At 32.9% G+C, this 121,187-nt stretch overlaps 10 protein-coding genes and 1 pseudogene across 12 annotated transcripts; 9 read left to right on the top strand and 2 right to left on the bottom strand.

The window, feature by feature from the left end:
* The first annotated feature begins 10,197 nt into the window (after positions 1-10,197).
* On the top strand, positions 10,198-14,444 carry LOC130935002 (serine/threonine-protein kinase D6PK-like). Its single transcript, XM_057864532.1, has 3 exons — positions 10,198-10,417; positions 11,305-12,747; positions 13,202-14,444. Exons 2-3 carry the CDS (start codon positions 11,336-11,338, stop codon positions 14,085-14,087), a joined length of 2,298 nt encoding a protein of 765 aa, XP_057720515.1. The 5' UTR covers positions 10,198-10,417; positions 11,305-11,335; the 3' UTR covers positions 14,088-14,444.
* Positions 14,445-15,725: 1,281 nt separating this feature from the next.
* On the bottom strand, positions 15,726-21,825 carry LOC130935001 (nitrate regulatory gene2 protein-like). The gene is made up of 4 exons (XM_057864530.1): positions 20,307-21,825; positions 19,806-19,990; positions 18,481-18,704; positions 15,726-16,898 (listed from the first exon to the last, which is right to left on the bottom strand). Exons 1-4 carry the CDS (start codon positions 21,613-21,615, stop codon positions 16,118-16,120), a joined length of 2,499 nt encoding a protein of 832 aa, XP_057720513.1. The 5' UTR covers positions 21,616-21,825; the 3' UTR covers positions 15,726-16,117.
* A 2,666-nt stretch (positions 21,826-24,491) lies between these two features.
* Positions 24,492-25,363, top strand: LOC130933547 (pentatricopeptide repeat-containing protein At3g29230-like). Its single transcript, XM_057863178.1, has 4 exons — positions 24,492-24,605; positions 24,694-24,751; positions 25,021-25,070; positions 25,205-25,363. The coding sequence occupies exons 1-4, from the start codon at positions 24,492-24,494 to the stop codon at positions 25,361-25,363; spliced, it is 381 nt and encodes a 126-aa protein (XP_057719161.1).
* Positions 25,364-36,880: 11,517 nt separating this feature from the next.
* On the top strand, positions 36,881-38,259 carry LOC130933546 (uncharacterized). The gene is made up of 3 exons (XM_057863176.1): positions 36,881-36,964; positions 37,282-38,024; positions 38,094-38,259. The coding sequence occupies exons 1-3, from the start codon at positions 36,881-36,883 to the stop codon at positions 38,257-38,259; spliced, it is 993 nt and encodes a 330-aa protein (XP_057719159.1).
* Positions 38,260-55,856: 17,597 nt separating this feature from the next.
* Positions 55,857-60,737, top strand: LOC130934996 (asparagine--tRNA ligase, cytoplasmic 2). Its single transcript, XM_057864527.1, has 8 exons — positions 55,857-56,352; positions 57,240-57,476; positions 57,739-58,311; positions 58,914-59,099; positions 59,173-59,237; positions 59,347-59,476; positions 59,723-59,781; positions 60,394-60,737. Exons 1-8 carry the CDS (start codon positions 55,882-55,884, stop codon positions 60,575-60,577), a joined length of 1,905 nt encoding a protein of 634 aa, XP_057720510.1. The 5' UTR covers positions 55,857-55,881; the 3' UTR covers positions 60,578-60,737.
* Positions 60,738-62,910: 2,173 nt separating this feature from the next.
* Positions 62,911-65,877, top strand: LOC130934995 (septin and tuftelin-interacting protein 1 homolog 1). Its single transcript, XM_057864526.1, has one exon. It carries the CDS (start codon positions 63,119-63,121, stop codon positions 65,726-65,728), a length of 2,610 nt encoding a protein of 869 aa, XP_057720509.1. The 5' UTR covers positions 62,911-63,118; the 3' UTR covers positions 65,729-65,877.
* Positions 65,878-82,463: 16,586 nt separating this feature from the next.
* Positions 82,464-84,467, top strand: LOC130933544 (uncharacterized). The gene is made up of 4 exons (XM_057863174.1): positions 82,464-82,681; positions 82,867-83,194; positions 83,307-83,490; positions 83,587-84,467. The coding sequence occupies exons 1-4, from the start codon at positions 82,464-82,466 to the stop codon at positions 84,465-84,467; spliced, it is 1,611 nt and encodes a 536-aa protein (XP_057719157.1).
* On the top strand, positions 84,468-86,595 carry LOC130933542 (uncharacterized; annotated as a pseudogene).
* A 3,833-nt stretch (positions 86,596-90,428) lies between these two features.
* On the top strand, positions 90,429-94,572 carry LOC130932996 (uncharacterized). Its single transcript, XM_057862476.1, has 5 exons — positions 90,429-90,801; positions 91,379-91,539; positions 92,608-92,638; positions 93,341-93,443; positions 94,109-94,572. The coding sequence occupies exons 1-5, from the start codon at positions 90,481-90,483 to the stop codon at positions 94,246-94,248; spliced, it is 756 nt and encodes a 251-aa protein (XP_057718459.1). The 5' UTR covers positions 90,429-90,480; the 3' UTR covers positions 94,249-94,572.
* A 2,401-nt stretch (positions 94,573-96,973) lies between these two features.
* Positions 96,974-101,476, top strand: LOC130933094 (protein PEP-RELATED DEVELOPMENT ARRESTED 1, chloroplastic). Its single transcript, XM_057862605.1, has 9 exons — positions 96,974-97,380; positions 97,860-98,015; positions 98,537-98,605; positions 98,711-98,881; positions 99,607-99,750; positions 99,947-100,078; positions 100,463-100,528; positions 100,749-100,808; positions 101,264-101,476. Exons 1-9 carry the CDS (start codon positions 97,081-97,083, stop codon positions 101,309-101,311), a joined length of 1,146 nt encoding a protein of 381 aa, XP_057718588.1. The 5' UTR covers positions 96,974-97,080; the 3' UTR covers positions 101,312-101,476.
* Positions 101,477-102,297: 821 nt separating this feature from the next.
* LOC130932741 (gamma-tubulin complex component 2) lies at positions 102,298-110,105 on the bottom strand. Of its 3 annotated transcripts, none has more exons than XM_057862149.1 (19): positions 109,844-110,104; positions 109,123-109,257; positions 108,287-108,418; positions 107,875-107,958; positions 107,704-107,802; positions 107,470-107,561; positions 106,803-106,875; positions 106,561-106,713; positions 106,312-106,431; positions 106,142-106,195; positions 104,750-104,833; positions 104,514-104,588; positions 104,299-104,430; positions 104,066-104,191; positions 103,862-103,969; positions 103,450-103,512; positions 103,258-103,332; positions 102,789-102,973; positions 102,298-102,695 (listed from the first exon to the last, which is right to left on the bottom strand). In XM_057862149.1, the coding sequence occupies exons 1-19, from the start codon at positions 109,901-109,903 to the stop codon at positions 102,560-102,562; spliced, it is 1,986 nt and encodes a 661-aa protein (XP_057718132.1). In that variant the 5' UTR covers positions 109,904-110,104; the 3' UTR covers positions 102,298-102,559. The 3 variants fall into 3 exon arrangements, with proteins under 3 accessions (XP_057718132.1, XP_057718133.1, XP_057718134.1); XM_057862150.1 differs by lacking the exon at positions 109,844-110,104 and adding an exon at positions 109,610-109,668; XM_057862151.1 differs by lacking the exon at positions 108,287-108,418 and having other exon boundaries at positions 109,844-110,105.
* Positions 110,106-121,187: the final 11,082 nt, after the last annotated feature.

Raw genomic sequence — 121,187 nt, 5'->3', positions numbered from 1 at the left:
TTTTAATATAAATTTTAGAGAAAATGACAAATACGTCCCTGACCTTTTGTCCCGCGGACATTTTTTCGTCCTGACCATTGAAAAATATTTTTAAGTCCTTGACCTTTACAAAATTTGGACGGATCAGTCCTTCCGTCCAAATGCCTCCGTCAGGGACTGATCCGTCCAAATGCCTCCTTCAGGGACTGATCCGTCCAAATTTTGTCAAGGTCAGAGACTTAAAAATATTTTTCAATGATCAGGAACAAAAATGTGCAAAGGACAAAAAGTTAGGGACCTATTTGTCATTTTCTCTAAATTGTATATTTTAATTTTTTTAAAATAGTTTAATTAAGGTTTTTTTAGATCGTTGTTACAGAATTGGGTCTAAATTGGAGAGAGAAGATTTAATTTGTGAATTATCCCCTTCGACAATGATATCAAAGATAAACCCAAATTAAACAAAATACATATCACATTAAAAACGTCTAAAAACTAACAACCAAAACATAACAGATGAGTAACATTATATGACAAACACTAATAAATATCTGTATGTCAGTTGTTGAGCACTCCAAATATTGTGTTTGTCTTGTTTTGATTTTCTTCCAAATGGTTTTACCATGCTAACCACTTGTATCATTCTAATTTCACTGACTGAGTTCATTCATCTCACCTTCATTGCCATGCACTTATATTTATGTGATCCACTTCACCCAATAATTATTGTTTGTCATATTCATAGTCTCTCATTCTTTTTTGCCTTAAAATTCTCTGTATTCTTATACTTTATTTTAATATTTTGTACCAAATACTTTATTTCATGAGCTTTATTTCTTAAGTTCTATTGCTATTTAGCCACTTTATTATACTCTTATTGTTAATAAATATTACAATGTCTTTTTCTTTGGCCTATAATTCCTCTGGTACAAATTGAAGCACTAATTCCATACTCGTAATAATAGCCTCACCATCAGATTTTTCAATAATATTTTCTCTCATAAAACACTTTATTATATCATGAAAATTCTCAAGATAACTACCAACAACAAAATTATTATAGATAAGAATATATATTTTACATACCTACTAAAATTACATCCTGTTAACTTCCTTCATTCTTGCTAACCTGAATCCATGATATTTTTTCTTTGTTTCTTTATTGGTGTATTAAGTCCTTGTATAATCCTCTGCAACTAGTCTTCCTCTATTCTCTCTACTCGAAATTGCAAGTTTAGTAAAACTAATTATAGAAAAAAATTAAATAATAAAAGGAGAAAAATACTCCTAGATAATAACTATCAAATTTTAATGATGGAGAAAGAGAAAGAAATAGAATTTCGTTTATAAATTAAAAAATTTTTCATTTTATTTTCAATTAAGTCATCCAAATAGAATAACATAATATTTTTTCTATTAGTTTTCTCCTATATATGTAGAGAGAAGTGTGTTTTCTTTTTGTCAAGAGAGAGTGTTATTGTAGTCTCCTTGCGAGAGAGAAGTTGTAATTCTCAAAGAATAAAGTTATTCAATTGTTTTCATATTTTATAAAAATTTCTAATTTTTCATCTCTATATTTTACTATGTTATTTGTCTAGTACCTAACAGTGGTATCAGAGCCAAAGGTTGCTGATTAATATTTTTTTCGGTGCGAGTTATTGTCTAAAAAAATGACAGAAAGTATGAAATTCCAAAATTCAGTGGGAGTAATTTTTTCGTATGAAAATTGAAGATAAAAGTCATTATTATGAGAAAAGACAATTTCATGACAGCAATCGAAGGTAGACCCACTGGAATTACAGATGAAAAGTGGAAGTAGATAGACAACAATGCTATTGCAAACTTACACTTGGCACTAGTTGACTCAGTTTTATCAAGTGTAGCAGAAAAAAAGACAGCAAAGGAAATTTGGGATGCTCTCACCAAATTATATGAAGTTAAGTCACTTCACAACAAGATATTCTTGAAGAGAAGATTTTATACTCTTCGAATGAGTGAGTCCACATCGACAACGGATCACATCAACAATCTAATACGTTATTTTCGTAACTCTCATCATTGGAATATACCGTAGCAGAAAATGAACGTGCAGAGCTCTTATTTCAAAGTCTACCAGATTCATATGATCAGCTTATCATTAACTTAACTAATAATGTTTTGACTGAGTATCTTTCTTTTGATAATATGGCTGTTGTGGTTCTTGAAGAAGAATCTAGGCGCAAGAATAAGAAAGATAGATTAGAGAACTCAAAACAAGCAAAGACTTTGTTGATGACAAGAGAACAATTAATGGAGCGTGGTTTCAGTGGGAGTCAAAGTAGACCAAAGTCACAAAGTAAGAAATAGGTTAAATGCTACAATTGTGGTAAGAGATGGCACTTCAAAAAAAATTGTTGGAATAAGAAGAGTATATAAAAGGTTCCAGAAGGATCAAGTTCTCAAGCATGTATTGCAAGCACCTCTGATGATGAAAAAATCCTGTATGACAAAGCAACAATTGGTTCTAAAGGCAGCAAACAGCTCACTGATGTTTGAATTGTTGATTCAGGAGCAACCTGGCACATGACTCCTCATCATGATTGGTTTTGTACATATGAATCTGTCTTGGAAGGATCGGTGTTTATGGAAAAAGATCATGCCTTAGAAATTGTTGGAATAGGTACTGGCAAAATAAAAATATTTGATAGTTCTATTCGTTCACTTCAAGGGGTAAGACACATGAAAGGCTTGAAGAAGAATTTGTTGTCGATTGAAAAATTGGATGAACTTGGTTGCAAGACCCATATTGAAGGTGGGATAGTAAAATTTGTTAAAGGAGCTCATGTGGTAATAAAAGCAGAAAAAATTGCAGCAAATTTATACATGCTTGTGAGAGATACTTTGCAAGAGGCAAAGACATCAGTTGCTTCAGCACGCCAAGAAGAAATGACGATGATATGGCATTGCAAACTAGGCCACATGTCAGAACGAGGCTTGAAGATTCTTGTAGAATGTAATCTCATTTCCGAGTTCAAATCGGTAAACTTACCGTTTTGTAAGCATTGCGTTACAAGCAAGTAACATAGATTGAAGTTTGGTAGATCATGATGCGGGAGCATGTATCTTTATGTTTGTGTCATTAATTAAAGTAGTCTAGTTTAACATATATTATTATATTGTGTTATGAGTTAATCCCACATCGTCCGAGTCATGAAAGTTTCCCTTCCCCTACTAGTATAAATATGCGTATGTACCCCTTTTGTTTATAAGTTGAATTGATTGAGTTATATATTTAAATACGTTGTGTGCTTATTTTCCTCTAGACTCTTTGAGAGTAAGAGGTGCATCCTTGGCTTAGCCAACCAATGTGGGTTCTTGGCTACTTTCACCATAGTGGGATTGTTAATCTCGCCAAGATTGGTGGTCCAAGCGACGTCCCGGCGTCAGATCAACTGCTCGAAGCAAACACATATTGGAGTTGATTCCTTCTGATAGGTGGAAATCACCGGAGATATTCCTAGGAGGAGCAAAATATCTTGTATCATTTATTGATGATTACTCTAGGAGACTATGGGTGTACCCGATCAAGAAGAAGTCAGACGTATTTGCAATGTTTAAAGAATTCAAAGCAAAGTTAGAACTTGAATCCTAAATGAGGATCAAGTGTTTAAAGACAAATAATGGAGAAGAATATGTTGATGGTGATTTTCTAACATTTTGCAAGCAAGCAGGTATTCAATGGTAATTCACAGTTGCATATACGCCTCAACAAAATGGTGTAGCAGAGTAAATAAATAGGACTCTCCTAGAAAAAGTACGAGATATGGTGTAAACTGCAAGTTTAGCCAAGTCTTTTTGGACAGACGCTGTTAAAATCGCCTATTATGTGATAAATCGGTCACCATCAACTGCAATTGGGTTGAAGACACCAATGAAGATCTGGCAAGGTAAGCCACCTAATTATTCTTCTTTACATATATTTGGTTGTCCTGTGTACGTGATGTACAATTTCCAAGAAAGAACAAAGCTACCAAAGTCTAGAAAATGTATATTCTTGAGTTATGCAGACGGAGTTAAGGAGTATCGCCTGTGGGATTCCACTGCCCGCAAGGTAGTTGGCAGTATAGATGTGATATTTGCAGAGGATGAATTATAAACAAAAAATGACAGCACTGTTAAAGAGATAACCACTGTTCAAATAGATGAAAAATGCAGAGAAGGTGATCCTTCTAAAGCAGAACCACAACACGAAGAACAAGAAGCAGAAGCCAATGACATAGAAGTTCTTTGATCCACTCGACAAAGAAGAACACCATCATGACACTCAAATTATGTTTTGACAAATCATGATGCATATTGTCTTTTGATAGAAGATGGAGAGCCAACAACTTTTATGGAAGCTATGCGCAATCTAGATGCTTCTATGTGGATGACAGCAATGCAAGAAGAAATTGAGGCATTACATAGGAACCATATCTGAAAACTTGTTGAACTACCAGCAGGTCGAAAAGTCATTGGTGACAAATGGGTTTACAAGATCAAACGAGATAGTAATGATCTGGTGGAATGATATCGTGCAAGATTGGTTGTCAAGGGATATACTTAGAAAGAAGGTGTTGACTTTAATGAAATATTTTTTTCAGTGGTGAGACTAACTACTATTAGAGTAGTTTTAGCTATATGTGCTATATTTGATTTACATATAGAACAAATAGATGTAAAGACTGCTTTTTTTCATGGAGAACTTGAAGAAGAAATATATATGCTCCAACCATAAGATTTTTAAAAAAAAGAAAAGGAAAAGAAAACTTGGTTTGCAGGTTAACTAAATCTTTGTACGGTCTAAAGCAGGTGCCAAAGTGTTGGTACAAGAGATTTGATTCTTTCATTATTAGCCTTGGATACAACAAACTTAATTCAGATCATTGTACCTATTACAAGAGGTCTAATGATAATGATTTCATCATTTTGCTGTTGTATGTGGATGACATGTTGGTGGTAGGTCCCAACAAAGATCAAATCTAAGAATTGAAGGCACAGTTGGCTAGAGAGTTTGATATGAAAGACTTGGGGCTAGCAAACAAGATTTTAGGGATGCAAATCCACCAAGACAAAAGGAATAGGAAGATTTGGCTATCGCAAAAAAATTATTTGAAGAAGATCTTGCAACACTTCAATATGCAAAAATGTAAGCCAATTTCAACCCCACTTCCTATGAATTTCAAATTATCCTCAAGTATGTGCCCTAGTAGTGAAGTAGAGAGGATGAAAATGTCTCGAGTACCATATGCATTAGCGGTGGGAAGCCTTATGTATGGCATGATCTGTACAAGGCCAGATATTGCTCAAGCAGTTGCGGTGGTAAGTTGATTTATGGCAAATTTGGGTAAAGAGCATTGGAATGCTGTTAAGATAATCTTGAGATACATCAAAGGGACCTCAAATGTTGCATTATGTTTTGGAGAATTAGAATTTATTGTCAATGAATATGTCGATTCATACTTTGCAAGTGATCTTGATAAACGAAAATCTACTACAGGATATGTGTTCATGCTTGCAGGAGGAGCTGTGAGGTAACTATCTAAATTACATACTATTGTAGCTTTATCTACTATAGAAGCTGAATATATGGCAGCTACACAAGCATGCAAGAAAGTTATTTGGATCCAAAGGTTGATGAAGAAACTCGGGCACAAACAACAGAAGATTTTTGTGTGTTGTGACGGTCAGAGTGCCTTGCACATTGCAAGGAATCCTGCATTTCATTCAAGAACAAAATACATTGGAGTGCAATATCACTTTGTTCAGGAAGTAGTAGAGGAAGGAAGTGTTGATATACAAAAGATTCATACTAAAGATAACCTAGCAGATGCCATGGCAAAACCAATCAATATTGAAAAAATTGAATGGTGTAGATCTTCATATGGCCTATCGAATACACGAGCACATAAATTTTGAAAATTTACCAAAATTAACTTTAAGTGGGAGATTGTAAGTTTAGTAAAGCTAATTATAGGGAAAAAAACTAAATAATAAAAGGAGAAAAATACTTCTAGGTAATAGCCATTAAACTTTGATGGTGGAGAGAGAGAAAGAATAATAACCTCATGTTACGGGTGGTTTATATAACAGAGGTTCGCTTCTAAATTGAAAATATTTTCATTTTGTTTTTAATTAAGTCATCCAAATAAAATAACATAATATTTCTTTGAGTAGTTTTCTCCTATATATATAGAGAGAGAAGTGTGTTCTCTTTTTGTCAAGAGAGAATATTATTGTAATAGTCTCCTTGTGATAGAAAGAAGTTATAATTCTAAAAAAAAATTATTTAATTATTTTTATATTTTATACAAATTTTTAATTATTATTCGTCTGTAAACTCACAAAATTACAATTTTTGATGATTGGGATGGGTATAGTTGAATTGAGATTTTAAAAGCTATTTGTAAAGTTCAACTATTATATGAAAGAGTAAATTATTATTTTCATCTAAATTTATTTTTTTGATCATGTGAATATTGAGAAAAAATAATATTGTTTGCCCAAAAGTTACTACTATTTGACATGGTTTTTGAAAATTTGCTCAAAATAAAAATATATCTTTCTACCATTCATATTTGGTGTTTTAGGGATAATAATTGACTTTTTTTTTTTTTTCATGAATGAGCAAAAATTTAAAAATAAAAATTTACCTTAATTTTTTATATAATTTTTAAATAACTATCTAAATATTTTTACATCGAAATTAAACTAAATACACGAGTCATTTACTATTTTTATCTAAATATGCATTTTGTTGTAAGGCAAAGATATATATATATCTTTTTGAGAGCCATTAAAAAACTAAACAGTTAACATGTTAGGGACAAAGTAATAGTTTACCGAAATTGAATTAGAAAAATTGAATTAGTCACAATTTTAAAAGTTAGTGGTTAGTTCGTTAATTCGTTTTAATAAGTATCGGAAGGTTTATTGATAATTAAGTCCTTTTAATATCAAATTGATTTTGTTTATGTTTGTGTTGAAATGAGTTTATTTGTGTATCGTTATTATTAAATAATTTCGGTTCATTTGAAATTTAATTTTCAATTCATTTGTGAATTAATTGGAGTTCACTTGATGCTGCTGTTAAGTATTGACCAAATTTTTTATTCTCTAAAAGTTCATTTTTTAGTTTGATTTAGATTCATTTGGTTTCGTTTCACTTGAATTTGCTGATTCATGTGTGGTTGTTTAGTTAGTTTTTGTTCAAATCTAAACTAATTTCAGTTCATTTGTGAATTAACTGAACTTGATGTTGTTATTAAGTATTAAGTATTGACCAAAATTTTTTTTCTTAAAAAATTTCGGTTCATTTCTCAATTTAATTTTGGTTCATTTATGAGTAAATTAAGGTGTATTTGTTCTCGTTGCATTTGAAAAAAAATGTCCAATACAAAATATTTCAAAAACCTATTTAAATATATACTCTAAAAATAAATATTTTTATATTAATTACATGAATAATTATAAAAAATATAAATAATTGGACAAAAATATAGAATATGTTTACACTATCAATACATTAAAATTAAACTCTTAGTAAAATTTGACTAAAGATATATTTGTGAAACCCGTTGTAGAGGATAGAAGTGCTTTCAATGCTTTGAACGCTGTTCTTTGATGTTTGGCAACTTTTCTTATCTGAACGCTAACGTGATTCTGCATCCCAAAAGCTCGTTCACTAGAAGTAAGAAATTATAGCTTCTGCGTTTACTCAACGTACGTTTAGGTTTGTTGTTAATTATTATTGATTTTTCCATAATTTATTCTAAATAAATACTGAGAATATTAAAATAATTATTCTAATTTTTGTGCACTGTTTATTATTTTAATTTTTTATAATATGTATTATTGTTCCTATTAGAAATGATAAATTAAATAAAAAATTAATTATAAACAATAATAAAAATATAACTTATAAAAAATTAGAACCTAAAATAATAATAAAAATAAGATTATTAAGAGTACTTAAAAAGAGTACTAAAATATGTTATTTTATATATTATTTTTAATTTAATAAATAAATATTAATTTTACTATAAAAAATACTTAAAAATTTATTAATTTTTATAAATAAATATTAAATTATAATATACTACAATAGAATATTATAAAAAAAATATTATATAAAAAATACTAAAAATATAAAAAAGATTAAATATATTTCAAAAAATAATATTATAATTTAATATTATATTTTTTAATAATTAATTATTTATTTATCTAGAAGTGATTTTAACTAATATTATCCAAATAATATTTATTTTATCAAAATCAATTTTAGTAAAAATTGTCAAATATAAATCATGTTGACACAAACTCACTTCTACCCAAAATCAATTCTATAAAATCACTTTCATTCAAATTTCAATTTGTCCGACATAAATCCACACACACATTAATCCAATTATATTTTTCGAATTTAAAAAAAATATTTACAATTCACCTCTGATATATTGCATATTTGCATATCACCCCACATCTATATAATTATCTAGTATTCCTTTATTTTCACTTTAGCCCCCCAATCTCCCAATATATAAAAAGTTTAGCTGTCTTTTGCAACTGAATCCAAAAATAAAATTCCAACAAAGGAAGAAAATAGTAGCAGAAGGAGCAGACGCGCGAGAGAGAGGCGTGAGGAGGACGGCGAAATCCAAAACCAAAAGCAGATGAAAGAAAACGGCTTGACAGACAGGCATGCATGAGCATATGCAAATGAAAAGAAATGTCTCAAACAACCTACACTCTGGGTCCCACAAACCCCCTCTTCCTTATCATTGACCCCACCTCTTGCTCTTTTTTCCCTTTTCATTTTCCTCCTTTTTTTTTTTTAATTTTGTTTGGATTTATATAAAAAATTGTAAATTTTATATTGGTTACTCCACTAAAATGTGTTTATAGAACTTAAAGAATCCACAGTTTTATTGTTTGATAGGATATATTTTGAGGCTTTACTATTTGGCCAATTTTATAATGATTATGAGTTAGTGTTTAAGTTTTTGTTTAATTTATTTTTTATAATAAAGTTTAAATATTTAAAAATTATTTATTTTTATAGTTTTAAATTAAATATTAATTTTTAATTTTTTTTTGACAAGTTAGACATTATAGCAACTATTTTACTATTTATATGAATTTTTCTTAAACTTTTTCTTTCTGTAAAATTAGTATGAATTATACATAAATATATTTTTAAAATATGTAAAACTGAAAAAAATAAATTTTATTAAAGAAACAACTAAAATTATAACAATAATACTGTTATAATTTCTGTGGTTTGATACGATATCGATGACTACAAATAGAAAAAATAGTATTTTTTAATCACCTTAATAAAAATTGATAATGATTTGTGAATAAATAATTTTTTAAAAATTTTCACTAAAAGTATTTTTACACCTCTTAGACATTACTTGTAAATTTGCTAATAAAAAAATATATAAATGATGCTCCAACAATAAATTTAGGTATGAGGTATCACACCTAAAATTCAATCACAAAAAGCAAAAAGTTAAACCAACCTGTTACACCATTTCATATTCTTTATTTATATAATATGCAAATACAAATTACCAATATTTATAGCCTCTCCAATAAGTAATTTTACTATATGGTAAAACTTTTACTTTAGCTACCAGTCAAAAAAAAAAAAAAAGAACTTATAAATTAGCTAACTTTTGTAACATAAACAAGTAGTGAACAGAGGTGAAAACTTTATGCAGTATGCATAAAATTTTAAGTTCAAATTTCATTGTTGTTGTGTAAAAAAAAAAAGAAAAATAATCAAAATTTTAACTTGAGAGTGATAAAAATAAAATTCAGCTTAATATATTAAGGATTTTTTTTTAATTGTATTCAATCAAATTGAGTTAATATAATAATTAATTTTTTAATCTATTTAAGTAAGTGTGAAATTCGTAATAATATATTTACTAATAATAAATTTTTAAATAAAAATTCGATCTACTATAAATTAATTTTTAATCGGACTGATTAAGAGATACGTAAAAAAATCAAATAAAGTTGAAGAATCCAAAAATTTGAGTATTTATACGTAAATTGATTTTGTCTGAGGATATTCCAAAGCAAACAAACAAGCAATAAGAAAAAAATAAAATAAATAAATAAATAAAAGAAATAAAAATAAAAAAGCAAAAGCTGGAACCATAACTATGACTTTAGTTGCAGAGCAGAGAAGAGAAGAGCCTTCACTCTCTTCACTCAAACAAAAATAAAGAAGAAAGGGAATGCTTCTCCATCCATTTTGTTCATTCATTCATTTTCTGATTCTGATTCTGATTTGATTTGATTCATTCTCGAGTGTGAGAGTGTTGTTATTAACACTACCATAACACAAAGAAAACAAACCCGTTGCGCGTGGTTTTGCTTCTCTTCTTCTTCACTTTAATGCTGGGTTTGTATCCCTTCCTACCTAGATCTCTCATTTTCTTCATGTTTTAATTTTACGCAATTTCAGATTCTCTCTCTGTGTTTTTGTTTTTTTGTTTTTTTCTATTAAAGCAGTAGAAATTGAAAGGAAAATGTAGAACACTGTTCTTCGTTTTGGCACATTTCCACATTTTCTTTTGTTGTTACCGTTTCTTTTTTTTTTTTTTTAGTTTGTGTTGATGTTTCTATGAACGCATAACGTTTGGCGGTTAAACTTTTTTTTTTTTAAATTTTGTTCAAGTTGGTTTTTTATGGCAAATGTAGCAAGTGTTTGAAGGATTTAGTTCATTTTTTTTTAGAATAAAAATAAAATTGAAAATTAGTTGCCTAATTTGCTAAGCTTTTATTGATACCGTCCATGTTGGGATTTCATTTCTTAGATGTTTTGTTTTAGCATTTTAGGGAATCTGAGTAAGATACAGATTGTATTCAACTGTTTCTTTTTGCTGTGTCTATCTGTTTCCCTCTTGAATTAATTCAAATGAGTTTTCTGATAATCAGATATGGATGAACTTTGTAATTTTGTTCCTATATATTCAGATACTGTTTCAGAGTATCAGTAATGTGAATTGTGAAATGGATTTTCACACAAGTCTCTGTTAATGATCTTCAAGTTCAAGCTATTGGATTTTCTATTTGTGTATGCTGACTTAGTTTGTGATGGTGGTTTTGCTTTTAGCAGCTCTCTTCTAAGAAAGCAAAGTAGGATTCCACTGTTCTTTTTGTTGGCTTGTTGAGGATTTTTATGTTGTGTTCATCATCTTGTTTGCTGATAATTTTTTATTTATTATTCCAAGTTAAGTATGTGAACCTAACATTGATTGAACCTTCTTTTTTTTAATCTATTTGCAGCATCTTTATGTTCTTTATGTGATATTGGGATATGGAGAGGGTTGCAGAGCTGAAGGCACCTCCACGGACCTTGCCTACACTGGTGGAGGTATCAAATGCACACATGGCTACAGCAAAGGAGGGTGGTCAGAGACGAAATGGGTCGGAGGTTGTAAGTGTTCGTGTGAATTATGGAAGAGAAGTGAATCAGTTGTCAAAAGCCAGGGATATGCCTGCTATGCGTCTGGCTTCCATCAGAGAAGTGGCTCAGTTGTCAAATGCACGATTCTTTTTGGAAAGAGATGATATGGTATTCGAATCTCGGAGTTCTGAAGAATCTCTCTGTTTTGCCCCGGCACCCCCTGGAATGTGGAAAGGAAAGGCCTCTTTACTAGAACCAGAAGAACTGGTGCTTGATTTTGACTCATTGAAGGGAAGCAGTGATTCATTGGAGGACAGTGGTTCTAGTTCATTTGCCGGTGCCAGTCATCCCCCGGAACCTGTTGATACAGATCTTATGAGAACGGTCTATGTACCAATAGGTCAAGGCAAATCCGAGGCTAGATGCTTAATGAAGAGCATGTCCATGAAGGGTCCTTTCATAGAAGATCTCTCAATTCATGTTCCTGCAAAGAAACCAAGCCCAGCTGTTGTATCCCCTGAAGAAAGTCTTGTTGAAGAATTTAATGACATGAGACATGTATCCTCACCAATTTGGGGTCCTCGAGAATCACAGAATACCGAGAACTCTATACTCCCTGCAGATTCTGAGGAAAAGGAATGTGTTTGGGATGCTTCTTTGCCTCCTAGTGGCAATGTGAGTCCACTTAGCAGCATTGATAGCACCGGCATTGTCAGAGCAATGAGCATCGTTAATAGTTGTGCAAGTACATATCGGAGTGACGCAATGACTAGTGATGGCATGCTTAGTTTAGACAGAAACTGTGATAGTACTAAAGGGAGTATAAGGGGGGATTCGCTGGAGAGTGCGAAAACTAGTGCTAGTCGGCCAAGTGATAGCAGCGGCCTTAGTGATGACAGCAACTGGAGCAACATCACTGGTAGTGCCAATAAGCCTCACAAAGGAAATGATCCTAGGTGGAATGCTATCCTTGCCATCCGATTAAGGGATGGAATTCTAGGCATGAGTCACTTCAGGTTACTCAAACGACTTGGCTGTGGAGATATTGGAAGTGTGTATCTGTCGGAGCTGAGCGGGACACGCTGTTATTTTGCGATGAAAGTTATGGATAAAGCGTCCCTAGCAGTCAGAAAGAAGCTCACTAGAGCACAGACAGAGAGGGAGATACTGCAGTTGCTGGATCATCCATTTCTACCAACTTTGTATACACATTTTGAGACTGACAGATTCTCCTGTTTGGTGATGGAATACTGTCCTGGCGGTGATTTACACACTTTAAGGCAGCGCCAACCTGGGAAACATTTCTCAGAATATGCTGCACGGTATGTGTTATATTACCCAGTCAATTTTTTTTTCCTTTAAGCTCTTTGTTAATTGATTTTCGTCATGGAGATCCTCTTTGTAATAGAGTGATCAATATTTCTGTGTATATGTGTTTATGTGCATATAGTTATCATTCAATGACATGAAGTTACATTTCTTTAATCTGAAATGATGTTGTCAAAATGTTCCTTAAACTATTTGAATTCATTGGCCACATGTAGCAATCGACAATATTATGCTTTTATTTACTGGATAGATGGAAATATTGTATATTTATATCTACTTCTTTGATATATTATCCTGTGGTCTGGCTGTGGTTGAAGGTTGAATACTTTGTATAATGCTCATCATTATTTTTTTGATTCTCTATCTATGAGATAAAAATTTGGTATATTGCTCTCTATGAATGTATGAATGTGTAATGATTTACATTGTCCTATTCTCTTGATGTAGCTTTTATGCTGCGGAGGTGTTGCTCGCTCTTGAATATCTTCACATGCTTGGAGTTGTATATAGGGACCTTAAACCTGAAAATGTGTTGGTCCGGGATGATGGTCACATAATGCTATCCGATTTTGATCTCTCCCTTAGATGCACCTTTTCTCCAACTCTTATTAGAACTTCTGATGGTGATCCCAAACGAGGTGGTGCATTTTGTGTCCAACCTGTTTGTATTGAACCATCATCAGCATGCATCCAACCTGCATGTTTCATTCCTAGACTCTTCCCTCAGAAAAACAAAAAGTCACGGAAACCCAGAGTCGAGCCTGGTTTGCCGTCCAGTACAATGCCAGAGCTTGTAGCCGAGCCAACTCAAGCTCGGTCTATGTCCTTTGTTGGGACCCACGAATACCTTGCCCCTGAGATCATTAAAGGAGAAGGTCATGGCAGTGCAGTTGATTGGTGGACATTTGGAATATTCTTGCATGAGCTATTATATGGCAAAACTCCTTTCAAAGGATCAGGAAACAGAGCTACACTCTTCAATGTAGTAGGCCAGCAGCTCAGGTTTCCCGAATCGCCAGCAACTAGTTATGCCAGCAGGGATCTGATCCGAGGATTGCTGGTGAAGGAGCCGCAGAATCGTCTTGGAGTTAAAAGAGGCGCAACCGAGATCAAGCAGCACCCCTTCTTTGAAGGTGTGAACTGGGCATTGATTAGGTGCAGCACGCCGCCGGAAGTGCCAAGACCAGTGGAAACTGAGCCGCCACCGAAGTTCGCACCCATTGATAATACTGCTGCTGCTGCTGCTGCTGCTGCAGTTAGCAGCACAAGTAAGAGGATGGTAGGAACTGAGATGAGACCTGAGGGTAAATTTCTGGACTTTGAGTTCTTTTAGTGTGGATTCTTCAATCTGCTTTTTATTGTCAGCATTATAAGTTATGTTCACCAGAGCTTCCTAGTGTTACCTTGTAATTTGAGCTTACTTGCCTTATGGTAAGATTCCATTTCAGTTGGAAATATGATACCTCAAGTTTAGGGTAGGATTGATCTCCTTATTTGATACCTGAGTTCTTATGGATAATCCATAATTTAGTGTTTCAATACAGGATTAAGTGCTCCTGATGAAAATTATGAATCCTATTTTACCTTTTACATTTTTGGTCACTCTTTCTGATATTAGGTGTAGATGATGGCATTTGTTGTATGCTATTATGGCAATTAAATAGGGTGTTTATAGACCAAAGATAAGGGGGGAAAAAATGAAATTCTTCAAGCATTGTATACTTCAATCTAAAACTTTACTCCAAGGAAAGCAAGTACTCTATTTTTCACATTAATAAAAGACGACAAATACATGATGTGGAATCGGTTAATGAATGTTCATTGTTCAGGTGAAAGAGCATTTAATCAAAGCAAGAAAGGACAATAGGACCACTGTTCCCAAATGCTTTCCATTTTAAGAATATTATGATTATGACTACCTTTTAGCTGGTTTTCATATTTTGGTCATCCAAAAAACTAAGCTTGCACCATGGTGGGGTTTTTACATTGGAAAAAAAAAAAAACTGAAGCATAATGCTGTCCTTATAGCTATATCATGACTTACTCATCTCTCCACTATTTGTCTATTTTTCTTTCATGATCATATAATGGGTTTCTCTTATAATTTTTGGTCCTAGCATAATGATGGTTTCTGAAAGCAGCAAAAATGATATTGATTGGCCTTAAAGTTGGCTCAGCTTGGACGAACGCAAGTTGGCACAGATGGATGAGGGTCTGTGTCCCTTAATCATCTCTCCCGGGGCATGATCCGAGTTGTTCAACCTTTGGCTCAGAAAAATCTGTCCCACATTTTTGTCTTGTACGCCATAACTCCACATCTGGGAATAGCATACCCAAGCCTTCCATATCCATAAAATTGAGCCGACTTACAAAGCTTTTTTAAAAAATAAATAAATAAGAGACTATTGGCAATACTTTATTTTGTTCAAAACGTTCTTATAGAGGAGTTTTATATTGAAAATGACAGCTTATCCCATCATTTTTAGCCCTTCAAATTATTCTACCCAAACATAAATATTGTAAAACTCTTTAACGAATTTTCTTTTATGCTATATAATTACCAATAGCCAATTAAACAAGCCCATTCAAACTTAAACTCAATTCATTTAACCTAAAATTTTAGGCTCGATCTTTGACTCACAAACTTATATAATTTATAAAAACTATTAACAAGCTAAATTCAAACCACTTCACGAGTTAACTACTCACTTCCACACCCTAAAATAGTCTTGTAAAAGAATATTTTTACCGAAATAAAATTAAAAACATTAAAATATTGCACCATCGTCATAAATTGAAATTAGTTATATTAATGTCATTTTTCTTAATGAATATAAATCGTGAATTCGTCATTCACAACATGACTCTTGAACATGAGTTTCAAAGAAATTGGATGTTAAAAACAATTGTTACAAGCAGCATCCTATAGGATACAGAACTATTTCTTAATACAAATTAAAATTATGCCCAAATAAATTGAATCTTTATCATTCTTTGGTACACAACCAAAGTATCTATGATCGAATAATCGAATATTAATATTTCAGAGCTTTATAATAAGCACCTCGATGATATAGAACAACTAGCCCAAAGTTCTAAAACAAGGCATGAAGACTCGAAACTTGATTAAAGAAAAATAAACTCCTTCCATTCAACCATAATTTCCTTTCCTACGTTGAACCTTTACCAGAAAAACAGTTCACTTTACCATAAAAATATAGATACGTTGCCACAAAAATTCTTCCTATTTACATTTCAAAATAGCAAGTAATAATAGTATTGATAGCACTAAGAGCCTGCAGCCAAAAAAAATTCCTTGCTGTTATGCACAACATAACTCCCACCAGAACAGAAATAAATTACCTACTTGATGGCATATGAACGGGCACAAACTGACTCAAGAATCTCAGTGAATAAGGAAGAAAAACTTGACAATGCCTGAAAAACTCCAGGCAAACCTGTCTGAAGATTGTTGAGTGTCATGGCTCTCGTCACCTCCACGGCCTTCGAATGCCTTACCATTTCGTCTTCCACATGCCTCTGGCAGGCCGCTAGCTCTTGTTTCTTCTCGGCAAGCGGGTCTCGTGCATCCAAGCCAGGTCCGTCATCGGGCAGAGAGTTGGGGATGCTGATTCCTACTGTAGAATATGAGTTGTAAAACTTCTTCTCTATGTTTCTTAGAGACGAAGATTTTTTCTCAAGAGCCTTGGATGCTGTATCGGTTCGCTTTTTACTCTTGAGCTCTTCAGATTGCTTGACATATATTACATGGACAACATTGATGAAGCTTTTGATGGCCTCGGACGCAACCGTGTCTGGGACCCGGTCAAGAGCAAGCTTCCATTCATCACAAAAGGTGAACACATCAGATGGTTCTGTATTTTTGTGGTCATTATTGACAGGAATAAGGTTTAGCTTGAACCAGCCATGTAGAGAAAGGATGAAGTCGCGTTGAAATTTAACAAGGCGGCAAAAACTGGCATGCCAAGCTGTCACGGCCGATTCAAGATCCCGAGTTGCCTGCCTGTGCAGTTCAGATGTCGAGTGACCTCTGGATGATCGATTCACAAGGCCACGGACTTGCTGCACAATGTTGCTTTGAATTTCATGGTACTGGTGCATTGATTTCCACATGTACATTACACTACAATTAATATATCACAAATATAAGAAAAAAAAAATGTGAGCAGGCCACAAATAATCAATTCAGAGTAAAACAATAAGGTAAAGAGTGGTATCTTGCTCATATAAGCTGAGTTTGCAGGCCTCAGTGGTTTTTATAGTAAAAGAAGATAACATGTGCAGAGATGAGCTAAATGTAAAATATAGCCAACTCAACTTATAAAAGAACTGAAGCATCATAGAATTTTAACTGAAAGTTGAATTATTTATCCATGTTACCAATTGCTAGAGAGAGAAGAAAACTATTGGGAAGAGATAACAAGGGCAAGAACTGGTGTATTAGTTAACTTTTACAGGGGGTTAATTTCGATCAAATTACTGCTGTATCTGAGTTAGGACATTACAGCATGGCAAATTGCCTCAAGATCTTTTACCAAAAATCATGCAATCCTGTTTATATAAATATAAAATCCTCCAATTTCATAAATTATTGTGAAATGGACATGTCTAATGATTTGGAAATAATTAAGCAAAATGGATGGTTAGTAACAAGAAACTAATTTATTTTAAAACAATTTCTGGCCCACCAAAACCAATCAAATAGCTTAAGACAAAAATAAACTATATGGGAATGGGTTATGCCATAATTTCATCAGATTACTTTAATATATCCAACTCCAGGAGAAAGTGATATTTTCTTAAATGGGATCTAAAATTTGAACATGACAAGTGCAGTAGTGGTCCAAGGTCTAATTACAAATGGTAGGTATCGATTGGATAGTATAGTACAAGGAGGTCCTTGCACCTACACAGAATACACAAAGGAAGCAAGTGGCATAAAAGATCAGTGAATAGCTCAACTCATAATGCTTTCAGCTACCACAACTAAAATTATGTGACTTAGGCTAGCATGTTTTACATTAGCTTCTGATTAGAGCCCTCATTATGAATACACTGAGAATAATAATAATAAGAACTATGATCCAGTAGTTCAGGGTTGAAGTTCTTTTAGCTCAATGCCCTCACACTCCTCTATGAATCAAGGGATAAGGTCAACGTAAATATGACAGATCAAGGGATACCGTGTGTAATATACCACCTAATCTCATTGGATGTTAGTGTAATTTACTGTGAGAAGTTAGAATCTTGTTATAGCCACAAAATTATTTCAATTTGGCAATGGATAAAACATATTATGAGTGCCTTTGATAATGAATTCTCAAATGTCAATTTAATTCAAACAGAGATGCAAATGACAAGTGTAGGCTCTTAACTGAAAAGAAGATCACTAATTCTACCTTTCATTTAGTAGAAAAACTTAGGGGGCCCCACAAATTTACTAAAGTTCGTTCATTTATACCACAGTACAAAAGCAATTCAATGTGCTCCCATATGCTTTAATTGTTGTCCTGGATTGAAGAACCCCATAACTCATAGTCCTTGTGACCTTGTCCATTTGAAAAGTACCTCCTCCATTCCCTTTTATTTTACTTATTTTACTAGAAGTTACTGTTCTATTCTTGTGCTTCATTAGGGCTTTATTATGAACTTGACTATGCAAATGTCATCTCAAAAATGTAAAAGTGCAGAGTTAAGAGATGTACCCATGACAAAGCTCAACAAGCTGAGGAACAAGATCAGAGTCCCTGAGGCCATTAATGGCAGTTGAGGTGGTAGACACAGCCTGAGATGTGACGACAATCAGTGATTGCAACCTTGTTATGGAAGCTTTAGTTTTGTCTATCTTTGTTTCATCGCCCCCTTTGCATTCTCGACTCTGCAGAGCTGACAATTTCTTTTCGTGCTCAATCTTCACACCTTCTCGTGCCTACATACAAGAATAGTTAATCCTTTTGCAGTTTGCAAATGCAAGCAAATTTACAGTATGCGTCAGCACTAAAAAGTTTCTAAACTGCATAGTTCTAGCAGAAAACAAATGCAGCAGAACCACCCTACTTCACACACTGAAATTCTTTACAATTGTTTTCTCTCCATCTTTTGGCAAGTAATATATACACACATGAATGATAATATACATACAAATGCTCTCAGCTGAATGAAATCAATTAAACAAAAATTTTGGAATCATATACGAATTTTTCATTTAGCTGATGGGATATGGAGGAACAATATCCAAAAAAAATAAACAACTTGCTCCATACAAAGCAAAAGTGGATTATGAATCAAGATCCTGTCATACTGTTCACTGTTATAAGAAAAATTAAAAGGAACTTACATGCATAAAATTTTAAATAAACATATATCTAGTAGATTTTATAACCAATTTTTTTTGTCTGATAACATAATCTCATAGCTAACAACTGGCATTGTCACTATTCCAACTTCCTTGTGAGAAATATATGCCTACTCTTGAAATAAATTTAATGCATGTTCAGTTAACATCCATGACCACTCTCCACTTATCTTTTATTCTTTATATTATAAAATAGAACAAGTGATTGTGAACGACCCTAAAGCATTTTATATGTGCTACACAATCCAAGAGTATGAAAATATTTTTCGTGCATAAAACAGTTTGCTTAGTTGGGTCCCTTGGCAATAGCATTGGCTAGAAAGGGCCAAAGAGGTAGGGTCACCTCAGTCATTTAACAACTAACATAGACACAGTAAACAATGCAGTCATAGTTGGTCAAATGCACCGAAAGATACCGTCCAAAATCAGAATATCATTAAATATGGTCACTGCAACAGCAAGGATAAGCAAAAGAAAAATAAGATATATCTTCCCACTAGTTTCCACTTTCCACCCCAAACAGTCAAATACAAGAGCTATTGAGCTGTGTAGCATCATTTTATTTATCTGCACCTTTTTATTGTCCCAAAAAGTAATAGTAATTTTTATAGGAAAAAGTAAACAATATTTGTGAAATAACCAAAATAACCCCAAAAGTGAGCTAAGAAATTTTACCTTAACCTCCTGATAGAGCTTCTTCTCCCAAGCCAGAAGCCTTTCCAAAGTGGAACACAAACTCTTTGAACCGCCTGGTCCAGCAAGTGAACTGGGGTCGAGCCGGTACTTAACCACTAATGGCGGTTTTGAGGTCCAATTTGAGCTCAGATTGCTAAATAAACTGGTTGAGTGATACACAGTTTCTGCATTCAAAATCATCAATTCATCATCATTTCAATTATCTTAACGTCTATAAATAAAGAATACAGCATTCATTCAACGGTGAGATAGTAGGGTGATGTAACTTATATCTCATTAATTCACGTAATTAAGTTGCAACCACAGGAAAATTGAATAGAAAAATGAAAATACTTGAAGATTGAAATTTCAGAAGAATGATTCTCAGTAATTTGTTCCTAAGTAAACCAAAAAATGAATGAGCATGAATTTGTTTGAATTCCAAGTGCATGCAACGGGTTAACTCAACCAAACACGAAAATTCCAAGTTAAGAAACTCACTCCTCAATTGCTTGAAACTCCGATCAAGCTGCTCCTTACTGATCTCCAGCATCTCCGACAGCTGGTCTCCGGCGCCTGCCGCTTTCTCGAAGTAATCCCTAATTGCTTCAACAATCTCCTTCAGGTCCTTGTGCCTCACCACCACCTTCTTCACTCCCACCGCCTCCTCCGCCTCCGCCGCCGCACTCCGGTAACTCTCCGACGTCGTGTCTCCACCCTCACCAACACGGCGCTTCTCGTCCACCTTCCCCGCTGCCACCGCCGCCGGAGGAACCGGAGTCTTGACAGCACCACCACCTCCGCCGACGCCGGCGACGGACTCCGCTCTCACCGACGACCGCAGATCATTTCCCTCCTCCGAAGAGCTCCCGTCGCTGTAACGGTCACCCCAGTCGCTGCACTGAACCTCCTCTCGCTCCGCCTCAGTGAACTCCTCACGGAAACGGTAACCAGGTTCGGGTTCGGGTCTTGTTTCGGGTTTTCTTCGTAAATAACTGTATTCTGATCTCTCAGTATCAAAACCCTCAGTTTCCAACTGATTCTGTTGCAGAGAACGAACACTTTTAGTTTTGTTGAGATTCTGTTGCGGCTCAGAGTGGAAGTAGTTGTATTCCGATTCAGACTCTAACGACTCCGTGTCGGAATCTTCTGAATCCAGTGCTAGTGAAGCGTGATTGGGAATATTCCGATTCTGGTCAAGATTCTGATTCTGATTCTGTTTGGAGCGGAAATATTCGGAACCAGGAGGAGAAGGGGGAGGGTAAAAGTTATCCCAGTTCCAAACAGAAGATTCTTGAGAAGGTGAAGTTGAGTAGGTAGAGTAAGCTGTGGGGAAGAACGTGTTCGGGAAATTAGATGATTGGCTTCTAGGAGTTGAACATGGGCTTGATTCTGAGAGTATGTGTGGAAGCTTCGGCGGTGGCTTGCGGCGGCGCTTGGTCGCCGTGGTAACGGCGGCAGTGGTGGTACGGGGAGTGAGGTTGGGAGGGAGTTTGGAGCTTGTTATGGTGGCGGAGGGAGATGGTGGTTGTGGTTGTGGTTGCGGTGGTGGTGGTGGTTGGGGTTTTGGGGTTATTTTAGTGCTCATTGGGTTGATGAACACGGCGGGGGTGTTATCGGAGATGGAGAGGGGTTCACCGGCAGCGAAGGTGCAGAGGGCGTCACCGGTGAGGCGGAGGGAACGGCAGTAGTCGGAGTGAGCGGCGGCGAGGTGGTGACGCGCAAGCACAGCCTCTTTCATGAGACGGCGGCGCTCCTTGCAGCGGCGAACGGTCTCCTCGTTGTCCAGCTTCGACGCCGTACAACCCATGCTTTTAGCACAGTACGTATACTCGTATATATACGGGATATGTAAGAAAAGGAAAAACGCGGTTTCATGTGGTGTCACATGTTTGAAGAATAAAGCTTTTGAAGGGTTTTGAAACGACGAAGAAGAAGAAGAAGTTGTGGTGTGGTTGAAGCTGGTCTTTGCGGGTGCAGTAGTACAGTACAGTCTCTTTCCCACTTTTTCCTTTCATTTTTTCTTCTCTTTTGTTTGCATCCAAAGACCAAAGGACTTTTAAATTACAAATTAAGACCTTTTTCTATTGGACACCAAATTAACACTCTCTTTGAAAAGCTTAAAAAGTTATTTTTTTAAGTTTTTAATTTATAAAAAAATAATAATAATATTTAGTGTAATTTTTAAAATTAAATTATCATTTTTTAAAAATTATTTAAATATTTATAAAAAAATTAATAACAAATTTTTTATTACATTTTTTAGAATAAATATTTTTAAAATTAAAAAATTAAATATAAATTAATTTATTTATAAACTATTTTTAATATAAATATTATTATTTAAATTATTTAAAAAAATAATTAAACTATTTACCCAAACTAAATTTAAAACCATTTTAAAACACTGATTTTTCTTTTCTTTTTTGCGAGTTTGATACTGTTAAGGAATAATTTAGATTAAAATGTTTGGGATTTAATTTCGATGTTTGGACACTCTAAACAAATTTTTATGTGCCGCCATCAAAATAAAGTTTTAATATCTACTTATATATTAACATAAGTTATATATATATATATATATATATATATATATATATATATATATATATATATATATATATATATATATACTACATGCACTCAAAGTATGTTTGGTTTATATTTTTATTTTAAATATTTTTATTTTTATAATTTTATAAAAATTAAAATACAGAAAGTAAAAATAGAAAAAAATATATTATTTCATAAAAATTTAAAAATAAAAATACTAAAAATAAAAAACGAAAATAAAATTAAGTAGTTAATAACAAATTAGGTACAAATGATAGCCATAGTTGGAGAAGTTGTGGGCATAAGACAAGCAATGAAGACCATGGACACTCTTCATTGAGAATGTATTGACATTGTAGCAAATTGAATTTGACCAGAAGACCATCATGAAAGTATCTCTAAAAAACACTTCCAATTTTGAGCAATATAACTAAGAGTCTACTTGCTTCACTCAACCAGCGCCTTCAACACTACAAGGGGAATAGCGGCGCTTTCAAACCGCTGCAAAACGAATTACCAAGCTATTGCATCCTCCTCGACCGGCTAATCTTCCTCTCCAGCGAGCCTGGTGCCATTTTACATTACATTAACTAACAGATCACCAAATTAGCTATGTTCGACTTTCACTGTTGGTTTATTAGTCTTAGGAACTAATTTGTTTGAATTTATATCCTCTAAAATTAAGAATTTGATAAAATAATAAAATAAAAAGTTAATTATCAATAAAGTTATAATTTCAATAAAATATGTCTTAATATTTTAATTTAAGATTGATTATCATTTTACCAATTTTTTTAATTATTGAGAATCTTGATCCAATTTATTTAAGGTGCACATTCACATACAAATAAAAATGATGCATAGAATACATAGGACACGCATTGTAATAATATAGAATAATTGAAAAAAAGAAAGAGACACACACATATTATTAGTCTCTCTTTATCTCGGCATGCTTGTAATATGTACGAGAGTAAGCACAATTTGCTTAAAGCTTGTAACGTTGAAGACTCGTATAATACTTCTGAATCGTTGAAGAGCATTTTTTACTAACTAAAAAAAGAAAAAGTTCGGATTAAATATATAGTTAAAAAAAAAAGAGAGAAAGCATAAAGCATATACCCTTTTTATGAGTCTCAAATTCTCGCCATTGCTTCTTTCTTGTTTGCTTTTTCTGTAATCACATACCCCTCTTAACAAGGACGTGAATCCGTGTATCACTAAATTCACTGCAATCTATGTTAGATTATTGGTTCCGGTTTAGTTTATTTCCTATCAAATATGGTGGATGTGGCCTTCTGGCGCTTTTTATTTTGAGTAAAAGACAAATAGGTCCCTAACCTTTTAAAACGATGACATTTTCGTCCCTCAAAATTGGAAAATACATTTCGATTTCTCACGTTTTAAAATAGCAGACAATTATACCCCTCCGTCCATTTTGAGCAAAAAAGGGCAACGGAGCCAGTTGACATGAAAGGGTAGCGAATGACGTGTCTGTTACACTTGTTTAAGTGGATTGGGACAAATTATTAGTGAACAAATTCTTCCCTTAAGGCCAAAACAACGCCATTCTTCCGATGAATTCAATATTTAGACACTCTTCTTCTCCGCCGCGTTCAACTGCCGCCATTATCACCCTTCTTAAGGCCTGCAAGACCATTCATCACCTCTACCAAGTCCACGCCTCCATCATCCAACGAGGTTTAGAGTAAGATCACCTCATCATCTCCCGCTTCATTTTTCTTTCTGCCTCATTTGCCGCCACTGCTTCATATTACACGTCCGTCTTCGACCGTGTCCTTGGCCCTTCCCCTTTTCTCTAGAACTCCCTCATCAGAGCCCACATCAAAGGAAGTTACTTTTTCGACACCCTCTCTACTTTTATTCGCATGAAGGCACATGGGTCTCTTCCCGATAGGTACACTTACTCTTTTGTGATTAAGGCCTGTTCAAGCATGTGCAGATCCTGCGAAGAAAAATTGCTCCATGGCTCGGCATTGAGGTGTGGAGGTTGAAAGTGATATGTTTGTTGGAACATGTTTGGTTGATATGTATGAAAAATGTGGAAAGATTGGTGACGCTCGCAAGGTGTTTGATGGAATGTCTGAGAAGAATGTAGTTTCATAGACGACTATGGTGGTTGGCTATGTGAAGGTTAGGGATATAGTGGAGGCCAAGAGGCTGTTTGATGAAATGCCTCAGAGGAATGTTGCATCATGGAATGCGATGATATGGGATTTTGTTAAGGTGGGGGGATTTGGGCAATGTAGTGCTTGATGCTATGCCGAAAAAGAGTGTTGCTTTTTTTACGATCATGATTGATGGCTATGCAAAGGCTGGTGACATGGCTACTTCAAGGTTCTTGTTCGACCAAGCTCTAGAAAAGGATGTTGGTTAGCTTGATGTCGGCTTCTTCTCAGTTGGTTGCCTTATATGTATGTGCCCTGTTCGGATATACCACTTCAACCAGACCAAGAAGATGATGACAAATTAACAATTTGTGTATTTAGTGGTCCCAGTTTCGTGTGTTTGTGTGTATATTTTAAGGTCAATTTCAAGCATCTGGATGATGCTTTTGATATATTGAATGATCTCTAACATTTATGCTCCCAAAAAATAGTGACTTAATTCTTGGAATGCAATTTTTTATGGTATTACACAGGTGATACATACACGTATAAGGTTGCTGCTTCTCTCGAAAAAGCCTTGCAGGTATTACTGCATGTGTTAGGATTAGAATTAGTTTAAAACTCTCAAATTTAGACTTTCATTTTAGTGCTAGAGTTTATATATATAGTCTTACATAAATATGGTTAGGGAAGAAGTGTTCTGTTTCTGCATTGCAGGGATTTGAGCATGTGTATGGTGATATTGTGAGTGGAGTCATAGATGTCAATGAATTAGGGTTCTTGGTTAAGCATATGAAAGGTATGGTGAGGAAGATGGATAGGTATGTTAGTAACATTACGAATTTGTATAGTGAAATGGAGGTTTTGAATCAATAGGAGCAAACTATGAACAAGTTTCAGAATAATCAAAATGAGGAGAGTAGGAGGGTCTTTGAGCAGAAACTCGCATGGCAAAGGCAAGATGTTAGGCATTAAGGACTAATTTGTCCATTAAAAATTTGTTCTTCATCCACATCAGTAACTAAAACGGACACCTAACACTCTACCCTTCCAAGTCAGCATGTTCCGTTGCCGTTTTGAAGCCCAATTCGACGGAGGGATCTAATTGTCACGCGTTTTAAAACGTGAGGGATCGAAATGTATTTTTCAATCTTGAGGGACGAAAATGTCATCGTTTTAAAAGGTCAGGAACCTATTTGTCTTTTACTCTATTATTTTTAATATGATCATTAAATACATGTAATATGAGAAAATAAAGGTTTAAATGTGTTATGGATAGATATAATACTAATAACTATTTATATTGAAATCGTTATATACGATTTAAATGAAATAGCGATTAACGATTTTACGGAAAAGAGAATGTGAAAAATAAATTAAGAACTGTCCGATTAGTGATCAACCGTCAAGAATTATTGAAAATTTTAGTAATACCAATTTAATGAGAGAGTCATATCACATTAAATGAAAGAGAGAGGGGAGTTGAAAATCGTTAAATCACGAATGTTGAAGTTTTTGATGAAATCGATATTCTTATTTTGATGGAAGGAACTACTTCTCCTTTCTCAAATCGTTAGTCAAATTTTGTAATATTTTGTTGTCTCTTATTAAAATTCATAAGTGACGATTTGTTCTGATACCGATTCAACTCATATCGACACAGTATACCAAATTTGCATAATAATCTCGTATTACACTATTCACTTTACAATATCAAAAAAATAGCTATCATTTGAAAACAATGGTGGAGCTTGAAGAAATTTTTTAGAGTAAAAAATTTTAATATAGAAATTATATAACAATATTTATATTAAAATAAAAATTATAAATATAATTATTTTTAAATTTATTATTATAATAAATAAATAATTTTATACGGATATTATAAAATACTTTAAAAAATTTTAAAATTAAAATTGTAAAATAAATAATTATATAGGTTAAAAATTAATTTTATTATAACTAATTTTAACATTAAAATGATAAAATTTAGTTGATAATGAGAACAATAAATAATAATAAAAATGAGATTTTAATTTGTAAAAATTTATTGAAGTCCAAGTCAAAGATATTATTGTAAAATAAATAACTATATAGATAAAAAAATTAATTTTATTATAATTAATTTCAATATTAAAATAATAAAATCTTGCTGATAATGAAAATGAGGTTTTTTTTGTAACAGAAAGGATCTAAATCTAAAAAAAATTAATAAAACTTTAATTTTGTAAAAATTTATTAAAATTTAAATCTAAAATATTAATATTTAAAATTAAAAATAATTAAATAAATATAAAAATAAGAGTTAATTCCAAACTTAATATAAAAGTGAGAAACTTAAAACTATTTGAATTATTTTTGTTTTTTTTTAATAATATTAATTTTTTATAAAAAGTTTAAAAAATTATAATTTTAAATAAATATATAAAAATTATGCCATTTAAATTATAATTTATTAAAAAGGTCCGAGTCCGTTTGGAAGCCTTTTATTTTTGTTTTATATGGCGTATGGGATAGGATTTCAAAATTAGAATCCTATGATGGAGGGAGCCACAGAGGGATCGAGAAAAAACTAGGGTATAAGCAAGTTGTGTCGCCCAATTTGTTGTGCTTTAATTCAATATTTCAATCTAGGTTTGTAGAGGGGGAAGAGTATAACGTATTTTATTTGAATGCTTCTTTCTTTCTCCTTTTTTATTTTTCTAGTTATCTATCAAAAGTAAACAAAAAAAAAATTAAAAAGTATTTTTCTTTTATTCTTAGGGTGAGTATGGATCAGTTTGGTTTAAATTTATGGTAAAATTAGAATCGAATCAATCAAAATGTAATTGATTTGGTTTGATTTGAATTTGTGTTTTTTTGTATATGTATCTGAACCAAACCAAACCGATTAAGAACGGATTGGTTCGGTTCGGATAATTGGATACCCGATAACTTTAAAATTCATAAAAAAAAACTGAATTTTTATCTTAAAAATTCAATAAATACAATAAACATGTAACATCAATAGAAATAATCCAAACATGTTAAATACCAAATACATTAAAAACTAAACTCATTAAAATCTAAACATATTAATAGTGAATAATCATTGTCTAATGGAAAAGTCATATATATATTTTTTATTTTTTTATTTAATTAATATATGATCGGGTTCGCAAGTTGGTTCGGGTTCCGCACCCCCAGAACTGATACCCGAACCAATCACTAACAAAGGTCATCGGTTTGATTCGAATTGGACCCGATTACCCGTTAGTTTCAGAACCAATTTAATTAGTTTGGTTCGAATTCAGATGAATAATCAGGTACCCGCTACCCGTGCTCACCCCTACTTATTCTAGTGCTTGGCGTCTAACTACTATCAACGTTCACTAGCTGAAAATAATGAGCTGGAGACTGAAAATTTAAATAAGAACATTTAAAGTCATCGATTAAATAAATTATCATATATTAAATTTTTAATACGTAAATATAGATTAAAAATATTATTTTTATTAAAAAATATTATTATATTTTTAGATTATTACTTTAGTTTTATATTAATTTTGTAATTTATTTAAATTTTAAATTTTAACAAAAAAATTTATTAAAGAATTATTTTATGTTTTTATTATTTTTTTAATTTCATAATATTTTTTTTTTACTTTCATTTCATCATATTTTGATATTTTTTATTTTGTAAATTTAGTAACTTTTTAAGAATTAAATTTTTATTTATAATTTTTATAATTTTTAAATAATATTTTTTATTTTTAAAGATCTATATTTTAATCTATTAATTTTTATTATTAATTATTTCATTTTTAGTCTAGCAAGTAGCAACTCTTATTTCATTTTTTAGTTTTTTAAATAAAACTTTGTAAAATTGAAATTTTAGAAAAAATTATTTTATATTGATTTAAAAAATTTAATATCGTTTCAATTAATATTAGTTAGAACTAATAATTTTTTGTCTATTATTTTAGATAATTTAATTATTTTTTTCTCTTAGATCTTTTATTTTTTTATATAATTTGTGTTTTTATTGTTAACTTATATTTTTTAGAATATATTTTGGGGTCATCTAGTGTACAGATGTGCCTGTACAGATTTTTGTCTTTTTGTGGTTGAAAAAGCGTGTCATTAAAAGTGTTGCTTAAAGAGAAAGTGTTACCCTTAACCGTTAACTTGGCTCTGATACCAATTTTAATATTACTATTACTAATTCTGATTTCATTTTTATAGTTTTTCAATCTTGTTTTAGTTTATAATATTCTTTTTTGCATGGATTATTGTATATAAAATCTTTTATTTGTTTGTCTTTTTCTTTAATATAATTTTTCAAATCCTCAAAAACTTCTTTTATTTCTACACTTTCTGTTGTCTCTAAATATCTTTTTAATTTTTCAACTTCATCCTCCATTTTTTCTTTCAACAGCTTTAATTCTTTTATGTCATAATATGGTATTTCAGGCATTTATATACTTTTTAAGTTTAGCTCCAACTTGTTTATATTTGTTTTTATTTCTATCCTTTTTATTATAAGGTCATTAATTTCGAACTGAAGATTATTTAATTCCCTTTTATACTCTTTTATTTTACTTTTTAATTTTTTCGTCCTTTTTCTTTTTATTTTGTTTTCTGGTCTTTCAATCTTTGTATACTTCATTATTTATCTTAGAATTTCTGCAAATTCTATCATCGATTCATCACTATTTTCTAAAGATTCTATTAATTTTTCTAACTCTTCAACTTCTCTTTTTAATTTGTCATAGATTATTTTTAGAGTTTCAAATGCTCTTTGATTTATTTCGAAAAACTGTAAATAATTCAACCGATTTTCTCTTTCAAAGAGCTCTTGTTTCTTGTCTTGATAAGTTACATATATTTTTTTTATTTATTGTCATAATTTAATGTTTAGGGTTTCATTTAATTTTTCAACCTTTTTTGTTAATTCTTTTATTTCAGAATTTTCTTCTTTAATTTTTAACTTGGATAAACTTAAAGGGCTATTAATTTTAGATTTTCTTATTTGAAAATTCGATGAAACTAATTTTTCTGATGGTTCTTTTAATAATAGAACTGGGTTTTCAATAGCTTTATATTTTGGTATTTCTGTTTTTACAATTTTCTGAAATAATTCATCAACATAAATTCTTTCTCTGTTTTTAAATATTATACTATGATGGCTATTTGTTAAAGCATAATTTATTGCATATGTAATTGAAAAAGGTTCATCGTCTTGTTCCATTAGATTCTTTCTATGAAATTTATAAGCCAAACTTATAGATCTTCCAAGATTTTCAGTTGACAAAGGTATAGCATATCCAAGATGGGCATTGAATTTAACATTTACGTTTGCCAAGTTTCCATGAACAATTCCAATTATTTGATCTATTGGGTCATCAGTAATTCTTTTGTCACAGATTGCTAAGCTTATTGGTGAATTAATTCCTTTCATATATGTAGATTTGATTAAGACTTGTATAGTACTAATATGGATCCATCCAATTTTAGATCTTTTTTGTTGATCCTTAATTTTCTCAATCTGTTTACTCAATTCTTCATCATTTATCAAAGCTATTTCAAGTTCTCCATTGGCAGATTTTATCTTTATAGGGGCTTCAAGTTGAATTTTTCCATAGTATATTATATTTTTTCTATTAAAAACTTCTTTTAAAAGATTTTGTTTATTAAAATTTTCATTTGATTTGAGATTTAATTCTGTTTTTAGAACAGCCTGTTTTTCATTATCTAATAATGCAGATAATCTATAATAGTCAGATTCTTCCGTTAATTCTAAACTTTCTAAATAATTCATAACTGAGAGATTAGGATAAAGGCGTACCTTTCTGGAGAAAAACTTCTTTTATTTAGAATATTTTACATAAGATGTTTTTTATCTCCAGAGGGGAGATTGTAGATACTAACTCCAGAGGGGAGTTTAGAATTGGTTTTTCCTAAGGGAATTCTTCTTCAAACTATAGAATCGCCTCGGCAGCTTCCTCCTTGCTCTCCTAGCATATGAGTACTCTTAGCCTCCTGCTTTCTATGGTTTGATGATTTCTACAATTGCCTAAGCAACCTATTTATAATGGTTGGGTCTGATGGACAATTCCCATCCTTACCCTTCTTATGACGTCATTGCTTACGTCATTGTTTATTATCTTGCACCAGCTACATTGTTGGTGCTCTATGACCTAAGCGCTTACGTCATTATGCAATAATGTTGAGAGATGCTTCAGATGTGCTGTCCTCCTCTTTCATTATGTGTCCTTCAGATGCGTTGTCTCCTTCCTTTATCATGTGGGTTGATTCCGTTTCATTATTGCTTTCTTCAGATAACTCTGAGACACATAGCTGGCACTTGTGGTCTTCTCTGTCTTTTATCAAATAGCAGAGATTCCTCTTTATCCCTTCGGGGAGCTTTTCTAAGAGTCCAGATAAGTTATAGAATGCTGATTCAAATTCCACTAAGAGTCTCATCTCTCTTTCTTCAATTTCATTCTTTTTACTGGACACAAGCAAAGTATTTATGCTTTTATAATTGATTCTTGTGTGAGATTCCCTTGTTATCTTTTGAGTTCTTTCGAAGACCCTTGCTAGTGTGCTGGCTAGTCTTCCTTCATGACTGTAGATTGCTAAATCTTGAACTTGATCAATTGGTTGAAAATTTCCTGGAAAAACGGACATGAAGATTACTTGATGTGCTGGAACCAAGCATTCTTCTTCTTCATTAAAAATAGGTTGACTATTCGTAAATTTTAGGGATATATCCCTTGGATTTACGTTGTCAATCATATTTTTACTGCATCAACAAATCCTGCAGGAAACTCACTAATAATTTTCAAATCATTAAAAATTAAAATTGTATCAATTAATCCATACTGGAAAAACTGATAGGTGTCAGATGGGGAAGCTTCTGGAAATATAACCAGCTTTGTTAACTGTTCTTTGGCAATAGGATAATATCCCAAGATTGCCCTTTTTTCTTCAGTCCAATTTAGGACTATGTTAAGGGTTTCTCTGAGATTTGATCTACAGACCCTTTTCTTTTCCTTGATTTCAGCCCTTGTAGGAATGTTTCTTATTATTCTTGTTCTCTGGGTTTGAATTGGAGCTTTATATGCTCTTTTTAGGGTTTGCTCTGGATGAAGAGCTTCATATTCCCTGAAAGATTCCTTTGCTTCTTCCAGTGTTAAAAACCCTCCTTTATGAATTATCCTTGATTGATGTGTAAATGGTGCTGCTTTTTCCCAGGCATCATATACTCCTTTCATGGGGCCATTATAAATTACATAATATTTTTTATCTTGGGTGGATTTTTTGATAATTTCAGCAATTGTTTTATTTTCTGGAATTTTTTCTTCACCTGATTTGTCCACCACGCTTAGCTGGCTGAACTCTGATGATTTTGGTTGTTGTGTTGATTTCATTGCTTCGATGGCTTTCTTGAGGGATTGGATCTGTGTCCTTATTTGCTGACAATGCTTGCATTTTTCGAGTTCTTGTTCGTATTTTTGAATTTCTTGATCTAATGCGTTGTAGACAAACTCCATTCTCTTGTTAATGTATCTGCAATAACATTTTTGTCACCCTTAATATATTCAATTTTTATTGGATATTGTAACAAAAATAATTGCCATCTTACCAATCGTCCATGATTATAATCAACTTTTAAATTATATCGTATAAAACCTGTTAGGTAACTTGAATCTGTCCTTAATGTAAATTCTTTGGGTAGTAAATCGATTTTCCATTTCTTAAGAGATTTAATTGCTGCCAGAGTTTCTTTTTCATGAGTGGTATATCTCTGTTCTGTTGGAGTAAAAGTTCCTGAAATATACCTGCAAAGTAATTCCTTTGGGGGATATTTAGAATCTAGTGATTCTTTTTCTTGTTCTAAGCTTTTTATTGCTTTCTTAGCTTTTAGACATCCTGACCAGGTTATGTCTGAGGCATCTGTTTCTACTATTAAGTAGTCATTTTCTTCTGGAATATAAAGTTCTGGAAGTTTTTCACATAATTCTTTAATTCTTTGAATTTGCATACTATCTTTTTCATCCCATTTCCATTCTTTTTTAATACTTATTTTTGGAAATAAGCTTTTAGTGTATTCTGTTATATTCTTTAAAAATCCTTGATCAGAAATATAATTTATACACTCTAAAAATCTTTGTAATTGTTTTCTATCTTCTATTTTATTAGGAAATAAATTTACTTTTTCTAGAATATTTGGTTGTAGTTTTAGCTTTCCTTCAGTGGATAGAATTAATCCAAGAAACTCTATTTCTTGTTTTGCTATTCTTGCTTTCTTTTTGCTAAGAACTAATCCTTTTTCTTTACATCTTTCTAAAACTATTAATAATTTTTGAAGATGATCTTCTTTATCCTGTTTTGTAAAAATTAGTATATCATCAATGTATACTAAAACAAATTCATTTAACTCCTTTAGATTTTCTTCCATAAATCTTTGATAAATACCTGGGGCTTGTTTTAATCCGAATGGTAATACATTCCATTCATAGAGCAACACACTTGTTGATTCTTTTGTTGGGCAAGTAAAAGCAGTTAATTTCTTTGTTTCTTCGTCTAAACGAAGTTGCCAATATCCTGATTTTGCATCAAGAGATGAAAACCAAGTTGCTCCTTTGATTTTTTCTAAAATAGAATCTTTTCTTGGAAGTTTATGAGCAACACCAATAGTTGCTTCATTCATTTTCTTATAGTTTATTACCATTCTTCGTTTTCCCCTTTTAATTTCATTATTGTTTTCAACGTAAAAAGCTGGAGCCGCATGAGGACTTTTACTTAATCTTATAATTCCTTTTTCCAAAAGATCTTTACATTCTAGTGAGAACTCTTCTCTATCTCTTGCGGAATAAAGAATTTTATTTGGAACATTTATCTCTTTTGTGGGATTTTTTAATTTAATGCTTACTAATTCGTTATTTGTATTTTTAATATCTAAAGGATTTTCAGCACAAATTTCATTCAAAAGTTCTTCTATCTTTATTTCAAGATTATTTTTTGGAATATTTATCTGAAAGTATAGATTTAAATAACATGTTTCTAATATAGAAAATATTTTAAATTTTAAGATCTTATCTATAGTAGTAGTTGGTATTTTTATACGTTTTGATTTTTGATTTATTGAAGAATCGTGTGGAGCTTTTAAAACTATATATGTTAATTCTTGAATGAATGGATGATATAGCTTTAAAAAGTTATTTCCTATGATAAAATCCATTCCAGAATCTAACATATATATAGATGGAACAATGAATCTATAATTTTGAATAAAAATTTCAACCATCTCTGCTTTTGGTCAATTTTATGTATTGATTTGTCAGCTATTCTAACTCTTAATGGTTTCTTTAATTTTTTCCAATCAAGTTTTATATTTGAACTAGCAAAGCATTGTGTTGCTCCAGAATCTATAAAGCATTTATAAATTTTTCTGTTATTTTTATAGTAATAAATGTGGCATTATTACTCAGTCTCTGAGTCTGTTTCTGAGACATATTCAAAAATATAGTCTAGGTTATCATCAGATTCCTCTAAAGGTTCCATAAAACAAGACTTAGCAATTTCTATTTGTTTAGTCAGATCTTTTTTATCCTTCTTTTTCGGACATTCATTTGCATAGTGTCCTTCTTCTTGGCAATACCAACACTTACAGTTTTCTTTTTTATTTGGGCAATAGTCACTTTTTTGCCTTTTATTTTTATTGTTATTTCTTGTTCTAAAATACCTCTTTTTTCTCCAGTTTGGATAGTATTTTCTTTTTCTAAATTGATATTTTCTCTTTCTCTGAAAATTTTTACTAAGCCCATATTTTTGGGGTATCTCTTCATTATCTTGACAGCAGATTCTAATTATATTTGCAAATCTTTTTTGAGTTGCTTCTTGCATACAACGTTCTTTTATTTCCTCTCTTATTGCAGCGGTTGCTCCGCCAAAATTATTTTCAATTGTCCCTCTATTTATTTCTCTTATAAATCTTCCCATTATAAATTCATTAGCAGGATATGGAAGTTTTGTTATATACATACTAAGATAATGATTTTTATCTTCTTCTTTTAATTTGTAATAATGTATTCTATATTCACATATATAAGATTCCACATTACATAGATCATATATCTGGATATTAGCTAAATGGTTTTTTGCTTCTTGATATTCTTTATTATAGACTTCTTGTTTATGATCTATAATATTTTTCCAAAAAATTCTTTATATAGAATCATCATTATATATATCTTATCATAAGCTGTTATTTTTGTTGCTAAATCTTCTATTATTTGATTTTCTATTGATGTCATATAATCTCTTATAGTTCCTTTAGTATGAAATCCTATGTAATTCCAAATATCTCTTCCAGACAATTCACTAAGCTTTGGATTAGTAAAAGCTTCTAATAAAAAGGAATTCAACCAATTTTCGAAAATTTCTTTTTCATTCTTTTTACAGTCTAAATCAAGCATTCTTTCTCCTTCTATTTCCTGGATTTTAGGAACGTATTTTGATGGTATCTTTGTATATTTTGAATCTTTATTTATAAACCCTTTTTTAAAAGCATAATTATCAAAACCTGTTTCCCATTTATATTGAGATTGGTTATCTTTAAATGTTCCAGCTTCATTTTTTACTTGTATTGGAATTGCTGGTTCTTCGTCACTTGAATAATCTAGGATGTGTTCTTCATTTTCTATGTTTTCAGAATTTACTAATTCTTCTTCTATTTGAAATTCTTGTTCCATAATATTATTTTCTTGAGCCATTTTTAATTGTTTAAAAAGCATTGTAACTTCTTCTAATTTTTCTTCAATATTCATAATTTTAGTGGTGGTTTTACTTTTAGATCTGTTATGTTGATTATATTTTGAAATTTTTCTTCTTTGGGATTCTCTTTTTCTTTATTTCTTTGAAATTTTATGGATACTAATATTTCTTCAAGCATATCTACTATAGAATTTAATTGTGGGTTAAAAGTATGATAAAGATGTGGGGAATCATTTCCATGATAACATTTCTTAGAAATTCCGTGTGAAAAATAAGTTTTTTCAGGTTTTTGAAGCCCTTCAATAAAACTTATAGTAAAATAAAGATTTTGAGAAAAATCATTTTGTATTGATTTTAAGAATTCGGTGTCATTACAGTTAACATTAGTTAAAATCATTAATTTTTGATCTATTAATTTTGATAACTTGATTATTTCTTCTCTTAAATCTTCTAATTTACTTTTTTCCATTAGGTGACGCTTTTCTTTATGAAGAGTTACGGTTTAAAGTGTGAATTTAAAAAGTGTGGTGTAGACAAATCTTTAAATCTGTACCACTTTAGCTCTATATACTAAAATTCTCCATATATTTTTAGCTGTAATCAAATAATAAACAACTTAAAAAAGGTATTTTTTGTTTTATATGATTCTCTTTATGCATGAAAGTCTGGAAGTCTGGAACTTCTTTTCTTTTATTAGATTTTTTTAACGAAGACAAATATTTTACTTTGTTACAATGGGGATTAAAATCCAAAAATTCAGAAGAGGAAAATCCTAACCACTTAAGATAGTACAGTCTGAGTTATTATCATTTGGGATAAACATTTATATTTAGATACTATATTTTTGTTAGGATAATTTACTTGAATAAAATAAAGGAGAGAAACGTTTACTGAAATGCAATAATTATAATTTTTTATCTGTGTGTCTTGATTCATTATTATGTAAACCGTGGTAGGTAACTACGGTTTAAAATTTAGACATAAACTGTTGTAGGTTGGCACAGTTTATGATTGAGTAACAATAACCATAAACTGCGGTAGGTAACCATGGTTTATGAAGGCAGAAATTTGTCCATAAAACCCTCTAACCTGCCACGGTTTATGAAGGGATATGTAAATGCAGAAATCCTTGTTAGTTGCCACGATTTATGAAGATAAGAATTCTATATATATGAGTGAGATTCAAGCTGTTGAAGAGGAGCATTATCACAATGGCAAATGAGGAAGAGAGTTTTCTTGTCTTAGTACATTGTTTTGGGAAAATTCAAAGAAGCAAAAAATATGGTGTGAAGTTCACTGACAGAGAACCGTTGAGTATATTTATCAGTTCATCAAGCACTTTGTCAGATGTAAAGAACAGCATCTTGCAGAAGCTTGGAGTACTTGAGAGCAAGTGGGTGAAGAAGCTATTCTACAAGATTTCCAACGCAGTTGTGTTGACCGGTGTTAAGTATGATACGTTTGTGATAGCGGCCGATGAAGATATTCAGGTTCTGTTTCATTGTATTAGGAGTTTTTCAGAGGTCAGAATACACGAACTGTATGCGAAGTTGCATGTTGGTGTCGATAGTTCTGGGGGCATCAGTTCTAGTTCATAGCTCGACTTCCGTGGGCGGTGCGTCTAATTCGATGCCTGCGGCTGGACCAACTGTTCCGCAGGTCGCATCCCCTTCCTTTGCGACTGATTTAGATGGAATGGAGGCTGTTGCTTCTGTACCGTTCAAGAATTGTGGGGTTTGGCAGTAGGCATTTGAGGTGGACACCGGTGGTGGCATGATTCATGATGTTCAAGGGTTCGGGGAACCTTGTCGAGTAGAGAATGCAATGCGGGACGATGACTCTGACTAGGACCCTGTAGATATCATTGGTGACAACGATGATAACACAAGTGCCAATCCACGTACACAGCATGGCCCTTCAAGTTCTGGCACACAGTAGTACCCTCCACACTTCTCCACTCTAAACTTAGAGGCTTTGGGCCAACAAGCAGACGGAGGTGCTACAATTGGGGTTCTTTTACAGAATTTCAGATTGGGCAATCATTCCAGAATAAAGATGAAGCTGTTCTGAGTGTGAAGGACTATAGCATTCGTCGAGGTGTTGAGTACAGAGTCTTGGAATCCGATCATCTAAAGTATCATGGAAAATGTAAGGAGTTCGGCAATGGTTGTAGTTGGTTGATTCGCATATCGCTTCGTGCACGAAAGAGCACTTGGGAGGTTAGGAGATACAACGGTCCGCACACTTGCTTGGCCACCTCTATTTCCAGTGATCACTGGCAGCTTGATTACCACATTATCTGTGCGAGGATTTATCCGTTTGTTAGGGCGGATGCTGCGTTTTTGGTAAAGGTCTTGCAACAAGCAACAAAAGCCAATTACGGGTTCAGGCCTAGTTACATGAAGGTTTGGATGGCAAAATCGAAGGCAGTAGCACAAATATACGGAGATTGGGAAGAGTCATATGCCGAGTTGCCATGTTGGATGCTAGGGGTACAGTCGACCATGGCCGGGACAGTTACAGTGTTGAAGACCTCTCCTGTTCGAGTTGGGGATCAGGTCGATGTGTCTACGGTGTACTTTCATCGTCTTTTCTGGACATTTTCACCCTGCATTGAGGCCTTATGGCATTACAAGCCCCTGGTGAGTATTGATGGTACCCACTTGTATGGCAAGTATGGAGGCACGTTACTATTGGCGATAGCGCATGATGGGAACTCGAACATCCTCCCGATAGCCTTCGCCCTTGTGGAGAGAGAAAATGCGGAGTCATGGTCATTCTTCTTGTCCAACCTACGATCGCATGTGACGCCGTAGGAGGGTATTCTTGTTATCTCTGACAGGCACAATGGCATCAAGGCTACCTTTGAGGCCCTCAAGAATGGTTGGCTGCCTCCACGTGCTTTTCGAGCGTTCTGTATTCGTCATGTGGCGGCGAATTTTAGCCTAAGCTTCAAATGTAAAGATGCAAAGAGGATGCTGGTGAATGCTGCCTATGCAAAAAGCTGAAGCAGAGTTTTATTACTGGTTTGACATCATGCGGACTGAGAATTTGGCCATGTATGATTGGGCCAATCGGATGGAGTATGACAAGTGGACCCAGCATCAGGATAGCGGGAGGCGGTTTGGGCACATAACAACCAACATTAGTGAATGTGTGAATTCTGTGTTAAAGGGAACTCGCAACCTCCCGGTCACTTCATTGGTTAAGTCAACTTATGGGAGGCTTGCTGAGCTATTCGTGGTCTGCGGACAGATGGCGGAGGCACACTGGGAACTGGGCATGAATTTTGTCAGGCGTTGGTGAAGGCAATTGATCAAAACATCAGAGACTCCCGATGCTTCACCGTCACATTATACGACAGGCACCAATCGGAGTACACGGTGGCTAAGACGACACCGACTGGAAATTTCTTGCTAGATAGCTATCGAGTTTCTCTTAAGGATCAGACATGCAACCGCGGCCACTTTTAGGCACTGTATTATCCATGTTGTCACGCCATTGCATGTTGCGCTCACTCGCGCCTGAATTAGGCGTCATATGTTCATGAGGTGTATCGTATGAGTGAGGTGTTCAACGTGTACAAGAAAGGGTTTGTTCCGCCTATCCCAGAAGGCCTCTGGCCCCCATATGCTGAACCAACAGTCATTCCCGATCCTAACATGAGGTGTGCAAGAGAAGGACATCCGAAGGCAACCAGGTTCCGCGGTAGCATGGATCAGTCTGTTGAGAACCACCCTAAGCGCTGTGGGCTCTGTTGTCAGCCTAGTCATACGCGAAGGAACTGTGACCAGCGAAGACATACTACTGTCGAGGATGGTTAGATGTTATGAGGTTTATGATCCCATTGATGTTGTCTATGTTGTATTAGAAATGCTTAATTTGTGTAATGTTAGGTGTTGAGTCAATCGATGTCGTTCGTGAGTTCAATGTATTAAGTACGTATGTTTAACTCGTTTTATTTTAGATGTTTAATTGAAACACGTTGGTCGGCTTATGAAAGAGCTAAATAGTAGTTACAAATGGGTTCATAACCATATATCATAAAATATATGTAACACACATACATGTCTAATACTATATAACAATAGTCTCATACATAAAATCCTAAACATGCTGCGTAGAACATAATGAAACATAGTTCCCACTATATGTAAAAACAACACAATACTAATCAGAATCCTCAATGGTGTCACTGTCGTCACCGTTGAAAGGACCAAGCAGGTGACCTCCGGTACCACACATAGGAGGATACCGCATCCTCGTCGGTGCTAAGCAGCCTCTGCTGCAGATATCTGTGGCGGAACGACGCTGAATGCTGATGGTGGAGTCTCTCCTAAAGCGAACCATGGGTCATATGGAGAAGCTACATGCTCATTCAGATCCACCGGCAACTGAGGCTGAACATCCTGACTCGGCGGCTGGTACTCGGCAAACTGGGAATGAACATTCGGCATCTGTGGCCTATAATGGGTCGCATCGTCGTCCCTCAGCATGTCTGCTATATCCCTAAAGAACTATGACTGACTAACAGGATTCCCGATGTCCATGATGACGGCCGCAATAGCAAAGTCAGCGAAGTCCTGTGGCCCGACACTCTCAAACATCTGAGAGCTACCCCCAACTTCGTAGGTGGAGTGATCCATCCCTGTGTCCAAACCTCCAACATCCTCACCAACAGCGTGCTGAACACCATCATCCCCATCGGGAGGTCTTCTACCTCGAGCCCGTCCACGACCATCCCGCCCACCGTGCCGTCTGGCTCTACGTCGAGGAACACGATGATCCCTAAAGCCTCTATCATCAGCACCACCTTCGTCGTCATCCATAAGGTTGTCGATCCATCGCCACTCTCGATCGGTGGCACGTGTGCCTATACGCCAACGCCGATCTACTCGCCTGTTGTCAGGTCTGTCTGGGACCTGCACCCTGGGAGGTGCTTGCGACGATCCTCTATGACGAGTCTCCTCCGTCATCACAATCGGTCTAGGATCATGAAATGCAACATCTGGGGATAGGAATCTATGGGCCACACGGTACCACCAGTCCAAGTACTCCGCTGATGGACCCAAATCAGCTACTCTATTGACCGGGATGACTGAATCCAGCCTGTTCTCCCAATGCAAATGTCATTCCTGATAATATCTGGGGAATCATCGATCTCCACCCCTTTCATCCTTCACATGGAGTCAATCTATGTTTAGAGCCAATTGGGGGAGATGCTGACACCGCTAATAACCCTAGTAGGCTACAACATGTGGATAAGGAAATCCTCAGCATACTTGCAATATTAATAATAGTAAATATAATTTAAAACATTACTATACACCCACAACTTGAGCATGTATATTCTTTATCCATAACTGAAGCACGACATTTTTTATTTTTCATATTAGTTTTCTATTTCCTCTAATAATAGTAATAACAATAATAACAATAATAATAATAATAATAATAACGACAATAACAATAGTAATAATAACATTAATATGAATAATAATAACAATAATACTAATAATAACAACAATAACAATAATAATAATAATACTAACAATAACAACATTAATAATAACAATAACAATAACAATAACAATAACAATAACAATAACAAGAATAACAATAACAATAATAATAACAATAATAATAATAATAATAATAATAATAATAATAAGGTAGTATAACTAACCTCTTGGTTGATGTTTCCAACCACGTGCGCAACGCCATTTAATCAGTACATGCGAGCTTTGTCTTCCATAGCTCCACCACCCAAATACTTCAAAACCTCAAAGCCTTCCCCAGATTCTCTCTCAACCTCCCAAATTCAAAAATTTTGGTTTAACACATATGAAATCCCTAATGACTTAACGCGGATTATGTATTTATATTACTCCAAGCATAAACCGTGATAGCCAACAAGATTTTATGATCACAATGTTTTCTCATAAACCGTGGTAACCAAGCACGGTTTCAACTCACGTTTTTCATGCATAATCCGTGGTAACCTACCGCGGTTTATGCTCATTGTTTCCCGGTCATAAATCGTGACAACCTCCCACGGTTTATGTCTAAACTATAAATCGTAGTTACCTACCACGGTTTACATAATAATAAATCAGGACACTCATGTAAACGAATGGCAAATATTGTATTTGAGTAAACAATCCCTTCAATTATTTTAATCAAGTAAAATGCCCTTTTTGTTATGTTCCCTCTATGCTTTATATTTTTTCCCTTTTTTTTAAATCATTGGTAACTTCAAGTCCTCAACTAAAACAAATAAATAATGGAACACCGAAAAAAAAAATAAAAAAACCTTGTTTAATGTGTAGCAGCATATTCAAAATCAAAATAAATCGTTATTATTACCCGCAATTTACGTAAAGAGAGAGAATGAAACAAAAACCAATATAGATAGTAGCAGTTTATGTGTCACACTTATCATTCTCACCCGTCTTAAAATCAGAATTATCTCATCATTATTATTGATACTCACCACATCATTTTTCTGGTTATTGTCAAAGTCACTACCTACAGAGTCATCGGAATCACCACTCTCCTGATCATAATTATTGTGTACAATATGAAACAACTTAGCACTGGGAACATGAGTTGCAGCACTAACTTCTCTATATACTTTTGGTCTTAACTTAACATGCAAAAAAAAAAGGAATAAAGAGGATAATCACCTCCCTGAATAAGTTGCTACTGAAACTGCCTTTCACGTGATTTCTTATACAAAACAAGGTCTCGTAATAAATGTGTGTTTGGTTTAGCAAAAATGAAACAAAAATAATAAAATGAAATAAAATGAAGATAGAAGATGAAGAATGATAGTTGAGAAATAAAATAAAAATGACCTTTATGTAAAAAAGATGAGAAAGATGAAAAAAGATAGCTGATAAATAAAATAAAAATGACCGTGTATGTATAAAAGTAAGAAGGTGAAGAAGGGTAGTTGAGAGAATAAATTTTACCATCAATTCTCAACGATAAGAATTGAAAACAAAAGTTACAAAATGTTGGTTCAACGTATGTTTAAAGATAAAAATCATATTAAAAAAGATTATCCAAACAAATTTGGTCCAACGTTCAAGATTTTTGAATGTGCGTGGGGGCATTCTCCAATTCAAATATTAGAGTATGCAACTGACGCCGGGACGTCACTTGGATCACCAATCTTGGCGAAGTTAATAACCCCACTATGGTGAAAGTAGCCAAGAACCCACCTTGGTTGGCTAAGCCAAGGATGCACCTGTTACTCTCAAAGAGCCTATAGAAAAATAAGCACACAGCTTATTTAATATATAACTCAATCAATTCAACTTTATAAATAAAAGGGTATATATGCATATTTATACTAGTAGGGAAGGAGAACTTTCATGACTCGACGTTGGACTAACTCAGAACACAATATAATAATATATGCTAAACTAGACTACTTTAATTAACGACACACACATGAAGATACATGCTCCTGCATCATTCTCCATGTGTTGGAAAGGGCTCCTACATTATCCTCCCTGAGTTGAAAAAGGCTCTTCTTGTATTGGCGAAAGATTCCATTGGTGAGTGCATTTAGTCTTGAAAGATGTGAAAAGACATAGCTTGATTCTTTTGACCATCTATATGTTGTAATGGAGTTAATACAATCTTCTTGCCTTCTTTGATAAAGGAGTATGTATTTTTGAAACCATCGTGAATAGCTCGACAATCATATTGCCAAAGACGTCTTAATAGTAAGTGACATGCGTCCATCGGGATGACGTCACACACTTTATCTTTGTATTTATTTCCAATAGAAAATTAGACTAAACATCACTTTGTGACTTTAATTTTATTCTCTTTTTTAACCAATGCAACTTGTAAGGGCGAGGATGTAACTTGGTTGGAAGCTTCAATTTGTCTACCATATAATTTGAGACAACATTTTCACAACTTTCGCTAACTATAATGACCTTACAAACCTTCTCTTCAACAGTGCATCTTGTGTTAAAGATGTTGTGGCGTCGCCAACTCTCGTCTTCTATTACCCTTGCAGTATTCAAGCTTTGACAAACTACTAAAGCTTCTCCACAATCGGCTGAAACTTCTTCAGTAGCATAATCAACCTCACCTTCCTCTTCTTGCTCTTGAATTGGTTCTTCATTAACCTCTTCCTCGACAAGAGTGATAATCCTTCTATTTGGACAATTAGCAGCAATATGCCTAAAATCTTGACATTTAAAGCATTTCTTATCTAATAATCCACGCTCCATGTTGCTTTTATAAGATCCCATCTTCATTTTTTGTTGAACATCAAGGATGACTTTTTTGTCCTTCGATGACTGAGTATTATTTCTTTGAGTTCTTTGCTTTTCAATCTTTAATGACATCTTAATGACATCATCCAAGATCCAATATGGTTGCAGCGGAAGGACATTAAAAATTTCTATATTCAGTCCTCCAAGATAACGAGCAATTATTTGTTCTTCACGCTCTTGAATGTCACACTTCATAAGCAACTTTCAAAATCTATTGTATATTCTTCTACAGATAATGACTTTTGCCTCAAATTATGAAATTTGATGAAGGTGTTTTGCATGTAATGTTCAGGAAGGAACTTGCGCTTGAGCTCACAACGTATTTTATCCCATGTCTTGATCTTTCTTCTTCCTTCTCTTTCTCGCTGACACTTGAGATTCTCCCACCATACTGATGCATGCTTCTTTAACTTCATCGCCACAAGCTTCACACAGTTTTCATCTGAAATGTCTTTTAACTCGAATACTCTTTCCACTGTACAAAACCAATCGATGAAATCATCAGGTTGGAGTCTCCCTTCAAACTCAGGAATATCAATTTTGATTCCTAAGTCTTTAGCTTTGTGAGTCGTATTGTGTCGTGCTCTTCGTGTGGACAAATCTTCAGATGAAAAAGAATAATGAAATGGATTTGTATTATCCTTTTCGCTAGAAGGACTGTCTTCAGTCTGGCTTCCATGATTATGTTGAGCGGCTTCATATTTTGCAAGTTACTTTTGCAACTCCTTAACTTGACGGCGTAATTCCTCCACTTCAATTTCTTGAGTAGTTCTACGCTTTCTTGAGTAATTCTATGTTTCGGAGCCATCTTTATCTACTATGCAATGAGACTGATGCTTGGTGTTGATGTTGTGATGATGATGAGAATGCATAATGATGATAATGATGGGAATGAACGAAGATAATCACCAACAGAAATGGCAACAAAAGAAGAGAAAATAACGATATTACCTGGAACTTCGCAGTAGACAATCGGTACTGATGACGACTCGTACTAACAGCGAGAGAATCACACTGATACCAAACTGACGCCAGGACGTCGAGGTTAACAACCCCACTATAGTGAAAGTAGCCAAGAACGCACCTTGGTTGGCTAAGCCAAAGATGCACCTCTTACTCTCAAAGAGTCTATAGAAAAATAAGCACACAACTTATTTAATATATAACTCAATCAACTCAACTTTATAAATAAAAGGGGTACATACACATATTTATACTAATAGGGGAGGAGGAACCTTCATGACTCGGACGATATAGGACTAATTCATAACACAATATAATAATATATGCTAAACTAGATTACTTTAATTAACAACACAAACATAGAAATACATGCTCCTATATCAGCAATAATACGTAAACCGCTGCTGTCTCTAGCGATTTACACTGGCCTTCGTTTTCATATAAACCGTTACTGCCTATAACTGTTTATGTTTTGTTCTATTCCTTTAGAAATTGCCACGGTATATAGCAATTTCTGTTTCAACCTCTCTTCACGTAAACTGCAGTTAATAGTAGCGATTTATATTAATTTTAAATTCATTGCTATCAGTAATTTGTAAAAAAACTTACAATTGCATCTTCAATTTAAAAAACGTTACAATCTAATAATTTTAAATTTTAATTATTTTATTTGAGTAATTTGTAATTTAGGTTAGAACTTTCGCTAAACCCGAAGGAAATTTCGTTTCAAAATAAATTAAAAAAATACAAAGACTATTTTCTATTTATATTTTCATTTAGTGCTTGACAGTTGACAATCACTTACCAAGAGCATAGTATAGTCTACAGATAATTAATTAATAACAATATAAATATTTTTTTTAAGTTGATTTAATTATTTAATTAATTTTTATAATTTTATTAAATTTATAATTAAATTTTTATATTTTTTAATTAAATTCTATAATATTTTTAATTTTATAATTAAATTTTTATTAATATAAAAAATATTTATTTGTAAATTGAAAATATATACCATTAAAAATTTAATTAAATATTTCACTATATATTTAAAAAAATATTTTTTAAATTTTAATATTTTTAACATAAAAAAATTTATATAAAATTAAAAATAATATATAAATTTAATTATAAAAATATAAAAATTTAATTATAAATTTAATAAAATTATAAAAAATAATAAAAAATAAATCTTTTAAGATTTTATCATGGGTCCATCTAGTATATAGATGGATATATACAGATTTTTTGTCTTTTTTGCTTTAAAAGCGTATCACTAAAAGTGTTGCTTAAAGAGAAAGTGTTACCTTTAATCGTTAACTTGGCTCTGATACCAATTTTTTAAAGTCGATTTTTTCTGTAATTTCTTTTTCGAAATTTCTATTAACTCTTCATATTTTACTTCGAATAACTTTGTAATTTGTATAGATTTGGTTGGTGGTGATTTATAATTTGCAATTTCATAATCAAAAGTATTGACCATTTCTACTGTTACTAATTCTGATTTCAAAGTTTTTCAATCTTGTTTTAGTTTATAATATTCTTTTTTGCATGGATTATTGTATATAAAATCTTTTATCTTTTTGTCTTTTTCTTTAATATAATTTTTCAAATCCTCAAAAACTTCTTTTATTTCTATACTTTCTGTTGTTTCTAAATATCTTTTTAATTTTTCAACTTCATTCTCCATTTTTTCTTTTAACAGCTTTAATTCTTTTAAGTCATAATATGGTTTTCCAGGCATTTATAAATTTTTTAAGTTTAGCTCCAACTTGTTTATATTTGTTCTTATTTCTATCTTTTTTATTATAAGGTCATTAATTTCAAACTAAAGATTATTTAATTCCCTTTTATACCCCTTTATTTTACTTTTTAATTTTTTCGCCCTTTTTCTTTTTATTTTGTTTTCTGGTCTTTCAATCTTTGTATACTTCATTATTTATCTTAGAATTTCTGCAAATTCTATCATCGATTCATCACTATTTTCTAGAGATTCTATTACTTTTTCTAACTCTTCAACTTCTTCTTTCAACTTGTCATAGATTATTTTTAGAGCTTCAAATGCTCTTTGATTTATTTCAGAAAACTGTAAATAATTCAACCGATTTTCTCTTTCAAAGAGCTCTTGTTTCTTGTCTTGATAGGTTACATATATTTTTTCTTTATTTATTGTCATAACTTAGTGTTTAGGGTTTCATTTAATTTTTCGACCTTTTTTGTTAATTCTTTTATTTCAGAACTTTCTTCTTTAATCTTTAACTTAGATAAACTTAAAGGGCTATTAATTTTGGATTCTCTTATTTGAAAATTCGATGAAACTAATTTTCCTGATGGTTCTTTTAGTAAAAGAACTGGGTTTTCAATAGCTTTATATTTTGGTATTTCTGTCTTTACAATTTTCTGAAATAATTCATCGACATAAATTCTTTCTCTGTTTTTAAATATTATACTATGATGACTATTTGTTAAAGCATAATTTATTGCATATGTAATTGAAAATGGTTCATCGTCTTGTTCCATTAGATTCTTTCTGTGAAATTTATAAGCCAAACTTATCGATCTTCCAAGATTTTCAGTTGATAAAGGTATAGCATATCCAAGATGGGCATTGAATTTAACATTTACGTTTGCCAAGTTTCCATGAACAATTCCAATTATTTGATCTATTGGGTCATCAGTAATTCTTTTATCACAGATTGCTAAGCTTATTGGTGAATTAATTCCTTTCATATATGTAGATTTGATTAAGACTTGTATAGTACTAATATGAATCCATCCAATTTTAGATCTTTTTTGTTGATCCTTAATTTTCTCAATCTGTTTACTCAATTTTTCATCATTTATCAAGGCTATTTCAAGTTCTCCATTAGCAGATTTTATCTTTATAGGGGCTTCAAGTTGAATTTTTCCATAGTATATTATATTTTTTCTATTAAAAACTTCTTTTAAAAGATTTTGTTTATTAAAATTTTCATTTGATTTGAGGTTTAATTCTGTTTTTAGAACAGCCTGTTTTTCATTATCTAATAAAGCAGATAATCTATAATAATCAGATTCTTCTGTTAATTCTAAACTTTCTAAATAATTCATAACTAAGAGGTTAGGATAAAGGCGTACCTTTCTGGAGAAAAACTTCCTTTATTTAGAATATTTTACATAAGATGTTTTTATCTCCAGAGGGGAGATTGTAGATACTAACTCCAGAGGGGAGTTTAGAATTGGTTTTTCCTAAGGGAATTTTTCTTCAGACTATAGAATCGCCTCGGCAGCTTCCTCCATGCTCTCCTAGCATATGAGTACTCTTAGCCTCCTGCTTTCCATTGTCTGATCCCTTCTACAATTGCCTAAGCAACCTATTTATAATGGTTGGGTCTGATGGATAATTCCCATCCTTACCCTTCTTATGACGTCATTGCTTACGTCATTGTTTATTATCTTGCACCAGCTACATTGTTGGTGCTCTATGACCTAAGCGCTTACGTCACTATGCAATAATATTGAGAGATGCTTCAGATGTGCTGTCCTCCTCTTTCATTATGTGGCCTTCAGATGCGTTGTCTCCTTCCTTTATCATGTGGGTTGATTCCGTTTCATTATTGCTTTCTTCAGATAACTCTGAGACACATAGCTGGCACTTGTGGTCTTCTCTGTCTTTTATCAAATAGCAGAGATTCCTCTTTATCCCTTCGGGGAGCTTTTCTAAGAGTCTAGATAAGTTGTAGAATGCTGATTCAAATTCCACTAAGAGTCTCATCTCTCTTTCTTCAATTTCATTCCTTTTACTGGACACAAGCAAAGTATTTCTGCTTTTATAATTGATTCTTGTGTGAGATTCTCTTGTTATCTTTTGAGTTCTTTCGAAGACCCTTGCTAGTGTGCTGGCTAGTCTTCCTTCATGACTGTAGATTGTTAAATCTTGAACTTGATCAATTGGTTGAAAATTTCCTGGGAAGACGGACATGAAGATTACTTGATGTGCTGGAACCAAGCATTCTTCTTCTTCATTAAAAATAGGTTGACTATTCGTAAATTTTAGGGATATATCCCTTGGATTTACGTTGTCAATCATATTTTTAAATCTCTTTACTGCATCAATGAATCCTGCAGGAAACTCACTAATAATTTTCAAATCATTAAAAATTAAAATTGTATCAATTAATCCATGCTGGAAAAACTGATAGGTGTCAGATGGGGAAGCATCTGGAAATATAACCAGCTTTGCTAGCTATTCTTTGGCAATAGGATAATATCCCAAGATTGCCCTTTTTTCTTCAGTCCAATTCAGGACTATGTTAAGGGTTTCTCTGAGATTTGATCTACAGACCCTTTTCTTTTCCTTGATTTCAGCCCTTGTAGGAATGTTTCTTATTATTCCTGTTCTCTAGGTTTGAATTGGAGCTTTATCTGCTCTTTTTAGGGTTTGCTCTGGATGAAGAGCTTCATAGTCCCTGAAAGATTCCTTTGCTTCTTCCAGTGTTAAAAACCCTCCTTTATGAATTATCCTTGATTGATGTGTAAATGGTGCTGCTTTCTCCCAGGCATCATATACTCCTTTCATGGGGCCATTATAAATTACATAATATTTTTTATCTTGGGTGGATTTTTTGATAATTTCAGCAATTGTTTTATTTTCTGGAATTTTTTCTTCACCTGATTTGTCCACCACGCTTAGCTGGCTGAACTCTGATGGTTTTGGTTGTTGTGTTGATTTTATTGCTTCGATGGCCTTCTTGAGGGATTGGATCTGTGTCCTTATTTGCTGACAATGCTTGCATTTTTCGAGTTCTTGTTCGTATTTCTGGATTTCTTGATCTAATGCGTTGTAGACGAACTCCATTCTCTTGTTAACGTATCTGCAATAACATTTTTGTCACCCTTAATATATTCAATTTTTATTGGATATTGTAACAAAATAATTGCCATCTTACCAATCGTCCATGATATAATCAACTTTTAAGTTATATCGTATGAAACCTGTTAGGTAACTTGAATCTGTCATTAATGTAAATCTCTGGGTAGTAAATCAATTTTCCATTTCTTAAGAGATTTAATTGCTGCTAGAGTTTCCTTTTCATGAGTGGTATCTCTGTTCTGTTGGAGTAAAAGTCCCTGAAATATACCTGCAAAGTAATTCCTTTGGGGAATATTTAGAATCTAATGATTCTTTTTCTTGTTCCAACTTTTTATAGCTTTCTTAGCTTTTAGACATCCTGATCAGGTTATGTCTGAAGCATCTGTTTCTACTATTAAGTAGTCATTTTCTTCTGGATATACAGTTCTGGAAGTTTTTCACAAAGTTCTTTAATTCTTTGAATTTGCATACTATCTTTTCATCCCATTTCCATTCTTTTTTAGTACTTATTTTTGGAAATAAGCTTTTAGTGTATTTGTTATATTCTTTAAAAATCCTTGATCAGAATATAATTTATACACCCTAAAAATCTTTGTAATTGTTTTCTATCTTCTATTTTATTAGGAAATAAATTTACCTTTTCTAGAACATTTGGTTGAAGTTTTAGCTTACCTTGAGTAGATAGAATTAATCCAAGAAACTCTATTTCTTGTTTTGCTATTCTTGCTTTCTTTTTGCTAAGAACTAATCCTTTTTCTTTACATCTTTCTAAAACTATTAATAATTTTTGAAGATGATCTTCTTTATCCTGTTTTGTAAAAATTAGTATATCATCAATGTACACTAAAACAAATTCATTTAATTCTTTTAGATTTTCTTCCATAAATCTTCGATAAATACCTGGGGCTTGTTTTAATCCGAATGGTAATACATTCCATTCATAGAGCAACACACTTGTTGATTCTTTTATTGGGCAAGTAAAAGCGATTAATTTCTTTGTTTCTTCGTCTAAACGAAGTTGCTAATACCCTGATTTTGCATCAAGAGATGAAAACCAAGTTGCTCCTTTTATTTTTTCTAAAATAGAATCTTTTCTTGGAAGTTTATGAGCATCACCAATAGTTGCTTCATTCATCTTCTTATAGTTAATAACCATTCTTCGTTTTTCCCTTTTAATTTCATTATTGTTTTCGACATAAAAGGCTGGGGCCGCATGAGGACTTTTACTTAATCTTATAATTCCTTTTTCCAAAAGATCTCTACATTCTAATGAAAATTCTTCTCTATCTCTTGCGGAATAAGGAATTTTATTTGGAACATTTATCTCTTTTGTAGGATCTTTTAATTTAATACTTACTAATTCGTTATTTGTATTTTTAATATCTAAAGGATTTTCAGCACAAATTTCATCCAAAAGTTCTTCTATCTTTATTTCAAGATTATTTTTTGGGATATTTATCTGAAAGTATAGATTTAATAACATGTCTCTAATATAGAGAATATTTTAAATTTTAAGATCTTATCTATAGTAGTAGTTGGTATTTTTATACGTTTTGATTTTTGATTTATTGAAGAATCGTGTGGAGCTTTTAAAACTATATATGTTAATTCTTGAATGAATGGATGATATAGCTTTAAAAAGTATTTCCTATGATAAAATCCATTCCAGAATCTAACATATATTGATGGAACAATGAACCTATAATTTTGAATAAAAATTTCAACTATCTCCGCTTTTTGGTCAATTTTATGTTTGATTTGTCAGCTATTCTAACTCTTAATGGTTTCTTTAATTTTCCAATCAAGTTTTATACTTGAACTAGCAAAGCATTGTGTTGCTCCAGAATCTATGAAAGCATTTATAAACTTTTCTGTTATTTTATAGTAATAAATGTAGCATTATTACTCAGTCTCTGAGTCTGTTTCCGAGACATATTCAAAAATATAGTCTAAGTTATCATCGGATTCTTCTAATGGTTCCATGAAACAAGACTTAACAATTTCTATTTGTTTAGTAAGATCCTTTTTATCCTTCGGGCATTCATTTGCATAGTGTCCTTCTTTTTAGCAATACCAACATTTACAATTTTCTTTTTATTCGGGCAATAGTGTCTTTATTTTTATTGTTATTTCCTTTCTAAAAATATCTCTTTCTCCAGTTTGGATAGTATTTTTTTTTCTAAATGATATTTTCTTTTTCTTTGAAAATTTTTATTAACATATTTTGAGGTATCTCATTATCCTGACAGCAAATTCTAATTATATTTGCAAATCTTTTTTGAGTTGCTTCTTGCATACAACGTTCTTTTATTTCCTCTCTTATTGCAGAGGTTGCCCCACCAAAATTATTTTCAATTGTCCATCTATTTATTTCTCTTATAAATCTTCCCATTATAAATTCATTAGCAGGATATGGAAGTTTTGTTATATACATACTAAGATAATGATTTTATCTTCTCTTTTAATTTGTAATAATGTATTATATATCACATATATAAGACTCCACATTACATAAATCATATATCTGAATATTAGCTAAATGATTTTTTGCTTCTTGATATTCTTTATTATAGACTTCTTGTCTATGATCTATAATATTTTTTCCAAAAAATTCTTGTATAGAATCATCATTATATATATTATCATAAGCTGATGCTTTTGTTTCTAATTCTTCTATTTTTGGTTTTTATTGATGTCATATAATCTCTTATAGTTCCTTTAGTATGAAACCCTATGTAATTCCAAATGTCTCTTCCAGACAATTCACTAAGCTTTGGATTAGTAAAGGCTTCTAATAAGAAGGAATTCAACCAATTTTCGAAAATTTCTTTTTCATTCTTTTTACAGTCTAAATCGAGCATTCTATCTCCTTCCATTTCCTGGATTTAGGGATGTATTTTGATGGTATTTTTGTATATTTTGAATCTTTATTTATAAACCCTTTTTTAAAGGCATAATTATCAAAACCTGTTTCCCATTTAAATTGAGATTGATTATCCTTAGATGTTCCAGCTTCATTTTTTACTTGTATTGGAATTGCTGGTTCTTCGTCACTTGAGTAATATAGGATGTGTTCTTCATTTTCTATATTTTCAGAACTTACTAATTCTTCTTCTATTTGAAATCCCTGTTCCATAACATTATTTTCTTGAGCCATTTTTAATTGTTTAAAAAGCATTGTAACTTCTTCTAATTTTTCTTCAATATTCATAATTTTAGTGGTGGTTTTACTTTTAAATCTGTTATGTTGATTATATTTTGAAATTTTTTCTTTGGGATTTTCTTTTTCCTTATTTCTCTGAAATTTTATGGATACTAATATTTCTTCAAGCATGTCTACTATAGAATTTAATTGTGGGTTAAAGGTATGATAAAGATGTGGTGAATCATTTCCATGGTAACATTTTTTAAGAATTCCGTGTGAGAAATAAGTTTTTTCAGGTTTTTGAAGTCCTTCAATAAAACTTATAGTAAAATAAAGATTTTGAAAAAAATCATTTTGTATTGATTTTAAGAATTCGGTGTCATTACAGTTAACATTAGTTAAAAACATTAATTTTTGATCTATTAATTTTGATAACTTAATTATTTCTTCTCTTAAATCTTCTAATTTACTTTTTTTCATTAGGTAACGCTTTTCTTTATGAAGAGTTACGATTTTAAATAAAAAATGTGGCTTTAGGATGTGTGGTATGAATTTTGCCACGTAAACACATCTATAAATTTAGATCTGTACCCTAAAACTTCCTTTTTATCATATGCATGACTTGTTTGGCATCGGCAATTCGGCACACTGCAATGATTCATTTAGGCATTTTCAAACCCCAAATAAAAGGCCATTTTTGTTTTACAACCCAAATAAAAATAGGTAATATAACGTGTTGGGAATGGCAAAGACTGTATATAGTAATACAAAGGCAGATGCAGGTTGGCACAAATAATGATGGATTTGTTGGCCTCCATAAAACTATATCCGAATTTGAAATATGAGTTTACTTATATAGTGAAAAATAAAAATCCATATAATTATATATGTGTGTGGGTGAATGTATAAATTTGTAATATAATATTTAAAATTAAGGATTATTCAATTTAGCTAAAAAATAATAATAATACAAACGACAAAATAAAAAAATAAACTAAAGAGTTTTAGAGAGAAATTTTGTCATGATTTTTTTTTTTCATTTTGAATAGAAATGGCAAAAAATTATGCACCTACGAAATATTCGCAACGAAAAAATTTACAAAAATTGGAAATTTTAACTAGGATAAAAATCTGCCCTCACGAATAAATGGATACGGAGACATAAATTGAGATACTCATTTTACAGAGATTCATAAAATCCTGCAAAAAAAAATTATTTAAATGTCTTTGTATATATATAAATAACTCTAATTCACTTTATTTTAATTTATATATTGAAAAATTTATATGTATATTATTATGTTAGATGTGTATTTAAATTATGTTTGATTTAATATATTTGGTTAAATTATTTAGGATTTTATTATAGTTGTGTTAATAAAAAAATGAAAACTTAATAATATCAAATTATTTATGAATATCTACGGATCGTGAATATCTGCCTCCCCAAAGAGAAAATAAATGGAGACGCATAACAAGAATTGGAATAGAGACGGAAGTATTTTACTAAATGAGGACAGAGAATAAATCTTCTCTTCATGGATATTCATTGTCATTTCTAATTTCAAAAAGTATTTTTTCTACTAGTTAAGACTTTAGTTCTTAATCATCTAAGGGTTTTGGGGGTATGGTTCTAAAAATCGAACAAAATCGACCGATTTGACTGAATTAATCGAAAATTGTTTTTTTTTTTGTCGATTTTGTTGTCATAAAAAATTATTGGGTAAAAAATTAATAAAAAATCGGTTGAATTGACGGTTAACTAGTAAATGGCAAGAATTGATCCGATTTAGTTTGTAGACGGTGATATACACAGTAAATAATGTCGTAAGTTTTTTTTTACAATTTACAATTTTCAGCAACTCTGACCTAAATCCAATAACTCACTCGCCCTCTCCTTGCTTGTACGACCATACATGATTCAGATTTCAACCTATCATCAGTAGCTCTAGTAGCCACCGTCAGCAGTCACCCCACCTTTTCTATTGCCGTCGACACTGGCAATTATAATTGTATGAAATATAGATTCTAAGTTTTGTCGTTGATTGTTGATGTAAATACACTTATATAATACTTGTTAATTTTGTTGATTGTTGATGACTTGAGGTGAATGTAATTATATAAATTCTGAATTTTATTGTCGATTGTTGTTGTAAATGTAATTGTATGGTATCTTGTTGATTTTATTGTTGCATGCAAGTTTGTGTTTAATTATTGGTGATTAGAAATGATTAGAAATAATTAAATTTAAATATTTAAAATTATATATTAAATTTTTAATAATTCTATGTTATCTTTAATTAAATTTGTTTGACTATTGTTTGACCTCGTTAGATCATTAAATCACTGAACTAGTCAGTTGATTAATTTGTTTGACCAATTCAGCTTTGTAACTTTGGTTTTGGATTGTTGCATTAACAAAATGAGATTTAAATATGGGGCATTTGATTAAATAAATGAATAGTTTACATCTAAAAAAATAAACAAGTAATCTAACTACCAGATTAATTCAAGTTATTTAAGGATTAATTTAACTCACTTTTTAAATCTTTAAAGATGAAAAAATTCATGTGTAAAATTTTAAAGATGATTTTAATCTTATATAAATTGATGATATATAAAATGACACACTTAATATGTCACTTATCAATAATTATAACATGACTAAATTATTTTTATAATACGTAATATTTATCGTAGTACATCATTATTAATAAGATGATCAATTTAACTCACAATTATATTTTTCAAAAATTAGTTTGAATCATCTAATTTTTTTAGCACCAAATTAATTCTCGTGTAATTTTTGAAAAAGGATTTTAACTATTAACCCTTTTTAGAAAGAATAAGATGATGCAGCAAAATTTGAACTAAAAAACATTTAAATATTGAGAGTGGATATTTTTTAGTAAAAAAAAATAAATAAAATTAATTGTTTAATTTTATTTTTTATTATTTTTTATATTTATTTTTTATCTTATTTATAAAATTAATAATAAAAAATTACACTTTATTTTAAAAAAAAATGGAGAGAATTTACTTATTATAGTCCTAGGTACAAAAAAGATTAAAACTCATTAAATAAAGGTTTGAGATTTGGACGGAAGCAGTAAAGAAAGGCGAAATCCCGCCCAAAATACCGAACTTGAAAGAATACGAAACCCACGACGATCATCCACGTCTTCTCTGCTCATGAAACCAAACAATCCCTTTCCTCTTCCCCCAAACCTCATTAACCAAAAACCCAACTCCAAAAAGAAAAACCCTTCTCAAGCAACGCATCTTCCCAAACTATATCACCCACCACAATGCCCACTTCTCGCAATAGCAACACACTATTTCTCGTCATTTTCAATTTCTCGCAATCACAATGGCCATCATAACTCGTCAACAAGATCCTCAGCTTCAACCTCAACCGTCCCTCCTACCTTTCAAATACTCGCACCGCGTTCTCCTCAAGACGCTCCTGGACCGCCCGGACGGCGGACGGGGTTTCGCAGGCCAGCGCGTCGTGGTTGGCGGTTGGGTGAAGACTTCCAAGGAGGTTAAGAAACCGGTACCGCCGCCAGCTCCGGCGGCTTCTGTGCCACACGAGGAGAGGTTTATTGATCGTGAGAAGAAGGGAGATAAGGATATATCGTGCGTTGAGATGCTTCAGTCTCGGATTCCTCTGATTCGATCTATTTGGGAGGTTTTCGGAGGGGGCGGTTACGGGCGTTCGCATGCTCCTTCTCGCAAGAGGATCGAGTCCGCGCCTCCTAAGCCTGCAACTCCGCCGCCGCCGCAGCTTTCTACTGCGTATCTCCTCATCACTGATGGTTCCTGCGTAGCTAGCCTTCAGGTATTTTTCGTTAGTTCTTTTTAACATTTTAATTATAAATATTACGCTTAGATGGTCCATAAATATTGTCATTTTACGTCAACGGTCAGTAAAAATTTGTATTGAGGAATGCTAGGGGTCAGCAATTTTGGTATTTTGTAACTATTAATTGATCATTAATAATGTTTTTAATAGTATGAGATTATATCTAATGGTGGAAGATCACCTATTTTTGTTTTGATGGTTAAGTGCTGGCTAGGAAACACAAAAATTGCTGCACCCTAAACTTTTTCATTTATATTTATATTTACAGGGGTCTGTACACAACAAATTAATACAATTTACATTTATATTTTTTAAAATTTACACGTATAAATTCGTAAAATTAATTTATTAAAAAGAATTTAATATTTATATTAGTCAAATGACAATTAAAAAAAAAAGCCTAATGGTTCCAAGAGTTTTTCAAATAATATTTGACAATAAAATATCAGTCTAGAAACAGTTTAAATTTATTTAATTTTGTAACTTTTTAATTATTATTTATTTTATTTTATATTCATTAATTAAAAAAATAAATAACGAAGCCAACTAATCAAACAAAGGATTTAGTTTTTTAAAGATAAGAGAAACTTTTAAGTACTCTTACAATGCCGACTGTATTATTGTGTTCTCAACAAAAATGGTTATGTCGTTTAGGATAAAAATCTAAATGATAATTTGTGACTATTGAAGAGTTTCACATGAAAAATGATGAATGAATGTTTCGGATTAAAAATAAATAAGTATACCTATCATAATTTTTTAAGCTGACAATGGCTACTCTAACTACTAGTGGGATAGGCTTGGTTAGTTGTTATAACTTGTACTAGTTTTCATGGCTCTCATTTTCATTCACAAACTTTTAGGTTGTTGTTGAGTCCTCAGTAGCTCAACTCAGCAATCTCTTGCCTACTGGAACCTGTATACTAGTCGAAGGTCAAATAGAAAGACCAGCAACAGAGGGAAAGCATGTTATTGAGCTCAAAGCTGACAAAGTTCTTCACATTGGGACAGTAGATGTTGACAAGTATCCATTATCAAAGAAGAGAGTTCCACTGGAGATGTTAAGGGACTTTCCCCAGTTTCGACCGCGTACAACAACGGTGAAATTCATAATCACTTTGATATTTACTCATTCTATTCATCTTAATTATCTATAGTAAGCTTAGATTTCTTGATAGGTGACATGGGTAGTTGGTTGAATTAACTCAATTTGTATAGAACCTTATCACCTTAACCATAAAATAAAATTGATGGTTGCTCATTGCATCCTATTTATAGGAATGACAATCATATATTTATTTCTTAAAAAATGATGAGAAGTTAAGCCCAAATTTGTTTTGTTTTTCACTAAATGACATGTAGGTGGCAACTGTCATGCGTATTCGCAATGCTCTGTCGTTTGCAACCCACTCATTTTTCAATGGTCAAGGATTCCTTGATGTGCACTTACCAATTATAACCACCACAGACTGCGAAGGATTTGGCAAATTGTTCCAGGTGGCCGGCCTGGAACAGAAAGCTGACAAGCAGAAGCTTAGTACTATCCATGAGACTGATGGTGTTAGCCTTGATATTGTGAAGGCAGCTGCTAAAGAGAAGAGCAATATAGTTGAAACTTTGAAAAGGACTGAGAGCAATAGGGAAGCTCTGGCTGCTGCAGTTCAAGATCTGCGAAAAACAAATGAACTGGTATCACAGTTGGAAGCCATAGAGAAGAAAAATTTAAAATCCTTATCATCGAAGGATGAGGTGGTTGATGCTTCTAGAGATTTGTTCTTGACTGTCTCCGGTCGCTTGCATCTGGAGAGTTATGCATGTGCTCTTGGAAATGTCTACTCATTTGGACCAAGATTCCAGGCAGATAAAACAGATTCGGCCAAGCATGCTTCAGAAATGTGGATGGTTGAGGTTGAAATGGCTTTTTCGCAGTTGCGGGTAACATTTTTTCCTCTCTATATCACTGCTTCATAATATAAGTTTATTGCATACCATTTATCTATTTAACATTTCAATATCTGAATCCATAGAATGCAGTATTACTTGTATATACAGAATTATTAGCCATCCTTCTAAGTTGCTGATCCAGCCCAATGAAATTTGCTAGAGTAGAAATGATTTATATATGCTGTATCTCCAAAGTTAATAATAGGGAAAATTGAGACAAGCAAAAACAATGGTTGGATTATGATTAAATATGAACAAGCAGAGAATTTCTATATTTCTTTCTTTACAGAATTGAATCTTATCTTCTGAACAGCCACAGAAAATTATATATATAGCAAACTTCTCAGAACGATATTGAGAGTAAAAAAAATGGAAGTTGCTCATTAAGAAACCTTAATTTAATTAAATATGACAAAAATTTATTATACTTGTGCATCAAATTAGTGCAGTTTTACATATTTAAATTAACATACAAAGTTCTCAAGTCATAGTCCCTTTAATTAATAGTTGTAAACTTCTAATTCTTTCTTATATTCTGATTTGGAGGCTTCTTTTGCCATTTAATAGCACATTGTACTTTGTGGTGCTTGCAGGATGCCATGAATTGTGCTAGTGACTATTTCAATCACCTCATTATGTATGTTTTGGAAACATGCCATGAAGATATGAAGTTTATTGCCAAAAGAATTGATAACGCCTGCTTCACTCGTCTTCAGCAGACTGCGTCAGGTTTTCCTGAAATGCTTTCCTACAATGAAGTCATAGATATTCTAAGAAAGGTAGTTGCTACTTCTAAATGCTGAGATGAAAACGAGAGACTTTCTTTCTTACTTGTTTTAATTGTGCTTCCAGGTTGAAGATAAGAAATTCGAAACAAATTTCAAATCAGGTGTTGCACTCACTGCAGAACACTTAAGGTACATTAATGTTATAATCATAATCTAGAATTTGCTGATTTCTAATGGAAGCAAAAGCATTGCATTCAATTTAAATTTTTGTTACTTTCTACTCTATGTCTTTCTTTAGCTATCTAGTGGACACCATCTACAAGAAGCCGGTTATGATATACGATTATCCGAAAGAAGCTAAGCCGTTTTACTGTCGCCTGAATGATAATGGAAGAACCGTAGCTGCATTTGATCTGGTTGTGCCAAAGGTACTGCGAAAAAGCGACTGTTAATTGATATGTAGACATATTCTTATTTAGCAGGATTTAGGGTTTATCAGACTAGTTCTGAATAGTGTTATTTGAATATAGCTATTATTATACTCCATGCTAAACTATCACATATTCTCCATCTAACCATGTTGGATGGAGCTTGACAGTTGGACCATGTTTCTACTCTAGTATTGTCCGTTAAAGTTTTAGAATAACAACTTCTACATGCACAACAATCTGCAGGTTGGAACAATAATTTCAGGTAGCCAGAATGAGGAACGAATTAACATTATAAATTCCAGGTACTGTTCATTTGTTTATATAGGATAACAATTTAAGCTTACCTTGTTATGTCTTCTAATAGCAAGTAATGTGAAAGAGTTCTTGTTCCTGAATAATTCGTTCAAAACCACAAATAAGAAGGGCTTAAGGCAAAACTTTAATGTTACTTTCTTGAAATGATGACATGACAATTTTCATGTCCTTAAACTTGAAAACTGTTCTAACAAGTAACATCAGCTACACTTTCAAAAATAGAATTGGGAAGTTCCTTAAAGTCAGTAATCCTTTATGTTGTGGCCATCCTTGACAATTTGATATTTAAGAATAAAAAAAATGAACACAACTCCCTCTGATATATATACATGATATAGATAAATAACTCACAAACTAAGTGGCTGTATGAAAATTGTAAGTAGTAATGTAGTATACTGAAATTTTGGTTTCAAGTTCAGTATCTCAAAGTCTTCTGGTTCTGAGTTTTTGTACTATTGTACACAAAACCAAACTCATGATAAATTAGTTGTTCCTTTGTAGGTGGCAGTTTGTATTAGTTCTATTGATGACTTTGCTTGTTTTCTTGTTGAATAAGAAATATTTTGTTTTCTTTTTGTTTTTCTGCATTTGTATATCAGAATCAACGAGTTGGTCTTGCCGCGAGAGAAGTACGAATGGTACCTTGATCTTCACCGAAATGGAACTGCGAAGAACTCTGGTTTCACTCTGCGGTTCGACCTTATGGTCCTCTTCATAACTGGTCTTACCAATGTTAGGGATGTTATCCCTTTCCCAAGAAGCTATGGCAAAGCCAACAACTAACTAACTTTTATGGATACAAGAGAAGTATGATACTCTGGTGGTGTAGCATATCAGTTTGAATGTATGTAAGTCCTATTGTATATAAAAAGGAAATTTGTGATTGAAATGAAATTTAAGTCTTGTTGGGAAGTTCTTCTCATCAAAGCTGTTTACAACAGATCACTATATTTTAACATTCATTTTATTCTTTCTGAGTCAGCAACATTCATATTTTAAATGCCATAAGATTAGATTAGAACATTCAACCAAGCACTATGTTACATTCACTTCACGATCATATTTTGGATCCTCAAAAGGAAAATCCAAATGTGGATGCACCCTTTTGTTGGTCGAGACGTCTTTTCCTCTGTATTTGAAGGTTTGCAAAGGATTCTCTCCATTACAATCACCTACTATTTAGTATTTACCCTTTGTAAAAATTCAGAACACATTTGTCTTTGCTAGAACAACTTTAAATGATGAATTTTTATAGTGGTTATGGAGATTATAAAACCAAAATTAAAACCATATTTTTTTTATCAATTGTACTTTTTATTTTTCTCTAACTGAAAAATATTAATAAATAATAAAAAAAGCAAAAATTTCACATGCAATTATATTCATATGAAGTTGATATTTAAGAATCGTTAGATGATTTGATAAATTTGACTAAATCATAATCTAATCATTTTCAACTATTAATTTTATATGAAAATAAATGTATGTGAATCTTTACCAATAAAAATACATACTATGGCTTATTAAATTATTCAAAGCCAACATAAAATGAAATATGAAAAAATAGAGATGACAACTCTTCTAACTCGATCAAGAGGAATAATTAAATTATAAATCACTTGTCATCTCAATTAATTCAATTGTTATTATTTTTATATATATTTAATAAATGAAAAAGTGAATTAGTAGAAATATTAGTGTCTATTATTTTTATTAAATTATTAACAAGTGCTCTAAGTATACTTATCATTAAAATTGTTGGATTTTATTTCATTTTTGTAACATTTTAAGGGTTTATTTGGCCGTTATTCTCGAAAAAAATCTCTTTTTTTTAAATTTTTTTTTCTTTTACAAAATAAAAAGTGATTTTATGTTTGGATATTTCATATAAATAGATCTTTTTATTTATCAATTATGTTGGATAAAATAAGATAAAAACACTTTTTTATTCATTTTTATTATGTGAAAAATATCTATCTTTTTTAAAAAAATATCTTTTAAAAAATATAAATTATAATTTCTAAAAAAAGATGTTTTTTAATTTTTTAATATTTTTATTTTTATTATTAAAAATTTACTAAATACACTAAAAATAAAAAATCTTTTTAAATTTTTTTTATCAATTTAATACCTAAAAATAAACGAAGAATGGAAACTAATAAATACACAAGTATATTAAATTAACTAAAAATTTTGGATATGGAAGGAGAATGAGTGTTATACCTTAACGTGATAATTTTTGGTACTTTTAAAATTATGGATTCGATTTGTGTTAAAAAAATTAAAAAAATTTGGAATACACAAATCGGACTGTCCGAGTACAGAAATTGGACAGTCTAATTTATATTCTGTATAACAATAAATCATAATTTAAAAAATACCATTGTTAATCTAATATTAAAAATAAAAAAGTGGATATATACATGTCCGTTTTTTTTTTTATTAATTCATTTTAATAGATAAAACTTTTAAAATATTAATTAAATTTAAGAATATGATTTTGATTCGGACAAATTTATATGAAACAATTTTAATACCCTAAAACTCAACATACATCACTCTAACCTAAAATTTCTATCAGCTGCCACCCCATCCCCTTTGTCACACACCACACGGTAGAAAGGGAAAGAAAGAAAGAAAGAGAGGAAGAAAGAAAGAGGGAGTCCGAGGGAGAAGGGAACCGCGCCGCATCCTGCCGTCGCGCCACCATAATTGGAGGGACGTTAAGAAGTTATTTCGATAAGCTTTTGAGAAAAGATTTTTTTTTAATTATTTTTTTTAAAATTTTATTAAAAAATAAAAATAATTTTATATTTAAATATCTAATGCAAAAAAAAAAATTTTATTTATCAATTATATTTAAATATAATAATATAAAAATATTTTTTTGTTTATTTATTACATAAAAAATATTTTTTTTAAAAAAATTTTTAAAAAATATAAATTATATCTTTTTAAAAAATATATATTTTTATTTTTTAATGTTTTTATTTTTATTATTAAAAATTTGTTAAATATATTAAAAAAAATTTTTTATCAAAATAATTACCCCAAAAAATCCACCGAGAATTCTAATATAAGCGAGGTACAAAACTGTGTAACAAGGTTCAGGGGGTTTGGTTTCATAATTTCATTGTTGGCGAATTTGTGTGATAATATTTTGAAATCATCATCAACATCACTCATCTCTCTGCCACCGCACCACACATTAGATCCTCCGCCGCCTCCCTCTCGCAACCATCGCAATTATCACCTCTTTCAAACCCTCGCCTCCTAATCGATCCCGCACGTCCACCTTCTCAGTCCCTCCGTGTGCCCTAAACCATGGACGAGGACCAAGAGATGGAGAGGTTCGAAATGGACAACGATTTCGAAGAAGGCCAGTGGATTAACGGCGAATTCTACTACAAAAAGCGCAAAGAGAAGCGTACTCAGACCAGAGACGATGTCCTCTACGGTGTTTTTGCCGGCTCCGACGATGACGACGACGACGATTATTCCAGCAAGAAACGCAGGAAGGACCTTTCCAAGAAGCAGGACCTCACCAAGCCGGTAAATTTTATTTCTACTGGAACTTTTATGCCGAATCAAGATGATGTTGATAACAATAGAGATTCTAAAGAACATGGTGAGAAAGATGGTTATGTTAGTGAGGATAGGCCAGGTTTAGGTCTTGGAATGGGATCTGCTTCCACTTCAGGTGCTGGTTTAGGGTTTACTAGTAGTAATGGTGATAGGAATAATGGTTCTGATGAGAACATTGATGATGGTGATGATCATAATTTTTTGCCTACGGCTTTTGGGAAGAAGATTAAGGAAGGGGCGATGCGGAGGGAGAGGGAAAGGGAGAGGGAGAAATTGGAGAAGAAGAGGGGTCAGCGTCAGAGTTCGGATCAAGATGGGTTTGGTAATGCGGGGAAATTCTATAACAATGGAATAGGGATGAAGCTGTTGGAAAAGATGGGTTATAGAGGGGGCGGTCTTGGAAAGAATGAGCAAGGTATTGTGGCTCCTATCGAGGTGAAAATGAGGGCTAAGAATTCAGGTATTGGTTTTAGTGATGCAAGGGAGGGGCCGCCACCACCGTTGCCTGTTTTGCAGCAACAGAACAAAAGCACGGTGGGAGCAGTGCAGCCTGCGGCTAGCAGAACAAAGGAGAGACTGTGGTCAAAGCAGTCACGGTTGAAGAAGAAGAAAGAGGAGGAAGTGTATGTTACTGCTGAGGAGTTGTTGGCAAGCAAGCAAGAACAGAATTTGGAGGTTGTTCAGAAGGTTTATGATATGAGGGGGCCACAAGTTCGGGTTTATACAAATTTATCTGATTTAAATGCCGAGGAGAAAGCAAAGGAGGAGGATGTCCCAATGCCGGAACTTCAGCATAACGTTGGATTGATTGTTCGGTTGGCTGAGGCTGACATTCAAGAGATTGATAGAGATTTGAGGAGAGAAAGGGAGACAGCTCTCAGCTTGAAAAAAGAAAAAGAGAAGTTAGAATCTGAAGCAGCATTCCAAAAGCGTCAACTGGATAATATGGAGGAAATAAATAGTGTCTTGGACCAAGTAGCCGAAGAGAGCACTTCTGGAACACTAACATTAGATTTCCTTGCTAGATGCTTCAGTGACTTGCATAAGAGATATGCCGATAGCTACAAGTTGTGTAATTTGTCCTGCATTGCTTGCTCATATGCTCTTCCTTTGTTTATTAGAGCGTTCCAAGATTGGGATCCTCTTCGAAATCCATCTGATAGGTTGAAGTTGGTATCTACGTGGAAGACCTTGCTTCAAGGAGAAGAATGTCTTGATATATGGGATGTATCATCACCTTATACACAATTGGTTTCGGAAGTTGTGTTGCCAGCCGTCAGAATATATGGAATCAATACATGGGAGGCGCGGGATCCTGAGCCAATGCTACGATTTCTTGATTTGTGGGAGGAGTTGCTTCCTCCTTCAGTCCTCACTGCCATATTGGACAATATAGTCTTGCCAAAATTGTCAGATGCTGCAGGTAAGTGGGAACCACATCGAGAGACCATTCCTATCCACACTTGGGTGCATCCATGGCTACCGAGGATAGAGCACAAGTTGGAAGGTATTTACCAGGTCATTCGTTTTAAATTGAGTTCTGTTCTTGGTGCCTGGCATCCAAGTGACGCCTCTACATATACCATATTGTCTCCGTGGAAGACTGTCTTTGATGCTGTAAGCTGGGAACAACTTATGCTTCGATTTATTGTGCCTAAGTTGCAACTTGTCTTGCAAGAGTTTGAAGTCAATCCAGCAAGTCAGAAGCTCGATCAATTTTTTTGGGTAATTAAATGGGCTTCTGTGATTCCAATTCATATCATGGTGGACATGATGGAGAAGTTCTTCTTCACAAAGTGGCTTCAGGTTTTGTATCACTGGTTGTGCTCAAATCCTAACTTTGAAGAAGTAATGAAGTGGTATAATGGATGGAAGGAGCTTATTCCAGAAGAACTATTGGCAAATGAAAGTATCCGATTCCAGATTAACCGTGGTTTAGATATGATGAGTCAGGCTGTTGACGGAATGGAGGTTGTCCAACCTGGTTTGAAGGAGAATATCAGCTATCTTCGGGTACGTGAGCAACGACAATTTGAGGCTCAGCAGAAAGCAGCAAGCTATGCTCAACAGCAAGCTGCTGCAGCATTGAGTGGTGCCACCGCAGATGGTGTGCATGATTTGAGCTTGAAAGAAGTCATTGAGGCTCATGCCCAGCATCATGGTTTGTTGTTCAAGATTAAGCCTGGTAGAATGCACAACGGTCACCAAATATATGGATTTGGTAATGTCAGCATAATAATAGACTCGCTACATCAGAAGGTATATGCTCAACATGAGGAAACATGGTCCTTGGAATCTCTTCAAGGATTGCTAGAGTTGCATAATAAATCCCTTGGTAAAAGACACTGATTTCTGTATTCTAGTGTAATGTGAAGTAACATCGTAGTTGGGAGGTACTCTTTCTCTCTAGGTTCCTTGTAATTTTTTTTTTTCGCTTGATTTATAGTTTAGACCTGAGATATTTGGTTTATTTGAATGTAATAGTTATTTAGGATGTTTTCACTTGATCTATATCTGGTTACTCTGCTACTTTGTTTCTTTTCTGCTTGGTTCCTTCCCTTGGGGCTGGATCGACCTTATGGTATTCTTCATAACTGGTCTTACCAATGTCAGGGATGTTATCCCTTTCCCAGGAAGCTATGCCAAAGCCAACAAATAACTTAACTTTTATCGATAGAAATATAAAAAGGAAATTAAGTGATTGAAATGAAAGGTAAGTGTTGTTGTGAAGTTCTTTTCAGTAGAAGATTGATTTTAACTTGGAATTGAGAATCCATGAGTTGTTACCTAACAAGACATTCAGTAGTAGAAGTTGCAAGCAAACAACAAATTTGAGTGCAAGGCTTAACTCTTACAGTTTTACTATATTTATTCTTTTGAAATTGAACATTGATATTTTGATGCATTAGACTTATTTGTGGTGATAACTTTGATGCAAGTCCTAAAATGACTAAAAATGTCAATCATCAATGCTGTTTAAGAGCATTCATTTTTTTCTTTTTGGGTTAGTAACATTCATATTTTAATCAATCAACATGACATGTTCATTTCAGAATCATATTTTGGACCCTCAAAAGGAAAATCCAAATGTGGAAGCCCCTGGATGCTCCCTTTTGTTGGTTAAGATGTCTTTTCCTCCGTATTTCAGCGTTTACAAACGATTCCCTGCATTAAACTCGCCTACTATTTACCCTTCACAAAAATTCAACACACAAACTTTGTCTTCACTAGAACAATGTAAATTAAGGCATGGGCATTTTGGTAATTTCATACTCTCTAGAATTTCTTATCATGAGTAAGCCCCTACAAGCGATCTGTCGATTCTGGTAATTTATGGGACCTCTCCATTATGAAAATTTGTTCGGTGCTACACATGAGCATCATATCATATATACTAAATAAATTACAAATAAAAAAAATAATAATGAAACCATTGTTGCTAGAATCTTGATTTAATTCTTAAAATCTTTTGATATTACAATTTTAGATAAATTTATCAATTTTACAAAATTTGTACTAAGTCTAACGATTTTACGATTTAAATCTTCTTAAGATTTTACATTTTATATTCTTAAATGACTTTTTTAATTTTATATAAAGTCTCGATTTTCTCTACTTTAAATGAAACTCTGTATCTTTTTTTTTTTTTTTGCACAATTTGAGTCATATTACATCTAAAATTGATTTATTTTGTAAAATGTGACACTGATCAGGTGTTTAATTATTGTGCACAACATATGTGCGAATAAAATATAAATAAAAAATGAATTTGAAAATTTTCATTTTTGAGTATTGGAAAAAAAATACATGTTAAGAAATTAATTTAGGAGCGCATAATTTCAAGAATATATATAGTGTCTAGATTAAATTAGGTAGTGAAAAGAAAAAAAATAAAAAGATGAAGATTCTCTTTGATAGATAATTAAATATTTATTTTAAAAATATATATTATTTTATTTTTATTAATTCTTTAAAATAAATTATACACTTTTTTTATTCTCTTCATATTAAAGTTTTTTTTATCATAGAATTATCTATTAAATTAACTCCATTTCTTTCTCATAGTAATATTAAATAAAGAATATTAAATTATTAAGTGCACTTACATGCATCACAAGTGTCAATTGAGAAGTAAGAGCGTGAAATTGAAGAAAAAAATTATTATTTTCTTAATTTTTTTTTTGTAGAATGGTATATATTTTCTCAATTTAATTGAATGATAAATAATTTTAACTAAATGTTTAGCTTAAAAATTGCCATTTAAAAATGGGCAGATTATCAAAACAATTAATTAAGCATAAAGAGTTTAATTAATAATCATTGATGTTATAAAATTATATATTTTATTTTGTCAATGAATTATATTAATAATTTACACAATTCTGAAGCTAAGCTGAGCATGCTATGCTATCCACTGCTCTTTGCAGATATTGTCTTCTATGTCTCTTTATATTCTGAATATTTAAATTGAAGCCAACACATCCCTCACCATTTTGTTTCATCTCCCTCTTCTATCTTCACATATTCATTTCCCACTTAAGCTTTTTATCTTTCTCTCTACTCAAATAAATTTCCCACTTCTCATCACTCCCTTATTTGAGGTTATTCCAACACATAAAAGATACAATAAGGGAGTAGAATAATAATAATAGTAGTAGTAACAATAATAATGGGAACTACTAAACTTGCCAAATTACTTTTGCTATTTTTCACCTTATTAACACTTGCTACTCCTAAAGTCATACAAGGTTATACTCATGTCTTTTTTTTTTCTTCTCTCATTACTTCACTTCTTCTTCTTCTTCATCTTCAATTGTTATATTACTAAACTCAATTCTATCATGTCTCACTTCTTTTACTTTCTTCTATCTCTTATATATATTATTCTTGCTTATTGCTTTCCTTTAATTTAATTTCTTAGGATTTTAATATAAACTTTGCCATACTTCTATCCATGCTTTTTGTCATTATTATTTCACAAAGGGTTTATGCTTGAATAATGCAACTTTTACAATAACAACATTTGTTAAGATGAAAAGTTATTAATTAATTGTTTTTAAAAAATGTTAACCTTTTTTTGAATTTCCTATTTCCTACTATTATATATGTAACTTATTATAGTATTATTATTTCACTAAATTATTATTGTTGCAGGAATTCAAACAAAAGGATTATTGGTCTCCCATGAGCACTCTTTTTCCCAAGCCCAAATAGAACAAAGTTTAAAGGTAATTAAATTATATTATATGAAATTTTGAATTTTGTTAGAATCCCAAAGAACTGAGTTTGATGCAATAAGAAATAATTCAGGGATTGAAAATGAGGAATTCAAGGAGATTGATGATTGGATCAACAGCACCAACTTGCACTTACAATGAATGTAGAGGATGTAAGTATAAGTGCAGAGCTGAACAAGTACCTGTTGAAGGAAATGACCCAATTAATAGCCCATACCATTACAGATGTGTTTGTCATAGATGATATTATTAATTAATTATTAATTATTAATTATTAATTAGTTAGTTAGCTTAACTTTGTGTTTTACCATGAGATATTATTGTAGCTACTTGTGGTTTAATTTATTTTATTATTATTATTATTATCTCCATAATATAAATCATCCTAATCCCATGCATCCCTAGGGAACTTATTTCTTTTTGGTTATATGTAAGTGTAATCCTCCTTGCAAAGCTATGATGAGTGCAATTGCTGAAAGATGAAAGCCTTCAATTCTTTTCTTTTCCTTTCTTTTCATTTTGAAAAGTTTTCAAGTATATCGGTATATCAGTGTTTCAGTAATTTTTAACGGTCGATCTTATTAATATATATTATATATATTTTTTATAATTAAGATCAATAGTTAAAAATTACTGAAACACTAGTGTTTCGATACACACTCGAAAGTTTTTCTGTAATTTTATATCTTTTGCGTTTCAATTCATGTAGTATACTATTGTCATTCAATTCAATTAGTAATATATATGAAAAGCAAAAGCAAGTTGAAGTGTTGAATAATGTATGTTACTTAAATTAGAAGGAATTCCTTTATTTTATTTAGTTGTTATTATATTACATTAATTAGTTTTATCTTCAATGCTTTAAATATTTGCTAATTTGTGAATATACTAAATATATAATTTGTTTTGTGAAAAAAAAAGCATATTATACTACTAGTGGTATATATGTATACTATTTAATTTATTGAAAAATATATGTGGATAATATTATTTAAGCATCTCGACTGTTCATTCATTCTCAAATTTTTATATAATAATTTTTTTAATCTCATTTTTAATATTTATTTATTTATTTATTTTTATCTTTTAAATATCCAATGTCATGTGAGTTCTAATCCCAAATTTAAACATTTTTTTGGAAGAATAAATAAAAAAAATATTAACAAACCCTAATTATTGCTGAAATCTCTTTAGGACATTGTTTAATTAAACAGAACTATTGACATTTAGGGTTTAATTAACAAACCCTAACTATTGTATGTTATGCATGCAATATGAATATATGATACAAGTATCTAAAAGCTTGGTTTAATTGTTTCTCAATTAAGAATGGTCAAAGTTAGATATTAGTGTATGTGTAGAACTATCTATGTCAATGAAAAAAGCAAAGGGATTTTGAGGCATATACTATATGAAGTGATATATGAATGAAGAACGTAGAGCATTTGAAATTCACAAAAAATAATGAATGTGCACGCTTAGCCTGCAAGTTGTCACATGGCCATGGAATTGAAAGTGGTCCCTAAAAGTATATATTATTAGACAAAAATGGCCAAGAGATCACATGGCAACTTAATTTATTTATTTGTTTGAATCTTCTTCTTATTATTCCATCTTCACTAAGGGGCAAACACTAAATTTGTACAGTGCTGAATAAGGGCAATTTATATATATACATATATAGGTCCCATTTTTGTGTGTGTAAAAAGCAAACTGAAGTTACATAGCCACTGAAACCCTAAATATATGTTTGTTCTATATGCAATTGGCCTCATCTATATATATATGATTTTGTGCACAAAAATCTTATCAATTCATTAGTACAAATTATTATATATAATTCCTCTATCCAAATATATAAAGTAATAATAGTTTTTATTCTTAATATTTGGATATAAATTTTATTTAGGCCCTTAACATTTATAAAAGTATTTTAATTTTTAATAAGTTATTATTTCTGGAGTGAATCATCAAATTTGAGATTTTTATTTAAAAAAAAAATTATGTCATTTGAGATATATATAACTCGTTAACAAATTAATTTAAATTTTTAAAGTATTAAATTTTGTGTCTCTCTTCTTATATATTTACACTTTATTTTTTTATGTGAGATTATTTCTTTTTTCTTCTTATATTTGCTATTTAGGACTGAGAGTAATATTTGCACTGCATTTGTAGATATTCAACTCGTTTCAATTCGTTTAGAGTGGGTTGGCAATCTAATCTATAATAAGGGACGGTTTAAATAGATTTATAAGTTATTTTTTTTACTTTTAATTTATGAAAAAGTATAATATTAATTATAGTGTCTGGTATAATTTTTAAAATTAAATTATGAAATTTTTAAAAAATTATTTTAATATTTATAAAAAAATTAAAAAATAACTTTTTTTATAATAATTTTTTTATTATTTTTCTCTTAAAATAAATAATTTTAAAATTAAAAAATCAAATACAAAATTATTTATTTATAAAATATTTTTAATATAAATATTTATTATTTAATCTGTTTATCCAAATTCAACTTAAATAATGTCGAGTTCGGTCAATGCTTATCCAATTCGTGTACCCACATATAATACATATAATATATATAATAAAAAAGTAGAGAGTTAAGACCAAAATTTTCTTCTTTGAAAGAACTAAAATATTGTATGAAAAATAAATTCGTTTTTTGTGAATTGGGTGAAATAAAGTCGAATTAAGAAATTTATGATGGGAATACAGGTAGATGAAAACATAAATCCTACCGTATTTTACCTATTGCCACCCTATGCTACTCTAACATTAATAAGACGAAATAAATAGGTTTTCTTTTGTTGTTACTTTTTTGTTTAGTAAGTTATGAACTTGTTTATTAGTTTGGAACTATTTAGTTAGAAAATAGGACCAGATAGTTATATATCCAATTTTCTAGTAGGGGTGTGCATGGGTCGGGTGAAATCGGGTTTGATGTGACCCAGACCCGACCCGAAATATATACCGGGCCTATTTGTTAGATCCGAACCCGACCCTAAACCCGATGAAACCTATACACTTTCGGGCCACGATTAAATCGGGTAAAAACCGGGTGAAAACCGGGTCATTAACATTATATTACCTTGATATCTTCTTGTAAGTTAGCATGTAAAAATATCCAAATTTTTAAGACTCTAACTATTATTTGACATGGTAAAATTCACTTAGAAAAATATAATAAGAACCAACTTTTCTCTAAAATTAAAGCATAACCATAATCAATACTAATATTGCCTAATAACACCAAATATTTAAATCAATACAAATAACACAAGATTATGCATTAGTCTAAAATCTTATGCATTTTAAATATAAAACATTAACTTATAGTCTTATATATAATGACTAGTAATACAAAATATTAACGTTTACAATACTTAAATTTCACATAATAATAGTCATCATCCATCACTAATAACACAAAATATTAATTGTGTATGATGACCGGGCCACCGGGCCGATTTCGGGTGACCCGAGCTATGGCCCGGACCCGACCCGAAATAATGACCGGATCTATTTTTGAGACCCATACCCGACCCTAAACCCGATGAAATCACACCAAATTAGTCCCAAAAGTGTTCGGGGCCGAGTCGGGTCGGACCATGCACACCCCTATTTTCTAGTGTGGAAACTCTCTTACAATTAATTTTGTATAAAATTATTTAGATTATTGATATGTGTTATTATTTAGTTTAATAAAAAAAATCAGTTTATTTTATACAAATAATTTTAAAAAAAAAATCGATTTGAATAAATCAAATAACTATCTTTTATTTTTTTAATTCTTTTTATGTATTATCCCTAAATAATAAATTTAAAACGTTCTTCTTTTTTTATTTTTTTTGACCAATTTATTTTTTAAATTTATTTTTTATTTTTATTTATTTAATTCTCATGAAATATATATACAAAATTATTTGAAAAAGTAAAGTTTGATATTCTAGAAAAATCTCACGTCTTTTTGTTCATATAGGAATGGTGAAGGAGAAAAAATTAGGAATCAGAATGAAAAGAGAAAAAAAATAAAATTCACATGAAAGGAGAAAACAAACTTGCGATACGAATAAAAAATCATAAATGATTCCATCTTTTTCTGTAAAGTCATAAATGATTTCATTTTTTTTTTGTTTTATTCTGAACATCAAATGGTGTGATGAGATGAACAATTATGTATTTATTAAATAATTTTTATTATTCATAAAGAATTGAATAAAAATAAAAATTAAAAAATATATTTGAAATAAAAATTTTAATTAAGAAATATGAATAAGAAAAACATATCCAATTAAAAGTTTGAGATTAATTTTAAAAAATTGGAAGAAAACAAATTTTAAGAGTGTAACAAAAAAAGAAAAGAATAAAAGTAACTGATTTTTTAATTAATTTTTTTAATTAAATCATTTGTATACATCAATTAATTTTTTTCAAATCAAATAATAATGTGTCAGCAATTTAAAAATTTTATGTGAAATTAATTGTAAGTGAATTTCTACCATTTAATTATTAAAAATTTTAACACTTAAGTATGCTTTAAAACTAAGGTATATTAAGAATAATTAAGGTTAGATAATATACCTAAATTATATATATTGGTTAAGATTTATATGAAGATTCATAGAGCTTGAATTTGGGAGAGGGTATGTGGTGCAAGATTTATAACCCACAAATTAATTGGTAAATGTATCGGGTCGTACTAAGTAATATCTCAGGTGAGTGAGGGTCGATCCTACGAAAATTGATGGACTAAGTAATAATGGTTAATTAATTTACTTAGTTAGGCAAGTAGAAAATGATTTTGAGATGTTCAAAAGGTTTAAAAAACGACTTCAAAATATCAGAAGGCAGCAAGTAATTAAGTTGAAAATAAAATATGGGAGAAAACAGTTAAGACTTCAGAGTTATCTATTTTTCGGATTGACTTTTTTTATTAACTATTTTAATCATGCAAGATTTAATTCATGGCAAACTATTTGTGACTAGACCCTAATTCCTTAGACCTTCTTAGTCTCCTCTAAAATTCATTAACTGTCAATTCCTTAGTCAATTAATTCCAATTAGAGGGTGATGATCAAATTCCAATTTATATGTCACAAGAATCCTAATTATCCAAAAATAAGGGGATTATATGTCACGTATCCCGTTAAATACAAACAATTAGAAATTCAGGATAATATGTTTTCAAATTGTTGTTCAAGTAAAGAGCTTTTCCAAGTTATACAAGAACTCAATTAGAATATGGGTCATACTTCCGTTTAACCCAAATTCATAAAATAAAAAACAAAAACAATTATTGAAATATAAATCAAAACATGAATTAAAATAGAAAAATAATAGTATCAATTCATACAATAGACAGAACTCCTAACCTTAACAATAGAGGTTTAGTTGCTCATGACTTAGAGAAGAAAAATAAGGATTCTGGTAAAACTGTAGAGTATGGAATGTTAATTGGTATAGAATTCTCTAATGGAATCTCTCGGAATCCTCTAAAGAAGAAAAGTTTCTCCTTTTTATAACCAATCCCAATTAATTTAAAATCTAATATCTAAAATTAAGATAATATCTTTTCCTCTTTTCAAATTCAAATTTGAATCAGAATCAATCAAATAATCCACGCCTTGTAACGTGGAGACCACTTGACTTCACTGGATTCGCGCCTAACTTGGCAGAGAGCTGCGCCTTACTTGAGTGCCAAAATGGGGCTCAGAAATCGCCCCCACCGTTTTTTGCATTTTCTGCACGTGGTGCATGTCACGCGTACGCGCCAGTCACGCGTACGCGCCAGTCACGCGTACGCGTCGATGGTCTATTATGCGTGTCACGCGTATGCGTCAAGTACGCGCACGCGTTGCTGTGCAGCTTTGCTTTTCACGCGTACGCGTCAGGCACGCGCACGCATCGCCATGGAAAGCTCCAAATCACGCGCACGCGTCAGGTACGCGCACGCGTCGCTCCTCGCTGTCATCTCCTTCAATTCTTGTGCTGTAGAAACTCCATCAAATCCAACTGAATGCTACCTAAAATAAACAGAATTGCAGAAGACTCAAAGTAGCATCCATAGTGGCTAAAAGACAATTAATTCTTGATTAAATTTAACAATTTAAATACAAATTCACTAAGAAAAGATAATAAAGATGTTCACGATCAGTATGGCCTTAGCTTATGTCTCTTGTGATTTTTTGAACATCAAACTCCTCTAATTGCTCCCACAATTAACCATGTTATTATATAGCCAAACTTGATTTGAAAAAGATAAAAATTTAATTTTATGTAAAGTTGATAGTTAAGAATCATTAGATGATAATTTAATTAAATTTATTAAATTATTTAATGATAGTCAACTATCAATTTTATATAAAATTAACTGTACCTGAATTTTTATTTTAAAAAATATATATAATACTCATGAATTGTTTTCAACATGAAATGGAGAATAATAAGGGTGAAAGTGTCATTTTCAAGTACGTTTGATGAAGTGTAGTTTCTAGTTTCTACTTTCTAGAGTGTACATAACAGTGCAATTAAAGCAAATTGTGTACGTGATGATAAGATGTGTAGTTTCTAGTTTCTGTAATGTACAATGTACATAACTCTGTATTGAAGAAATTAAAGCAAATTGTACAATTATTAAATAAAAATAGTATTTACACCATTTTACAAACATATTTTTTAAATATTTTTTATAGTATAAAAAATAATTTTTTTTCTCGGTTTACACCAATTATTTTTAATATAAAAATAAAAAGCATACAAAAATAATCAACATATATTTTTTATTATAAAATATAAAATTTGACACTATGGTGGTACCAACAATTATGGTAAAGAAATGTTAACACATCAGAAGCTTGATACTTGATATGACTGGATGTGCCCAATATGCTTCCCTCCCACCAAAATTTTCTTTTGGGCTGCTATGTTCCTGGCTGGTAGTTAGGACTCAACATTAATTTAGTGTGTCAATTTTGTAATATTGGAATTGGTGCTCTAAGAGGTTTCTATATTATGTTAAAAGTTGCTCTAAAAACGTACATCTTTAAGAAGATAATAATAGAAACTTTTAAAATTTTGAATGTATTTAATATAGAGTTTAATTTTGATGAACTGGTATTGTTTTTATTTTTTTGAATGATTATTCATACGTTTAAAGTGAAAGTTAATTATTTTTATTGATATAGTATTATGTAATTAAATGTACGTGTAAAATTATTTTATACTGATAATGTATTAAATTAAATTCTTTAATATATTGTACAAATATAAAATAATTAATTTTTTAATAATTTTAATGAGATTTTTTTTATAGTTTTCTCAAAAGTGGTTTTAGTGCATTAGTTAGCCGATTCTAATATTATTATTCATGATTAAATTTATTGTTTTAATAATTTTAGTGAATTTTTTTTCTTTTATAGTGTTTTGAGGAATATCACTAGTACATACAGTGACGGACCCAGAAAATTTTAAGAGTGGGGGCAAAAATATATATACTAAAATAAATTTTATTAAATATTATTAATTATATAGAGATATAAAAATTAAAGAGTTAGTGAACACTTTCATTCTTAAAATACTATTCATTATATATAATTTATAAAAAAATATTATTTATTTCTAAAACTTGAACTTAAAATATTTTAATTAAATTATAAATACCTTATTATCCTAACTAATTTTTTATACACATTTAATAATAAAAGACTGAATTAATTGGTACATTAGCGCCTAATGATACACTAATATTTATAATTTGAAACTAGAATTATATATAAATAGTAAAATAATTAAATCTGTATACGAAAAGTATGTTTATATAAAATAACAGAAACATAATTCACAATTTTTTCTTTCTTTTTTTAAAAATAATTAAATTTGTTATATATTTTTTAATTTAATTTTGATATAATGTTACGTATATGAAAAATTTTATACATCTATTTAATTATGTATTGTAATTAAAATATTTTTCTATTACTATTTCTAAAAATAAAAAATATATTCTAAATTAGTAAATTAATAAATTTATTTTAAAATTTTATACGCAACATAGGTACATATAATAGAACAAAAGATAAAGTAATAAAAATGAGTAAATCGAAAATAAAATAAAATATATAAAGTCACAAAGAAAATAAAATATTAGATTAATACCTAAACTACAATTGTTTGAATTAAAATTTGCAATTGAAAATATCAAAAAGAGAAACAATGAAATTGAAAGATACATAGAGTCATGGAGAACTATATAAAAAACATAAAATATTTAAAATTTATTTTTTGATGAAGAGAAGATAACCACTAGACAAGGAAAAAAAAGTTGAAAATATAAAAATAAAAAGAGGGTTTAAGGGAATAAAAGAGTGACGACACAAGAATTAAATTTGATTAGGTTAAATAATAATCAAAATAATAAAGAAATTAAAAAAGTGAATTTGAAACTTTAGCTAATTCAGTTTAATTTATTTATAGTGGGGTCATTTAAAATTTGAAATGGGGCATATTATATATAACTATATTTTAAAAAAAAATTAAAACACTGTGGGGGCAAGTGCCCCCTTTTCTTTTCTACTGGGTTCGTTCCTGAGTACATATTTTATTTTTAAATTAAATATTTTTTGTTGCGTGCTCTTATTAAAACTATTAAATTTTATTACACACCAAAAAAAGCTATTAAATTTTATTGACTAACTACGAATTCAAAGAAGAAAAGATAAAAATATTTTTGTTCCGAGACGTATTTAAAACAGACGATAAAATGATTGTATCTTGAGTAATAAGATCGAAGATGGTGGCAAAAGTGTTTAAGATAATTTTATGTCAATTTCAAAACGCTAGGTAAGAGGTATGTATAAAATATTCAATGTCTAATTTAGCCAAAATTTAAACAGATTATATGTCAAATGAATTGAGAAATACATGAGTTTGATAAGATATTTATAAGAGAAGATGATAACTTGGTCATCACTTATTGAATCTTCATCTATAGATATTTAAATAGTGGGTAATTTTTTTTCTTATTGTATGAAAAATTATTCCAGTTTAGATTGTTATTGATATGTAAATAATATCAGAAATAATGGGATAAAAAGTTATCACTTACCATAAGTTAATCGGTGTGCTATTTTTTTTTGTTATCTATGATATTTTTCAGTCTGATAGATTAATGCTCTATTTAAAAATTTATTGTTGATTAATAAATTATTACATGTATAAAGTGAGATTTAAATCTCAACATTTATTTAAATGAACAAGAAAATTGACCACTTGACTAACTCAAATTGATTGATAGAAGTTAGAACAAGACTTTAATTGCCAATACTTGATGTGATTTCTCACATTTGAAGAGAAAATTGTTGAGTAAAAAATATGAATGAGAAAAAAAAAATTAATCCTTTATGGTACATACATCATAAATAATAAAAAAAATAAAGGATATATAAAATAAAATAGGTTTAATTATTCTGTAGGTCCCTATAATTTTATCGAATTTTCAATTAAATCTCTATATTTTTTTTCCTTTCAATTGGGTCTCTAGATGTTAATTTTTTTTTTCAATTTAGTCCCTGCCATGATAAAATCGTTTGAGATAACAGAATATTCTGTTAAAAATTTGAATATTCTTATAATTACGTTAAAATAGTAAACTGAACCCACCTCTAATTTTTCAAAATTTCAAAACTACCCTTAACATTTTGTAGAACCCTAACCATCTTTGAAGTCAGTGGTGTTTCTCCTCTGTTCGCTGATGTCGTCGTCCTTGGTGGCATGAGTGTCCATCGTCGTCATCTGTCGTCCAATGCTGTGCTGTTAGTGGCAATTCCATAACACAATGTCACTATCGAAGTCTTGGTTACCTCCACAGCTTTGGAGGAAACTCTTCAATTTCTCTTAAACTGAATTCGTTGAGCTGAAGAATTCAAGAAAGAAAGAAGAACGAAATCGAAAATGGAAGAACATTTTCAAAGATCCCCAATTTGCACCCTTTCTCATTTCACGTTCCAACATTGATTTCAATGTGCAAAATTTTCCTAATTAGCCTTTTTAATTTTGTGTTTTATCTCAATTTAGGATTTTAAATTTCACCACAATGTGCCTAATTTTTCTTCGTGTATTCTATTTTCTGGATAAATGGTGAAATTTGAGTGTGAAAAAACTGAGTCAAGGGTTTAAGATTTTAAATTTTTGTTCTTTTGTAGTAATTCAGAATAAGTAGCAAAATTTGAGTCTTAGCAATGACACTCAAGGATCCAAAGAAAAATCTAGGGTTCCTAGAATCAAGGTTGCGGCCTTGCTGCTGCTACCCTTGTCACCACTATGATTCATCAATCTGATCCTAATTCTTTTGTTGTTGTGGGTGATTCCTCTCAAAATGACAAAAATGCTAAGAATCTTCTGTGATATACGAATTGATGTCACTAATTGTATATGAAATATTCGGGATGGATAGAGAGTCATTCGGGTTGGATATTGCTGACATAGAGAATTAGAGGTCAGATTGCAGCGATAAAGATAATTTGGAGGATCGTTTTATTGATGATAATCCTAATCTGGAGGTTTTCCCGCCATCTCTTATTTCTAATGAAGGCACATTCAATGTTCATTCCTCTCCTATCTTGTTTGTGTGTGTTCCGATTTTATTTGATTTTTCTCCACTTGATCTTGTATAATTTTTCTTGAAAAAGATATTAATTATTGCAATTGTAGAGTACTTTTAATGGAATTTGAAGCATGTTTTGATGCATTTTTAAATCGAAAGACTGTAAATATAAACAAAGTCAAAAGCAATACTTTTTGGTCTTTCATTACCTTTACAATTTTTTCAATGCCTTTTGATATTCACAAATGATAGATAGGTACATTGTTTATGCTTCTGATGATATCAAATCAAAAGGTAAAAAAAGCAAACATGATGGCTTAAGAAGAAGTATCATTTGGTAGAGTCAGATGTTGATGGTGATGGCAATAGTATTATTCAAACAACTTTGGAAACTAACAATGTTCTTTAAGATAGCCAAACGCATAGGTGATATACTGACATCACTAATTCTAAATTATAATTTGTATGCATGCTTGTTTTCTCTGCTTTAATATTTTTAAGTTTTTAATTTATTCATGATTTTTGTTTCAATGAAAATAGGAAAGTGGCTCCTTCAGACAAAAAGAAAGATGTTAGAGATGTTAAAAATTCGGAAAAGAAAAAGAAGAAAAAAGAAATCAAGAGTTCCTTAATGGGCGTTCTTTAAAACTAGATCAAAGTGAGTAAGATAAGTCGAAAATTGAGATGAACTTGGATATTCTCGGAGGGATTTTGTTAATTGATTAATTGATGTTAGAAAACGAAAGACTAAACTGGAGAAATAATGATATATTATTGATTGTATTCGAATTGTCTGTTCAAGTTGTCTGGAATAATACAATATAGAAGGGTATTTATAGGTACTAAGAGAATCGTAATAATAGAGACGAAATCTCCTATAATAAATATTCAGATATACTAAATAATACTAATTGATCCTAATTGATCCTAATTATAGTCTAACATCCCCCTCAAACTCAAGTGACAACATGAGTTTGAAACTTATTTAAAACAACGAAATAAAAAGAAAAAAAACTGCATAAACTGATAAAACGAGTGCATACGGAACTGCCGGAAGGAAGCGCAGATAGAACTGCCGCTTGTCTGACGGAAGCGCAGATGGAACTGCCGCTAGTCTGAAGGAAGCGTAGACGGAACTGTCGCTCGTCTGAAGGAAGCACAAATGGAACTGCCGCTTGTCTGAAGGAAGCGCAGATGAAACTGCCGCTATTCGAAGGAAGTGCTGACGGAACTACCACAAGGAAACACAGACGGAACTACCACGAGAAAATACAAACAGAACTGCCACAAGAGAACGCAGATGGAACTGCCATGAGATTACGCAGGCGAAACTGCCACAAGAGAACGTAGATGGAACTATCGAAAGAGAGCAAAAACTATATGATTTCTTCATGAGAATAGGTAAACAGCGGATGACAATAGTGTTTGATCATTCGACTCGAAAAAAAAAATACAAGACAGATAGAACAAGCGAATTGATGAGGTGAAAAGTATCAAAGGAGTGACAAAAGAAAAGAAAAAATGGCATAGAAAAAAACTACGGTGATTTCACCGCAAGGAAAACAACCTATCATCTTCAAGGAGGATACCATGGCTCTGATACCATGTTAGAGACAAGAGACTAAACTGGAGAAAAGATTTGTGTATTATTGAGTGTATTCAAGTTGTCTATTCAAGTTGTTTGGAATGATATAATATAGAAGGGTATTTATAGGTACTAAGAGAATCGTAATAATAAAGACGTAATCTCCTATAATAAATATTCAGATATACTAAATAATACTAATTGATCTTAATTGATCATAATTATATTCTAACAATTGACGTGTGAAATAGTTTTTTTATTATGAATTTTGTTTATTGTTGATTGTTGTTGTTGTGATGATGTTGATTATGAAATTGGATTTCCTTTTTCCTTTTATTATCGTCCTGAATTTGTCGGGATTGTTTCTAATTATAAACAAATTGGTGACTGTTGATAGTGGTTTAATTCAGTAATGGGTAGAGAAAATTTTGGATTGTTGGCTTATATATCTTCTTTTGTTAATACTTGAGAAAATATGTATTATTTGTTTTAGGCTTCTAGCGTAAACAGAGGAAAAATTCATGTCTTCAATATTTTGGGTTTTTGTGAGTCAAATTGTTTAAAGAATTATATAAAAAGGTTAATGCTATAGTGCCTTTGAAATTGTGTTCTAATTTCTTAAAATAAAAAAACTAAACATTATATTAAAAGTTACAAGTCAACACGTAACTAAATAATGTAGATCTCAAATTAAAAACATAGATAACGGTATATACATTCTTATGAGTTATAAAATTTTTTTTAATGAATCACTTATTTAAGTACTAACTCAAAAAAATGTTACTACATCGTTTATCCAATAGCAAAAACTATGAGACACATAATATTATTTAGTGATGTAAAATAAATTTTAACATCGTTACATTTACTAGGGAATAAACCCTTGATGATAACAAGATTATCAAATTAAAATTTAATAATGTATAAAATATTATAAACATAAACACCAACAAAAATAACAAAATAAAAAAAACACCAAGTATGTTAACCATAAAAAAATATTTATGCAATTTTAATGGACAAATTTTTTATTATATCGTTAATTTATCATAATAATTTTAAAAAATATAATTAAAATTATTTCAAATTAGTGGGCAACATTCAAAATTTTCATAAAATTAAATAGCAAATAAAAACACAATAGAATTATATCATTTTAAAAATATTCTTTGTATATTTCAGTATAACTCAGAATAAAAATTTGCTCTATTAAATATATATTTAACTTCATATATTATCTAGAACTTCAAACTTTGACAATCTTATATGAGTTTAGGCAATAGAAAAATATAGAAAAAGACATGACATTTTTAAAAATTACGTTTAATTTTGAAAACACAAACCTCAATTGAAAAGTTGTATATATATTCTTTGTTCACCCTTGATTTTACTATCTAAAATAATATGAAATAATTAATAAATTCTACCCGAGTACCTAACCATACAATTATTGGCACATGTAGGAAAAGAATCTATAACATAATATTTTAATACTCCTATGCGAGTGCAGAAATTAGACACCATGTCCGAACATCCCACAATTGTGCTCGAAATTTTTAAGAGAATACAACAGTGCTTCAAACTACACTGCCTCCTACAAGGACATGTACACACTGTAATGCACGTCTGTTTCACCATGAAACATTTGACATGTGTTGCAATGGAGGAAAAGTCTCTTTGCCCCAAGTAAATGCTCCTCAGGAATTATTAGACATCTTCTTAGACCCTTCTGCAGAAGGGAACCATTTTAGGAAACACATTCGTGGTTACAATCATGTTTTTTCATTCACTTCGTGTGGTGTACACATAGACGAACAATTAGCTTCAGCAAGTCATGGTATATATACATTCCGTGCTCAAGGATCAATGTACCACAGTATAGGAGGATTTCATCCGGATCAGGGGCGCGGCCACGCTTCTTGCAACTATATATATACGATACTGATCACGAGTTACAAAATAGGATGCTGGAGAACACACAATTGCATGAAAGTTTGGTTTTGAAGCTACAATAATTGTTGCACCGATATAATCCTTTTATCCATGTATTCAGTCAGCTTGCACAACGACTAGATGTGCAAGAGTGTAGTTTGGTGATCAGAGAGCGACCTGCTAATCAACCACAATACAGTCTCCCAACTGCTTCACAAGTAGCAGCCATAATAGTCGATGATGATATTGAAACAATGGTGCGAGGATGGGATATCAAGGTTCAAACTCATGCTGGTAACCTCAGAAGGATTCAAGAGTTTGTTGGGCATTACGATCCACTACAATATCCTCTTCTTTTTCCATTTGGAACCCATGAATGGGATATAAATACTCGAACTCAACATGGAAACAAAGTATCATGCCGGACATATTATAGCTATATGCTCCAGGTACAAACTCCTATATTTGTTACATCATTTATAGACTTCTGTAGATGATAGTTTGTACCAATAAATCATTTCACAATTTCTAACAATTTTCTATAATCCTCAATATTCGTAGATCCGCCCCAATGATCACTCAACAGTTTTGCAAGCGGGGCGACTTCTTCAACAATATGTTGTTGACAACTATGTGAAAATGGAAACAGGCAAGTTAAGATGGGTTCGACAAAGACAAAAGGAACTTCGAGCTGAACTGTATCAAGGCTTGCAAGATGCTTTGCACACGGGAGAGAATAATGCTGGTAATTATTCAACTTAATGGCCACATGATTGATCATTACGTGTTCCTAAATTTAAACTTTAAAACTAATAATACTTTTCTCTAAAATCTGTTTTAGAAAATGTTGGCAGAAGAACGATATTACCATCGTCGTTCGTGGGCAGTCGTCGAGACATGACTCAACGGTACGAGGATGGAATGGCTATTGTTCTTAAAGAAGGCAAACCGGATATTTTTCTAACTATGACATGCAATCCATCATGGTCAGAAATAGCTTCGGAACTCAGTCCTACTCAAACTCCACAGGATCGTCCGGATCTAACAACTAGGATTTTCAGAGCCAAGTTCGAACAATTAAAGCAGGATGTTATTACCAAAGGTGTATTGGAAAAGGTGAAAAGTTATATTTATGTCACCGAATTTCAGAAAAGAGGATTGCCACACGTACATATGTTGCTAATCTTAGAAAACAATGACAAGTTGAGTGATCCTGACCAATATGATAGTTTGGTCCGAGCAGAAATACCATGTAAAGAAACAGAACCCCACTTACATGAGGCAGTGCTAAGGCATATGGTCCATGGTCCTTGCGGAACACTAAATCAATTTTCACCGTGCATGAAGAACGGTCAATGTAAATGCAACTACCCAAAAGAGTTCGTACCAGAGATACGACAAGGTGATGACTCATATCCTCAATATAGGAGGCGATTTGATACTCCAATCCCTATAAACCAAAATGTCACAATTGACAATAGATGGGTGGTTTCGTATAACCCTTGGCTACTACTGAAGTATGATTGTCATATCAATGTAGAGATATGTAGCAGTATCAAGAGGATAAAATATCTATACAAGTATTGCTATAAGGGACCAGACCGTGTGGCAATGGAGGTTCACAGAATTTTTCATTATGATGAGGTGCAACAGTTCATTGATGCAAGATGGATTGCCGCTCCAGAGGCATGTTGGAGGATATTTAGATTCAACCTTTACTGAATGTATCCATCAGTTGAAAGGTTGCAAGTTCATTTGCCAAATCAACATCAAGTGAGCTTTTATGAGCACCAAACTATTTCTGAAATAGTTAATAATGACTATTTCTCAAGAACAATGCTCACTGAATTTTTTGCACTTAATCGGGCCGATGACCAACAATCTAGGCATCTTTTGTACAGGAAAATCCTAGAATATTACAGTTGGCACAGCAAGGAAAAAGAATGGCGTCGACGCAGGTCACAAAAGAGAGCTATTGGTCGGATCTATACCGTTTCGCCAACAGAAGGTGAAAAATTCTATTTGCGTATTCTGTTGTCAAATGTAAGAGGCCCAACTGGTTGGGATGATTTGCTAACAATCGATGGTGTCCAATATTCGTCCTTTAAGCAATCCGCTCAGCATCAAAGACTGTTGGAGAGTGATAGTAGTATAAGATCATGTTTGGTTGAGGCATCCATTTTGAGAATGCCATGTGCTCTAAGAAGGTTGTTTGCCACCATTCTAATTTTTTGTGAGCCAACAGATGTAAGAAGTCTGTGGGACGAGTTTCTTTCATGTATGGTGGATGATTACGCATCAACAAGCACTACAACCTGCAATGGGTTGAAAAATCGTTTGCTTAGGGATTTAAATGACATCCTCCTACAACATGGAAAACATATTGCACAATACGATTTACCAGCTCTAACCACGGACAACGACAACGATAACTTCATGCCTAGAATTATTCAAGAAGAAATGTCCATCGAAGTTCCTCAAGAAGACTTGTGTTCTATAGAAAGATTGAATCATGACCAGTCTGCAGCTTTCAGATGCATTATGAATACAATTGATCGAAGAGAAAGTGGAGTGTTCTTCGTGGATGGACCAGGAGGAGCAGGTAAGACATTTCTTTACAGAGCTATAATTGCAGACTTAAGAAGTAAAGGGCATATTGTCTTGGTAACTGCGTCCTCAGGAATAGCTGCAACTTTACTGCCTGGTGGTCGAACAGCTCATTCTAGATTTAAGATCCCAATCAATGCAGAGCCATCCTCCACGTGCAATATAAGTAAACAATCTGATCTTGCAAAACTGATTAGGCAGACGACCGCGATAATTTGGGATGAAGCGCCAATGACTAATAAAGAGACAATGGAATCACTGGACCGCACATTACGAGACATCTTAGAAAATAATAATCCATTTGGAGGGAAGGTGATGGTTATGGGAGGGGATTTTCGCCAAGTACTACCTGTTGTCCCGAAAGGAAGTAAGTCACAAATGATTTCAGCTTCTATTGTTAAATCACATTTGTGGGCATTCACCAAAATTCTCCACCTGCGACAAAATATGTGATCTCTTAATGATCGTGATTTTGCGGAGTATCTTATGCGCATAGGGGATGGGATTGAGCCTACCATATGTGAAGACTTGGTACAAATAGAAGTAGGCATGGCAATACCATGGGAAGGTGAGGCATCATTACACAAATTAATAGAAGAAACCTTTCCAAATTTGCAATCTCATGGGTGGGATGCATTTTATATGGTGGAGAGAGCGATATTGACACCCAAGAATCATGATGTGCAACAGCTTAATGATATAGTCATAAACCAATTTCCGGGAGACGAATGAATTTTAGCATCCTTTGATGAAGTAGAAGGAGATACAAATAATCTGTATCAACAAGAATATCTTAACTCGATCTCCACAGGTGGATTGCCACCTCATATGTTGAAGGTAAAAAAAGGTGCTCCTCTGATGTTACTGAGAAACATAGATCCTAAGGCAGGCTTATGCAATGGCACAAGGCTACTGTGTTGAGGAACTTTTCAAAATATGTTAGACGTGGAAATCTTAACAGGCCATCACTCTGGAAAAAGAGCTTTTCTGCCTCGGATAAAACACAAAACAACTGAGAACTCAGGACTGCCCTTTGTGCTTATTAGAAAACAATTTTCTGTAAGGTTGAGTTTTGCCTTAACATAATAAATCACAAGGGCAAACTATCCCTAAGGTAGGGATCTATCTCCCTAAACATGTGTTCAGCCATGGTCAATTATACGTTGCTCTATCTCGAAGTGTTTCTCAGTCAACCACAAAAATCTTAGTCAAAGAAGGAACAGTAGATGGAAAAAGGGGATAATTCACAAAGAATGTGGTGTTCAAAGAAATTTTGTTACCTGCACCTCAGGTAATTTATGTCCTTGGCAAATATGTGAGCCTTTTTACAAGTATAATCCGTGTATTATGTAATTTTATCATTACAATATCAACATTGGAATAGATAGTTTTGTTCACTAATTTTAACAACTAATGACTAAGATTTTTAACAGATAAATTGATATCAAGAGAGCTCATCAGCATATTAAAAGAGATAAACGAAAGGAACTGGAACCTCTACTTTATCCAACAGGTATGCACCAACTACGATTCACATATAAATTATAAAAATTATATTATACATCCTTAAAATATATCATTATTGGTTTTTTAATAAATTATAGTTTGCAATGTTTGTATATACTTTAAAAAGAATTCAAAATTTGATTTCTTTAAATGTTGCTATCAATTTTATAATTTTATCAATAAAATTATAAAATTAAAATTTTAAAACTAATAAAAGGTAGAGGTATGTCTTATTTGGGATATATCATTACTTAATTCTAAAGTAATATATAGGACACTACTGCAATATATTGTGATACATATATGCAATAAATTACAGGAAACAGGATTTCAATCGTTATGGAATACATGGAAGGATGAGCAATCAATTGCATCAATGAGACCAATCGACAATAAAGTAAGGATTATAGAATTAATGACAGTGACAACTACACTGATGATACATATTTTTGTTTTAGTGTTACTGATCAAACGTGAAATTGACACAGGTTCATCCAATCAAAATTTATTCTATTGGTTGGGGAGGTACAGTTAAAGCAGACAAAACTCAACTATGGAAGATGATAAAAAGAGAAATATTGGAAAAAAAATAAAAAGGTAATGCAATAAACTTTTGTTACATAATAAATATTGTCGTCTATTTCGTCCTATATACCAACTATGTTAAAACTTTAACTCTTTTCTTTCAGCCATGAACTTAGAAGAACACAACTAACTCATTTCGAACCAAAACAATATCATTGCAGGTAATTATTATTAAAAAATTTCTAACAAAAAAAGATGTAATTTCATTTAATTTACATTTTGTCAATGATAAACAAGGATTAATGTCATTTTTTTTGTCCTTTCAGAAAGTTCAATGCAAAACAAGATGTCACAATTCTACAGGTTTTAATTAAATTCTTCTCTATAATAAGCAATCAATTTAATTGAATAAACCTGAAGCGTTTATACGGTTATTTTTATGATAAATAAAATCTGACAGTTTTTCAAGATGCAAGAAGTTATTGACAAGGAGATGTATGATGAATTATGAAGGATTTTTTTCAGGTACACAATCTTTGTATTCTCCTATTTTTTCAGTAATACTCTTATAGTTTGATCTTTTAAAACGAAAAAAATAAGCATATTCATTTCTTCTATCCTTCCATTATTTGTAGGAAAATGCAGGTCTCTTCAGATTCAGAATCATATTTTGGCCTACCACTTAAAAAAGAAGAAGACAAACATGAATATCCATGATATTTAGAAAAAATTAATCTTTTGTAAATAACTAACATGCATTTGGATTTATATCATATATACTCTTTTTAAATTAGGATAATATTTTTGTCGTTATTTTTGGAACTATATCTTTTTCTGATAATATACATATATCTTTATTGTGTACTTTTATAATTTAGCATTTTAAAGGTTTTTTATAGTAGTTTTACCCTCAACAGAATATGAAACAAATAAGGTTACGTTAATTTTAAAATGATGAAAAAAATATTTATTTGACAAATTTAAAGAATAAATGATATATTAATATCAACACTAAAATATGATATAAATAAGATCACGATAATATTAAAATTTAACAAATATAATCTAATAAATTTAAAGAACGAATAATATATTTTAAAAATAAAATTAAATTCTTCAGAACAATAGAAAAGCAGCTGAACAGGCACGTTAGTGCCTGTTGAGCCGCTAGTACTAAATAATACTAATTGATCTTAATTGATCATAATTATATTCTAATAATTGACGTGTGAAATAGTTTTTTTATTATGAATTTTGTTTATTGTTGATTGTTGTTGTTGTGATGATGTTGATTATGAAATTGGATTTCCTTTTTTCTTTTATTATCGTCCTGAATTTGTCGGGATTGTTTCTAATTATAAACAAATTGGTGACTGTTGATAGTGGTTTAATTCAATAATGGGTAGAGAAAATTTTGGATTGTTGGCTTATATATCTTCTTTTGTTAATACTTGAGAAAATATGTATTATTTGTTTTAGACTTCTAGCGTAAACAGAGAAAAAATTCATGTCTTCAATATTTTGGGTTTTTGTGAGTCAAATTGTTTAAAGAATTATATAAAAAAGTGAATGCTATAGTGTCTTTGAAATTGTGTCTAACTTATCAAAAAAGATAAATAGATAATATTTAATAAATTTTAAATATTTTATTTTTTGCTTTAAACATTTTATTTTTTATTTTTAAAAGTAAGTTAGGCAATTTAGACACTATAGTAAAAGGCACCATAGAACTCATCATATAGAAATTAGTTTTGTAAATAATTTTTGTTTTTAAGATAAGGTATTTTGGAAGTTAAAAAAAAAAAAGAGAAGATATCGGATACAATTTGTATATAAATAAGTAAAAGAAAGATGATGACAAAATAAAAGGAATTATAAAAATATTTTTCATGTCGTCATTGAATAGGAATTATAGGAATATTTTTCATTGAATATTTATAGTTTCACCGAATTTTTAATTAGGTTCTTATACTTTTTTTTCAATTAGGTCCCTAAGGGTATACAAGTAATTTCACAATTTATTAATATTTTTTTGACGTTTAATGTTAACAGGGACTAAATTAAAAAAAATTAATGTATAGAGATCCAATTAAAAAAAAAGTATAGGGATCTAATTAAAAATTCGATAAAATTATAGGAACCTGCAAAATAATTAAACCAATAAAATACTCATAATTAATATTTTAAGGTCTTGATTTAAACATAGTTTTTTTTTTAAATTATTGTATCTCCATCCGTATTTATTATTTCTCTACCAATATTATTACCACCATTATCACGGTCACAGTTACACACATTGTCAACGACGGCATGGTGGTTGTTGATTTTTAAGGCGGTTGTTAGAGAAATTTTGAAGACGATGCCCGGCATTGATGGTGGTGGAAGATTGGAACGGTTAAGGTTGGTGACCAAGAAAAAGGTTAGGGTGGCAGTAGTGGGTGGAGTTGCAAAATAAGAATAGTGTGCATGTGGGTAGCATGATCTATACACAATAGAGCTGGTTAAAAACACTCCCCTTAGCAAATCAAAATTTAGTTGATGATTAATTAGACTAACAATGTTTGGGAGGTAATAAAAATTAGCCTAAAACTATCCAATTTTATATTTATTAATTATTTTTAAAATAAATATAAGAATTTAATTTTGATGTGCTGTAATATAAAATAATTTTACATATGTATTTAATTACGTAATATTATATAAAAAATAATTATTTTTTATATTAATATAAATAATTATATAAAAAAACGAATGAGATTGTACAACTATATATTATCAGTATATCAAATTTAAATTTATTTATTCATAATTATAAATATTAAATTAAATAAGATAATGTTAAATTATTATCTCAATTTTTTCAAAGTATTACATTGGTTTTAATATTTCATGATTAGTTTTATGACTTTATCAGCATTTAAATATTTTATGAATAAAAAATAATAATTTTAGTTATTATCTTATCAAATATGTATTTATTTGATAAATTAAATAGTTGAGACACAATATTCAAAATTTTCAAACCCAGTTAATTTTTCAAATTAATAGTTGATTAGGGGAAACAAGTTGAAGAGAGTGTGCTACACTGAGCGTGTCCATGCTCTCTCTCACGAAGCGCCTACAAGCGATTACGCCGTACCTCCTCCGCGGCCCTTGCCACCTCCGCTATGCCCGAACCGACACCACTGCCGGCAGAAGCGGCGGCCACAGAAGGCGCCCGAAGTCGCCGCCACTTGTGTTGAGGAAGGCTGATGAGCGCTCCGAGTGGTGGGCGGTGGACGGCGAGATGCACGAGGTGGGCGATCACGTGCCGCCACGTGAGCGGTTCGTCATTCCGAGAGACAACATCCCTAACAAACGCCGCAAGCAGCTCAGGGAACAGTTCATGCGCAGGACTCGCCTTCTTCTCAAGGAATCTGTTAGTTCCTAATTTCTTTTCCCTTTTTTTTATTGAAAAAAAAAATAATTCTCTAATTTCTGTTTGGTTTCATGATTAGTCTTCACATTTCACTAAAGATTTTTCATTTTAGGCATCAAATTTAAATGATTATGCTGCGATTTTGGCTCTGCTGTTTGTTAATTCTCTTGAAATTGATGTATAAAACTAGAACGGTGTATCTTTATGATTTGCTAGCTCATTGATAGATTAACATTGTGGTAATTGGAGTCCTCTGTGTGCTGATTGAGTTTGCTTTTAACTCATAAGTTTATTTTATTTTTTGATTATTCTGTAATTTGATATTTCCCGTGTACAAGAGAGGGCTTTTGTTCATATCATAGAGACAATAGGGACACATTGTATTTTATCATTTGTTTACGGCTTAAGTAATCAATTTTCTTATTACCATGATAAATCTGATGGATCAACGTGAATTTATGTGTTATTTGATTTGCTTGCTGGAGTAATGGAGCTGTTAACTTGTAATGCTTTTATGGTTGAGTGTGAAGTTCAAAACATGATTGTAGTCCTGAAATAGTTTTAATTGTAATGAAAGGAGCATGAGCCTTGGTGCAAGAAATATATGGAACTATATAATGAACTTAGAGAAAACTGGGAGCGGCTTTATTGGGATGAGGGCTACTCTAAGAAGCTTGCTCAGGATCATGCAAAGTATGAGTCTGCTGAAGAAGACGATGAAGACTTTTCCCCTTACAGGTTTGCCTCCTTCACCGTTTCTTTCCCTCTATGCTAGTGGATTAACGAATCCTGTGTAGGCAAGGTGGGAAGTTGGACCTAATTTATAAACATGCGAAACATTTAGCATTTATTAAGAAGGTGGGAAGGTGGATTATACCATAAGAGGGGAAGAGAACATAAAGCATGATTTTTTTTTTTTCAAAAAAAGGGTGTCTAAGGTTGTGCATGGTAAGTGTTTCAGGACAAAAAGTTATAGAGAAAAGAAAGAAAAGCTGTATATTTTTCCCTTATCATATTGTCCCTTGCTTTTGGGTAGATAGACAATTTGGCAAATTTCGTCCTAGGTCAAAGACTTTTTGTCTCTTTCTGTATGTTTCATCCTCTAAACGAATTTGTGTCTCTAATAACTCTGGATTTTTGTCCTAAGACAATTAGTTAATGGGGTTGGAGAGAATAGAGATGATGTCTTGAATGCCTTCAGTCATCCTTATTTCTCCCTTTTCTGCATACCATTTTCTAAATAAATATGTACATTCTGCTACTATATCACACTGATAGCAGCTGCAGAGGATAAATAATACAGTATACTCGCATTTCATTGAGTAATCTGATGATTCTGATCCAATCTCTATCAGTCTATCTGAAACATCTTTTTATATCACCTGTGAGTTTAACGGCTAAAGTACTTCATGATTGTCATTCAGATGGGTCTTATTCAAATAGATATTCTTCAATTTCTCCTTGGCTTTAGCTAGCTCTTTATATATAGTGCCGAAAAGTTCTGTTTAAAAGTTTGTGCAATTGTGCTGGTCATTAATTGACGTGTTGAGAGATTGAAAAGCTATGCTTTATACATAAATCTTTTGTTTGTTTTTCTCGTGTAAAGGAACTCTCATAATATTATTGTTCTCCTCATCTTAATGAAATTCTTCTTTTAACCCCCCGCCCCCAAAAAAGGGAATATATCAATTTAAAAATATTACGTTTGGATTAATCTGATTAATGGCTTGAACTACTTCAGTGATTAAGTTATGGAGGTCATGGAGTTGGACTCTAATTTTGGTGTTGTCTATTATGACATTTCAGGAATAGAAGGTCTCAGATGGAGCATAGTAAGGTACATTTAAGTGATTCAAATATAATGGGGACCTTTTTTTTTCTTTCCGGTATTGTCCCGTTTGTGTATCATGCAACTTTTATCCATCACTTCATGAGCCATCCAGAATAAAGTGCCAAAAGAAATGCATCATCTTGTAGAATGCATTTGCAGTTGGCCATGGATAATTATAGTTTGAATGTTGTAATTCAAATTCAAGTTGTGCTATTCTTCTCTGAGAGGAGATAGACCTCAGCTACGCCAACTATAATGGAAAATAAATTATTAGAGGTTTGGCATCTATTTGGTCATTTAGCGGAAAGCTCATAATCTTTTTTGAGGGATTTCTCTTCCAGATTTTAAGAGATTGGGTAGCTTCGCTTTGTTGATGATTTTTTTAAACTTGTATGAGTGTAGAGGATCTCTTCATTTTTTCCCGCTCTTAATAAAATGTTATATAATTAAAGAGTTTTAACCATAAGAAACGTCATTCTATGGGGATAATGTGTAAATAAAACTTCTTCCTTTGGAAAACTCAAACTCTGCTTCTGTCAGTTATACTGTTATAGCCTTTCTTTTTTTTTTTTTTCATGTTGTTTTACTAGTTGGCTCCAAAACTTGGATCTAATAGTGTGAGATTGTTGGAATCTACAACATTTGCAATATTGTTCACTATTTTTTTTTCTCTACCAATCCTATCTCTGACAATTTAATTCAATGCAGGAGCATAATTTTGTGAGAAACAACCAGTCTGATACATGGGAGAAAGTCAGCCTTATTCGGGATAAATTTGAGTATGACAGAGAAAAAAGAATGAGAGAAAAAGGTTAGTTAAGTTTCTAGCTGGTTACACTCTAATTCATGCAACCCCTCAAATTCTAGTAGTCATTGCATACAACTTTTCTCATTGGACATTCTTGGCGAAATTCTTCAAAATGGCCAATGCACTTCATAACAGCTGGAGTTTCGAGGCACTTAAATTTTTTAAAACCAAGAACCAAGTTAGAGCCATACTTAAGTTGATTGTAGTAGAAGTAACTCGTAAGCAAACAGGCTCCGTTAGTTAAGTGTTGAGTGCTTGATTGTATTTTTATAGCATTCTTAGAAAGCAAAAAGAATTTATAAATTTCAATATCTTAAAGCAGTAGAGTTAACTTATTGAGATTATGTGGTAAGGGAGCTTTAAGTCAACATCAATGTCAAGATATATAATTCACCTGTTCACTGTGACTTGAGTTTCTGCTTATAAGTTCACTTCCTACTAACTCAAGCCTTAAACTTTTTGATCCAGGCATTGACATAAAAGAAGAGTTTATTGTTATTCACTTGTTTTATGCGTTGCATGAAGCTTATGTTCAAGAACATCTCTGAATCATACTGCGCTCTGTTTTAATGAGTGATTTTGTTCTGCGTGCTCGACTAACTATTTTTGTTCTTCGACAAAGCGAATTCAGTCAGTTTTCATTGATCCCATTGACTTCTTTTTTGCAGCATTTGCTCCCATGCATGGGGCAGGAACCATGTCTGACTTCCGCGATTCACATTCCTGGAACAAACATGATTCAGACTCCTGGAACCAACCACTAAACACGGATCGATATTTTGGCCAAACAGAAAGAAGAGAAGAATAAATGAAAATTCGTTCGCCATCAAGGAACGAAACCGGATATTTTTTCCATGCATTTCCCCTCAGTGTTAATAGCTGTATCTGCTGCCAATATGACTACACCCAGTGATTCCATGAGATATAGTTAAAAATGCCTCAACAGAAGGAGGATGTATCACATGGATGTTTATTTATGGTTTAAAACTCCATTGCTATGGCAGGAGCTTGTTTTTCTGAACAGAAGATATGATCATGTATCAATTACTTTTTCCCTGACCCTAATATTGCCCTTTGGACTGATGAGATATTGTATCTTATTAACTTTTTGATCTGTATATATCTTTATTTTCATGTGGTGTGATGGTTTTAATTGATGTCATCTTAGTAGCATCATGCGTCTTCAGCAACGTCAGTAACTTGTTAGTCAGCCCTCTCATTGGTGGGAAGAATGGATACGGACGAAGGTGGTTGGTATTGGAAAATTTAAGAGACTTATTTGATTGGTTGATAAGTTTAGCGACCAATTTAACAATCAAGTATTCAAGTGAAATTTGAGCCGTTATTTTGACAATTTACTACAAAATATGAGATTACATTAACAAAAATGTTTTTTTTTTTTTTATAGGTAGAGTGAATTCCAAAAAAGACTTAGAAAATTTGGAATTGTTAATCAGTAAAATAATGTTTCTCTTTATGTAAAATGAATGTTCAATATATTCACTTGTTTTTTGACTATAAATTTATTTGGCAGGATGTATATGTTTTTTGGATTTTGGTTGGCTAGAATCCTTTTCAGGTACATTAAAAGAACACTTTTAGAGCTAAACAAGAGTTCACAATAAAAAGATAGAAAGGAGGTGCACAAAAAATGTTTGGTGTGTTTTTTTGTAATTATCTAAAACGTCTTAATAAAAATGAAATAGAAAGATATTCTAAAACAAGGATATCAAAAACAAGGTTGAAAATATATATAAATATTAATATTTTAGAATAAGGATATTTTATGAGTAATTATCTAAATTAGTCCTGAAATTTTTAAATTGGACACTTTAGTCCCTCAAATTTCAAAATACACAAAATAGTTCTCAACGTTTACTTCCGGTAGACAATATAATTCACATCCGTTAGTCACTAATGATAACTGCTGATTTGGAACGTTTACTCGTATACGTGGTCGTTAAGTAGACAATATAGTTCCCATCCGTTAGTTACTAATGATAACTGCTGATTTGGAACATTCACTCGTATATGTGGTCGTTAAGTGTACACATGTACAAACTAGACAGTCCTCAATATGAAGTACAAAGTAGTTTCCGAAAAATTTGAAAAATATCAAAACAGTTCCTGAAAAAATTCTAAAAATTCTAAAAAGCAGTCCCTTCGAATATTTTTTATTTTTTTCAAAAGTCAACGTCTAATAATATATATAATAAATAAAAATACAAAAATAATAAAATATAAACTAAAAGATAATTTTATTCATTAACACTAAAATGTCATAAGAAATAATATTATTTAATAATTAATATATGATACCTACATCGAAATGATGTAATAATAATAATAATAACAACTAAATCTAAGAGGTGGTTGCATTATAAAATATACCTAACTTTTAAGATATTGACGCCATATAAACTTAAAAAAGTATTTATAAATGAAAAAATCTATTTTTTCTTGATATAACTATTAATTGTACTAGCACAAATAGTTTTAACTGTAAATCTATTGTATGCAACTTTACAATTAGTGAATTCCAAAACTTAAAAAAAAATGAACAAAATACTTAAATTTGCCAAGACATTTCTTCTTTAATTATTACAAATTATTAAGAGTTTTTATATTGCATGTAAGTTTTAAAGTATTACCTTCATAAGTATTTGCACAAATATTTTTAATTATCTATGTAAATTTTTTTATGTTAAATGAAAATTCTCTATTAGTAAGAGTTTTCACATTTCATGCAAATTTTAAAGTATTACCTTCATAAGCATTTGCACAAATATTTTTAATTATTTATCTAAAAATTTTTACTAGCTCATTTTTTTCTTCATTATTAAAAAATTATCATAGAATATGATACTTATAAATTAAATTAATATTTTATATAATTAAAAATAAATAAATTCATTTAATTATTTTAAATTATTTTTTTGAAAAACTTCAAAATTAATTTATAATATAGGATTTGAAAATGCATAATTTTTGTATATAGGAATAATCAAATTAGAGATAAATAGAATAAAAATAATTATATACAAATAATCCAAAGAGACTTTTAGATTTTTTAAAATTTTATAAGGATTATTTTAAGATTTTTTAAAATTTTTTAGAGATTGTTTTGTATTTTATTTTTGAGATTAATTTGTCCAATTCATGTTAGTAATCATGTTAGTAATTAACGGAAAAAATTATATTGAATAACAAAAATAAATGTTGAAAATTATTTTATGTATTATAAAACTTGAAAAACTAAAATGTTTAATTTAAAAAATTTCAGGACTGGTTTGAGTAATTATTTTAATTTATAGTGAAAACTCAAGTGCAAACATTTTTCGTGAAGTTGATAGCTGGTTAGATAAAAATTTAGTCAAATCATTCAAATAATCATCAACTTCATGTAAAGTCAACTGCACCTGAATTTTCATCTTAATATATTATTTTATATTTTAAATTGTATTTTATATTAATATTAATTGCTGACCGTACACTCAGCAAGGTTAAATTTCCTTATTTGATATTTCTATCCAATCCAACATGTCGCTAAAACCCATGGCAGGAGTGTGAGACTTCACTTGACAAAAAGAAAACCCCACAGAATGAAGTGAAGCGGAAAGAGAGTAAGAGAGAGAGCGAAATGGTTGTGGCGTGTTCGTTCATCACTGCTTGCAGTCTCTTCCGATTGTACGGTCCAGCAGCATCAACTTCGTCACACCACCACCAACAGCAGCAATTTCTTCAGTTTCAGTTGAAGAATCCCAAGAGAAAGATCCAACTCTTCGTTTCGGGAACCAGCAGCGCAAGTTACGAAGTAGGTAACGGATACCCTAAAGAGGAGAATAATGATGATAACGGTTTTTCTTCCGAACAAGAACGCAAAGCACTTCTCAGAGGAGGGGAACAAGTCATCTCTGTTCTCGAAGAAATGGTCACCCTTGTAAGCTCCAACATTACACTTTCACTTCTCAGATTTCAAATTATTGCTAGCTTGATGATGATAATAATAATAATAATTCATGTGTGGATGCTCTCTTAATCTGTGTGCAGAGAATTCACGTGTGCGTGCATCTGTGCAAAAACAGATAGAATGAAAAAAATAATTTAATGTGGTGAATAACCTTTGGCCAAAACGTTGTTGAGAAATACTTAAAATCCGAATGTATACTTAAAGAAAAGTAATTTTATGTAATTGAAAATGCTGAAAACTTAAGAGGAAAAAAAAAAAAGATCTCAAAGTGATTTTCTTTTTAAACACTTGCTTCATAATTATGTTGCCTCCTTGGCGTTGATAACTAATCCTAAGTTGTTAGTGTTAAGACATTTATATGCAGCGTGCAATTGTTTGCTCATTAGTCATTTATATGTACTTCCTTCAGCCTTTGAATGACACTGTTCCATGTGTATGTTTGGCTTCAGTTGGAAGATATGAATATGGATGAAGAATCTGAAAAAGTGGCAGTGGAGTTGGCTGCACAAGGAGTAATTGGAAAGAGGGTTGATGAGATGGAATCAGATTTTATGATGGCCCTCGATTACATGATCCAGCTCGCTGAGAAGGACGAAGATGATAAGGTATTGTTAATTCGGAACTTGTCTACTTATATTTGGATTTTAGAAAGGTACGTGCTTATAGATTTTATTTTAGTAGCTGCATCTTTTTTGAACACGTACAAGTGCAAATTATTGGTCCTTCTCATAATTGGAAAACTGAGAGAAAATTTGTCTTTCATTCGTCATCGATCGTCATCCCTCAAATGTGTCAGATGAAGAGTAGTCCAGTGTTTAAAACTAGAGCTAAATCAATTGCAGTCATTAAGGTGTACTTAATTTTAAACTTCTAGTCATCAAATATGGTTAATGATAGATAGTATGTCGTTGATTGATCTATATATAGCTGATCTCCACGAAGTAGAAAAAGGTTTACTTGTTCTTTTTATTCCTCAACCTCTTTTTCCATTAAACTTTAGCTTGAAAGGTTGATTAGTTAGTTAGTAGTATTCGATGCCACTATAACGTTACTTTATATCCTGTTGAGCATAGTTACTGCATGAAGTAAAGATTTTGACATAACTGCGTTTGTATTTTCCATTCAGCGCAAGTCACTCTTGGAAGTTATCAAGGAGACTGTATTATCACATCTGACAAAAAAATGTCCGCCACATGTAAGGAACCTTATTTTTGCCACTTCTTTATCAATACTCTGGCTGAAGCAATGTTCCAACTTTTATATTGGATATCAATGTGTGTTTTTCTCCTTTATCTTGTAGGTTCAAATAATTGGTCTTCTATGTAGAACTCCCCAAAAAGAAAGTAGACATGAATTATTACGCCGTGTTGCAGCTGGTGGTGGTGTATTCAAAGGAAAAGATGAATTAAAGATTCATATCCCAGCGGCAAATCTAAATGACATAGCTAACCAAGCTGATGACATATTAGAGGTAATCATAGTAACTTCTAACATTCTATGAATTACCAGGAAATTATTGCAGTCTCTTAAAGTAATATCAATGACAGTCATATGTAACTAGATCAAAATAATAAGTATAGAAAAAGCTGAATCATATTTCCACCCCTACGATACTGATATCGGACAGAATATCAGTAATGGCAGAGCTAAACTGTGTAAGATGGATGGATAAGAGTAGAAAAATACAGATGGCTCAGGCCATTTACAGAGTGCCTGATTATCTTCATCACTAAACCTCACATCTCTTCCTCTCCTTAACACAGTCTCTCTTCTCTACATACCCCTCTAATGTAACTGAATTCCATAACACCCTGTGACATAGGCTATCTGAAGTAGCAATTTAGCCTTGCTGCCTTGGGGCTTAGATATATCATTCAACTTTGAAACAAAAATTGAATTGTTCTTTAAAATATATACCTATATATTTATATAGTTTATATAGGTCAGTCATTTGACAAAATATGGAGTCATCTTCTGTGTCCTCTCTTTCTTTTATAGTTAAGATTGAAATTTACTTTTCCTTTTGACTTGCTCTTCTTTTTTTTTTTTATTATTTTTTTAAAAGCCAAAGAATATTGTCTTTCAACTTCACGTATAGCTATTAAACATTCCTTGACTCTTGACTTGGAACCTTAATATACTCTAATACTACTTTGTTAATTATAACTTATAAGGTGATTGTCAATATGTTTGCAGACAATGGAAACTCGTCCTGTTGTCCCCGATCGAAAACTTCTTGCAAGGCTTGTTTTAATTAGAGAAGAAGCTCGGGATATGATGGGAGGGGGAATTTTGGATGAAAGAAATAATCGTGGATTATATACTCTTCCTGAGCCAGAGGTGTGCTTGATATGTAGTTTATGTATTTTGATTTTAACATGGTGCTCATTTGAAGGGAAATATTATTTAAAAATACTCCTTTGTCTTATTTTATCTATACATAATATAGAGACCTAAAAGTGTATTACATTTTATTTGTCATTGTTTAAAAAAAAAACCCTTCATATATGCATTTTTAAAACTTCTGTCAGTGCAGGTGAACTTCTTAGCCAAACTGGTGGCTTTAAAACCCGGAGATACTGTGCTTGGCATGATAAGAAATGTAATGCAAGGAAAAGATGAAGGTGCCGACAACGCTGGTAATGATTATGAAGGAAATGCTGAAAGGGTAAGTTGAATTGGCAAATGTATTACTTAACTGGAGTATGTTAAGTGTGAGTAGTAAGAAGTAAAAATTAAAAACGGGGTAGAAAAGCCTAAGATGTAGGAGAACGCACTGTGATATGCAACTGTTAGGCAATAAATATATTACACGCAGCATATCAATGTGCGCTTTTTCTTCTGTCATTTAGTTGTTAGGGGGATCTTTAGCGAATTCTTTAGGAAAATAAATCATCTCTTTTCCTGCGTGAGAACTTATTTAAAATTGTATTCACAAATCTCATCTATGAAACATTCTCCCCTATCTTTACTCTGTTAGCATACTCACCGTAAGTTTTATGCATGAATGCAAATTATAGCGACATAACGTATAACTTTCCATCATAATCAGGTGAGTGCGACAGGAAGGAAGTCGCATCCAGTACGTCCTGGCATGTTTCTTGAGACTGTCTCCAAGGTAATGTCAAAGTCATGCTTGTTACATTGCATTCTTTGGTATGAAGCAAACTGGACCAAGATGATATATTTTATACACTCTTTTGGGGGGTTTCTTCACCTTTGCAGTGATATTTTCCCCATAGGAAGTTCTATTTAATTGATTTAAACATGCTGATCTGATTACTACTCCACTACACATTAGATGTAAATTATCTTTTTCTGCATTATGGTTCTACCAGGTCTTAGCTGGTATATATACTGGAACTGAGTCTGGCATCACTGCACAGCATCTTGAATGGGTAAATTCTTTGCTTCTCTATCAACTAATTAGCATCATGTTTATTTATATAGTATAAATTAGTTTACATCTAAACTTCTATTGAATCTTCTTGTTATCCGTGTACGCTTTTTTCATATATCGGGTAGACAATTCCAATTGGAGAGTTTGATAATCACCTTTTATTTATGAAAAGGAGGGACTGTTGATAATGTAGAAAGTAGAAACCTACATATGCTAAGTGAAATGGTTGGACTAATCAAGTTTAACATTAAATTTCATGTTTGAGCATGCATTATGCATAAGTTCATTTCCGAATTATTAAATATCTTGTTTGAGAATCCTAAAGAATGGTTAAACCTTAGATATCACTCCCAAGGAGTAGGTTGGATAATCTCCAATACTAACTAGAAGCATAGTAACCTTTATGCTTTGCTGAATGATGTGGTTTCTCTTGCACATTTTCCTTGCTTCCAGGTTCATAGAAAGACACTTCAAGTTCTTCAAGAGATAGCATTTAATTAGTAGTACCTTTATTTTTATAAGATCGCCAACTTTGTAGCCTTATGTAAAGACATGGTAGGTTGTCTATATGATAGCTCAGGAACCTTTGTAAAGTGGTAAGTTCATCAATTTTTGTGTGCTTTGGAATCTTTGGTTAATCTAATGATCAATATTAACTTTGCATAATTTATGCTGCCCAGTTTACAATATATTGAATCTCTTCAGTTAGGTGTCTCGGTGTTCTTTCAGGTTGTATTTGAATTATGTCTCAGAGATATAAATACAGAAACAAAAAGCCAAAGAAATGAAAACTGATATTTTGTTCCTTAAAGACTGAAAGATTGTGTCTATATTTCTGTCTTCACAACTAAATAAGTTTATGTAACTACTATTTCTGTACTTTTGTCTTATAGACAATATGCAAATACAATCTTAAAAGTTGGATGATATATACTAGTTAATTTATTATGCTTACAAAAGTTAGTATTACATTTTATAAAATATTAATATGTTATGGATAATATCTTTTAAATCTCGAGAGAAATCAAGAAATTATATAGTATTCTTAGCCTTACAAGTTAATGTAACTAACCTTGATTCTTGAATCAATTTATGTAAACGGTAAAGAAGATGAAATGCGTCGTTTATCATGGATATCTACATCAAATGAGTAAATATTGCTGTAGTTCCAAATCTTTCGTGAGCTGATACAGCAAAAACTGTCGTTATAGTTCAGATACTACAAAAACATGGTCTTCAATAATTTTGAATGATCGTTCGATTCAATTGATACGCACATATACAATAGCTACTCACGTTATATTGTCATAGTTAAGGGAGGTTCTGATTGAAGTCGTGATTTTGACTAATTGCTATTACTAATGCTTCTTTTTTAGATGTTCTTACGTAAAACATTCCTCTATTTGATGCAAAGAATGTTGTTAAATAAAATTATATAAAAAAAAATTCCCCATCTACGTTTCTTGTAGAATAGAATTCACAATGCAAAAGCCCAAAGAGAAACTCTACATTGTTTTAGTGCAAATTCAAAAAAGATCTTATATCATTTGAAGAATCAAATATTGACTTGGCAGGACAAATTTTAACAACACTTTAACATCTCAAAACAAAAATACCATTCTCAAATATTCATTTGTTGCTAAGAAACGTGAAGACAAGCATTAGTAAGAATGACACAATCACAAAGCCCATACTCGAAAATTACAATCACGTATTGAAAGCTTGCATTACTTTTTACAGAAAACCCATTTAAAAACCATTCTGTTCGCTTTTAACACCAAGGATCAATTGTGCAAGATGAGCCAAATATGGCTCTGCCTGGGAACTACTACTCAACATTGATCCAAGACTCTGTAGCTCAGCATTGAATTCCTTTTCAAATTTGCTGCAATTGTTCATTTTGGTTAGAATACCAAGTTGAGAAGAAATATAAGCGCATAGAAATAATGTTTGGTAAATGTAGTGTTTTTGGACATACAGAATGGACTCGGTGACTGCCGCACTTCTGGTGGTTGACTTTAGAACCTGGCCGGATTTCCGTTGCTTGGATTTCGTCGAGGATTCAGTTGCTTCGTCTGGATTGTGTAATATGATAGAAGATGAGATAAGCCACTGAGTTGCTGCTGCATATTGTAGGCACATGGATTCAAGTTTCTGCACCTTCTGCAATTGGGAACATAAACCAATAACCAATCTTGAGTCTCACAAACCTATATGACATAATGGGAATGATCCATCTTGAAAGAAAGGAATCAATAAAACATGTTTCTGAATAAATTTATTCTACACATCACAAAGGGTATATAAAAACTACTTTGACTTGCATATATTTCTTTCACTTGTTAAGGGAAGATGATATTTATTTTTCTAAAAAACACTGAAAAACCATTGAGAAATAACAACAAAGAAAAAAAAACTTATCTGGAGAAATGAAAGTAGAAACTAACCTTGAGCAGCTCAGGTAAAAGAAGCAAACATTCTCTCAAACATTTATCGAGGAAAAAATCATGATGCTGTATAACCTGTTTCAAAGAGAAAACATCAGAATCTATCAAGCAACCCCACCACAGAAGTAAACAGAATTGGAAGCAAAAAAGTGTAGTAAACATGTTTGAAAATTTATGCGGACAATAACTTACCTCATCTATGCTATTTGCTGATTGAAGTCTGTCATGCATCACATGCCAATTGGGTTCAATAACCTAATAAATATAGTCATACAACAAGGACCCACCAAACTGCTTAGATAAGTAAACAAAATTTAAGGAAAAGAATGAAGCAAATGAAATGTATTATGCATTCCTATAAATTCTGACAGGCCTAGTAATGATTATCCTTTTGAAGTTTGTAATAAGAAAAAAAAATATATCTGAACTCAAATATCTGGACCCAATAATTTCAAATTAAATGCAGGAGAAGAAAGAGATAAAAAATATAAAAAATAAATTTAAAAAATTCCATAATAAAATAACAAACAAAAAGAGGCCAGTTCCTGAGAAATTTAAAGGTCCAAAAAGGTTAGCAGAGAAATCAAAGGAAAGTAAAACCTGCCTCAAATGTCAGATAGTGTAAAAGGCTATTGATAAATTTAAGCATACTACGGCAAAGAAGAGATGATCTGGAGAGAGCAGTTCCACGTGTATTGAGAGCTTTAACACCCTACATGGGACCACGGATAAAGGTCAACGGAGATAAATACAATCCAATGAATGGAGATTAGCACAATCAGATTAAGTGAAACGTATAAAGCCATACTTGATGTACTTGCCATGCTCCACACAGTTGACGCTCAACATGTTTACAATGGAAAAGAAATCGAAAAATTAACTGGTATTTTGTAAGGGCTTTTCGTGATAATACTATAGACAATGGCCATTGCACCTGAAAACAGAAAATAATAGTAATAAATAATAAAAGAACTTCCAAAAATGATGCAATAATTAGCACAAGGTAAACTCTTCCAAATACTTAAAAGGGTATAAAAAGACCTTATAACTAAGTGAAAATGTTTCAAGGCTAGTGATGCTAACTGGCTCCTCCAGGTCATTGTCACCCGAACTTCGCTGGCTAAGTTCAAGATCTTTGAATGTGCTCGACCTTTTCAGCAAAGATGACCTTTCCTGAAAAAGAAATCTTTTTATCATTCATAAACATTGAAAATTAGATCCAAAGAATTTTCATAAAAACTGAGTCAGTTACTTGCCACAACACAGGTTACGCCTTCATGAAGAGGATCTGCTGCAGCTGCTGTAGTACGCAAAGCAAGGTCTAGAAGAGACTAAACCATGCCAAAGAAGAGAGATAGAGAACAAAACAAACAAGAGAAAAGAACATAATAAGAACCAAGGTCTCTTTTAAAAATTAAAATAGGCAAACTCTGATCTGATACAAATTTACTAGGACAAAAAAAGTTGTGTGAAAAAAAATCCATTACTATACCTGCAACTTCTCAACCGAGACTTCATCAGGCTTTTTAGCTAGCTCGTCTCGAGCAATATCCATAAAATGTACCAAGAAATCACCCTGTGTGATCATAACACTATGATGTCAGCCAGAATCGACAGTGAGAGTTTACTTCCAATAGAAAGAAAATCACTCTTTCATAAGCACATGCATAAGCACAACTACATGACCCATGTATGTCAAACCAGCTTAACATTTTCTTAAATGTAGACACTTGGGGCAGAATACAAAGCAGCAAATAAACTAAATTATGCAAATTATATAATAGCAATAGGTTCAGAAAACTATGGCAATGTAAGTACTGTATGTAGACTAATTTTGAAAGAACAATCTGCACAAGCGATGTACAGCTTAAAATTAGCTTCCTGCACCTGTGCACACACACATTTTTATATCCTTAATGAGATGAACAGATGATGAGCTTATTTGATAGCAGAAGGATAATGACTTGCAAATCATTTCTGATTCTTCCAAATCAACCCCACATAACTCGATGATTATGAACAAAATCAGGTCCTTTTCTGGATAAAAACTAAAACTCTTCTACTTCCAAGCATTGGATATCAAGAGCTTTGCTTTAATTTAATATAGCATAGAGCAAACCAGAATATCAACTATTCTTGCAAGAGTACAATAACCACAAAGATGGTAGGACACAGATGGCAATTTTTTGCCTACTATATATAAGATAGAAGACTGAGTAGTGAAAGAAATATCTAAGCTTCCCTTGAAGGATAGAAGTTGTAGTGGAAGAGGCAAAATATACCAGGAGAACTTTTTTCTTTTTTCTTTTTTCTTTCTTTTTTTTTTTTTTTTGTAACACACAAGTAAAAAGACTAACTTTTAAATCTTTTGACAATTTTGGAGGGAACCAAACTGAGTTTGTCACAAGGACCCACATCAGCTTCTTAGTAAATTCAAGAAAGGCTGAAATTCTTTAGCAATCTTCAGTTTTTGTTAGTAATGTAGTGTTTTTGCACAAGTTCCTTGTTTCTAGAAAATAAAAATTCTTTGAATCACTATGCCAACAGCAACACAAAAGCACAAATCAATTGAACTACTTAGTCTCATCAAAATTAAGTATCATGATACAGAGGACACACAAATTAATTGCAATCAAATAAGATTTTTAGCTTGTCCAATCTGTTCAATAAACACAAATACAAGGAACAGAAAATTATATTAGCAATCGCTACATTATTAGTTTGTTCCATCCAAAACGATCCTAGCATCTCTAGACTCAACATTGGAAGGAAGAAGAGAGATGATACTCAAGTCATCTTTAAATTTGAGCATTTAACAATTTAAGCTTTTCCAGCAAGACATGTGTCTCGAAATTTAAATAATATAAGATGATCAAGATCATACCTGATCAAGAAGAAGGTAGTGCTTTATAGATCGCAGCTTTCCCATTAGATCATACTAGATAAAGAAAATAGTTCAGCATTAGAACTTAAGATTTTTTTTAACAGTAATTATTGCAGAAACACAAGAATGTAAGCTGAGAATTCTATCACCTTATGTGAATGCAATCTTACCTTTTCCTTAATGAGATTCAACAGTTCACGACTAGCAAAGTTATAGGCAGCCTTAATACATTCAAGATAATGATGATTTGAACCAGAGCTCATTAGTTTTGAATTTTCTGATTGAGGGACCTAAAGAAAAAGTAACTACTAGTTACAAAGTAACCACTCGTGAAACAATAACATATGCACGCAGCAAGAAGCATAAAGAGTTGCAAATTATTAATCTATTCAACATTCAAAGCATAATAGCCACAATACCTGAACGTTGTGCCCACATTCTCTCATGACATTTAGATATTTTCCAGTGGTCAAAATTGTCTGAGCAATATTTGCTAGAAAACTAGGAATTCCATCTTTGAGGCTGTAACGCTGTCCCCAATACTTGGCATCATAATCTTGAGTGAGGCTCTCCTATAGAGATTTTGAAACTACAACCATGTTAAAAACAAATTTTTAATATTCATTTTGGGCCATGTTAAGCACAGAAATATTTCATTGACCTTCTGAAAAGATTTGTTCTCTGCAATGAAAAATTCTTCGTATGGATCGTCAATAACTCCTTCATAGACCCATCTAAAATGGTTAAAATCCCAAAAAGACAAGTGAACACAAATCAGAGTCAACTAAAGCTTTATAATAAGAGCACACAAGACAATAGCAATGTTTTGCAAACAAGTGCTAATTGGCAAATACTGTTAACTTTATGCATTACAATAGTGTATTATAATGCATTGATATTATTCTTCAAATATGTGTTTGCTAAATGATATCCTTTTATTAAATCAAGTGGACTAATCTTCCTTTTTCGGTTATTTTTTTTTTTCTCACATATGGGATGTTAAGACTGGGTAAGAAGATAGGGAAGGATTGGATTGTAAAAAGGACTAAGCTTCTAAGTGTAAGCATAAAGACTAAGCACAGCTAGATGAAATGGAAGGAGGACAAATGTGGTGAAATGAAAATCAAACTTTCCTTTTGTTTTGACACATCAAAGAAATCAGAGAAACATTTTCTGAACCCCTCAGTTTCTTCCATTCCTTTGTTTTCCAATTTTTCCTTTAATTTCTTCCATTACTTTCTCCTTATAACATCCATACATACTATTAAACTCAAAGGAGATGGAACCTCAGACCAAGTGCTTATGGAAGGAGGGAGAAAAGAACCAACCTTTCCAATATGCTCATGTAAGCATTGCTCGCACATTGTGTCATTTTCTCAAGCAATAACCTGACAGCATTGTCTCCAGCCATAGCCTTTGCCTACACAAAGCAGAAGCCATAGTGGGAAGAATTCAATGCTTAAGAAACTGGTTGATGAAATTAAAAATGAATCTTTTAAGACATACACGGGAGTGTCAGTTAGAATCACTGAGAAATGTGGAAACCTTAATATAAAGTTTACCTGGCTCTGCAATAAGTTAAGAACAGCAGATCCAGAAAAATTGTTGGATGCAGCCTTCTGAATAACAATGGATAATGCTTGCATTGACCCCATCATGGGCTGAAACACAACCAAAAGTGACAACATTAAGTAACTGACAAATTTTTATGTTAACTGAAAACCAATCCATACCTGACAATAGAACCACAATCCTTGAAGGGAAAGTCTACCAAGCCGAAATTGGTGTTCGAGCTGTGCTACCATGGCTTGGTAATCCTGAAAACATATCCTATAATGGTAAAGGTAGGTTCTTATTCACATTGTATATTTTAATAAAAAATAATATAATCTATATAGAACTCCAATAGAGCAAAAGAGAGTCTGACAATCACATGTCTAGACTGAAATTTCCAACTCAAAGGAACAAGAATGTATCGAACAGGATGGCATTCAACAGTAGTAACTAGTAACTGCCCACTATGCCCATTATATCAAAGAGTATACATTATTTGTAGGCGTAAAAGACGTCTGGTAAAACTATGGCACATGAAAGTTTATGTATCTCTCTGTTAGAACTCATTTAGGCATGTTCAGAAAAACCTACAAGAAGAAGAGCCCTCAGAGCAGCAGAGAAAGCATGATTAACAAGGCCATTCTGGAACTGAGACCTTGACTCAACAAACTGGTTGATCAACAAAAAGCTCCTACAAAGAGGGAATATCCGTTTTGCTAATTCCTGCAAAAGCAAAAAATAAGACACTAACATTGTAACACTATATGCTTTATAGATACACCTTTCGTTTTCTGTTGCTTTTGTTATCCTTCTCCTCATCTTAATGAAATTCTTCTTTATCAAGAAAAATAAAAAATGTAACAATCTGCTATTATTATATTGCCCATAATCTTAAAGTTACACTTGTATAGAATAGGCCAATCTTTCATTTCCCCATTAGCTTCCCACTCTCTATCTTTGTCAAAAATGCAACCACCTTATTGTGGCAGAAATTGCAGTTATGGACAGCGATTTTAAAGTTAAAATATAGACCAAAACTATAAACGATAAAAGAATTACCTCTATTTGGACCACTACCAAATAGGAGGGGTACATTACACATTTAAATAAATAGAAGTGCCCATCGAGTAACCTAAACAAAGCTAGTTGCTTCACATAACATTACAAAAAATTCACAAAATTGAAATAAGATATTTAGAAAACACAAGATTCTGGATGTGAATAATAACATTTTCACTTTGATGCATGACACTAGGTTGGGATACAATACATATTGAGCACCCAATAAAGTATATAAGAATTCTTTCTAACCTAAACACACTACCCTATTATAACTAACACCGAGGAATAAAATGTGGATATTTAATACCTCTGTTAAATTGGAAACTAAATTGCAGCAACTTGCGGCTGAAGTCAATAAATCTCACCTGCAGTGCCAAATCCATAGATGGGTCAACATGGAAAGTAACATCATCCGTCTTTCCACGAACTGTTTTGATTAAGATGTAACGTCCTTCGACCCCAACCATAGCCGAAAGAACATCATCAATAACAATAAGCTCCTGCATTGTAGGAGAACAAACTAATATATAAACTCATGTAATGAAACGAGATAGCATCATAAACAACCATGTATACATACAACCATACATAAATTCTAAACCTATCCAAGATAGCATTGTATAAAGAACACAAATATCACAAAATCATAACAACAATAAAAAGAGCAATCAGGTGCACAAGTATCTCATGCTAGCGCAGGGTGCGAGAAGGCTGCACCCGAAGAGTGTAATGTAAGCAGCCTAGCCGGACAATTACATCAGTACAAAATAAAAAATCATAACAACAATACTTATATATATATATAAACAAGAGAAGTTCGTCTCAACACAAAGTTTGATGAAAAAAGCGCACAGGTTAGGCTTTCTTAGTCAAAAAGTTTCACCACAAGTCCACAACATTATTAAGCATTTTCAAACGAACCATATCTGCAACACAGAACTATGAGAATTAAGTATTTTCCGAATGAGTGAGTATGGAATCGAGCAATGCTGCTTTACATAGAAGCAGATATTCTATAAATTTACTTATTAATCAAAGAATCAAAATGAAATGAACAAGTGCGAGCGAGAGAGAAAAGAGAAATACTTGAACTGAAGCAGCGTAGTAACCAATTGGTTTCTCAAAGTCTACGGAGGAGTGATTCATAATTGGAAGCGAATGCAGCAATGAGCAGATCGGAGGCTGAAGGTGCTATGAGTATGGGAGATTAGGGTTCGAAAGAAGAAAATGGGAATTGGAGGGAACAGAGTAGTGAGTGAGATCAAGATGATGAACACACAAAATCACTCACTCATATGCTGCTCAATTTTGAGTTTACAAGTTAGAACAATTCAATGCTCATGTACGGTATTTGCATATTAATTCTACCCCGCTTTTTATAATATTTGCGAATTTCACCCAATAGTTTTTCTCAAATTTGAAAAAAAAAAAAAAACCCTTACCCGTTGGTTCTCGACTTCTCGTTATGGTAATGGGTATTCGGTATTCCGAGGTGGGTAATTGGGTATCCTGGCCATAAAGATTTATTATTATTATTATTATTAATTATTAATTTAATTTAGTAATCTAATAATATATTTTAGTTTATATTTTTATATATTAATAATAAAAAATAAATAAATTTTGATTATTTTTCGTTTAAAAAATATGTTTGTTTTTCTTTCATTTTCGTTGTGAATTTTTGTTTATTTAAAAAAAAAACAAATACTTGTAGATATCTATAAATATTAATATTTAAAAATAAAAAATACAAAAAATTATAATATAATTTAATATAATTCAACCAAATTAATGTATTAAATGTTAAAACACAATTATATATATATATATATATATATATATATATATTACAAATGAGAGTATTTTAATAACTTCATATTAACCAATATTTATATCTGTCTTTGTTTTTATAGAAGTTTTACGGATTTCCATTAAACTCTCGTCATGAATAATTCTAGTTAGTCAATTTATTTGTCTGTTTAAACAAGTATTAAAGATTTAAATTTTGTTTTGTAAATGTAATAATTTATTAATAAATAATAAATTCTTAAATAAAATTTTAATTTATGGTAGATTAATTTATAATCTTTTTGGTTGTAAAATACCGTATGAAAAAAATTAAAATAAATTTAATGACAAAAATTAAAGAATTTAAAATAAGTTTTAAATAGTTAAAAGATTTATAAAAGTTATAAGATTATATGATAATTATTATTATCTGTAGGCTAATGCATCATAAAGGAGAAGGGGCAAGATATCTTATATTTTATGACAATACAAAGGTTATTGTTACGGTAGGTAACCGGAGATTACTAGAATGGATGGCGCTAGTTGGCCCAATCGCCTGTAGATGGTAGTCTCCGAGCTGGTTTGCACGCTGGAGCCTCCTTCCGACTTGTGTACGTGAGTGAATGGCGGGTGGTACCTGCAAAGACACTCCGATGCCTAAGTTAGCAAGGATGTGATCAGGTCTAGAGAGTATTGGGCTTAGAGATACCTGAGGGGAGTCAGTGTATTTATAGTGGTGAGCCAATAACCACCGTTGGAGTAGTGCCATATTTTTAGGGTATTAACCGTCCCACTATCTTAGGGAGGTTAAGATATGGCTCGATAAAGTAGTTAGAGAGATTTTAGGGGCAGTTACTCATTTGAATGAGTGCTTATCTGCCAGCTATTCTCTGTTCCGACTTCTTTGGAGTAAGTCGGGTTTAACACCAACTTCTTAGTGCGAAGGTTGGCGTTCAGCAAGGCTCAATCCTCTGGACTAGGCCTTTCATTTGGACCTGGGCCTTTATTATTGGGCCAGGGTATGAACAGTGCCCCTACTTGAGCCCAAGATCTTTATAAGGCTTGGGTTCGAGTATTTTACTCGGGGTCGTAGTCGACTTGTTGGAGGACCGACGTGATTTTCTGAAACCGACGTGACTTTCCGTGTCTTTTCGGTTCTGACAGTTACGTCTAATCAAGCGTCGTGTCCGTTAGGGATGTGCGTAGACTTTGGTAACGGTGCATTCTCATTAATGACTGCCCCGCTTTTACCATTATGCCCCTTAGTATGTTTATAAATACTTTCCCTCTCTTTCATTTTTTCGTTTCTGCAATTTTTCAAATTTCTTCTTGCTTTGTTCGTGCTTCATTCTTGCGTTTGGAGACCTCTGCTTCTTCCAACCTTCGCTTTTGGACAAAGGTTAGCGTTTACTTTTATGACATGCTTTGTGTTTGCATGCTTTTATTTTCTTTGGAGGGGGAGAAGTGACGTTGTAGGCTTTCGTATCCCCTTAGGGACTCTCGTTTTTTATTCTTTTTCCTTTTTCCTTTGTAGGTTTTCATCGTATTTTTAGAAAAATGTCTTCTGTAGAAGCTCTTTCCCAATGGGTTGATGTCACAGTCCTGGGGGAGGAATCCTTGGTCGATGCTGAGTTTATTACTCATCTTCGTACTCATCACAGGATTTGTGTTTCTGAGGATGACGAGCCAAAGTATGAGTTGGTAGTCCCGGGTCCAGAAGACCGGGTTTGTTTTGGAAGGGCCAATGAGGCGGCCTCTCATTTTTTCTTTATGTATGAATGTATGATCACCCGTTTGGGTGTCTTTCTTCCTTTTTCGGATTTTGAGATGTCTGTTTTGCACCACTGTCGAGTTGCCCCTACCCAACTTCACCCCAATTCTTGGGGTTTTCTGAAAATTTATCAATTTATTAGTCACGCTTTGGACTTTCCGACCTCTTTGAGGATTTTCTTTTTTCTTTTCCACATGACTAAGCCCTTTAGTGGGCTAAACAACAAGCAGCAATGGGTGTCTTTCCGAGCCATACGAGGCCGGAGAATTTTCACCCTTTTTGACGAATCCTTCCATGACTTCAAAAATTATTTTTTCAAAGTGCAAGCTGTAGAGGGTCACCACCCCTTTTTTCTGGATGATAACTCTTCTCCTCGCTTTTCCTTATATTGGCTGGAGGCCTCTCCTTGTGAGAAATATGGTCTGGATGACCTGGATGAAGTAGAGGCTGCCATTGTGGGGTTCCTCCGAGAAGTGTGGGGGAGAGCCCCATACTTGGATACTAAAAAGTTTCTCCAAGGGTCTCCGACCTTTATCCAAGCACAGCTAGGTAGCTTTCTCTAGTTTGTTAGATTCCCGACTTGTTAACTGATCATTCCGACTTGTTTGATTCCTTAGCTATTGTTTTCTTTTTTCAGAAATGGCAAAGACAAACGCTCAGGAATCTTTCCAGAGAGTCCAGGAGGCCAAAGCCAAGTCTCGCGCTCGGACTGGTGGTGCCAGGGTTATCTCTCCTCCTCCTCCTCCTCGGAACGTTGGGACTCTTTCCAAGCCCATTGTGATTTCTTCTTCCGCTCCCTCTCAGCCGCCCCCCGTCGTCCGACCTTCCCCTGATCCAAAGAAGCGCAAGACCTTAGAGTCTGGCTCTTCTGGTGAGGTTAAGGCGGATGCTATTGCATTCGTCCGAAAGAATATCTATCCTCATGCTCGTATAAGGATGATATGTCCGTTCGGAGCCACCTTACCACTATGATCGAGGAGAGTCTCAAAGCGGCGGTGGTCTGTGGCAAACTCTTGGATATTTTCGAGAAGGCTCCTCTCAGCTCTTTAGGGATGACCTCGAGGGTCGAGGAGCTGGAAGGAAGGCTTCGTTCATATCAAGAGCATGAGGGAGAGTTGAAGAAGGAAATCGCCAAGCTGAGGGAGGAGAGAGATACCTTCCGGGAGAAAGGGAAGGTTTTGCAGGCCCAATGCAACATGGAGATGGAGTTGAGGAAAACAGCGCAGGCCAGCTATCAAAGTTTATTCAATGATCTTGTGTCTGTGAAGAATGATCTGCTGAATTCTCGGAAGGCATATGATGAGTTGGAGGACTCTATTGCTGATGGCGCCGAGGAGTCTTAGAGGATCTTCCTGGAGCAAGTCAGAGTTATTGCTCCCGACTTGGATCTTTCTCCTTTACATCCTGACAAAGTTGTTATTGATGGTGCCATTGTGGATCCTCCTGCCCCCGTAATCATTTCCGAGTCAGAATTGAAGACTCGGAGGCAGAGAATTATTGAGTCCCCTCCTCGTTCTAAAGACGCTCCGAGTTCTTCAGTAGATCCTCCTATCTCTTCATCTCCCATGGATGCCTCTGGTGGCGCTCCTCCTGACTCTGGTGGTGGTGATCCTTCCTCTAAAAAATGATTAGTGGCTATTTGGGGGTCCGGCCTGTGGGCCCCCCCTTTTTTAAACTCTTTATTTATTTCTGGTTGGTGGTGTTGATTGAACAATTTCTTTTGGCCTTTTAAGGCAGTAAACAAAATATTTTATGAGTACCCTTTTTAATAAGGGTTTTAACTTAACAAAATAAATACCCTTTTTTGGATAAGGGTTTGAGTTACCATGTGCGTATATGCTTTTTTGATTTTCCGAAGTCCCCTTGATCTTTTCTTGAAAACCTTTCCCTTTGGCTTGTTTGTTTTTCTGAGCCTTTTGTTTAAGGACTTTTGAGACAGCCTTTAAACTTTTTCCTAGGTTTTTCAATCTCTTTTTATTATCCCTTATACTCAACTTCGCTCTAGTGAGTTCTTATGACTTAGGTTATTTTTGCGATGCGTTTTTGTTCTACTCGGTCCTTCACTCCGATTTACGGGTCGAAGTATTTCCGAGCTTTTCTACTCGGGTTCTCATTTCGACTTATGAGTCGGATTGTTCCCGAGTTTTTTACAATCAACTCATATAACCTCTTTACACCGACTTGTACCTCGTCGTTTTATCCTGACGACCATCTAGGTCGGTTCATGGGATTTTCACGTTTTGTCGAGCTTAAGTCGGCGCGTTTCGTAGAAAGATTTAGAAAATAAAAAGGACTTTATAAGAGATATTGTAGATGAAAAAGATCTTTATTAATTGGGGAGGTACCTTCTTGCTACTAAGGGTTTTAGTATCCTTTTTTCCCTTAGCCTCTACTATGATGCCTCGTTAAAAACCCTTCTCCAGAAAAAACCCTTTTGGGAAAAAATTATGAAGTTGGGAAAAGAGTACATCAGGGAGTAGAGTTCGCTTTTAACTGTAGTACCTTTACATATTACAAGCATGCCACGACCTTGGGAACTCAGTGCCGTTCAGGTCGGTTACTTTATAATAACCTTTTCCTAAAACTTCATTAACTTTGTATGGTCCCTTCCAATTTGCGGCGAGCTTTCCTTCTCCTGATTTGTTGACTCCGATGTCGTTTCTGATCAAGTCATCCGGAGCAAATGTTCTTCGAATGACTTTTTTGTTGTACCTTGTAGTCATCCTTTGCTTCAACGCTGCTTCTCTTATCTAGGCATCTTCTCGGACTTCGGGGAGCAAGTCGAGCTCTTCTTTGTGCCCCTGTATGTTTCCGATCTCGTCATGGAGAATTACCCTTGGGCTTTGCTCATTGATTTCTATTGGTATCATTGCCTCTACACCATAGACTAGCCGGAAGGGTGTTTCTCCAGTGGCGGATTGGGGCGTTGTCCTGTAAGCCCATAGCACTTGAGGGAGCTCTTCAGCCCAAGCTCCTTTTGCTTCCTGCAATCTCTTCTTTAGCCCTGCCAGTATGATTTTGTTGGCTGCCTCGGCTTGCCCATTGGCTTGTGGGTGCTCCACCGAGGTGAACTGGTGTTTGATTTTCATACTGGCTACCAAGCTTCTGAAGGTAGCATCGGTGAATTGGGTTCCATTATCCGTAGTGATGGAATAAGGTATCCCATATCTTGTGATGATATTTTTGTAGAGGAACCTCCGACTTCTTTGAGCGGTGATGGTGGCCAATGGTTCTGCTTCTATCCACTTTGTGAAATAATCTATTCCCACGATCAGGTATTTGACTTGTCCTGGCGCTTGGGGAAAAGGACCCAACAAATCCATTCCCCATTTTGCAAAAGGCCATGGAGAAGTGATACTGATAAGCTCTTCTGGTGGAGCCACGTGGAAATTTGCATGCATCTGGCATGGTTGACACTTTTTCACGAATTCTGTGGCATCTTTCTGCAAGGTTGGCCAATAGAATCCAGCTCGGATTACTTTCCTGGCTAGTTACCTTGCTCCGAGATGGTTTCCGCAGATTCCACTATGTACTTCCTCCAACACCTCGGCAGTTCTCGAGGTCGGTACACACTTTAATAGTGGTGTTGATATCCCCCTTCTGTAGAGAATATTTCTCACCAAGGTGTAGTGTTGTGCTTCCCTTCGGATCTTTTTAGCCTCTTTCTCCTCTTCAGGGAGGATGTCGAATTTCATGTATTCGACTAAGGGGTTCATCCATCCGAGGTTTAAACCGACTACTTCAAGTACTTCTTGTTTGTCTTCTACTTTTACTACTGAGGGTTCCTGGAGGGTTTCTTGGATCAGGCTTCTGTTGTTCCCTCCTGGTTTGGTACTTGCTAATTTGGATAGGGCGTCCGCTCTGCTGTTTAGATCCCGAGTTATGTGTTTGACCTCGGTTTCTGCAAAGCGCCCAAGGTGCTCCAAAGTTTTCTACAAGTACCTCTTCATATTAGGGTTCTTTGCCTGATATTCTCCGCTTATTTGGGAGGTCACCACTTGCGAGTCGCTGTATATCATCACCTTTGTAGCACCGACTTCTTCTGCTAGCTTCAATCCAGCAATCAAGGCTTCATATTCTGCCTGATTATTTGAAGCTGGGAATTCAAATTTTAAGGAAACTTCTATCTGGGTTCCTCTTTCATCTACCAATATTATGCATGCGCCGCTTCCTGTTTTGTTGGAGGATCCGTCTACATAGAGTTCCCATGTAGTTGGTTTTTCCTCCTGATCCCCTACGTATTCTGCAACGAAGTCGGCGAGGCATTGGGCTTTGATCGCGGTCCGAGTTTCATATCTTAAGTCGAACTCGGAGAGCTCTATTGCCCATTGGACCATTCTCCCTGCAACATCCGTCTTTTGGAGGATTTGCTTCATGGGTTGGTTCGTACGGACTCTTATTGTATGAGCCTGAAAGTAGGGTCGTAGCCTTCGTGAGGCTATTACTAAGGAGTAGGCAAACTTTTTTAGTTTGTGGTACCTTAGTTCGGGGCCTTGTAGAACTTTACTGATGAAGTAAACTGGATGTTGTCCGACCTCGTCTTCTCTTATCAAGGCCGATGAGACAGCCTTGTTCGCTACGGATAAGTACAGGACGAGGTCTTTTCCAGATACTGGTCGGGTTAGAATAGGAGGTTGGCTTAAAAACTTTTTGAACTCCTGGAACGCCTCCTCGCATTCAGGAGTCCATTCGAACTGGCATCCCTTTCTTAGTAAGGAGAATAGTGGAAGGGATTTCAGTGCCGACCCTGCCAAAAATCTGGAGAGGGCTGCAAGTCGGCCATTCAGCTGCTGGACTTCTCTCAAACAAGTCGGACTTTTCATTTCTAGGATGGCTCTACACTTGTCGGGATTGGCTTCGATCCCTCTTTGTGTTAGCATAAACCCTAGAAATTTCCCCGCTTCCACCGTGAAGGCGCACTTTGCGGGATTTAGTCTCATCCCGTGCAGCCTTATGGTGTCGAAGACTTGAGAGAGGTCTGTCAAGAGGTCGACTTCTTTCTTGGTCTTTACCAGCATGTCGTCGACGTATACTTCCATCAGACTCCCCAGGTGAGGGGAAAACACTTTATTCATCAACATTTGATATGTGGCTCCTGCATTCTTCAATCCGAATGGCATGACCACGTAGCAGAAATTAGCTCTGGGTGTGATGAATGATGTTTTCTCCTGGTCGGGCTCATACATCGGGATTTGATTATATCCCGAGTAGGCGTCCATAAATGATAAGTATTGGTACCCCGAGCTGGAGTCCACTAGGGTATCAATACTTGGTAGGGGATAAGGGTCCTTGGGACATGCTTTATTCAAGTCGGTATAGTCGACACACATTCTCCATTTGCCATTCTATTTTTTGACTAGCACTACATTGGCTAGCCATGTTGGGTACTTGACTTCTCTGATGAAGCTAGCTTCCAGGAGTGCCTGTACTTGTTTTTCTACTATTAGGGCTCGTTCTGGGCCGAGCTTGCGTCTTCCTTGCTGTATAGGTCAGGATCCCGGATAAACCGAGAGTTTGTGGGACATGAGCTCGGGGTCTATCCCAGGCATGTCTGAGGCCTTCCAGGCAAAGAGGTCGGAGTTATCTCTTAGGAGCTTAGTCAATCCTTGTTTTAGGGTTTTCCCTAGGTTGGCTCCTATATGAGTATTTTTTCCTTCCTCTTTACCGACCTGTATCTCCTCGGTTTTTCCTCCCGGTTGTGGTCGCAGCTCTTCTCTGGCCCTTGCACCACCGAGCTCTATCGTATGAACTTCTCTGCCCTTTCCTCTCAGATTTAGGCTTTCATTGTAGCATTTCCTCGCCAATTTCTGGTCTCCCTTTACCGTAGCGATTCCCGCTGAGGTCGGGAATTTCATGCAGAGGTGGGGAGTGGATACCACTGCTCCAAGTCGATTGAGGGTAGCTCTGCCGATTAAAGCATTATATGCTGACCCCACATCAATGACTATGAAGTCTATACTCAAAGTCTTTGATTTTTCCCCTTTTCCAAAAGTGGTGTGAAGGGGCAAAAATCCTAGTGGTTTTATTGGCGTGTCCCCTAATCCGTATAGGGTGTCGGGGTAGGCTCTTAATTCTTTCTCATCCAACCCTAGTTTATCAAAGGCGGGCTTAAAAAGGATGTCCGCTGAGCTTCCTTGGTCTACTAGGGTTCTGTGGAGATGGGCATTGGCTAGGATCATAGTTATTACCACTGGATCATCATGTCCAGAGATTATTCCTTGCCCATCTTCTTTAGTAAACGAAATGGTAGGGAGGTCGGATGACTCTTCCCCGACCTGGTAGACTCTTTTGAGATGTCTTTTGCGAGAGGATTTGGTAAGTCCCCCTCCCGCGAACCCTCCTGAGATCATATGGATATGTCTCTCTGGTGTCTGCGGTGGTGGGTCTCTTCTATCCATATCGTCTCGCTTTCTCTTCCCATGACCGTCCGACCTTTCTATGAGATATCTATCAAGCCGACCTTCTCTAGCCAGCTTTTCTATCACATTTTTAAGGTCGTAACAGTCGTTTGTGGAGTGACCATATATTTTATGGTACTCGCAATAATCGTTGCGGCTTCCCCCTTTTTTATTTTTAATGGGTCTAGGGGGTGGCAGTCTTTCAGTGTTACAAATCTCTCTGTATACATCCACTATAGAGACTTTTAGGGGAGTATAAGAGTGATATTTTCTTGGCCTCTCGAGACCGAGTTCTTCCTTTTTCTTGGTTTTCCTTTCCCTCTCTTTTGTTGAGGGAGGGGGCCCAGGTCGCCAACTCAGGTCTCTTAATTTGGCGTTTTCCTCTATGTTGATGTACTTTTCAGCTCTTTCCTGTACATCACTTAGAGAAACGGGGTGTCTTTTAGATATGGATTGCGAGAAGGGACCTTCTCTGAGTCCGTTGACTAACCCCATTATGACTGCCTCTGTGGGCAGGTCTTGAATTTCCAAACATGCTTTATTGAACCTTTCCATATAGGCTCGTAAAGATTCTCCGACCTCCTGTTTTATTCCCAGGAGGCTCGGTGCATGTTTCACCTTGTCCTTCTGGATCGAGAACCTCATCAAAAACTTCCTTGAGAGGTCTTCAAAGCTAGTAACCGACCTCGGGGGGAGGCTATCGAACCACTTCATCGCTGCTTTCGATAAAGTGGTCGGAAAGGCTTTGCATCGCATAGCGTCGGAAGCGTCAGCTAAGTACATCCGACTTTTGAAGTTGCTTAGGTGATGCTTTGGGTCTGTGGTTCCGTCATAGAGGTCCATATCAGGGCTTTTGAAGTTCCTTGGAACCTTTGCCCTCATTATGTCCTCACTGAAAGGATCCTCCCCACCTAAGGGTGGCTCTTCTTGTTCGTCCCGGGAGTTGCGACCTTTGAGGGAGGATTCTAACTTTAAGAGTTTTCTTTCTAACTATTTTCGTCGTTCCATCTCCTCTTTCAGGCTCTTTTCAGTTTCCTTTTGTCGCTCCCGCTCTTGTTCTAACTGTTCCAGGCGGCTGTGGACTAATCCCATGAGTTCAGTTACATGGGGTGGTCCTTCTTTTTCGGACTCGCGCCCTTCTGAGGAGTTTACCTTCAGGTTCTTTACTCCGGAGGTGCCTTCTCTGTGCTGATTATCAATTTCCTGGTGGAGGGTGAAGTCCACATCGTTATTGCCTGTGTCCAGATTCTCTTGCTCAGAATCTGTCTCCACATGGCCTTCTTCGTGGGATCTGTCCGCCATCGATGGATGATCTCTCGGCTCCCCGGCAACGGCGTCAATGTTACGGTAGGTAACCGGAGATTACTAGAATGGATGGCGCTAGTTGGCCCAATCGCCTGTGGATGGTAGTCTCCGAGCTGGTTTGCACGCTGGAGCCTCCTTCCGACTTGTGTACGTGAGTGAATGGGGGGTGGTACCTGCAAAGACACTCCGATGCCTAAGTTAGCAAGGATGTGAGCAGGTCTAGAGAGTATTGGGCTTAGAGATACATGAGGGGAGTTAGTGTATTTATAGTGGTGAGCCAATAACCACCGTTGGAGTAGTGCCATATTTTTAGGGTATTAACCGTCCCACTATCTTAGGGAGGTTAAGATATGGCTCGATAAAGTAGTTAGAGAGAATTTAGGGGCAGTTACTCATTTGAATGAGTGCTTATCTGCCAGCTATTCTCTGTTCCGACTTCTTTGGTGTAAGTCGGGTTTAACACCGACTTCTTAGTGCGAAGGTTGGCGTTCAGCAAGGCTCAATCCTCTGGACTAGGCCTTTCATTTGGACCTAGGCCTTTATTATTGGGGCAGGGTATGAACAGTTATTATACATTAAGAAAAATATTTTGGGGTAACTACTAAAGATGTATTCAAAAAATTCCATCCTTGACAAAAACTAATCATAAAAAGTAAAATAACAAATTCAAAAGATAGGATTAGTTTTGACAAAAGTAAAATGCTCAGATCATCCGCTAGCATATAAGGCATGCTTCGTTCCCCTTCTCAACCGATGTGCACCTCCTAAGGGAGCCCAGCGCTCACGATATTGTCCGCTTTGGCACACAAGACCTCATAGTTTTGCCTTTGACGATAGGGATAATAACTGAAACCCCCCACACTCACTCGTCAAAATGCATCATGATAGGGAGAGGTATCCACACCCTTATAAGGCATGCTTCGTTCCCCTCTCCAACTGATGTGGGACCTTACCACAAACATACATTTTATAAATAAAAAAATTTTTGTATTTGATAAATGCATATGTATTTTATCCAATTTTTGTTGTGTAAACATTTTAATAGTTATGTAAAAAATGTATGTAAAAAATTGGAATAAAATTAGATCTCTAAACTCTTTTATATTATTTTTTAAAAATCTTTTCGCATTTTTAAGGCCTTTGTAAACGATTTTTCTTGTTGATTTTC

This window comes from Arachis stenosperma, chromosome 6, assembly GCF_014773155.1.
Source record: "Arachis stenosperma cultivar V10309 chromosome 6, arast.V10309.gnm1.PFL2, whole genome shotgun sequence".
Taxonomy (NCBI): Eukaryota; Viridiplantae; Streptophyta; class Magnoliopsida; order Fabales; family Fabaceae; genus Arachis; species Arachis stenosperma.
The sequence above is the reverse complement of the archived record's forward strand: the minus strand, read 5'-3'. Positions and strand labels throughout refer to the sequence as shown.

What these genes read in the sequence shown, in the direction of transcription:
- LOC130935002 (XM_057864532.1), top strand. Translation starts at nt 11,336, where the DNA reads ATGGAGAGGGTTGCAGAGCTGAAGGCACCTCCACGGACCTTGCCTACA. An exon ending in TTCTCAGAATATGCTGCACG is followed by an intron (nt 12,748 to 13,201) that starts GTATGTGTTATA and finishes CTCTTGATGTAG; the next exon opens with CTTTTATGCTGCGGAGGTGT.
- LOC130935001 (XM_057864530.1), bottom strand. Translation starts at nt 21,615, where the DNA reads ATGGGTTGTACGGCGTCGAAGCTGGACAACGAGGAGACCGTTCGCCGC. An exon ending in GAGTTTCAAGCAATTGAGGA is followed by an intron (nt 19,991 to 20,306) that starts GTGAGTTTCTTA and finishes TTTTGAATGCAG; the next exon opens with AAACTGTGTATCACTCAACC. An exon ending in CTTGTTGAGCTTTGTCATGG is followed by an intron (nt 16,899 to 18,480) that starts GTACATCTCTTA and finishes TATTAATTGTAG; the next exon opens with TGTAATGTACATGTGGAAAT.
- LOC130933547 (XM_057863178.1), top strand. Translation starts at nt 24,492, where the DNA reads ATGGTGGTTGGCTATGTGAAGGTTAGGGATATAGTGGAGGCCAAGAGG. An exon ending in AGCTCTAGAAAAGGATGTTG is followed by an intron (nt 24,752 to 25,020) that starts GTTAGCTTGATG and finishes GGTATTACACAG; the next exon opens with GTGATACATACACGTATAAG. An exon ending in CTCTCGAAAAAGCCTTGCAG is followed by an intron (nt 25,071 to 25,204) that starts GTATTACTGCAT and finishes TCTGCATTGCAG; the next exon opens with GGATTTGAGCATGTGTATGG.
- LOC130933546 (XM_057863176.1), top strand. Translation starts at nt 36,881, where the DNA reads ATGCCTGCGGCTGGACCAACTGTTCCGCAGGTCGCATCCCCTTCCTTT. An exon ending in GAATGGAGGCTGTTGCTTCT is followed by an intron (nt 36,965 to 37,281) that starts GTACCGTTCAAG and finishes ACAGAATTTCAG; the next exon opens with ATTGGGCAATCATTCCAGAA. An exon ending in AGAGAAAATGCGGAGTCATG is followed by an intron (nt 38,025 to 38,093) that starts GTCATTCTTCTT and finishes TATCTCTGACAG; the next exon opens with GCACAATGGCATCAAGGCTA.
- LOC130934996 (XM_057864527.1), top strand. Translation starts at nt 55,882, where the DNA reads ATGGCCATCATAACTCGTCAACAAGATCCTCAGCTTCAACCTCAACCG. An exon ending in CCTGCGTAGCTAGCCTTCAG is followed by an intron (nt 56,353 to 57,239) that starts GTATTTTTCGTT and finishes ACAAACTTTTAG; the next exon opens with GTTGTTGTTGAGTCCTCAGT. An exon ending in CTCACTGCAGAACACTTAAG is followed by an intron (nt 59,238 to 59,346) that starts GTACATTAATGT and finishes GTCTTTCTTTAG; the next exon opens with CTATCTAGTGGACACCATCT.
- LOC130934995 (XM_057864526.1), top strand. Translation starts at nt 63,119, where the DNA reads ATGGACGAGGACCAAGAGATGGAGAGGTTCGAAATGGACAACGATTTC.
- LOC130933544 (XM_057863174.1), top strand. Translation starts at nt 82,464, where the DNA reads ATGTGTTGCAATGGAGGAAAAGTCTCTTTGCCCCAAGTAAATGCTCCT. An exon ending in TTCCGTGCTCAAGGATCAAT is followed by an intron (nt 82,682 to 82,866) that starts GTACCACAGTAT and finishes CCATGTATTCAG; the next exon opens with TCAGCTTGCACAACGACTAG. An exon ending in ATTATAGCTATATGCTCCAG is followed by an intron (nt 83,195 to 83,306) that starts GTACAAACTCCT and finishes CAATATTCGTAG; the next exon opens with ATCCGCCCCAATGATCACTC.
- LOC130932996 (XM_057862476.1), top strand. Translation starts at nt 90,481, where the DNA reads ATGCTCTCTCTCACGAAGCGCCTACAAGCGATTACGCCGTACCTCCTC. An exon ending in GAAGACTTTTCCCCTTACAG is followed by an intron (nt 91,540 to 92,607) that starts GTTTGCCTCCTT and finishes ATGACATTTCAG; the next exon opens with GAATAGAAGGTCTCAGATGG. An exon ending in CTCAGATGGAGCATAGTAAG is followed by an intron (nt 92,639 to 93,340) that starts GTACATTTAAGT and finishes AATTCAATGCAG; the next exon opens with GAGCATAATTTTGTGAGAAA.
- LOC130933094 (XM_057862605.1), top strand. Translation starts at nt 97,081, where the DNA reads ATGGTTGTGGCGTGTTCGTTCATCACTGCTTGCAGTCTCTTCCGATTG. An exon ending in TCGAAGAAATGGTCACCCTT is followed by an intron (nt 97,381 to 97,859) that starts GTAAGCTCCAAC and finishes GTTTGGCTTCAG; the next exon opens with TTGGAAGATATGAATATGGA. An exon ending in ATGAAGGAAATGCTGAAAGG is followed by an intron (nt 100,079 to 100,462) that starts GTAAGTTGAATT and finishes CATCATAATCAG; the next exon opens with GTGAGTGCGACAGGAAGGAA.
- LOC130932741 (XM_057862149.1), bottom strand. Translation starts at nt 109,903, where the DNA reads ATGAATCACTCCTCCGTAGACTTTGAGAAACCAATTGGTTACTACGCT. An exon ending in TTAACTTATTGCAGAGCCAG is followed by an intron (nt 107,562 to 107,703) that starts GTAAACTTTATA and finishes TGCTTTGTGTAG; the next exon opens with GCAAAGGCTATGGCTGGAGA. An exon ending in TACACTATCTGACATTTGAG is followed by an intron (nt 103,513 to 103,861) that starts GCAGGTTTTACT and finishes TATATTTATTAG; the next exon opens with GTTATTGAACCCAATTGGCA.